Below are 144,179 nucleotides of genomic sequence, written 5' to 3' on the forward strand. Positions count from 1 at the left end.
CCATCCTCCTTACTTTAATATGTTATCCGATCTCCTTTGGTTAACTCTTGTTTTCTTCTGACCCCAATGGTTACAAGACCTAGGGAGTCTTCATTTTCATGCACTTTGTAGTCCTTCCCTTTCTTTTGTCAATACCTTCATTTTTCAAAGTGTCGGACCTCTTCCATTTTCGCTGTGATCAGTATTAAGAGGATTGTTGCCGAGTTCCTCTCTAAACAATAATCACCACCACCTTGCTTATTCCCATAATGGCTGTGTCTTTCTCCTTCATAAAGTTGACAAGTTTTTCAGTATTGTTGCTCATCGTCATGACAGTAGCCAATTCAATTTTAATGTGGTTTGTTGCTGGTCACCCACTTCCCAGAACTCCCCAAGTATACAAAAAGCCTGATGAAATTCCTTTCTATATAGAGGGTTCCTTAGCTTTCGAGGATACCCTCTCTTCGTGCAAGGCAGCGTGTTCCTTCCATGCTATCCCCAGAAGGATAGGTTGCTTCCTCGCTGAAGATTTGTTCTCCCCCGTTGCTGCTACTGAGTTGTTCACGTGTATTCCTATGCATAGGGCCCATGTTATACTCCATGAAACGGGGTGTCCACTATAGATATAGCCAAACATAAAAGATAATGAATGAATGAATGAATGAATGAATCGTGCTGTAAAAGTAACCCATGATGAAGAGAAGAATCAAAGAACAACACTATTCCTATGTGGAATGGTTGGAAACAAGATAATTGCTTCTTTTTTGAGCCTTAAAAAAAAAGGCATCTGGAGATATACTTATTAGGTTACCCCTGTTCTTTTGATTTCTACACATCATCTAAGCTTCCTAACTTCAGTACAATTACAACAATGTTCTGTCATCCATGTATGCCATATATGTTTTGCCATCACAGTCCAGCAAGTCCAAATGCTAATAATAATAATATAATAATAATAATAATAATAATAATAATAATAATAATAATAATAATAATAATAATAATTTTTATTATTTACCATTCTCCTTTGATTATAATTTACTTGAGGAATCTGTTAATTACATTTGGAAGAGTTTTCAAAAACACCCTGGGCTTTGCTGACTAGTTTTTCGAGGAAGTTCTTGAACTTTGTTATCCTGGTACCCTTTTTAACTCAAATATAGCATTTATCACACGTGGAATAGGAAGCGACCGTGGCCTTAATTAAGGTACAGCCCCGGCATTTGCCTGGTGTGAAAATGGTAAACCACGGAAAACCATCTTCAGGGCTGCCGATAGTGGGGCTCAAACCCACTATCTCTCGATTACTGGATACTGGCCTCACGTAAGCGACTGCAGCTATCGAGCTTGGTGGGGTAAAGAAGTAATGTACAAGGGATATTACTTACCTATAATGAATAACATATGCAGCAGAATAGCTTAGAGAGATGAGACTAGAATACAGGCAACTGAAATGAAATTCCTGAGAAGTATGGTACAGAAAACAAGGAGGGATAGAATGAGAAATAGATATACGGAAGTGTGTGCAAAAACTAAATGACAAACCGGAACAGAACAGATTAAGGTGATTTGGGATATGTCAAGCAGATGAAAGAAGAAAGACTGCCAAGACAAGCAGTGGAAAGACAAATGACTGGGAAGAGAGGATGAGGGAGGCCAAAATTACAATGGATGGACTCTGTGAAGAAGAACAACATGGAGCCTGGACTGGAACACAGTGTCGGATGAGGATTGGTGGAGGGACAGGACGAAGTGGAGAGGAACCGTATGTGCCCCCACCCGGTGTCAGCAGGAAAAGGGGAATTGATGATGATTATTATTATGATATTAGTCCAATATTAAAATACAGTTATGAAGTCCTTAACTCTGAGAACAAAATTTTTTAATTCTGCCTTTGAATGGTTGATGATATATTTTGGAACTAGTAGAGTTAGTAATGCTTGTGGGCCAGCATTACCATAAGACAAGAGCACCTCCTGAGCTATGGATAAAGGGATATGCTGATATTTCTTATTCAGATGTCTGTTCTTCCTTCCTCTGCTATGTATCATGATGCTTGGGAATTGTTTCTACCCATATATCACTGATAATTGTGCATTCAGCTTAAACTTCTACTGAACACATTTTTTTCTTTGTCTCTATCTACACTTTGCTTCAGAGATGAACTCTGCTGTGGCATGGTCTAACAACAAAAATGATGTATACTTTCAAAAACACAGTGTGAATTTGTCATAATTGTATTGGTAAGAATCAAAATGTTATAAACTGTCAAAATATGAAAATGTTGAGGCTTCACTCTTGGATCTAAAAATAGTTACTGTTTTAAACAATACGTAATTGCAAAAAATGTAAATTGAATTATTTTTGCTCATACTCTTAGGCCCTGACACGAAAGAATTAATGTATTGGGGGAAAAACAACTGGTGGTACAATGTTTTCAAAAATTGGATGTTTGCATACGCAACAACCTAGTTCTTGGGAATCTTTTTTTCAATATTACTGACCGACATGTAGAATTGTGATTTCAACAAGTCTAACATCCAGTTAAATTTTGAAATTTTCTCACTGAATGGAGTTAATTTAATTTTTTAATAAATAGTAATTGATAATGAAACAATTCTACCTGCTGTGGCCATTTTAATATGTATCATTCCATAGCATATGCAAAATGTGTTAATAATCTTACTAAATATGTTAAGGTTTTAAAAGCAGTGTGATTTTTTGTTTTGTGTTCCTTCTATTTCCTGCACATGTGAAAGTGACGCTTAAAATTTGCTGGGAAACTGTATGGTTGACCACATTATGGTGGATCAATTTTATAAGAATAAACCCTGTATACTGTTTGGTTCTTATTTAAAATTTAATAAGCTGTGATATACATTGATATATTTATATTATAAACTCAGAAATGCATCAAGCCATATGCCATCTTTCATTCCGTTCTCCAATAAAGTGATTTTAAAAGTCTCCAAAATTCTTGTGAATTTCTATTCCGGACGAATGGTATTGATTACTTGCTTTGCGTATCAATGTTGAAGAATTAAAACGTATCCCCAAATCATCAACTTACCTGAAGAACAGCAGAAAATATTTGTAAAATTGCTGACAGTATAAGATTGTTTATATATTTCATCTCCTAGAATGGACCCTGTTTGCTATTTCAAGTAAATAGACACAACAAACATACCCACAAACTGTGTCTGTGCAAGTTTGATTTTTCACCATTGATATAAGATGTGTCTTAGAAAAGTTAGGTGTTCCCAAGATGGAAATATTGAATGAAAAGCCTTGACCATTTAACTTAATTATTGTACTCTCTTGAAGTTCAATGGTCTTTTTCTGTGTAAAACTATTGAAGTGCATATTATAATGGACAAAATATACTTACTAAAGGAACCTCAGCATTTCCCTTGGTACATAATTTTAAACGTGATTGTATGCCAGGGATTTATTACTCTTGAATTTCAGGTACATGTTTCCAGTCTATATTTTTTACTGATAATCTTCCATCTTGTTTGTGGTTGTACAGAAGTATTTATTTATTAAATATCTAGTCACTTTTTAATATGAAAGCATTCAGCAAATATTACATAGAGAAACAAGGCTACATATGTATGGTGACTCTTCAGCAAAAGTTGGTGAAGTGATGAAGGGCTCCCATATAAAGAACATCAGAGCAATTGAATGAACAGAAAGACAGTATTATCAGTATCATCATCATCATCATCATCTTCTTCATCATAGAACCCCTCCAGCGTGCCGGGTAGGGTGGTTTAGATCAAGTCTGCAGTATGACTTAATTTTTCCATTGTTTTCAGACCCCCATAGATGGCATGCTTTCTTGTGCATCCTTTTTTAAAATAAAGGAATAATAATACCTTTTGTCCAGCCCTCTGGAACCCAATTTTTACACCATGTTACTGTCATATTGCTGGAAAAGGGGGAAATGATGATGATTTATTGTTCTCAAAGTTGTGTATAGTCACTTTGGTGTCAGCAGTCACTTCATTGATTCCAGCTGACTTCATTTTTTTAGTGCTTTTTCCAACTCAGACCAAGTAATTAATTTTGTTTGTCTCTTGTTCGCTCCTGTCTATATTCCCATTTACTGTTTCTATTGCTTTTATGTCCTCTTTGTCAGATCTCTTGCTTTTAACCAGGCTGTAGAGCATCTTCATGTTTTCTTTACTATCTTCCTGTAGTTTTTAGGTAAATTCACCCCTGCACTTCTTCTCTTCCCTTGCAATCCTTTTTAATTCTAATTTCCTGTTTTGGTATTCTTAGTCTATCTTTTGAATTTTCCCCTCATCTCTCTGTTGACTGGTGTCACTATTTCACATTCTTTCAACATTCCGCACTTTCTTAGCCTTATTTTGTTTTCCTGTTGCCTCTTTCACTCTGTCATTCTACCAGGAAACTATTTTATTCATTATTTTCCTGCTTGTTCTTCTGCACTCTTATGCTCTGCTGATGAAAATAGTTTTAAAATGATTCCATTCCTCATCACTACAGCTGGACTCTGACACTGGTAACTTGCTTGTGATCATTTTTTGGAATTTCTGTTTACATTCCTCTTCCTTTAGCTTTCAGTCTTCAATTCTTGGTATACTCTTCTTGGTCTTTGCCTTCAGCACTTGGATTCCTATCAAGTCATCTATCAAGACATTCGCTAGGAATAGCTTTCACATCTCGCGCATGTTCTCCACACCTCAGATAATTTATTATGTAATCTATTGCAGACTTGCAGCTACCATCCCAGCTGTACTGTGTTGATTTTCTTTTCAATTTTTGAATTATTTTATAACTGTTAGGCTCTTCAGTTTGTCAACTCTAATTTATGAATAAATATATTTAGGAAATTCCTGAAAATGAAAACTTATAACAAAATTGTACCCCCCCTGTGGGTAGGGGATGCAGACGAAGAATACACTCACGGTATCCCTGCCTATCATAAGAGGCGATTAAAAGGGGCGACCGAGGGATGATTGTCTTAGAACCATGAAACTACTTGTGATTAGTACCACCACGCGGGAAACATCACGGGTCGCTTTTACTTGTGCGTAGTACCACTATATTAGGTACCAAATAGGTTTGTGATTAGTAGCACACAGGAGCACCGTACGGTCGGCTTTTGCAGTACCTGTGATTAGTACCATCATATGAGCAAGACCCTGGGATGATAGCTCCCATAGTTCTGCCTTGCCTATGATTAGTACCCACTATATGAGGAACACCACAGGATAGTGCAGGTGCCTGTGGTTAGTACTCTTATGTGATGAACACCATAGGTTTGTGTTGCCTGTAAATGGCGCTGCAATGTGAGAAAAACCATAGGTCTGTATTATGTGTCGAATTTCATAACCTGTGAGTAGTACCATAATGTGTGGAATACCATAAGTCTCTGCTACTTTTGATAAGTACCGCAACATGACAAACACCATGGTTCTACTTTCCTAACGATAAGTACCATTATGAGGGGCCGATAACATGGATTTTGGACAACCTTTAGACTGCAAGCATCATCGATTGAGTATTATGCTACAGCAGCAGTCCCTTGGTCAGTAATACTATTATTTTACGTCAGTTCCTGTGAATGTAGGGCATTGCGGGTCGCATCCACTGATTGTTTTAAATTCATATCCATCTATTCATTCATTCTTCATCATGTTTTGAATTCTGGTCAGTGGAGGATTTTGGACTTTTAATTTGTAATTCCATTTCGTCTCAAAAGCAGCTCGATTTGTTCTGGGTGATTTCCGACAAAAGAGTAGCGTTACAAAAATGTTGCAAAGTTTGGGTTGGGAAGAATTGAGAGAAAGAAGAGCTGCTCGACTAAGTGGTATGTGATGTAGATGTTGATTCCCATAGGGAACCTAAAATATTTGTCCTGAATGAGTAAATTTATAATACCAATATAATGGTCCGTTATTGGACATTATAAATTTTCCAGCTAACTCATTCTTGGTTGCCTGCGTTTCGCCCTCGTGTGCTAAGTTAGGCTCGTCACTTGGGATTTAGCACACCACCCAAGACGCAAGGCTAGTGCATACCGTGGAGGCCACTGCATAGGCTATATGGCGCTGGCCACGGAAGCATCTGTACACCTCGTAGAGCCTGTTGGGAGATGCGAGCAGTTTGTGGGCGGGCATTATCCTGCTGAAACAGAGCATTGGGCAGCCCCTGAAGGTACGGGAGTGCCACCGGCCGCAGCACATGCTGCACGTAGCGGTGGGCATTTAACGTGCCTTGAATACGCACTAGAGGTGACGTGGAATCATACGCAATAGCGCCCCAAACCATGATGCCGCGTTGTCTAGCGGTAGGGCGCTCCACAGTTACGGCCGGATTTGACCTTTCTCCACGCCGACGCCACACTCGTCTGCGGTGACTATCTCTGACAGAACAGAAGCGTGACTCATCGGAGAACACGACGTTCCGCCATTCCCTCATCCAAGTCGCTCTAGCCCGGCACCATGCCAGGCGTGCACGTCTATGCTGTGGAGTCAATGGTAGTCTTCTGAGCGGACGCCGGGAGTGCAGGCCTCCTTCAACCAATCGACGGGAAATTGTTCTGGTCGATATTGGAACAGCCAGGGTGTCTTGCACATGCTGAAGAATGGCGGTTGACGTGGCGTGCGGGGCTGCCACCGCTTGGCGGCGGATGCGCCGATCCTCGCGTGCTGACGTCACTCGGGCTGCGCCTGGACCCCTCGCACGTGCCACATGTCCCTGCGCCAACCATCTTCGCCACAGGCGCTGCACCGTGGACACATCCCTATGGGTATCGGCTGCGATTTGACGAAGCGACCAACCTGCCCTTCTCAGCCCGATCACCATACCCCTCGTAAAGTCGCCTGTCTGCTGGAAATGCCTCCGTTGACGGCGGCCTGGCATTCTTAGCTATACACGTGTCCTGTGGCACACGACAACACGTTCTACAATGACTGTCGGCTGAGAAATCACGGTACGAAGTGGGCCATTCGCCAACGCCGTGTCCCATTTATCGTTCGCTACGTGCACAGCACAGCGGCGCATTTCACATCATGAGCATACCTCAGTGACGTCAGTCTACCCTGCAATTGGCATAAAGTTCAGACCACTCCTTCTTGGTGTTACATTTGCTCTGTCAGTCAGTGTATTTTCGAGTGTGATTTGATGGAATCTGATTTTCTTTTAAGAAGAAAACACGTCATTCTATTTTTAATTACGTTGTTTCTTTTTCAGGTAGTTTCTAAACGTATTTATTCATAAATTAGTTTTGACAGACTGAAGAACTTGTTATAAATTAACTGAGTCAAAACTGAAAAGAAAAAAAACACCGGGTGAGTTGGCCGTGCGGTTAGGGGCGCGTGGCTGTGAGCTTGCATCCGGGAGAGTGGGTTCGAATCCTACTGTCAGCAGCCCTGAAGATGGTTTTCCATGGTTTCCCATTTTCACACCAGGCAAATGCTGGGGCTGTATTTTAATTAAGGCTACGGCCGCTTCCTTCCAACTCCTAGGCCTTTCCTATCCCATAGTCGCCATAAGACCTATCTGTGTCGGTGCAATGTAAAGCCACTAGCAAAAAAAAAAAAAAAAAAAGAAAGAAATGGCTTCAAATATCTACAAAAAGTTCTTTCTTCTGGAACCAGGTGTTATTTTATCAGCAAGTTATTCCTCAAACACAGATCAAGTAGAAGTTATTCCGTGTTCCTTGTTCCATATCCGAATGAGCCCCATAAATCCCTTCATATCCATTTGTATTTACTTTGTATTTTTTTTCAAAATGGCGCCCGGTAATGACGACGTAGTGTTTTATTCTCCGAGTAAATTAACCGTAAAATGTGACGAAAAGTGCGGAAAATGTCGAAGATTAGTGAAAAATGAAATCTTGTGTGATTCATGTGATCGATGGTGGCATTATAAGTGCGGAAATTGCCCTAGAGACGTAAAAACTAATGAAAATGTTGACTGGATTTGCGAGCAGTGTGTTCGGAATGTAGTTGGCGACGGCGTTGACGATGAAGCACCGAAAACAATCGATGAGGAATATAAAAGTGCATTAGAAATTATAAACATTCTAAAAAAGGACAATGAGACTCTTAAAGTTGAAAATCAAGAATTAAAAAAAAGACTGCGATCGCTAGAATTTGGGACTGACCATTCTTCGAGTTATATACCAGTATCAGTAACAAACTCGAGCACGTGGTGTCAAGTAGTTCATGGATGGCCGGCTAAGAAGAAAACTACAGCTGAATTTCCGGAAATAAACATCAGAAATAGGTTTTCTGCCCTAAATAATTTAATTCTGGAAGAAAGTGATCGCGCGCGTGATACCAAATCATCGCGATCCGCTGCCGTTGCCGTGCCGACGTTAAAATTTAGGCCTAGATTTCAGATTCAAGACCCAGTTAGACCTAAATCAGCAAAGGTAGCTGTGTTTGGTGATAGCCAAGGAAGGGGAATTGCGGGAGCGATAAACGACGAGAATATAGCAGCAACCGGTGAAATATATCCAGGAGCTTCTATCAGCAGCGTCCTGGAAAACGTAGAAGAAGCAACAAGGAACTTCGGGAGCGGCGATGCAGTGCTTATCATCGGTGGGACGAACGACGTGGCTCACGACGACGCCAAGAATGTAAGATCACAACTTAAACATACCGGTACACTAGGGAAGCTGACCCACACTAATGTCTTTGTAGTGATCGTGCCCCACAGGCATGATTTGATTAGAGACTCGTGTGTGAACATTGAAGTGGACAAGGTCAATACAGATATTGTTAAAATTTGTAAACATTTTCGGAATACTCAGGTTATTGAATGCAGCAGTTTTGAGAGATACTGTTATACAAAACATGGCCTCCATCTAAACAATTCATGTAAACGAAAGATAGCAAATATTGTTCTAGATTTTATTAATCTTAAGATATGTACTGTAAAACAGGCAACTCCCTTGAGTTATAATACTGACCAGGAAAACTAGTACAAAGAGCCAGCTGTTCTTCAAGCTGGCTCAGTCAACTAGCAAATGAAACCCAGGAAAGTAAGGAATTTCAACCTACCCAATTGCAACAGTCAAGTTTTAGGGAGGAAGGGGGTCTGAGACTGCTCTTGGTAAACTGTCAAAGTGTAGTAAATAAACAATTAAAATTCGGTACGGTACATTGATGGAATCATATCAGACAGATGTGGTGATAGGAGTGAAATCATGGTTGAGAGAAGGGGTGAGTAATAGAGAAGGGTACACAGTCTATCGTAGTCCGAGGAGATAAAAAGGGAGGGGGGGTGTTTATTCTGGTGAAGGAAACTTATTGTTCACATGAATGGTTTACTGATGAAAGGGATGAAATATTAGGGATAAAATTAGTTTGCAGTGGCGAAGCTATTAGTTAATTAATGGGTAGGCAGTAAATCTTACCTTGAAGTTTCTTGTACAGTAGTTCCAAACGTCGAGTTGTCTTGGTTGCAAGATGGTCAATCACTCGGTCCTTCAATACTTGATCACTCACCAATTTCTTCACAAGCATTTTCTCGATAGAAATGGTACGAAGACTGCCGAGTCTTCCATTGTTCATTGAATTACGCAAGTATGTTTTTATCCTCTTCAGAGTGCTCATACTCCCTTCAGTGGTCACAGGAAATGTTAATATTAAAGGAATCAACTTTGACATTTCCACAACCGGGCGAGTTGGCCGTGCGGTTAGAAGCGCGCAGCTGTGAGCTCGCATCCGGGAGATAGTGGGTTCGAAGCCCACTGTCGGCAGCCCTGAAGATGGTTTTCCGTGATTTCCCACTTTCACACCAGGCAAATCTACCTTAATTAAGGCTACGGCCGCTTCCTTCCCATTCCTTGGCCTTTCCTGTCCCATCGTCGCCATAAGACCTATCTGTGTCGGTGCGACGTAAAACAAAGAGCAATAATAATAATAATAATAATAATAATAAGACATTTCCACATACACTGGTTTGAGGTCATTGAGGACAATGTAATGTAAATGTTTTAGGGGACAAATGTTTTTCTATATCGAAATAAATCTTAATCAATTCACTTTTTAGTCTTTTCCTATTAAAGCAGCGGTAAATGTTCATAAGACTGTTCAGTTTAGCAGAGAAGCTCTCTTTGTAAACTATGAACTGAGTTGGATCCAACAACTCAAACCAGATGCTTTCAAAATCGCCAAACGGTATTTCCATTTGCATAATTAAGGTGTCAAGAACTTCATATGTTAACATTTTGAGCTTTTGGAATGTCCTGTCATCTACATTTATCTCGTTATTTATTTTGCGACATTTTACAACGCAAGATGATACTGTATATTCTGATCGCAGGACCTTGAGGATACAGTGGTTTTTCTAATTTCAGTATTGCACAGAATTACATCAGGTGTGCTTTTATGTTGCAGTAGAGCAACGATATGGTCTCTATAAACAAAAATTTATCTACAAAGACAGAGCAAATAAATGAATTGGGCCTTCTTGAGTATGTTAAGCAACCCTACAGGAGAATTTTACGACTCACTGTCCCAACCCTCATCATTCTCTGCAATGTCTTCAAAAACCTGCCTTAGATCATCATAGTGTGAAAATATTGTGTGGACTGCTCTTGAGTGAAAGCTCCAACGGGTAGCACATGCTTGTGGAAGTCTGAATCCTTTGGATTCCAGAGGATGAGCTCTTTTTGAGGATCTACTAAAAATGTATGAAACGCTGTCAGATTATGAATGAAGAGCCTGCCTGATATTATTGTCTTGTTTTATACAACTAATAGTCCATGTCTGAATTGTCACAAATACAGCCAATAATGCATGGATTGTCTACTAATTCAAAAGAAAAGCAAACACTTAACAATAGGATACTTTATTGTCACCTTTGCGCAGGGAGTTACTACGCTCTCAAATAGCAAGGAGGCTTGCCTCTCTGGGCTCTAGACCTTGCGGAGAGAGGAGTGCGGGCGGTAAACGTACCCTTCCTCCACCACCCCGCGCCATTCACAAGCTGACGGAAGGGAAATAAAACAAAAAGTACTGGGTGAGACAAGTTAGAGACTGCCTCCCTGTCAGAACAAGTAGTCTGCTGTCGCCATCTAGCGGGGTGATCAGCGAAGCACATCATCTGCTGTCATCATGTAGCACATATCAAAAAGAGATTATTGTTCATTTAACACAATAACAACGGCAGATACATTTGTTACGATAGTTATATTTAATCATCTTCCTTAGGGTAGGCATTGCCTCAAATGACTCCAAGTAGTTTTGCCACTGTTAGTTTGTGATAATATGAAGGAGGTGGGAATTATAGGAACATACAGGCCTGGAAGAGAGGAAAGAGACATGGAAATATTTGAGAAAATAGATTATACTCATAAAAACAATAATAATGATATGGTAATAATTGGGGGAGATCTAAATGTGCCTGAAGTAGAATGGAATGGAGCTGCAAGTGAAGCCCATGAACAGAAACTGGCAAATAAGTTAATTTGGGAGGGAGGATTTACACAAGTAGTACAAGAACCGACTCGTCTCAATAACTTACTAGATGTATTCTTGGTTAAACCATGGGAAATTGTTAATAAAACTGAGGTATTTGAAGGAATAGGAGATCATAAGGCTGTAATAATGGATGTAGGACTCGTACCAAAAAGGCTTAATAAGAGGGTTACACAAGACAAGAAATTGTACAGAAAAACTGAAGTTGATGAATTTGGGATTTACCTTAAATCACAATTCAGTTGTTGGATAAGTGAAGGGAGTAATGTGGATACACTTTGGGCTAAATTTAAAGGAATCATTTGGGAAGGAGAGAAGAGATTTGTACCTGTTAAGAAGGGTAAAATGACCTCAGACCCTGTTTATTATACAAGGGAAATAAGAAAATTAAAAAGAAAATGTAGAATAGTAAACAGGAAAATCAAAGAGGGTAGGGGGAGTAGAAAAACTAGAAAACAGCTAATGAGGGAACTGAATAGAGTGAAAAAGGAAGCAAAAGAGAATTATATGAATGGCATACTTCAAGAGGGTAATGATCACAAAGGGAAATGGATAAAGCTGTATTCATATATCAGTAATCAAAAAGGAAAAGGAATCCAAATTCCTACAATGGTGGGAGAAGGGGGTGAACACTATTTCACAGATACTGAAAAAGCAAACCTATTTAGTAGGGAATTCAGAGATTCAGTAGATGATTGTCAGGAGTTGGAAACCATAACAGAAGATAGAGAGGGAGAGACACAGAGGGAAACAAGCAGGTTCTCATTCACAAATGAAGATATTTTCAGAGAAATCCAACTGCTTCAGCAAGGAAAAGCAGCAGGAAGTGATCAAATTACTGGGGAGGTATAAAGACAATGGGGTGGTACATAGTACCTTATTTAAAATTTCTCTTTGACTATGTTATAAATAATAGTGTAATACCAAAGGAATGGAAGGAATCTCTAATAATACCAATTTATAAAGGAAAGGGTGATAAAAGGAAACCAGAGAACTACAGACCAATCAGCCTGACCAGTATAGTTTGTAAAATACTGGAGAGTTTAATATCGAAGTACATCAGAGGGATATGTGATGATAAAAATTGGTTCATGAGGAGCCAGTATGGATTTAGAAAGAAATTTTCTTGTGAGGCACAACTGGTGGGATTTCAGCAGGACATATCAGATCAATTGGATTAAGGAGATCAGTTAGATTGCATAGCCATAGATCTTTCCAAAGCCTTTGATAGAGTGGAACATGGAATATTATTAAAGAAATTGGAGGGAATAGGATTGGACGTAAGGGTTAGACGTTGGATAAAAACATTTCTAAATTCAAGGGTTCAGAAAGTCAGAGTAGGAAATAATGTATCGCAGGAAGAGGAAGTTTGGAAGGGAATTGCACAGGGTAGTATAATCGGTCTGTTACTTTTCTTAATATACGTAAATGATTTAGGGAACAATATAACATCAAAAATAAGATTGTATGCAGATGACATAATTGTTTATAGGGAAATAAACAACATTGAGGATTGTTCAGAATTACAAAGGGACCTTGAAAGTATCCAACAATGCGTTGAAGAAAATAATATGAACGTTAATGGAGGCAAATCAACTGTTACAACTTTTACAAACAGGAGCTTTAAAACTGAATTTGAATATACTTTGGATGAGGTAGTTATCCCAAAAGATGGCAAGTGCAAATACTTAGGTGTGAGATTTGAAAGTAATTTTGCACTGGAAGGGTCATGTTGATGACATTGTTGGGAAAGCATACAGATCGTTACATGTCATAATGAGGCTACTTAAAGGATGCAATAAAGAATTAAAAGGAAAAAGTTACTTAAGTATGGTTCGTCCATTATTGGAATATGCAAACATTGTTTGGGATCCTCACCAAGAATACCTAATAAAAGAAATAGATAGTGTGCAGAGGAAAGCAGCAAGATTTGTAACAGGGGATTTCAGGAGAAAGAGTAGTGTATCAGAAATGTTAAAGGAACTTGGGTGGGAAACTTTAAGTAAGAGAAGGGAGAAAACTAGACTTATAGGATTATATAGAGCCTGTACAAGAGAAGAAGCATGGGGAGGTATCCGTGAGAGGCTTCAGTTGGAAAATAATTATATCGGCAGGATAGACCACAAATATAAAATTAGAAGGAATTTTAGGAGAAGCGATTGGGGTAAATTTTCATTCATTGGGAAGGGTGTGAAGGAGTGGAACAGTTTACCAGGGGTAGTGTTTGATCCTTTTCCAAAATCTGTACAGATATTCAAGAAGAGAATAAACAATAACAGAAAAAATAAATGAAGTGTTAGAGGGCATTCGACCAGTGCAGGTTATTGTAAGAAAAAAAAAAATGTGTGTGATTAAATTAATTCCATCCCCTGGTCTAAGGAGTTTGGACAGCCAAAGTAGGGGACTGCCTGTAGGGGTGAAGTACAGTGGGGACTTCGAGGGCCCTGGGACCGCTACGGTAGCTGTGAAGGCCCTTCAGGAACTCTGAAAAGTGGTGGCAAAAGGGGCTCTGGTTAAGACGCAGCAGGTTGTTATGCTACTTAGGTTCCAGAATGGGTAAAAAAAAAAAAAGTAAATAAATGCAATGTAAAGTTTAATCTTATAATAGTTGTATAATATCATTTGAAGTAATTCCATATACTGTATATCAGTTGACTATATTTGTAAGTAGTACAGGAGATATTATAAGTAGAATTTTGTAAACAATATAAATTTATTAAGAATGAGCTGTGTGTTTAATAGAAAAAATTGTTAGCCTAAATTGTATTGTATTATAGGAAAATTTTCTTCTATTATTAATTTAATATTTAGTGCTTGACAATAATGTTTTTTAGTGTACCATTTGCCACCGAGGTAGACACCTCATTTGCAAATAAAGAGATTTCGATTTGATTTGATCAGTAATAGGTTTTCCTCATTTATACTGTCCATAAGTTGTTGGAGGAAGTTCAGCTTTTCTTGTTACTACAACCCTGCTGAGGGTCATAAACCTGCAACACTGCTAGATATTCCCCTTTCAAACTCACCTTCAATTTAATAATCTGATTCATGAAAGTAACATCGCAAATGCAGTCAGTGTCCTTATGAAGAAAAACAACAAAACTAAACCCCATAGCACAACTGTCCCAAAGGACCTTTGCCTGTGAAGTGACCGCTGCTCAGCACACAGATTCCTCGGCCGTTATTCTTGGCTATCTAGACAGGGGTCGCTATCTCGCCATCAGATAGTTCCTCAATTGTAATCATGTATGCTAAGTAGATCTCGAACCAGCACTCAGGTCCAGGTAAAAATCCCTGACCTGGCCAGAAATCGAACCCGGGGCCTCCTGATGGGAGGCAGGCACGCCATCCATAGATTGTGGGGCCGGCTAAAGTCTTAGTGGTAAACTGTAAATCAGCATCACCAATATTGACTGAATGGGCAAAAATACCTTGGTATGGAACCATCATTAAGGAGAAAGTTCATAGTAGAAGATCTTGGAAATCTCTCTGGTGCTTCGTTGAAACAGGAGGATGCATTATGTAGTGAAGTGGTGACTGTACGAAAAGAGGTATTCTTCAGTTTGCTCTACCTCTTCACCCACTATTCTTAATCACATTGACCATGTGCAGTCATTGTTAGAGCTAGAGTATCTGATTGTCGAAACTTGAGCAGCAATTGGTTGCTGGATAAGTTAAACCTTTGCCCGTTACCTACTCGCTGGAAAGTAGCCAACCTTTAATTCATATATAATGCTAGTAATGGTTTATTTATTTCTCCTGAACCTGTATCCTTTTTCTTACATGTCCCACCTCATAAAACCAGGATAAATCCACCCATTCATATTACATATTCCCACCTCCCTCTTGTCCAAAGAACATTATCTGATTTCCAACCCTCTTTAACTCTCTCTTCTGACAGGAACTTCGATGTTTTTTTTCTTCATATGCATCCTTTAATCATATCTTCCTTGACTTAATCTAGCTCCTTCCTTCATATTCCTTTTCTCATTCCTGTACCCTCTGTTGTACATAATGTAATGTTTATTTTGTACTGTACTATACTGTTACTCATGTGTCATATCTGTATCTATCTTCCTGTATAAGATCTTCTCTTTGTTTACTATCAATCTTCAATTTTCTTCATGCTTTTCATTTGCCATTATTTTTATTATTTGTTGTTTCCCTACTGTTATCTTGTTAGTTTTTTATTTTCTTCCACTCCTTTTGTCATTAGTAGATTTTCTTCATTGCTCTTTCATAATTTTATTAAAGTTTGCATTGTGCTACTCTATTGTAAATATGTTTCTCACTGGGAACTCTGTAATTCGGCATCTCACTGTTTTGGTTTCCTAAATAAATAAATACTTGTCACATATTTAACATAGTGACCAGATGTCCTGCTTTTCGCAGGATACTCCTTTTTTTTTTTTAACACCCTATCCTGCGGTCCACGAAGAGGCTCAAAAATGTAATAAATATCCTTCCTTTTAAAAAATATCCTGCAAAATGTATTTTGCATTATAAATATATCTCTTTTTCAGAATATGGCATCTGTAATTATTTATGATTTAAACAAATGAAAAGGGATGTGAAATAATGCACAAATAATTTAAGATGGCTACAGCTGAAATTGGAAACATTTCTGTTTCCGGTTGTCGTCACGATGGTAAGAACAGTTTGGAGCAGTATTGCTGTGTACTGGCATTGTGACAACAGCTCTTTCACAGCTTTGATTATAATGTAGGCAAAGTACTGGTGGTTGTCCAGATGATGAGGTAGTGTGGTTTTAGCTAGCCATGTTAATCATGCCGAAAGTTAAAGGTAAATATGTATTAAATGCCGAACTGCAGTTTCTCTACCCATTTATAGTACCAGATAAATGAAGGGCTCGGTGGAATATAGTCATAAGCCACAATAACTTAGTTCTGAGTAAATGACAAATTAAAGTTCAGCGCAAATCTGTAAATCATCCACCAAATTTGTAATAACTTTCCTTGTATAAATGAACACTTGTATATGTCATAAAACATATGGGAGACAGTGAAACAACACTTTGCCCTAGAATATGATTTAAGAGCATTTTTGATGAATGAGGTAACTAACATGTGCTTATGACTTTATTTCCCGGAAATAAATGTAAGTACTTGAGGGCGAATAAATGTTTGTTTATCAAGAATAGCACAATATTAGAGAATTAATAAGACTACACTTAATTATAAAGACACAATATTTGAGAATGAACACACTTAATTTAAGAAAACACAATATTTGGGAATGAATACACATACTTTAAAGAAAAACAATGTGTATCTCAAGGGAATTCTTCCACATCATTATCTTCAACATTATATCCTGTAAGGGACATGAAGATAAGTTGATTGGCTACAGGAATGAATGACATGAGAGACATGACATCAGTAAATTTCTTCTGGTTAACAGGGAGTTGATTTCTATTTTTTACTCTTAGCTGAAATGGATCATGTTCCACAAATCTCCTTTTCTTCTTGGTGCGAATGTTTGCATACTGAACTGGCCCTAATGTAGTATAACAGTGCTTAACACCTAGCTGAAAAGCAAAGCAAAGTCACCTCCATACAGGCCATGAAGGCCCTTGGAGGAGTGGAAGGTAAAGAATTCCACCATTGTTATCCTCGGCACGTGATGGGGTAGAGTGGTTAGCTCTATGCCCGGCCGCCTTTGCCCCCAGGAATTAACCTGGTACTCATTTCTGGTGTAGGCTGAGTAAACATCAAGGCCATATGCACCTCCGGAAGTGGAAATCTCATTTTTTAAATTTTACGACTTCCTGACAGGGATTCGAACCCACGTCCTTCCGGGCAAACCGAGCACGCCTTTAGCGCCTCGGCCAGGCAGCCCCTACCTAGCTCAAAAGGGTCTTTGAAATTCAATTGAAATTGTGTAGCTTCACTGAAATGAACTGAATCTCTAGTTGTGAATTTAGTGGGTATTGATAGCAATGACTTGAGATCATCTAAAGTTTTGAAGTCATCTCTTTTCATTTTTGAAGTTTTTTGGACTTGCTGACTTTACAACATCCACCCATTCATCTGGGGTATATACTATTGGTGATTCCTCAGGCATTCTACTAACTTCAAGCTATAAAATTAGGAGTAACAAATTCAGACAATTTCAGATGAACATAGTTATAAGCCACATCAACAGAAATTTAACTGCTAATTGCTTTCACATGATATTCTATGTAAATATTATTGTTAATATTGTTAGTTCTACTAAATTATTATTCTATGGTTATCAAATCTAACTCTATTGTTCATGCATTTTCATAAGATACGAGTTATTTGTAAAGTAAGTAAAATGAGTAAAATGCAGTCACAAGCCACAAACTAGAGGTTATCCATGATAAAATGTGTCTATACTCTTACCAAGTTGTCATTAGTGCTGGAACTGTTGCTTGATGGGTGCCAAGAATCATCACCATCTGTATCAAATGGATCTGACTCTTCACTTTCAGCTTCATTATTCTCAAAAGTCCTCTGAACAGGAGATAAATCTTCATTCACTCTTGATTTCGACGCCATTTTGGTGTGGCTTATGACTGTGTTAGTTCTGAAATTGTCACTATATGGCAAAGTAAAGAACTTCCACCTAACATATGCTGCCATCTTTCATAAATACAAGAAACTTCTTAGTGTGATATTAAAGAGGGAAATTTAAAGAATACGATGGCATGAACATCTCAAAAACAACAAAATGGTGGCTTATGACTATATTCCACTGAGCCCTTCAAATCATAAAGAGACGTTCGCTGCCCCAAATGTTCAGCATAGTTTTCAATAGCAAATGGCAGGAAAAGTGAGATTTTGCAACATTTGGGAACTAAGAAGCCCAAACTTGCTGACAGTGCTGCTGCATCTAGCTCATTTTTCACTACATTCTTTCGAGGAACTGAACTGGGGTCAGCTGAACAGAAATTAGCAGCTTCTGAAGGCAGTTTTGCATTCCATACTGTTAAACATAACCATATATTTTGCTTGGCAGACTGCACATCTAAACTGCTTCAGAAGTGTTTCAAACCAAAATATTAGTGTGCTAAGACAAAGTGTGAAACTATTTTCACTATTGTGATTAAGTCCATTTGCTATATCTGAAATGAAAAAGAACTTGGAAAATGTGAACTGTGTCTCGGTATACACAGACTCTTCAAATCATAAATCCACTAAAGTTAATTAAAACGTGACCCCTCAGTGTAATCTTCATGTCAGTCCTAACTGAAGCTAACAAGTATTTAGGCACAATGTCTAGGAAGGAGTGTGAATTAGCTATGGGTAGATCTGAAGAAGACTGTGGATATAGTGATTACTACAACGTTAAAGGAGGCAGTGATACCAACAATACTGGCCCAGAATATTTTTTTTTGAATGCCGTACTGTTGGAGTAGAACATCTTTTAAATGAACGTGGAAACCTTAAGTAATAACCTGTAGATTATACCCTCTTTGGAAAAAGTATTTTCACATGTCCATTCAGAGAATATTCAAGAAAGAGTTAAAAAACATGAAGATGATTCAAGTCAACTCCTGGCTCTTTCAAAAGTTAATATTTCACATTGTCCAGTTGAATTTCAACAACAGTGTTGTCCTGTTTGCTTAATATTTCAGAGCAGTGATGTATTTAGAAGTTTAGAATATGGCAATCCCTTCTGTAAGTTTTGTTCGAGCATGCATTTTGAAGTTCAGATCATTCAAGGAGCATGAACAGGTTTGTTGCTTCGCTCATAACTGTGCAGGTTTTTTAATTAAAAATCTACATCGATCATATTTTCAGGAAAAGTATCAGCAGTTGGCCTTCAGATACTATGCGAGAACACATCCTGAATTCTGGTTCCGTCCAGGACCCAATTATGTGTGGGAAAGAACCTAAGGCTTCTTATGGCCGTTGTAGAGAAAGTTTCTGTTTTCAGTGTGGGATGGATTATCGTGCTCCAACAGATTGTGACACTGTTAGAAAATGGTTAATCAAATCTGCAGATTTATGGAAGGTGCAAATTACCTCAAAGCTTTCACTAAAAGCTGTTCCCAGTGCTAAATGTCCATTGAGAAAGAGGCTGGGTGCAGTCATATGCAGAATTATAATAGTAGCAATGAATTCTGCTGGATGTGTATAAGAGAGTCAAGTCAGGAGAAATCCTGCTACCGTAAGTGACTACACGGTATGAACTGTGACTGTCTGGCCAAGGGTTTGGGCGGAAAATATCAAAACTGACAAACCATGGGTAAAGAGTTCCCCTTAGGATGTTTGATGAAGCTTTTGTGTAGACCTACGTGATTACAGTTGAAGAGCTATCTGACGATGAGATGGTGACCCTGTTCTAGAAAGCCAAAAATAATGTGATATAGATGATTTTATTAATTTATTCAAATTTGTCCTCAACAATAATTACTTCACATTCAATAACAAGATATACCATCAAAAGGGACTAGCAATGGGCGACCCAATTTCCAGCATTCTTGCCAACATCTTTATGGACAATCTGGAAACCAGTTCGATAAGTAATAAAATCAACGGCTTACGGCTTTGGCTAAGATATGTGGACGTTACGTTCGCTATCATAGACTAACAGCTGAACAATAGCGATAACATACTTATGTTCCTCAACAACCTTAACAATAATATTAAATTTACTAAGGAAGACGAGGTCATCAACTCCTTAAACTTTCTAGATTTAAATTTAACTGGAGATAAAGATAGGTTCGTTTACCAGTTTTACCACTCCTTTAACAATAAAAAGTGAATTCTTGCACCCCCACTCCCATAAGCAGGCAACATTTTTCTCTTTCTAATGCTAATTGAAAAAAAAGAACTGAGCTACATCAAAGAATTAGCCATGCTGAATGGCTTTAAACCTGAAATGATCAAGATCATAGGTAAAATTAAATCAAAGACTACAACTAAATTAGTTCCTGACAAAACAAAACAAAAAAACAAATTTTTCTATTTTCACTTTCACCAACCCAGCTATTTATGGCATCACCAAACCATTGAGAAAGCACACTATTAATATTGCATATCGGACTCACAACACTAACTGTAACAGTTTTTTCAATTCTAAGTCCATTAATACAATTTATGACAAATTCTCAAACTCTGGAATATACAGACTCAGATGTACACACTGCAATTTTTCATGCGCGGGACAGACCGGCCATAGTTTCAGAATAAGATACTTGGAACATTATAATGCCTTGAAACATAGAAAACTCTCTGCCATGAGTGTCCATATGAGGGATATGGGGCACACTTTCAGTACCATTGACCAAGATATGCCAGTACTTAAATATGTAAACAAAAGTAGTCTAATGACCGGGTACGAAAATGCTTATATTTCCTTGGACCAGCATTTTAATAAAAACAGTAATCTAAATGACATCTGGGATATTAATAGTCCCATAATCAAGCAAATCCCCAATCTACTTGCTAATTTTGGTATCAATGCTAATAATTTCATGAAAATCTTTTACTATAAACATGCATTCAATCCACCGGTAGCAACAGTAGCCACACCTACAGTGCCCCCTCGCACCGCATCCCCTCCGCTAGCTCCTAACTTGCGCAGTGTTGCCCTCCCTTCTCCTCCCGTTATCTTCCCCGCCTCTATGACCACATTCGTATAACACATGTAGCAGCAAGGTAGTGACCGATAGACCATCTTAAACAACTAATTGCGATACAGTTCAGTACGGAACATTATAAAATTTCTATCTTTAAATGCACAAGCTAACCAAGCAAAACATAAAGCCTACTGTTACATGAGCTTAAAGATCAAGATCGCCAAATTAAGAAAGGATATCAACTTCCTAAAACAATATTTTTTATTTAATCAGCTGATGATGACCCAGAATAGTGGTCGAAACCGGTACCGCTTTTAATCAAATAAGAATGTAACATTACATTTCTTATTTTCCGTGTATTGAATAGGTTGAACCACTTTATTTCTTGTTTTCAATTTAAATCTACAATCATCAAATCATCTCCATCCTTGCCACATGCTGTGTGTAATAAACAAGAGCACTCTAACCCACTCATACTAAGTGCGTGACCAATTCAAAATTAATCATCTGTAGCAAATGAATCAGAGGGAAAAAGAAAGCTTACCACATTGCAGGAAGTGCTAAAAATGCTCTCAATTAGCCTTAGCCTGCAGACAAGTGAGAAAATTGTTTACTTAATTAAGGAGAAAAGAAACCAGACCAAGTATCTGGTGGTGGTGGTAGTAGTAGTGCAGTCAGGAGTACAACTGTCACCTGGCCGGTTGGGCTGTTAATCACTTTCTTGCGTATCTTCAGTGTAAATATCCTGCATTGCTTTCCAGGATCTTAAACCTAACAGTATATTGGTACCACAATAGCAATGATTGACAGAAGATAATGAAATACAATCACAAAATGATGACTGTTATCACAGCTTACTCAAATAACAAACCTGTTTTAAATGAAGAATTTTATCATTCTTGTAATGTACAAGATTAAATTTTGGGTGGACAGAGATATTATTACTTGTGCAAGCAGGAAGGAAGAGAAATTATTTGGTGAGCAACTGCCCTCCTTTTCTCACACTTAACTCCATTTCTGCCAGCAAGCATGACTCCCAAGTCCCTAACTTGAAACAATTATAGAATATGTCCTTGAAATCAAAATGTTAAAGATACCAAATACTGATTTTGAAATTTTTTGCTTCGAAAATCCCTACATCATTTTTCTTAAATCTTCAGGTAATCCATATGCTGAATTGGGAAAATGAATACACTGGTGTGATATTTCTTATGGAAGATCCTTCAGCTCCATTTCATCTACTTTTCATGTCACTGGGTGCTATTATGCCAGTATACTCACTAGTTTGTACATAGTCACTAAATGCATATGTTCATCTGAAAGGCCATATTGATAGTTCCTTGCAGAAATTCGTAAATGAAAGAAAGAAAGAAAGAAAAGAGACATTCATTACAAGTAAGTTGCGGCACAGTTATGATTTCAGCTTTCTCTCTTTCTTGTCCTAATGAAGGATTCCTTATGTAGTTGAATAGTGGTGACTGTATGTTTTCTTAGTTTATTATTATTATTATTATTTATATTATGTGTCTTCTTTTTATCAAGTACTTTTCACTGGCTTTAAAGTAATTTTTTAATGTTCACTTGTATAATTGATATTTGAAATACCGAGCTCGATAGCTGCAGTCGCTTAAGTGCGGTCAGTATCCAGTATTCGGGAGATAGTAGGTTCGAACCCCACTGTCGGCAGCCCTGAAAATGGTTTTCCGTGGTTTCCCATTTTCACACCAGGCAAATGCTGGGGCTGTACCTTCATTAAGGCCACGGCCGCTTCCTTCCCACTCCTAGCCCTTTCCTGTCCCATCGTCGCCATAAGACTTATCTGTGTCGGTGCGATGTAAAGCAACTAGCAAAAAAAAAAAAAAAAAAAAGATATTTGAAATAAATATTTTTCATTTTCATGAATTTTATCTTTTAATTATATTTCTTTTTTCTTTTGTAGTTAAAGGTTCCTGGCTGAAGAGCTGTAATAATTGTTACATTTTAGTTAATAATACTAAGCATACTGGAAACGTCTGAAAATTTCAGGCAAGGGAGAAATCACAGTTTCCCTTTCCTGGTTAATGTGGGAACATTTTTATATTAGTTACTCCAACTGCAGTTGTTTGAAATTGAAAAAGAAAAGAAGGAAGAAATGTCACATCATGCATTTTCCACACAGACATGTTAATTTCCACTATTTGTACTACATTAGAGCAAGCAAGTTGTTCAGTTCCTACCCAGGCCAGAACAAAATGTTATCACTTGTACTGTTGCATATGGTTTGTATTGTAGTACAGCCTATAGGCTAGCACTATTAAATCAACATAGCAAGAGTGCTCCATTTTTTTAAGTTAAAATAAAACATCCTCTCCACTCATTTTTTAAAACAATTATTATATTAACACATTCAGTAGGGCATTTAAATGCCTGAACCAGCCATTTTCATCCCATTTCCACCTTCAGTAAAATACTTTAATATAATCTAGCATTGCTCCTGAAATAGAATAGTTGGAAATATAAAAGTTTGTACATACCTCTAGCAGACTTTGTGGGTCTGGTATTGGTATAGACACAGTCATCACAAAGTGAAGAAGTGGGAAGGAGTGTACGAGACACTCTTTCCAAAAATATAGGAATTTGACAAACCTGACCTTCAGTCAAAACATTTTTGTGCCAGTGTTTTGAGTTATTTTTGTTAATGAATATTAATTTTTAAAGCGTCTTCTATTCAGGAACATTATTTGGTTTTCCAGGTTTGCATAATGGATTTTTTTTTTAAAGCCGTGACGCCACATTTATCACTTCACTTATGTACAGGTCCATCGTTTAAAAAAAAGTTCCATTCCATTTTCTAGTTGAACATTTAGACATAACTTTACTGTAAATGGGGAAATAGTTATAAATGAACGAAGATGATGTATATCTGACATTTCACTTTCTTTTTCTGGCTTATCGGTTTCGGGAATCAGAATTTTTCTGTCAGAATCCAATTCAGAAATAAGTTCATCACCAGAATCATCGTGTAGTGTATCTAACATCTCTTCATCTGTTAGAAACCTTGTTTTCTACACCATGCTTACGAACTTGCAACACCACACACGAAAAGCCTGACAGGCACTGGAATATCAAGTACTTGTCCTTGACATGCTTGATACTTCTGAGATGTTTTTTCTAAAAACCAGTGTATAAACTACAGACCACAACATGTGAGCACGATTTCTGTTAAGCAAAATGTTGATTCAAATTCCATCTGTCAGCAGTAACACTAAGTTATACGAATCCTTAGGCAGTAAATATAAACAAAGTTCCCTTACGCGCAATCTGAAACTACCGGGCGAGTTGACTGTGTGGTTAGGGGTGTGCAGCTGTGAGCTTGCATCCGGGAGATAGTGGGTTCCAACCCCACTGTCGGCAGCCCTGAAGTTGGTTTTCCATGGTTTCTCATTTTCACACCAGGCAAATGCTGGGGCTGTACCTTAATTAAGAGCACGACCGCTTCCTTCTCACTCCTAGCCCTTTCCTATCCCATCGTTGCCATAAGACCTATCTGTGTCGGTGCGACGTAAAGAAAATAGCAAAAAAATAGCAATCTGAAACTTTTAAGTCTACAGTCCCTAGTGTGTTAAAATACCTAGTAATGTGATAATAGTGCTGCTACTATCTATGCAAAGTATTTGAACAGTTCTCACTAGTCTAGTATATTAATACATCAATATTTTAAAGAATCAAAACTGGACGAGTTGGACGTGCAGCTGTGAGCTTGCATCTGGGAGATAGTAGGTTCGAGCCCCACTGCCAGCAGCCATGAAAATAGTTTTCCTTGGTTTCCCATTTTCACACCAGGCAAATGCTGAATTTGTACCTTAAAGCCACGGTTCCTTCATTCCTATTCCTAGTCCTTTCCTATTCCATCATTGCCATAAGATCGATCTGTGTCAGTACGATGTTAAGCCAATTGTAATAAAGAATCAAAACTATTTTGTCTATGATATACAAGGTGATACACAAAAATTAGCCAGCCTCTCAGTTTTACGTTGACTACCTGAAATTTTGTATTTTGTGATTGCCGGGCTGAGTGGCTCAGATGGCTGAGGTACCGGCCATCTGACCCCAACTTGCCAGCTTCAATCCTGGTTCAGTCCAGTGGTATTTGAAGGTGCTCAAATACGTCAGCCTCGTGTCAATAGATTTACTGGCACATTAAAGAACTCCTGCGGGACTAAATACTGGCACCTCGGCATCTCAGAAAACAATAAAAATGTAGTCAGTGGGATGTAAAAAGTTATTGTTTTAGTATGTGATCAACTCACTGAAGAAAGACTGAGCTGCTTCATCATCAAGACAGGGGTAACATGCCATACGCCTAATGTATCCCTACAGCAAGTCCATGATGTCTTTGAAGAATGAACGGTTAGCCAAAATTAGTGTCTATTACATTCTCCCGATGTAAGAAACTATGACTTTTTGTATATGGGGACACTTGAAGAGCGAGGTGTATGAAACAAATTCACGCACAATACAAGAACAGAAAGACATTATCACCCGTGAACTTGCTGCCATTTATGTCACATACTTTACGTCACGTGTATCTGAACATGATCAGTAGGGTGTAGATGTTAATGACTTTTAAGTTCACTAAAGCTGATCAATAAAATGCTGTTAAATTTATGGAAAAAATACTTTAAAATAGGTAAAAATACTTCAAAATACATGAACAAACTGAATTCTGGTGACTGTGTAACGATGGTTTTACATTCACTGAACAGCTCTTATTTTTACAGAAATAATTATCTCCTAATGTACATATAGTATATAACATGGACATAAATAAGATCATTAGCATAATTCATAAAATTTATCCAAAACCACATTAATACAAAGCATACCTTCCTATCAGAAAAAATAGGACTGAATGATAAAAAACTAAATAAAATAAGGCATTTTAATTAATTTAATTGTTAATTAAATTAAAACTGAAATTGTATAGCACTCACTTTACATATTAAATAATTCTCGCCAGAATCTTCATCAACGTCCGTGCACGACATGTTGACAGTAACCTTATTCCGCACTGCAGTACACATCTATAGCCATTCGTAGCTTATCCACCAGTAATGATCTGTGGTTATGTGTCGGAACACGTTTGTAAGTACAAAAATTTCCCTCTACATCCACAGATGACAGGGGTGTAAATTTCAGGTTCACACAGCCACTCGGTGCAGTCTGGCCGGTCCTGTCTGCTACAGTAATAGAGTAGACTGTACAGCCAGTGACTCTGCGCTGAGTGTCGGGTAGTGAGAAATAACTATACTCCCTAAGAGGACCAACAGTCCTGCCCCGCGGTGTAGGGGGGCAACGCGTCCGCCTGTCAACCGGCAGCCCTGGGTTCGATTCCCGGCCGAGTCAGGGTTTTTTAATTGTAAATGATTAATATCCCTGGCCTGGGGACTGGGTATTTGTGTCGTCCTTAACATTCCTTGCCTCACATTCAACACTCTACACTTCAGCAATTCCACTTACACACAGGTTCCTATCATATGGTGAAAGTAGTGGCAAAAGATCTACAGAGGTCGATGCCACGAACAAATCAAAAATCAAAATCAAATCAAAATCTCTTTATTTGCAAATGAGGTGTCTACCTCGGTGGCAAATGGTACACTAAAATACATTGTCAAGCACTAAATATTAAATTAACAAGAGAAGAAAATTTTCCTATAATACAATATTATACAATTTATGCTAACAATGTTTTCTATTAAACACACAGCTCATCATTAATAAATTTATATTATTTACAAAATTCTACTTATAATATCTCCTGTACTACTTACAAATATAGTCAACTGATATACAGTATGTGGAATTACTTCAAATGATACTATACAACTGGTATAGGATTAATATTTACATTGAATTTATTTATTTACCTTTTTTTACCCGTTCTGGATCCTAAGTAGCATAACGACCTGCTGCGTCTTAACCACAGCCCCTTTTGCCACCACTTTTCAGAGTTCCTGAAGGGCCTTCACAGCTACCGTAGCGGTCCCAGGGCCCTCGAAGTCCCCACTGTACTTCACCCCTACAGGCAGTCCCCTACTTTGGCTGTCCAAACTCCTTAGACCAGGGGATGGAATTAATTTATTCACACACTTTTTTTTTAATTTACAATAACCTGCACTGGTCAAATGCCCTCTAACACTTCATTTATTTTTCTGTTGCTGTTTATTCTCTTCTTGAATATCTGTACAGATTTTGGAAAAGGATCAAACACTACCCCTGGTAAACTGTTCCACTCCTTCACACCCTTCCCAATGAATGAAAATTTACCCCAATCGCTTCTGCTAAAATTCCTTCTAATTTTATATTTGTGGTCAGTCCTGCCGATATAATTATTTTCCAACTGAAGCCTCTCACGGATATCTCCCCATGCTTCTTCTCCTCTATAGGCTCTATATAATCCTATAAGTCTAGTTTTCTCCCTTCTCTTACTTAAAGTTTCCCACCCAAGTTCCTTTAACATTTCTGATACACTACTCTTTCTCCTGAAATCCCCTGTTACAAATCTTGCTGCTTTCCTCTGCACACTATTCCTTTTATTAGGTATTCTTGGTGAGGATCCATAACACTGTTTGCATATTCCAATAATGGACGAACCATACTCAAGTAACTTTTTTTCTTTTAATTCTTTGTTGCATCCTTTAAGTAGCCTCATTATGACATGTAACGATCTGTATGCTTTCCCAACAATGTCATCAATATGACCCTTCCAGTGCAAATTACTTTCAAATCTCACACCTAAGTATTTGCACTTGCCATCTTTTGGGATAACTACCTCATCCAAAGTATATTCAAATTCAGTTTTAAAGCTCCTGTTTGTAAAAGTTGTAACAGTTGATTTGCCTCCATTAACCTTCATATTATTTTCTTCAACCCATTGTTGGATACTTTCAAGGTCCCTTTGTAATTCTGAACAATCCTCAATGTTGTTTATTTCCCTATAAACAATTATGTCATCTGCATACAATCTTATTTTTGATGTTATATTGTTCCCTGAATCATTTGCGTATATTAAGAAAAGTAATGGACCGATTATACTACCCTGTGCAATTCCCTTCCAAACTTTCTCTTCCTGAGATACATTATTTCCTACTTTGACTTTCTGAACCCTTGAATTTAGAAATGTTTTTATCCAACGTCTAACCCTTACGTCCAATCCTATTCCCTCCAATTTCTTTAATAATATTCCATGTTCCACTCTATCAAAGGCTTTGGAAAGATCTATGGCTATGCAATCTAACTGACCTACTGATCCAACTGATCTGATATGTCCTGCTGAAATCCCACCAGTTGTGCCTCACAAGAAAATTTCTTTCTAAATCCATACTGGCTCCTCATGAACCAATTTTTATCATCACATATCCCTCTGATGTACTTCGATATTAAACTCTCCAGTATTTTACAAACTATACTGGTCAGGCTGACTGGTCTGTAGTTCTCTGGTTTCCTTTTATCACCCTTTCCTTTATAAATTGGTATTATTATAGATTCCTTTCATTCCTTTGGTATTACACTATTATTTATGACATAGTCAAAGAGAAATTTTAAATAAGGCACTATGTACCACCCCATTGTCTTTAATACCTCCCCAGTAATTTGATCACTTCCTGCTGCTTTTCCTTGCTGAAGCAGTTGGATTTCTCTGAAAATATCTTCGTTTGTGAATGAGAGGCTTCTTGTTTCCCTCTGTCTCTCTCCCTCTCTATCTTCTGTTTCGGTTTCCAACCTTTGACAATCATCTACTGAATCTCTAAATTCCCTACTAAATAGGTTTGCTTTCTCAGTATCTGTTAAATAGTGTTCACCCCCTTCTCCCACCATTGTAGGAATTTGGATTCCTTTTCCTTTTTGATTCCTGATATATGAATACAGCTTTTTCCATTTCCCTTTGTGGTCATTACCCTCTTGAAGTATGCCATTCATATAATTCTCTTTTGCTTCCTTTTTCACTCTATTCAGTTCCCTCATTAGCTGTTTTCTAGTTTCTCTACTCCCCCTACCCTCTTTGATTTTTCTGTTTACTATTCTACATTTTCTTTTTAATTTTCTTATTTCCCTTGTATAATAAACAGGGTCTGAGGTCATTTTACCCTTCTTAACAGGTACAAATCTCTTCTCTCCTTCCCAAATGATTCCTTTAAATTTAGCCCAAAGTGTATCCACGTTACTCCCTTCACTTATCCAACAACTGAATTGTGATTTAAGGTAAGTCCCAAATTCATCAACTTTAGTTTTTCTGTACAATTTCTTGTCTTGTGTAACCCTCTTATTAATCCTTTTTGGTACGAGTCCTACATCCATTATTACAGCTTTATGGTCTCCTATTCCTTCAATTACCTCAGTTTTATCAACAATTTCCCATGGTTTTGGTTTAACCAAGAATACATGTAGTAAGTTATTGAGACGAGTCGGTTCTTGTACTACTTGTGTAAATCCTCCCTCCCAAATTAACTTATTTGCCAGTTTCTGTTCATGGGCTTCACTTGCAACTCCATTCCATTCAACTTCAGACAAATTTAGATCTCCCCCAATTATTACCATATCATTATTATTGTTTTTACGAGTATAATCTATTATTTTCTCAAAGATTTCCATGTCTCTTTCCTCTCTTCCAGGCCTGTATGTTCCTATAATTCCCACCTCCTTCATATTATCACAAACTAATTTTATCCCTAATATTTCAGCCCTTTCATCGGTATATCATTCATGTGAACAGTAAGTTTCCTTCACCAGAATAAACACACCCCCCCCCTCCCTTTTTATCTCCTCGGTCTCTACGATAGACTGTGTACCCTTCCGGAAATACTTCTCTATTACCCATCCCTTCTTTCAACCACGATTCCACTCCTATCACCACATCAGTCTCATAAGATTCCATCAATGTACCGAATTTTAAATGTTTATTTACTACACTTTGACAGTTTACCAAGAGCAATCTCAGACCCCCTTCCTCCCTAAAACTTGATTGTTGCAATTGGGTAACTTGAAATTCCTTACTATCCTGAGTTTCTTTTTCTAGTTGACTGAGCCAGCTTGAAGTACAGCTGGCTCTTTCTACTAGTTTTCCTGGTCAGTATTATAACTCAAGGGAGTTGCCTGTTTTACAGTACATATCTTAAGATTAATAAAATCTAGAACAATATTTGCTATCTTTCGTTTACCTGAATTGTTTAGGTGGAGGCCATGTTTAGTATAACAGTATCTCTCAAAACTGCTGCATTCAATAACCTGAGTATTCCGAAAATGTTTACAAATTTTAACAATATCTGTATTGACCTTGTCCACTTCAATGTTCACACACGAGTCTCTACTCAAATCATGCCTGTGGGGCACGTTCACTACAAAAACGTTAGTGTGGGTCAGCTTCCCTAGTGTATGTTTAAGTTGTGATCTTACATTCTTGGCGTCGTCGTGAGCTACGTCGTTCGTCCCACCGATGATAAGCACTGCATCGCCGCTCTCGAAGTTCCTAGTTGCTGCTTCTACGTTTTCCAGGACGCTGCTGATAGAAGCTCCTGGATATATTTCACCGGTTGCTGCTATATTCTCGTCGTTAATCACTCCCGCAATTCCCCTTCCTTGGCTATCACCAAACACAGCTACCTTCGCTGATTTAGGCCTAACTGGGTCTTGAATCTGAATTCTAGGCCTAAATTTTAAACTCGGCACGGCAACGGCAGCGGATCGCGATGATTTGGTTTCACGCGCGCGATCACTTTCTTCCAGAATTAAATTATTTAGGGCAGAAAACCTGTTTCTGATGTTTATTTCCGGAAATTCAGTTGTAGATTTCTTCTTAGCCGGCCATCCACGAACTACTTGACACCACGTGCTCGAGTTTGTTACTTGTACCGGTATATCACTCGAAGAATGGTCAGTCCCAAATTCTAGCGATCGCAGTCTTTTTTTTAATTCTTGATTTTCAACTTTAAGAGTCTCATTGTCCTTTTTTAGAATGTTTATAATTTCTAATGCACTTTTATATTCCTCGTCGACTGTTTTCGGTGCTTCGTCAACGCCGTCCCCAACAACAACATTCCGAACACACTGCTCACAAATCCAGTCAATATTTTCATTAGTTTTTACGTCTCTAGGGCAATTTCCGCACTTATAATGCCACCATCGATCACATAAATCACACAAGATTTCATTTTTCACTAATCTTCGACATTTCCCCTACTTTTCGTCACATTTTCGGTTAATTTACTCGGAGAATAAAACACTACGTCGTCATTACTGGCCGCCATTTTGAAAAAAAAATCATTAAAAAAAAGAGAGAGAGAACCAACAGCTTCGGGCAGATAAGTTCTCTTAGGTAGGGTGATGGTCCCCTCTGTGTAGGAAATGTCACTGGAGCCCATAAACCACCATCTTTCCACATGTTGGGCAGCTGCAGAATGCATCTGGAAAATGTTAGGGCATCCCCTGTAGGCAATACGCAGCTCTTCAGGCACTGGGGGAGCTATGAGAAGTGGGTGACCATTATCGCAGTAAATCTGAATCGGGACAGTCAAATTGTTGGGAGGATAATTCTGAACTGGGGCAAAAAGTTAACTGTTGTTTCCAATCCATTGTTCTTTCAATTTTTCTTGGCCATGGGGTACGCAGGGGTGAATGACTGGCTGTAGGGGTGGGTGTGAAGGCTGGTGCATTCCTTGTGCTGGCGACTAGTTAGGAAATGCTTTTTCATAATTATCAGAGTTTTGTATTGTGTTCTGGCATATATGTCAGAAACAAAAGACCCTTGACTTGGAACAAAATTGTATCTCTCAATTATCCGCTTAAACTCGTATCCAAAGTTTTCTGCTGCACTGCTGTCACCACTTAGTTTTTCTCCTTTGATGTCTACTTCTCGAATGCCATGTCTGTCCTTAATTCTCTGTAGCCAACCATTGGACGCTGGTGAGGACCCTGAGAGCCCCATCTTTTCATGAAAAATTTGTGCTTGCCTTGTTATCATAGGACCACTAATAGGTACACCTTCGCCTCTCTTTTGCGGAAACCACGTAGATAATGCTGCTTCCAGCTCTTTTAAAGATGATGCTTTCATTGTTTTTCTTTTAGCGAGTCCATGCAAACTGTCAGAATTCGCCGCAAACTGCAACATTTTGTCTTTATTCTTCATTAGTTTTGTAACACCCACACCGAACTCTGATGCTAAATTTGAGACTAGTTCACCTTTCTTTAACTGTTTTGATTATATTAACTTTATTTTGTATGGTTAAAACTACAAGTTTTCATTTTACTGCAGATTTCGATCTCAACATTTCCTGGCTGTTAGAATGGAAAATAAATGTTCAATTTTATCAGTTACTCTCACATTTCCTTACTTTGCACTACAGTACAGAATGTAGCCTACCTGTCTACCAGTAGCGGAGGTTGACCATGACGGACCGCTAAGCTGGTTTCCGATTCCTGTGCATTGTGAAATATTTAGGATGCAGTAGCCTGTGGTGAAAACATTTAACAACCGGGCGAGTTGGCCGTGCGCGTAGAGGCGCGCGGCTGTGAGCTTGCATCCGGGAGATAGTAGGTTCGAATCCCACTATCGGCAGCCTTGAAGATGGTTTTCCGTGGTTTCCCATTTTCACATCAGGCAAATGCTGGGGCTGTACCTTAATTAAGGTCACGGCCGCTTCCTTCCAACTCCTAGGCCTTTCCTATCCCATCGTCGCCATAAGACCTATCTGTGTCGGTGCGACGTAAAGCCCCTAGCAAAAAAAAAAAGAACATTTAACCTTGACAGAGAACGATATGAAAGATCTACGTATGGTACTCGGAGATGTCACACGCTACAAAATAAGTTGTAGGTATCATTCTGAAGTAGAAACGACAAGTATACCGTACTCTACCCTCCGTGGGCTGGGAGAGGGCACATTACAGTACATTATTCGTCAACAATGGAATGGATAATAAAGTTTGTGACTGTTGAATTTGAATAGCATCCCTCTTCTTTTGTAACAGTTAAAAGTTAAATAATTGTACACAACATAAAATTACGTAGTAAAAAAATGTATGAAGTCATGTCTCCAATGCCGATTGCCGGTCTATGAGCGTGTACATACAGTAGCTACTGTACGTTATGATCGTGGACTCAGGAGTCGGAGAGTCATTGTACAGTCGCTCCAAAACAGAATACTGCATCAGGATACCTTGATGTCAAGAGCCGGGTTGAGTGGTTCAGACGGTTGAGGCGATGGCCTTGTGACCCCAACTTGACAGCTTCGATCCTAGCTCAGTCCGGTGGTATTTGAAGGTGCTCAAATACGTCAGCCTCGTGTCAGTAGATTTACTGGCACATAAAAGAACTCCTGCGAGACAAAATTTTGGCACCTTGGCATCTCCAAAAACTGTCAAAGTGGTTAGTAGGACGTAAAACCAATAACATTATTTTTATTATTATTATTGTTATTATTATTATTGACATCAAGAGTACGCTCATTCAGTTTTGGAGCTACTGTACATTGCTTTTAAAAAATCAAGATTTTTTTTTTTGGCGACAGATAATCCGCAGAACGGTTAATTGAGGGACGGATAATTGAAGTTTTACTGTACCGTGTAAGGTATCTACCACGAGAAAACCACTTTCTGGTACCCACCACATGTTACTTCCTCGCCGATGTAGGCTGAAGTCCCCTCTCATTTGGAATCTGATTAAAATACACTGCCAACAGCAAAGACGAAGAGCTTCATTTCTTCCTGGATTAAGTCAGATTACTTACACATGTCCAATATCTTGCAGTTGTCTCATATAGTTTGCCCAGTTCTCAGCAGACATGCAAAGGAAACCTTCATTGATGAGTTTTTACATCTCCTTTATTTTGAAAGTGGTGGTGTTTATAGCAACATAGTGTTACACTTGTACCCAAGCAAGTTCAATAGGGTTCAGCTCACAATGGTACAGTGGTAAACTAAGAACCATGGCTCCACTTTTTCTTGCCACTTCATTGATACAGTGGTGATAGTATTTCCCTGGCACACTGTTTATGATGGCCATCCCAACCTGCACCCTGCTGAGGTAATAAGCTCAAGGTGATCCTTGGTGTAGACAGGTTGCCAAACCATTCCCTTGAGTCTTGACTCTTTTTTCGTGTCAAGTGCAGTGTAGTGACCTATTGAGCATTATTGATAGTTACATATGGAATAAGTGATACCTGTAATATTTATAACCTATCAGTTTAGCACTAGAGCAGTAATATGTCGGTCTTCCTCCGGCTGTGGATAAATCAAGAATCACAATGTAGTGAAGCAGAATTAAATCAGCTGCCTGCCTGGAACTACTACTACTACTTCTTCTTCTTATTATTATTATTATTATTATTATTATTATTATTATTATTATTCACCAAGAACTCCAACTAAAAGTGACAAAAATGTGATTGGCAGAGGTGTTAAATTATGAAAACAAACCGTGATGTTGGTGAGGAACATTTCTTACAATGTGCTTTATGAAATAGCGGTGTTATAACTGGTAAAAATTAAATAATTTTGCATAGGAAGCGACAGGAATCTGTAGTACTATGGTTAAAAAAAATTGTTAAAATCAATGACGTCAGTACCTAAATAGAAAGTTCTGAAGCAAAAATTTTAATTTGATAAAATGGAAGATTTCACTCGGGACTTGCTTCGTCGAACAGCTTTTTAGTATTATAGGGATGGTAAATCTCCAACAATAGGTGACCTAACAGAATCAATGAAACAGAAGACAGCTGGGATAGATTATCAGTTTCCGTATAGGGCAAAGACACCTTGTCGTCTTCTGAAAAGTATGGAGTTTAAATACCTGTCTGTACCTAAAAGATGTTCAAAAGCTGAAACACCTGAAATAATTGTTTGGTGGTACAGATATCTTCAGATATTCAAGATCTTCAGGCCAAAGGTTATGCTGACGTATACCTAGATGAAATATGGTTCGACAGTAACTGTTGCAGAACAAAGAACTGAACAGACTATTCTAGCAATTGTGCTGTAACAACCCCATTCAACAAAGGTGATAGAATTGTTATTGTTCATTGCGGTGGACAGTTTGGTTTTATTAGTGATGCTCTTCAAGTTACACATACTAAAATGGTGGATGCTCCTGTGGATTACCATGGCAGTATGAAATAGGAAATCTTTGAAAACTGGTTTGAAGAGAAGATACAACGACACTTATAAGGACCATCTGTGATAGTTATAGACAATGTCTCCTACCACAGCTGTGTATTTAACCCTAAACCCAATCAGTTCTGGAAGAAAGACCGAATCCTTCAATATATGATCGATAAAATTATCCCTGTCCCTCATCCTGTTCCTACAATTCAAGTACTTCTCTAAATTATTGCGGAGAACACGTCTATTGGAGAAAGAAAAAAATATGTTCTAGATGAATTGGCAGCCAGTTATGGACACACAGTCTTGCGCATACCACCATACCACTGCATTTTAAATCCCATTGAGATGGTGTACTCAGAGATAAAAAGAAGGACCGCATCACAAAATCTAAGAAAGGAACCACTGGAGGAATTTATTCAGTCATTGAAGGAAGCCTGTACAATTTTTATTATAATTTGGATCCACCTTATTCAATACATATAAACTGTTGTTTAGATGAAATTACAACATATATTTCAATCAGAACTAGTTTCGACGCCCTTTTTACGTCATCATCAGCTGATATAGGTTCTTGGAAAAATTGGCAATCACATAAGTTTATCTACGTCAAATTGAACACAATTTAAAACCACATTAACAACCTAAAACTGTGTTACAATTATACTGTTTCAAAGTCCATATTTTCTACAAGTCCGAGACTTGCGAGTCTTAAACCTTAAATTGATGAAAACATATATAAACCAGTTTGCTCACTAATAAACTAACTTGGATTTAAAAGAACAACTTAAAAATAAAATAGTCTTGAAGAAACATTAGCTTAATTTAACACACTTCTTAAAACGTGACATATAATCGTATTAAAATAATTCAATAAAGTCTTCAGAGTCACTTTAATGGAGCAATCCTAGTGAGGTGGAAATGAGCTATTGGTCCTTTAAGATGTTAACAAGTACAACGTTCCCAGTTCAGTGCGGACCTCAAAAGATCGCTGTCCATGCGAAGCACAATGAAGCCTAGCGAGCAGTAGTTACGTGGATAAAGGGAATACAACAAAACATCCCAGAATAACATTCTACACGTCTCCAAAAACTATAAAAAGTAGTTAGTGGGACGTAAAGCAAATAACATTATTATTAATATTCTACACCAAACAGGCTAGGTAGGTAAAGGGAATACAAATAAAATATTCTACAACAACATTCCACATCAAACAGTAAACATTCCTTTAAAGAGATTCTGCACAGGTCTCATCCTTCATCCCCCCCGAAAATTGAGCTATGCTCGACAATTACCATAAGATTACTGGGGGGTGATCACACCCAGAAATTTGCACGCCATAGCACAATTTTGTAAAACAACCTAATGGTATTCACAACTATAGTTCTCGGAAAGTTCGACAGTCACCTTACCAACCAACATGCTTTTCTTCAAGTTGAACTTCCAAATAAAAAACAAACTGTCACTACACCAAAAGTCCTTTCTGTAGCTTGCAGTATTTTAAGGGTTACATATAAACACAACATAATGTCAAAATGTGATACAGTGCAAAAATGCATTTGCCAATATTTCAGAATGCTTTGACAATTTTAACTCTGCCCTCAGAAAAGGATGCACACCCTTTCCTTCCACCAAATGTCAGTAATTCAGAGCCCATTCACTTGCTTGTAAGAAGGCGTCCACTGTCTCCTTCTTAGCAAAGTTTCTGAATAAATAGGTCTTGCATCAGTTTTCACACAAATCATAGGATCGAAATTGCGCAACTAGACCACAGGTTATGACTGATGATGTGGCTGCCAACATGGCCGTTTGCCAACAGCCTCCATTCAAGTTCAGTCCAAATCAGGTTGCTAGGTAAATTGCAGAGCAGCCCAGCCGTATCTTGAACCAACTGATCATGGGCAGAGGGGTGAGGCGCAGTCTTACCAGACTGCCCCCATCAGGACACTTTGCCACTGGATTGCGGTGCCGAATGGTAGGGACTTGGGCGCTGCCATCCGGCACCGCAATCCAGTGGCAAAGTGACCGATGGGGGCAGTCTGGCTAGACTAAGTCGATCACTGCAGCCACTGCAACATAAACCAACACGCAGCAGACAGGGGAATACTTGAGGCAAAACTAGTCCGCTGGACTAGAAGATCTTGGTGACAAGACCGCTTTCAAATGATGGTTTGGGTTCTGTCTTTAATTTACTAACATAGTCACCCAACTGGTGGCTCAACGAATTTCATGTAGAGACCCCCTCCCACACCAGGACATTGGGGTAAATAGCTCCGGGGCAACTACTGTCCATACATTTTAGAGAAGATTAAGGTGGGGTGAAAGAAAATAGAGAAAATACAGTAGAACTACAGGAGTTTACCGTGAGCCCAAAATGTTAGAGGAATAAATTCCAGTCAGTGACCCTAAACTAAAACCTACCTAACTTATCATACTAAACCCATTACACTAAGGGAGATATTTACACACAACAATTACAATTTTTATGACTAAGTTCCTCAATATAGATATAACTAATACTTGCTGGCCAGCATCTAAAAATCTAACAAATACCTTACAACTGAAAAAACTTACAAGTACCTTACAACTAAATCTTCGTTGTCACAAAAAATGGAATTTACCCCTCCCTGTACAACTTAAGGTACCTTTATCTGAGAGAGGTGGACTCTGCTGATCCTTTTCCTCTCGGAATCACTCATCAATAATGACACCGGGGTAAGGAAATTTAAGATGGTGCAGGGACCTCGAAATCTGGGGGCCAACTTACTGATAACATACTCCGCAGCACTACTGACAGGATGAGTTTTAATAAACACCTGGTCACCCACGGACAGATCGTGCGGCCTTCACCCGTGGTTGTAATTACGTTGAACTTTAGCGTAATAAACTTTCAAGTTTTTTTGTGCACGGTGCCAATTAGCTCGGATCTTTTCTGGGCTGGCGTCGTCAGGCAGAAGATCATTAATTGACCACAGATTTGACAGTGGAGAATTTGGAGTAAAGGCCAATATTAACGAAGCAGGAGTTTGCTTGTGACTTTCATGGACGGCAGTGTTAAAGGCAAACGACAACCAATTTAGTGATGAATCTCATTTAGAGTTGTCAGCGGAGTGATAAGCGATGAGGGCAGATCGCAGATTACGATTCACTCTTTCAGCACAATTTGGCCTCGGATAATATGGGGTAGTGGTTACATGAGCAATGGATAGATCAAAACAGAAATTTCAGAACTGGACAGAGGCAAAAACTCTGGCATTATCACTCACAAAAAATTGACAGCAAACATCTGTTTCAAGCACAAGATGGTGGTGTTGGCATTAGCCATACAAGTTGGGAAAAGCCATGAGCCATCCTGATGGGTAGAAACTAAATTTCAAGGCGATTTACAATTTTCAACTTTACACTTTTTTAGGTTAGGTACAATCACCGTTCACTTTTCTTTCGTCCGCAATCAATCACTTGCTCGGCTACCAATATGTAACCGGTTTCCAGTGGTTACACAATACATAGTTAAGAAAGAGGAAAATAAATCAATTTACATGGCCCCTTAAAACCTTAACACACAATAAACATCAGATGAACTGCGCCAATACACAAATAAATATCAGGTTGGGCAATGTGACAACTATAATAAAGGAACGTGGAGCAGGTCTGGGGAACCTACCAGGGCCATAGAGATACAAAAGTTGCGGGTTTCCCAAAAAATCAATGGTGATCCCTTGATTCAAGAAATTATTTTCCAAAATAAACATTTACAAGGTAAATTGCAAACAAAATTCATCTATCCAAACAATCCAGTTACACAATTTATGAATACGGGATTAGATGTTGTTTGCCAAGAGCTTTGCTATTAGGTCAAGAGGTTAACTAAATATACCTTAGCATAATCCAAGTTCTTCAATACAATTTTGAGGGTAAGAGGAAACACAAGATACAAATACAGTATTAAATGTAAGTTAACATGCTTTCTAAGACATCTGAGAAATTGAGTGGCGAGTCTGGGCGAGTAGGGCAAACTCCTATATGAAAATGCAAGCGGACATTAAATATAAATTAAAGTGGAACCGAGATCAACAGTGCTTATCCCAAGGTAGCCCATCTCGGGACGAGAGAACGAAGGACCACGAAATCTTGCCTCGCTCTCTTAAAAAGGCAAAGCTGACCCCAGTGCGATTCCCGAGTGACCAATCAGAGCACAGGAGCCTCGCTATCGCCACCCAGATCCACCAATCAAAACTCTTTATCAAGTCGCTATGTTTTCACAATATTCCAGAACATAGGCAGACATTAATTGCGAACTTTCCATCTTCCAGAATTAGTAAGAACATGCTTCTAGAATCGACAGGGGCCAACACACCCTGTTCCAAAAGTCTGCATCACAACCTTTCTGGAATATTACAGATGTCACCGAACAATAATAATTTACAATCTAGTAGTTACTTAAGTAGATAAAGGGAATACAACAAAACATTCCAGAATATTCTACACCATACAGGCTAGGTAGGTAAAGGGAATACAACTAAAATATTCTACAACAACATTCCACATCATACAGTAAACATTCCTTAAAAGAGATTCTGCACAGGTCTCAATTACAGGGACCAGGGAAATTGGTACATGAACTGCATGATGCTGTACGACCCTTTTGAGCCAACTTATCTCTTTATTCATGACCTGCAGGAGGAAAGAATGCTCCCAAACTTCGTTAGGTATCTTGTGATGAAGGTTTGTTGCAAAACTTCTCAAATATTTGTACCAGCTGAAGAGAGAATAATGGTGCACCAAAGCAACTGAATTGTGGAACTTGTACAAGGCAAAATTTCAGATGGAAATGCTTCAGCTGCAGATGGTAGAAAAGAGGGAAGGGAAAATTGATATGTCATTTTGGCACTTTCCTGATAGGGATTCACACCCTAATCTGCTCTAGTTTTTGAAATGTGTGTGTGAATGTATGATTTCCAGCATGAATTTTGCACTCTCCTTTATTGTATGTTAGTCTCCTTTCAATACGGACCAAATATGTTTTTAATATTAAATGAATTTTATGAAAAATATTTTCAGATCCAGAATAACTAAAAAATACTTGAGGGACTGCTTAACCACTGCTGGAAGTTCGTACACGCCAGACTTTGAAAAGATTTCACAAACAGAGACATGCCATTTCTCTCACCACTGAGGTTGGGTGATTGAATTGTATATTTCAAACATGCATATTGTTGCTGTATTTAAAATATTGATCTAAAATGGTGTCTCCATGTGAATAAATTGTATGTAAACATTCTACTGGTTGAAATTTAAAAAATGCATAGTAGTACAGTACTAATTGAAACTAATACACACTATATTTACTTTTCTACAATTATTTTACAGAGAAACCAATCACCCTAAACAAGACCAGCACATGTCTTACCGTACTCAGCCAAATATCTGAACCCCAGAACCTCCTTTATTGCAATAATACCATCGGTCCTGATCCCAGGGAGAAATAATTGAAGGCCCCATGATTTAAAGGCTAAAAAAACACAAGCAACAAATAAATAAATAAATAAATAAATAAATAAATAAATAAATAAATGACTTCTCTACAACAGTTATAAGCTGCCAGCAATTCACAGAATTATGGATTATACATTACATGTACCAGAGCAACACAGAAGGAAAATAAAGGAATGCAACAAAACTGTGACAGTTCCCAAAGTTGTGCTTCTTCCCTGTGAATGTATTTATGAAATAGAAAATGTTAAGGCATTATTTTAATAACTCAAGGCAAGAAATTCCTTATCCTTTCTAATTTCCTTCATTATACAATATAAAGTACATTATAGCGTAGAGGAAAGGTCCTTGGTTATCAACCAGGAGATCTGGGCTTTGGATACTTGATGAAAATGGAAATCTACAACCTGTTATCCAGTCTTCAACCGGGTCAGGGATGAAATGAATGAACCATATATAGGCTATTAGTACGATGCAGTCGCCACTCCCAAAGTGATTTATTAATGACTGATAGATGCTATGAAATGATAATGGAGAGTGTTGCTGGAATGAAAGATGAGAGGGAAAACTGGAGTACCCGGAGAAAAAAAACGTCCCGCCTCTGCTTTGTCCAGCACAAATCTCACATGGAGTGACCGGGATTTGAACCACGGTATCCAGTGGTGAGAGGTCGATGCGCTGCTGTCTGAGCCACTGAGGCTCTTGGATACTGATATCAGCAACTTTTATTTAATGGACTCCATTACTCAATTGTGTAACTGCACCACACTAACAGTCTTTGCATTTCCACTCTGAATGCTTGCAATGAGCATGTAGTTTATTACCACTGCCCCTTGAAAGACTGTTATAGAGGTGTAAATATGCTATGTGCCATGCACAGTGACAAATGCTCTTACAGTATTAAGTATATTCATGCAAGTGCTAGTTATCTCTGGGGAAGCATATCTGCCTGTCAAGGTGAGAACCAGGGTTCGAATCTTACTTTATGCATTATGCTTTTTTAACATTTTTAGAATGTTGCATTAACCAAATACTTGTGCATTGCTATGCACAGCAAAACCTGGCATTTTGCTTTTAATTATGTTCGTCCTGAAAAGGACTGTTTTAGACGCGACATTGACTCATCTCCTTCAATGCATCCAACATAATGCCCCAAAAAGCATCGTGAAAACATGGGGAGGGTGTGTCAGTGGTGTTTCCACCTGGCCCACACATGTTCAATGGGGTTCAAGTCTGGAGCTCAAGGGACCCAATAGAGAAGTTCAGTGGAGTCCAGCTCAGAAAACTAGCCCTGAACACAACCACTCGTGTGCATTGGGTAGTTGTCTTGCATGCCGTGTCAGCACTAAATTAAGAAAAAATTTGAAAAACACATTCTGTGGATTCTAAAGAAGAAAGAGAACTGGCCTTCAAAGATTGTGTTCAAAATGGCAACCACCAACTTTTCCACTCTACAACTTTTGTATTTATGAACGTGACCAAACATACAACCCTTTGAAGCATCAAACTCTTGCTCTTGAACATGGCTTCTCATAGCACAATTGTCATTCCCAGAACGGTTCACTTCACTAATCAAGATCGTACCAAGTGAGTTGTCCATGTGGTTAGGGGCGCACAGCTGTGAGCTTGCATTTGGGAGATAGTGGCCATCACCATCCACATCCCTGAAAATGGTTTTTTGTGGTTTCCCATTTTCACACCAGGCAAATTCTTGGGCTGTACCTTAATTAAGGCTACGGCTGCTTCCTTCCGACTACTAGCTCTTTCCTATCCCACCGTCGCCATAAGAGCTATCTGTGTCGATGCGACATAAAGCAAATTGTAAAAAAAAGAATCATCATACTTCCATCACTGACTTGGCACCATCTCTTAACTACCTCATGCTGGATTGATTCAAGGCTCTCTTCCTCACTTCGCTATTTATATAAGCCCACAGAAGATTCTCAGGGAAGGATCACACATTTTCTGCTTCCGGATCATTCCGGGCAACTTTACATTGTTCGCCACTTCCAGCATCTTCTAAGTGGCTTTCTTTTATTTGCTTCAACAGTTCGCCAGGAGTATTTTTACTTCATTTTTTCCTGCTCGCTGCTGGCCCCACACACATTGTCGCCTCTCACCAGCATTTACAGCTTACTTCTGTCCCCCCTGAAAGTTCCACCTTCATTGTCATAATATATATAATCCCATTCTCTGCACTGCTTCCTTCCATAGTTAATACTACAATTATAAGTAATAGAAAGAAACAAACAAACGACAATTTAGTGCTAGAATGTATTTTCCGTGTGTCTGAAAGGGTTTCTTGACAAAACATGTAACCTCTGGTTTTTATCTCTTAACAGTAGGCTACAGTATGAATCAATTAATGTATAGTGGAAAGTTTAAGTTTTCAATGATGGAATTAGACTTTTGGCACCAATAGAGCATATCAAACATTCTATATCTGAAATGGAAGGTGCTATTGATGTGCTGTTTTCACAGCAATTAAGTGTAACCAAGGGCTTAAAATTCTAGCCCATACACATATTTCAGTATTTCACTGACGCTGGGGTGTATGCAGGTGAATTTATCAGAAGCCCATTAGTAGAGGCACAATCAAATAACTGTGTATGGGATCTAAATCTTTACAATGGAATTATTGTCTGCCTGGCAATTCCTAGTGGAAAGTCTAAGTTCACTCTGATGAGTCTAGTGTCAGGCTTAGGACAAAATACTTGTTGTATGGAGCGAACGCCTGAAAAGTCTTACATCTAAGTAATCTTCTAATATGTATTTCACTTCTAGGTGCTTATCAGTTTTGTTATTTCTTTAGCTCTCTCATACTTTCATGTGCTTTTTTTTTTTTTTTTTTCAGGTTGATATCCCTATTCCAAACATTTGATGAAAATAAATATGTTTCACTTATACCTACCTAACACGGCGATGGGCAGCCCACAGTAGTACACAGCGTGCCACATTTAATGTTCAGAGTTTCGAATGTGTCACCCCCCAATATCACACCCCTCCTACAGCCAAAGATGCTAGGAATCATTAACACTGTGTGTTTCTAATTATTTCTGTAGGATTAAAATAGAATAGTTCATAAGAAGAGAAAAATAATTTTATGTTTCACTCAAAATCTGTACTAATCAATGATGCCTACATATTTAATCAAAAGTAAATTTTGATCATAAATAAACATTCAAGAAGTAATATACTAAAAATACCTACAAATTAAATAATATATTCCACATTGATAACATTGACATGGAACAAAGCAAGTTAAGTTCTTAATGAGGCTTTTGGAAATCTTTTTGATTTCCAGTTGTTCAATGTTCGGTTTTGTAGATGTTGCCAGTAGCAGTAGGTTTTAACCTTTTCACTCCGGCGGACTGCTGTAGCAGTCCTGTGTTCTCGGCTTTTCTGTGCTTCACTACGGTAGGCTTCTGGAGAGGGTTGTCTTTCACAATATCTAGCTGTTGTCTTGCGAGTCTATTATTACCAGATATTGGGGGAAGTCTGTTAGAAGGTAAGAGTTTGAGTGACATTTGCGCTAGTCATTTTGTGCGTTATTTGCTGTTCACTATCAACATATCAGTGCTTCTATAGATAGCTTCAAGGCATAGTGGTACTGTAATTCATAATGCATAATGAGGTGGATTCTGATCTTATCTTAATATCCAGTAGCGACTTTAAAATGAAAACTGGAAAGATTTAACTCTGCCATTGCTCTGTCCAAAATCACAGATCTAAAAGAAATATGGGAAGTATTCTGTGAATGAAAATCACTAATAAATGTGCAAATATATTTGACTGAACTATACGTACGTACATACATACATACATCTTCATGGTAGACTGTTATATCGTACAGTGTTCAGTCTGCAAGTCTCTGTGTATTTACTAAACGCTGCCACAATCTATTTTTGTAACCAGTTTAATAGCCTCGTTTATTCCTATACCTATTATCTTTAAATTATTAGAAACTGAGTCTAACCATCATCATCATGGTCTCCCTCTTCTTCTCTTACCCTCCATGACTGAGTCAGTTATTCTCCTAGGTAACCTCTCGTCCTCCATTTGCCTGACATGACCTGACCCCTAAGCTGATTTATGCATACAGTTTCATCAGTTGAGTTCATTCCAAACTTAGCCTTCATTTCCTCATTCTATGTACCCTCCTGCAATTGTTCCCACCTATTTGCAACTGCGATCATTCTCGCTACTGCCAACTGCCTGTCAACTTCTCACTTATGAATAAGATATTCTGAATCTACCCTGCTTTCATTCCCGTAAAGCAAAATTGGTCTGAAAACATAACAGTGTAAAGACGGTTTTGTCCAGGAGCTGACCTTCTTCTTACAGAATACTATTTATCATAACTGCAAACTCACTGCATTAGCTTTGCTGCTCCTTGATTCAGTCTCACTATACTGCCAATCTGGGAGAATACACATCCTAAATACCTGAAATGATCTACCTTTTCCTGACTGAACTATATATATATTTTTTAAATAGTCTGAACTATATATCAGTGGGGGCTCGTGGCTGTAGAGTTTGGTGAGGAGCTATTACCCGTTCGGTTTCAAGCGACAGATTTAGGAACTTCTTTCTTTCTATCTTTTTTTTCTTTCTTTCTTTCTTAATCTGCTTACCCTCCAGGGTTGGTTTTTCCCTCAGGCTCAGCGAGGGATTCCACCTCTACCGCCTCAAGGACGGTGTCCTGGAGCTTCAGACTCTGGGTCGGGGATACAACTGGAGAGGATGACAAGTACCTCGCCCAGGCGCCTCACCTGCTATGCTGAACAGGGGCCTTGGTGGGGGATGAGAAGATTGGAAGGAATAGACAAGGAAGAGGGAAGGAAGCGGCCGTAGCCTTAAGTTAGATACCATCCCTGCATTTGCCTGGAGGAGAAGTGGGGAAACCACGGAAAACCACTTCCAGGATGGTTGAGGTGGGAATCAAGCCCACCTCTACTCAGTTGATCTCCCAAGGCTGAGTGGACCCCGTTCCAGCCCTCGTACCACTTTTCAAATTTCGTGGCAGAGCCGGGAATCGAACCCGGGCCTCCGGGGTGGCAGCTAATCACACTAACCATTACACCACAGAGGAGGACAAGATTTAGGAACTACATGTTGTTTTTGGTTATTTTGTACTCGTACCTCGTACCTGTGACTGGCGGAGGATCCAGCACGTGACCACGATTTATTGAATTTAATATTTCATCATGACCATGAAAAGCTAGTTCTTGCTTACTTAAAAAGAGCACTGCATCAATTACCAACTGAAGGAAAAGCCTATTTAAATGTACATTTTCACTAAACTATACAATTACAATATACAGTCTGGCATTTTCCTTCAGGACATCAGAGATCGTATTTTGGTTTGTTTCCAATGTCTTGAAATCTAGTTGCCATATTTTATGTTCTGCAGAGTGAGTGCTTATGTAAAGAACGTGTTATGTTCAAAAGGGCTGAAAATCCTTCTTTATTCCAAACGTTATTTTTATTGATAAAAGGCAAGCAACCGGGCGAGTTGGCCGTGCGTGTAGAGGCGCGCGGCTGTGAGCTTGAATCCGGGAGATAGTAGGTTCGAATCCCACTATCGGCAGCCCTGAAAATGGTTTTCCGTGGTTTCCCATTTTCACACCAGGCAAATGCTGGGGCTGTACCTTAATTAAGGCCACGGCCGCTTCCTTCCAACTCCTAGGCCTTTCCTCTCCCATCGTCGCCATAAGACCTATCTGTGTCGGTGCGACGTAAAGCCCCTAGCAAAAAAAAAAAAAAAAAAACAGGCAAGCAGACCCAACAAAACAACTTCTGTAGAGCTGGAGAGGAGCACAACCATGGAAATTCCTTAAACCACGATCGTTTGAAACTAAGATTGTAAGATTTACCGGAATGTTTCACTTCTTTTGTAGCACAAATTTGCAGTGATTCAGTAGGGCGATCAAAACGTAGAACTTCATTGTGATCTTCGTTTCTCCAACGTGAAAATTGTGTCTATAATAAAATGCACACTATGTCATAAATAGGATACATATTTAAATAAAACAGCACAACACTACGAATGAACCACGATGCGTAAGCACTCGTACTTCACACAGGATGACGCAGGGAAGATGAAACATTCCGCTCTTCCGACAACTTCACTAGCACATTCCGCTATGTGGAGAGTATGCGGGTGACGTCATGGTTGTCATGGCAACCACCAAGGCCAAGCGCTAGGAGGAAGCACTTGGGAGGTAGAGGCAGTTGCGGAATCTCTCGTCTTCACTCAGTCTCACGCACCGTACTGTGGCCGACAGCCGGCGATTTCGTGAGTTCCTCTGGTTCTCATCAGGTGATGAGGTGCTCCAAACGCCGTACAATAAAACATTTTCTTTCCATAAAACCAACAAATGTCATAAGAAAAGTAAATTTAAATAATTCATTATGGTAAAAGTAAGTGGTGAAGTGGCACTTCACCCTACTTCACCTGAAAAGCAGCCCCTGCTATATATTTTTTTAAAGTATGAACTATATACAGCCCTGTCCAACACGGCACCCACAGTGCCTTTCTATTGCACCCTGTGCAATTGATTTCCAAATTAAATTTTAATGAATATTTCAAAGCACTATTTTTGCATTTGAATAATAATATTCTTTCTTTTATCCTCAAGCTCAGGAAATATGTCATATCCTTGTGTCCAAATATAAAGAGCTTTGAAAAAGCCATAAATGTGATCTGGGCCTAACTAACTCATGCCCGCATTTAGTGAAAAGATGGAACAGAGGTACAGAAAGAGAACCACTTAACATTTTTGTAGTTGTGACAAGGGCAAATACCTCGCAAACCTCTCACTGTGGGGGGCTAGTGACAGGTATAAGGCTCTCTCTACTCACAGAGCCAAATTTAGGGACGTTTTTTATTTTGCATAAACGGACGGCCTCCTTATGATTCACTTTATTGCCGTGCCTTAAACTACCTACCATGACAGTGTTTCACTAGGACGAAAAGGGGACACCCAATCTGCTTACAAAGTAACTTTAATCCCAACAAAGCTATGCTGCAACTAATGAAAAAACTGTTTATAATGATCTTGCAATTAGAATGTTTCAAGTTTCCAACTTTCAGGTGAACATTCAGTATTAGTTGTGAACTTATGGAATACATTTTGAGTGCCTTGTGTTGTGATAAGTCATCGATGGCGATGGATAAGTTTTACATTCAACATGTTTTTTGTATTTCTTTCATTATTATTAGATTTTAAATTATTCATTTATTAATTGGCTATATTTTATTAACCATTACTCTTTTTAATATGGCTAAAAGGCAAAGAAATTATAACAGTAAATGGGAGGACCAGTGTTGCTTTATTGAAAACAAAGGAAAACCTGTATATTTATTGTGTAATGCTAGTATGTCTGTTCCTGAAAGAAGTAATATAGAGTGACTTTTTTGACTAATCACAAAAATTTTAACAGTGACTTTCCTATGAATTGAGGCCCTATGTTCCACCTGGAATTAAAGTAAATAAGTAAGTTCCTGTGAATTCTGAACTAAGAAAGCACAAAGTGAAATACCTAAAATCTAAATTAGCATTGCAACAATGTGCATTTAAGAGACCAGTTCAAAAAATGCATATTGTGACAATAGCTTCTTACAAAGTTTGTTACGTCCTAGCTAAAAGGAAAAAAGCTTTTAGTGATGGGGAAGTAGTAAATGAAGCGATGTTTAAATGCTGCTGAATCTCTGTTCAATTCTCACAAATATAAATCTGCACTTATATCTTTAATCAAAGGACTCGGTTGTCTCACCAAACTGTTGCTAGGCGGGTTGAACAGATTTCTGATAATATGGAATCTCAACTGAATCAGGATTGGGCAACAGTTCTGCTGTCTGTCAGATGAGATACGAGACTGTATGAAATCATCTCTGGGCAATATTGTCACAAACTTGATGATATATCATGGCTAATAGATTTAGTTTTCTTGGCAGACATCACCTCAAAATTAAATGAGTTAAATCTCAAATTGCAAGAAAAATATAATATTTCAGGTATGATAAGTATTGTTAATGCATTTGAAAAGAAACTAAAGTTATGGATTGTCCATTTAAATACAAATTACCTTTCACATTTTCCAAATTTCAAATGCATGGCAGAACCAGTAAATGGTGGCAAACACAATTTTTCATCTCTTGCCAAACCTCTTGAAACTTTTTGCTCCAAATTCAGTAGTAGATTTAGCCAGTTTTCAATGCTTGAACCAGTGATCATGTTTGTTAATAATCCCTTCGTCCTGTTGACATTTGTGAGCTTGGAGGTAAGGGTGTGAAATCTCCAAAAATTATAATCCTGAAGAATTGGAAATGGAAATTTTAAGTATTCAGGCAGATCTTTCTTTGAAATCCTCCTATGCAACGTGTGGCAATTTCTGGACTCTGGTGGATGTTAAAAAGATATCCCATTGTTCGCATTGTTGCTCTGAAAATGTACTCTTGTTTTTGTTCAACATATCTTTGTGAAGTTGCGTTTTCATCTATGAACATAATAAAAAACATACCGATCCTGCTTGCTGGACTCACACTTAGATGATGTGTTAAGAGTGACCTGTTACAGCTACACACCAGATTTTCCTGAACTTGCCATGAGCATGCAGTCTCAAAATTGACATTAATTGTGTAAGTAAATATTGTATAATTTCATATATTTGTTAATTTTAAATTGTTTATTATTATTATTATTATTATTATTATTATTATTATTATTATTATTATTATTATTATTATTACTTGTAATGTATGCCTGTGAAGTGTTTACATCCATTTAGTATTAGTATTATTAATATTTGCGTAGTTTATGATCGCAGTGTTTGTGACGTTATGTCATGAAACATTTGCTGTATACAGATATTTATATGAGTTAAGTTAACGTAAGAACTTGTATATAATTTATTATTACCTGTATTAATGATTTGTAATCCACTACAGAATTGTGAAACACACTGTAACATCCAGAATGGTACTGGGTAGACGAGAACGATGGAGAATATTCTGTACACTATATCTATGTATTAAGCACTCTAGAATTTTCAAGAAGGAATTTTTTTGTAACGTATCTTTCTAGAGGCCTGGCCAGGCACCTATATAAAGAGGTGACCTTGATGGTAGAGACGAGTTATTGTTTAGTAAGAGTCATGGTTTGACACTTATTCTGACCAGACGTGCGTCGTGCTAATGAGTGTTTGAAGTACGGTATGTGAACTGGTTTAGTTAAAGTTGGTAGTTGGCATGCAGTGGTTGCAGCGTCCATGTTGGAGTGATAGGCAGTTGTTGGAAATGGCGGCTTGTTGACGTTTTTCTGGAGTGAAGTGTTTTGTTGTGATGGCAGTGATTTAGGTTATGTGCATTTAATTGGTAAATAATTGTAAATAAATCTGTGTACACAAGTTGACAGCATTTTGTGTGCATCATTGTGAATACATCAGTGTAACCAAGAGCTTATAATTGTAGCCCATACACATACTTTAATTATTATTAAAATGTGTATTTATTTTAGAAAGTTCCATTTTTCAAATTCAACAGTGCCTATTGATATTAACAAAATAAAACTAGGATAAATTAGACTGTCAGTAGTGTTTTTTCAGGATTCTGTTATAAATAGTTTGCAAGCTATCGTAGTTTGAAAATTGTAAATACCGGCAATTGTCTGCTCCCTATGTCAGCACTAAATTAAGAAAAATAATTTAATAAACACATTCTTTGTATTCCGAAGAAGAAAGAGAACTGGTCTTCAAAGATTGTGTTCAAAATGATGACCACCAGCTTCAATATAAGCTTCCAGTTTGCCATGTAATTATTGATGCACACTTAATATTTCATCAGAAATTGCAGCGTAGGCAGCAGTAATACATAGTTTCATATCATGTGGTGTGGTCAGTGTTTCATTGTTAACAGTGTCTTTTAGTTTTCCCAGAGAAAAAACCTAAAGGTGTCAAATCTGGTGAATGAGCCTGCCAATATACAGTTCCCCTTCATCTAATCCAACGATTTGGAAACAATAGGCAAATAAAAGTCGTTGTATGTCATGCACTGTGTGCTGGACAGCCATCATACTGATACCTCATGTTCCTTCTAGTCTGCATTGGAACGTCTTTTAACACCTGTAGAATTTTGTCTGTCAGGAGGTTGAGATACTTTTTAGAATCTAGTGTTCCTTCTATAGAAAAAAGGCCCTATGAGCTGATGGTTCACTATTCCACACCACACATTTACACTCCATGGACACTGATGTTTCACCTGACGAAGCCAATGGGGATTGTTTATGGACCAGTAGTGCATGTTTCAAGTGTTAACTTGGGCATGATCTGTAAATGTTGTTTGATCACTAAGCAGTCCGCCAACGTAGCAAAACAATTAACACTATTAGCTGCCATTCTCGAAGGCCTGGGTTCGATTCCCTTGACTGTCAGAAATTTAAGAAGGGCAGTAGGGCTGGTATGTGGTTAAAATGATACATGCAGCTCACCTCCTTTGGAGGCGTAACTGAAAGGACCTGCATCACCTAAGAACGAGGACACAAATTTATTTTATCACTAAACAAGATGCTTGATAAATCTGGTGTATTTTGTCTTAATTACCATGTACAAAAGTGAACACGATTCTCTGTTTCCATACAGCTATTGATGGAGAGAGTGGATGGAACTTATGACAGTGGATAACCTGCCTGACTCATGCCACTTCCCCGTGTGATTGCACGAGAACTATAATGCGGATCTACAGCAATAGCTGCTAGAATGTTAATTTCACGCTATTCTCCAGTCACTCGTTTGTTACTGAACACGTTATGTAGGTGTTACACTTACAGTTTCATGTAATTGGTTGAAGATGTTTACAAATTTATGTGTAGGTGGGAGACATCTAGCTCCACGCAGAGAGCACATGAATGAGTAGCATTCTTACTACATTTTCCATACACCAATAACATGTCAGCTTTTACAGCATTGGTAAATATATTCCACCATGTCCTACTTCTTTTACTACCACAAAGTAACTGACAAGGAAGTTGCAGTGCAACCAGTGTACTGTAAAGGAAACAAACATAGGAACATCATAGCCTCATAACCAAGCATTTGAATGGAGGAGACAATTGTTGGTATTTACAGTTTTCAAGTTCTATTTTGTTAATATCAATAGGCATTGTTTCATTTGAAAAATGTAACTTTCTAAAATAGTACACACTCTAATAATTATTAAAATCTTTATATGGGTTACAATTGTGAGCTCTTGATTAGACGTCATTTCTTTGAAAACAGAACATCAGTAGCACCTACCATTTCAGAAATATATTACATCACAACTATCTCCATAATATACATCCAGGGACTAACTTGTCCCAAGCGCTTTATATAAAGAGTCCAGCTCCATGGCTAAATAGTTAGCGTGCTGGCCTTTGGTCACAGTGGACCCAGGTTCGATTCCTGGCAGGGTCGGCAATTTTAACCATCATTGGTTAATTTCTCTGGTACGGGGGCTGGGTATATGTATCCCCTTCATCATCATTTCATCCTCATCACGACGCGCAGGTCGCCTACGGGAGTCAAATCAGAAAACCTGCACCTGGCGAGCTGAACATGTCCTCGGACACTCCCGGCACTAAAAAAGTCATATACTATTTTTTATATAAAGAGCTGATAACGAAGACAAACAATCTGAGAAGGAACATCTCTGGATTAATTTTAGTCCATGTAGTTTTACCTCTAACATCAACTTAGTACGGAATCAGTTGCTGTATTGCAGTAGTATGCCTTATTGAATTATGTAACTAGTAACTTTTTTTTTCTTTTGCAAGTTGCTTTACGTCGCACCGACACAGATAGGTCTTATGGCAACGATGAGACAGGAAAGGCCTAGGAATGTGAAGGAAGCAGGCGTGGCCTTAATTAAGGTACACCGGGCGAGTTGGCCGTGCGTGTAGAGGCGCGCGGCTGTGAGCTTGCATCCGGGAGATAGTAGGTTCGAATCCCACTATCGGCAGCCCTGAAGATGGTTTTCCGTGGTTTCCCATTTTCACGCCAGGCGAATGCTGGGGCTGTACCTTAATTAAGGCCACGGCCGCTTCCTTCCAACTCCTAGGCCTTTCCTATCCCATCGTCGCCATAAGACCTATCTGTGTCGGTGCGACGTAAAGCCCCTAGCAAAAAAAAAAAGAATTAAGGTACACACCGGGCGAGTTGGCCGTGCGCGTAGAGGCGCGCGGCTGTGAGCTTGCATCCGGGAGATAGTAGGTTCGAATCCCACTATCGGCAGCCCTGAAGATGGTTTTCCGTAGTTTCCCATTTTCACACCAGGCAAATGCTGGGGCTGTACCTTAATTAAGGCCACGGCCGCTTCCTTCCAACTCCTAGCCTTTCCTATCCCATCGTCGCCATAAGACCTATCTGTGTCGGTGCGACGTAAAGCCCCTAGCAAAAAAAAAGTTAAGGTACAGCCCAACATTTGCCTAGTGTGAATACTGGAAACCACGGAAAACCATCTTTTTTTTTGCTAGGGGCTTTACGTCGCACCGACACAGATAGGTCTTATGATGACGATGGGACAGGAAAGGCCTAGAGTTGGAAGGAAGCGGCCGTGGCCTTAATTAAGGTACAGCCCCAGCATTTGCCTGGTGTGAAAATGGAAAACCACGGTAAACCATTTTCAGGGCTGCCGATAGTGGGATTCGAACCTACTATCTCCCGGATGCAAGCTCACAGCCGCGCGCCTCTACGCGCACGGCCAACTCGCTCAGTAAAAAAAAAAAAAAAAAAAAAAAAAAAAAAAAAAAAAAAAAAAAAACACCATCTTCAGGGCTGCCGACAGTGGGGTTCAAACCCACTCTCCTGAGTGTGAGCTCACACTTAACTAGTAACTAGCTCCTTTACTGAGAAAAACTACTACTTTCATTTAAAGTGTATCTAGCTTTCTTTCTTTGCCACTTTCCCCACACCTTGATGGGATTGTGAGTGTGATGTGTGTTGCACATGTAAACCCAGCCCAGTTTTGTGGCTGGATGTCCTTCCTAATGCCATCCTTATGTGGAGGGATGTATTATGTGTTTCCATGGTGATTGGCAGGATGGTGTATTGAATGTAAATGAGGAGACATGTATTAAGATAAGCACAAGCTCCAGACCCCTAAGGCAGAAGAATTAACTAAATGTGGCTAAAATCCCTAGCCTATCTCTGTTGCTGAAACATCATCTTTGTCCAGTACATCCTTGACTGATATAAACATATAAAAATTATCTGTTTAGTACACCACTGAAGAAAGTCAAGTTCCCCTGTGAGTGACAGTAGGGATTGATGGTAATGGAATATTGCAGTTTTTGTTCCTGAAGTGATAAGTTCTCTTTGGTGCCTTAACGTACTCCGCTTTCTACTTGACAGTGATCTTTCCATGTTAGCATACAAGGATCGAATAGTTTTGCATTCCCTATGTAACTCATGCACGACACATGACATGTGTATTGCCGTATTTTTACACGTATTACACCCCTTTTTGTTCCCTTTAAATAACCAGAACATGCAAGGGGTGGGGTCTAATATCCAATAGCCTCCAATTTAGTTCAGTGAACACAAGACTTCTGGCTATCAAGCATTATACGTTGAACATATGTGTATACTATTCTTTAACAAATTTATGAGTACGGTATATTCTGAGTCTTACTGGTTACCTTCGTTCGTAGGCAGTACTTCGAAATTTAAAACAAGAAAATACTAAACAATAACTTGTGAACACAGAAATTTTAGACCCACATATACTGTAATCAATCGGTCTTATTTATTCTTAGGCCTATATCACGTCATTCATTTCATCTCATTAACTCCTCTGATAAGATTGATGTCAGGAAGGGCATCCGGTCGTAAAACTCTCCAATAAGATTCATTTCGCTTCATACCCGACCCCGTAGAGATACGGTGTAAGGGTTTGACATACTGGTAAAGTTTTATTTATTGTATTATGTAATATTAAGAGCCTCCGTGGCTCAGGCGGCAGCGCCCTGGACTCTCACCGCTGGGTTCCGTGGTTCATATCCCGGGTACTCCGGTTGTCCCTGTCATATTTCATTCCAGCAACACACTCTAATATCATTTCATCTGTCATTCATTAATCATTGCCCTCAGAGGAGTGCTTCGGCAGCGGCATCATTCCTTCATTCATTCAATCCATTCCTGACCCGGTCGAATGCCCGGAAACAGGCTGTGGATTTTCATTATGCAATATTAATACAAAGGTTTGAAAAAAACTTACTGCCAGTCATTTGCCTCTGTCAGTTTAGCAGTAGCCCAATCGCACATAAACCTAGTCACTGCTTTCATTTGAATTATCGTTGTCTGTGCCGCCAACTTCCCTGCTACCGGCGTTGCCGCCGTCCCACGTGACGTTATCTTCAATGCCATCAAGAGCATTCGAGATCTCGATTTATTTTGAAATTTTTACAGTAGTTTCGTTCCCGATTAGAGGCCAAAAAGTGAGAATGTTTTTACTGATGGTTTCTAGAGATGGTCTCTTTATTCCCCCAGTTGGTGTACAGTAGGACCACACCTTGCTAATTAGGAACTAATATTTAGAGGCCCCATGGAGAAGAAGAAGAAGAAGTAGAAGGGCCACACCTTCGTAATAAAGCTATGCTGTAGAAAGCTTGCCAACCCACCAGTTAATCGCTTGGGATGGTCTGAGCAAATTTGAGGAGGAAGCAGAATTGCAGTTGTTGAAAGCCAGACTATTCTTTTTACCGTAAGTATATTTTATGCTTGTTCTCTACATTCATCACGTCAGGATTTACCTAAACAGCTGTCATTGAGATAGAGACTGCATTGTATAGGTTAGGTTGGCTTTATCATCCCTAAGAGCCCGAATAGTACCAGAAGTTCCACGACGAAAAAAAAAGAAAAACAGGAAAGCTTGCTGTATTTATGGATATCTAAAGATGTGGAGGTAATGCGTTTTATTATCATGTTTGATTTTGTACGTTCGTGTTGTTTCTATGCTTTTATTACGCTATGTAGGCCTGTGATTTGTTAGGTACCTATATTGACAGGTAGAACGATCGTGATTGGATTGCTTTTATCAAATTTTAAATCTACTTCTCCAAACATTACATCTATTGGTCTGACGTACGAGGTATTAAGCGATCACATTGTTAGTCATGTCGCCTGCTATATTAATAGCAATATCCATGAATACTTCCTAACTCATTAGCATACCGGTACGTTACTTCCTGCTAGGCGGTCTCGCGCTCTGTGACCATTCATACACAAGTGCCTGGCAGGTGGTCTAAGAAGAGGCAGTCTTCTGCAACTATTTCAAGGCTTCTGTCCATAGATGGGCATGATATGCAGTACCTTTTGAAAGCTGAGAGTCTGCTCTCTCTAAGTTGAAATGAACATCGCATATTGGATCTCGCTGCAGTGATTCCCCCCGTGGTAGTCAGCAGATACAGCGATGGGTGGAACTACTTCACTCATTCTCACTCTTTTTCTGTGAACCGTTCAATTGAAGTAGTTCGTTCCTGAAGCAATGAAGCCTGACGAAGCTGCTCACTATGTCATTCAGCAAAGACTTTATTAATAGTGTTCCACTCTCACTCACTCACTCACTCAGTAGAGCTTCATAATACTTAATATTACCAACAGATGGCTGAGCAATGTAATTATAGACACCCTATGACTTACTCGCTTACAGCATCTAGATGATGGTTGATAGGGACAGAGAGCGACGCAGATAGTGGGAGTGGGAAGAGAACGAGTGAGCGAGCGACAGACGAATCGAATGAGTTGTGAATGTGTGAGAACTGTGATGTGTTTGAACTACCAGTTCATTGAAATTGAGCGGTTAGTTCACATTTTGTAGGAGTGAAGCGTTCATTTCCTATGACTCATTCTTTTTGCAGCAGAAATGGCCGGCTGTATGACGAAGAATGAAATTGAGCGTATATTGCAGGAGATTTTGGAGTTAAACTGGCAGTCATATAGCTTCAGAAAGTGATACAGGTTGATTTACTAGTGGTGAATGTGATACAGTTTGATTTACTAGTTTGTGAATGTGATAGCAGCGTGACAAAATGTTCGACGGAAAGTGAGAACTAGTTTGAATGTGACAGTGATACGGTAATGAAGCACAGCCTGCCACCAAAGAGACAAAGAATACACAGGAAGGCGGCTGGTATTGGATTAAAACGGGTAATAAACTATCCAAATACAGTTTGACAGATAATTCTGGAATAAATCATCATCATCATCAATGTCCCACTCCAGTCGCCCGGGTGTGGTTAACAAGCCGCTTGCACTCCTTTCTGTCCTTCCACTTTTCCTGTTCCATTACTTCCGCCACATCCAATCCAGCTTCTGTAATGTCCTTCCATATCTGATCCATCCACCTTCTTTCAGTCCGCCATCTTTCTAGGTCGACGCCCCGAACAAATAGCTTTTTTTTTTTAAAGCAGGTGGTTTGTATTTGTTGGTATTGTTGAAGTAGCCTTCTGCTACTCAAGTGGGAGTAGGCTATGTTATGTCAGACTTTGCTGTTGACACACTGTCGGCCATTTGCCGGTAAGTTCCCTTAACTTCTCTTTCCAATTCCCTTCTTGCTACCCGTTCCTTTCCCATTCTTTTTACATGTCCAAACCATCTCAGTCTTGCTTCTGTGTCTTCTGTTCTAACGGTTCTATATTTAGGTCCTAGCTCTTCTCTGATTTTAATATTTTGAATTCTATCTCTTCTTGCCTTTTTAACCAATGTTCTTAAAGATGACCCTATCTCCCTTGAGCTGGGTTAATGGTTGTGTATGATGCCACAACCAGTGGCATATAATGGAATAAATCCCACCTCCCTCCCGACTCCTCCCCTCTAGTCATATTTCAACACATTGTTCGCGACTCTTTATGGGATGAAATTGCTCCCAAAACAAACAGTTTTGCTGATCAGTTTTTCTAAAAAAATCTTGCCTTACCCAGTATGAGCCGGTGGTTTCCTACATCAGATGAGATCAAGGGTTATTTTGCATTACCTTTATAATGGCTCAAATAAAAAACCCTTTCTTACATCATATTGGCCTGTCCGAAAGACTATGCTCACTCCGTTTTTCTCCAGTCAATGACTCTCAAAAGATTCATAGGCTAATCCTTTCTTAATTTCTACATTTCATAAACAATGAAACTCACATGGAAAATGACAGGCTCAGAAAAATCGCACTCATTGTAAACCATTTGCAAGAAAATTTCTGTGATGTTTACTATCCACAGCAAGATTGTTTTGTAATACCAATACTTGCAGGAACAATAATTTAAGGAAGTTCTACCATTAAAACTAGAAGCTTGTCTGTGCTGAATTTAATGATAAAGCACTTCTTTTTTTACAGCCTACATCACACTTCATCTTCTTGTTTAAACACAGCAACCATCACAATATTCAGTTGCTTTTCACATGTTCATAAGTGGCCACAAGATGTAACTTACTGGCAAATGGCCGACAGTGTGTCAACAGCAAAGTCTGACATAACATACTCCCACCTTGAGTAGCAGAAGGCTACTTCAACAATACCAACAAATACAAACCTCCTGCTTTTTTTAAAAATGCTACTTGTTCGGGGCATCGACCTAGAAAGATCTTTTGCCTGTAACCTCCTGCTTACAAGTCAAGTCTGTCAGGAACTCTCACCGCTCGACTACTTTGGGTACGGTAACAACTGGATGACCGTTGTTGTCATCTTTTGGTACACCAGAAGAATCACAGTTTGTAGAGAACACAATAGAGTCATCACAAAGCACTTCCGATGGATAAATCCTTTGTATTGGACATAATAACTCGCTAAGTTCTGAGTTTCACTGTTCTGATGACACCATCCTTAACTGGTATAGCTTCAGTTTTGTATTCCAATGGCCATTCTATACGCTTGAGAGTATCACACCCACTCAACAACAACCCCCCCCACTGCTACAGTACTGGTGCCCTCTTTTTTACGATGTAACACCAACTGCCCCAAATATTCACCACTGAATCTTTTCCTCAAACCTCTTTTCAAAGTTTATCTGTACCTAAAGCTCATTTTGAGGCTGTTTGGCAATTGTGTCAAGATCAAAAACACCAATATCTTCTATTTTGCAGGAATAAAGAAGGGGAGAGAGGCACTAGTTCAGAACCTCCTTCCATGATATAAGTCAAGGATCAGGAATTCATTTAACTCTCATGGTCACATAATATAGTCATCATGTCCTCATAAGTAAGACATGATCTGCCCCACGTCCTCTTTGATAAATCTTTGAGAAGGCATATCAAGCGCTTCCACCATCCACCCCACCATGGTGCATCTGGAGAATTGAAATGCCATTCGATGTGCCTAACAGTGCTGTACTGAGTTATATCTTCCCAGTTCAGAGTTCGAAGAAAATTTGAAGTCGATGTAAAATTCATTCCATTTTCACTGTAGGTAATAGAACATCCTCCTCTGTGAGCCACAAATTGTTGGAGTGCTTGCAAGAATGCTTATGTTGAGACTGACAATACCAATTCCAGATGGACAGCTCTAAACACCTCACAAGTACAGAGGTACACTCATATTTTAATTCCGCCTTGTAGATATAAGGGCCTGGTTAAATCCAGTCCGACGATCTTGAACACTGCAGCATCCTGTACTCGATTGGATGGAAGTGGAGATGAAATAACTTCAAGACGACTTTCACTGTGTTTCTTGCAAAATCAACCTTATAGTTTTCCGACTGTTTAGAATCCAATAGCGTTCTCTAGGATTATTTTAGCAGCATTTGCAATCTGACGTATCCTTGTATCTTGTGTTCTGTCATGATTAACCCCTGATGTTTTAATGGTATTTGTTTTTTAAAGGGGCCAAACAGCTAGATTAACCTCTTCACTACCTTATGTTGTGATGGAAGTACTGCGGGCTGACAAAAATCTTTACGGTTATCTCTGTAGATAATCTTTGTTCTCAGCCTAATTATTCCTTCATTGTCTTGAAACACTCAGTGTTCATAGTCTGTTGTCCCTCAACCCAGAAAATGAGTCCTCTTCAATAAACCGAACAACTCTTCTCTCTGCAATGGCATACTCCACAGTTAAATCCCATCTCTGATGCAGATCTATAGGTAAACGACTATTACATATAAACCTCAGCAACCACTCCAGCATGAGGACATATTTTAGAAAATTACAGAAGTATTTACCGGGCGAGTTAGCCGTGCGCGTAGAGGCGCGCGGCTGTGAGCTTGCATCCGGGAGATAGTAGGTTCGAATCCCACTATCGGCAGCCCTGAAGATGGTTTCCCGTGGTTTCCCATTTTCACACCAGGCAAATGCTGGGGCTGTACCTTAATTAAGGCCACGGCCGCTTCCTTCCAACTCCTAGGCCTTTCCTATCCCATCGTCGCCATAAGACCTATCTGTGTCGGTGCGACGTAAAGCCCCTAGCAAAAAAAAAAAAAAAAAACAGAAGTATTTGAAATACCCATCCTTTTGATTCTCTGAAACCAAATGGTTAATATTCACTAAAACTGTGGATCTAACCTTTTCCATGTTGATTTCATCTTTTGGATCAACATTGCAAGCATTCCACTTTCCTGGTGATTCTTTTAACCATGCGGGCCCCTCCCACCATCTAGAAGCAACTAATTATTCAGTTTTGCGGCGTCTGGAAGGTAAATCTGCAGGGTTGAGTTCCCCTGAAACATACTTCCAAGCTTCAGAGCAAGTGATGTTCTTGATTTGGAAATGACCTTTTGCTGCAATTTCATGTTGCTTCTTCGTAACCTTCTCTACAGGATCCAAAATGACTATTACGTCCAACCCCCACAAGTCAGTAATATTTGCCTCTTTAATAAACATGAAGTTTACAAGCAAGCCTTCATTTTTATACTTATCTTGGTATTAAGAATCTTTCCCATCAAAGTCCAACTTAACGATGTCTGTACTGCAACTAAACCGGATGACAGCAATTCACTTCTTCCTGTTAGACCTTTGCCAGCCATATCTGCCCCAATGAGTATTTCTATAGGTCCCACACTTGCCTCATTATCGGTGACATCTATCTTAGTTTCTAAACTTATTCATCCATTCCCCTTCTGTAATACATGAAATGTCTCCACAGATCACTTCATGATCTAAAGCTTCAAAAATTACACCAAATTTCATCGTTCAGGTCCCCTACATGCACCCTGTAAACTTCATGTTCATTCTGTCGTGTTGTCACACCACCAAAAAGAGAATGTGACATGGTTTCCTTTTGCAATGAATTGTAACCACTTTAATGCGTTTTTTTTCAAAATATATGACTTTTGGGAGCTGGTATCCACTAAAGCATGAACACATTCAGTCTTTCTATATTATATTTACACGAAGGCTTTATAACAACGTCTTAGACAAAGTGGAACCAGTGGTCAACATGACTTCCTGAGTTGTATTTTTTGCTGTCGCTTGCTTCTTTGGGGACAGGATGTTGTTTTCCTAACAACTGTCTACACATTGAAACAACATGCTTCCCACCACAAATTATATACACTGACTGACAGAGCAAATGCAACACCAAGAAGGAATGGTCAGAACTTTATGCCAATTGCAGGGTAGACTGACGTCACTGAGGTATGCTCATGATGTGAAATGCGACGCTGTGCTGCGCACGTAGCGAACGATAAATGGGACACGGCGTTGGCGAATGGCCCACTTCGTACCGTGATTTCTCAGCCGACAGTCATTGTAGAACGTGTTGTCGTGTGCCACAGGACACGTGTATAGCTAAGAATGCCAGGCCGCCATCAACGGAGGCATTTTCAGCAGACAGACGACTTTACGAGGGGTATGGTGATCGGGCTGAGAAGGGCAGGTTGGTCGCTTCGTCAGATCGCAGCCGATACCCATAGGGATGTGTCCACGGTGCAGCGCCTGTGGCGAAGATGGTTGGTGCAGGGACATGTGGCACGTGCGAGGGGTCCAGGCGCAGCCCGAGTGACGTCAACACGCGAGGATCGGCGCATCCGCCGCCAAGCGGTGGCAGCCCCGCACGCCACGTCAACCGCCATTCTTCAGCATGTGCAAGACACCCTGACTGTTCCAATATCGACCAGAACAATTTCCCGTCGATTGGTTGAAGGAGGCCTGCACTCCCGGCGTCCGCTCAGAAGACTACCATTGACTCCACAGCATAGACGTGCACGCCTGGCATGGTGCCGGGCTAGAGCGACTTGGATGAGGGAATGGCGGAACGTCGTGTTCTCTGATGAGTCACGCTTCTGTTCTGTCAGTGATAGTCACCGCAGACGAGTGTGGCGTCGGCGTGGAGAAAGGTCAAATCCGGCAGTAACTGTGGAGCGCCCTACCGCTAGACAATGCGGCATCATGGTTTGGGGCGCTATTGCGTATGATTCCACGTCACCTCTAGTGCGTATTCAAGGCACGTTAAATGCCCACCGCTACGTGCAGCATGTGCTGCGGCCGGTGGCACTCCCGTACCTTCAGGGGCTGCCCAATGCTCTGTTTCAGCAGGATAATGCCCGCCCACACACTGCTCGCATCTCCCAACAGGCTCTACGAGGTGTACAGATGCTTCCGTGGCCAGCGTACTCACCGGATCTCTCACCAATCGAACACGTGTGGGATCTCGTTGGACGCCGTTTGCAAACTCTGCCCCAGCCTCGTACGGACGACCAACTGTGGCAAATGGTTGACAGAGAATGGAGAACCATCCCTCAGGACACCATCCACACTCTTATTGACTCTGTACCTCGACGTGTTTCTGCGTGCATCGCCGCTCGCGGTGGTCCTACATTCTACTGAGTCGATGCCGTGCGCATTGTGTAACCTGCATATCGGTTTGAAATAAACATCAATTATTCGTCCGTGCCGTCTCTGTTTTTTCCCCAACTTTCATCCCTTTCGAACCACTCCTTCTTGGTGTTGCATTTGCTCTGTCAGTCAGTGTATTTTATGTTTTTTGCCTTAAAATTCTTTACCATATGTCCTGTCCTCAGACACATATAACAACATCCCTTTTCCCTTAACAGTTTCTGTTTACTCTCCATCAACATTTTTCTAATAGAGAAGCAATCTACAGTGCCGTGATGACCCTCACAAAACACACATTTGTCATCCTTGTGTTGATTTTATGTAAAATAACCCCATAACCGTCAGTGGCGTACGCTGCGATCAAGACGTGGGCTACCACTGGACTTAGGTTATTCCTTTTCGATAGTTGGTTTATTAAATGTCAAGCCTTAAGTGTTTTGAGCCACCGCAGTAGCTTGATGTGCTGCTGATGTCTTTTCAGAACTTACTAACCTGGTCTCTGCCACTGCCAATACTCAACACCTGATCAGTGGAAATGGTAGCTACGGGTTTAACGAATTAAAGTCCTTCTTTATGGCTAAATGGGTAGAAAGTTTGCCTTTTTATCGGATGGGCCCGGTTCAGTTCTCGGAATCAACCTCCTCGTAGGCCTAATCTAATTCCCTTCGCTTCAGAACTGGATGTTTATGACATCTTCATTGGGCCACCACCAAGACTTTCCCGCTGCTATGGACCACAGTATTATTATTATTATTATTATTATTATTATTATTATTATTATTATTATTATTATTGGTTCGTACCCCACTGTCGGCAGCCCTGAAGATGGGTTTCCATGGTTTCCCATTTTCACACCAGACAATGCTGGGGCTGTACCTTAATTAAGGCCATGGCCGCTTCCTTCCCACTCCTAGGCCTTTCCTATCCCATCGTCGCCATGAGACCTACCTGTGTCGGTGCGACGTAAAACAAATAGCAAAAAAATTATTATTATTATTATTATCAAATGAACGGCGTTACAAGCGGTCCTACACGTCTTTCACTGGTTTATTAGCTTTCTCGGCAGGTCAGTGTCTGACCCATGATCACGGGTTTGATTCCAAACATCAAAAGAGTACTGAATCTGCCAGATCTACGTATAGAAAGAAAATTATAATACTCCTATAACAGCAGACATTGCAGTGTCTTCCTACAAGGATGTAGAAGTGGACGGGAGTGAAATACTAGGACTCTGTTATCTATATAATTAAGTCAGAAGTATGAGGTTAGGAAGTATGTGTGATAAGGAAGGCATGTCTGCTCCCTTTTTCTGGTTAGCAGTTGCGATCTGATGGACCGAAGCTTTGAGTACCTATCCCCTCGCTCCCCTCACCAATCTGATACACAGCAGCAAGCCGCCTGAGGTGAGCTGAGGGGAGAGGGACGTACCGCCAGGGCTGCAATATCGTTCTCCGCTGCCTTGCACTCAGAATTATGAGCGGCGTTTTTTCTCACTGCTTTCAAGTTTTTAAAATGGAACAAGGTGTTAGATGCTTACATTATAATGTGTTTTAAAATTTCCATTGTCTCACTTGATATTTGGGCTTCACCGATAGCCTTGGTAGCCCTCAGTATACGCCACTGATAGCCGTTGGAATGTTGTCGTCTGAATCCTTCCCCTTGTGCTTCAGTTTTTCTTTCATCTTATCACCCTTTAAGTCAAAACCAGAGGTAGCAAGTTTTATCCCTCCATATGGTTTTTCGCATTCTTAGCAGAGGTCAGTGGAATATTGCATTACCAAATTCGTAATAAGTCTTCCAGGAGGCATGATTCAACAAGGGGAAATAACAATAGAGGAACACTTATACGTTGTGACACCAAGTGATTCTAATGACCTCAATTGCATTTCCAATGATAATAAAGTTGAGACAATTCAATTCTAGATTTGGATTGCGAGACCTTGTGTAAAACTAACCTCAACAGTTCACATACATAAACCTCCACAAGAAGATATCTTTGGCCAAAACTAGATTTTAGGCTTTCAATTGCTTTGCTGTAATTTATCCGGGTTGTGGGGAATTCACAAATAACTGCCTAGGACGTGATCCTTTTACTGTTGTCTGTATTAAATAGCCTACTGAAATTTATCCTCCACAGCTATTTCAGGATCTTCATCTATTTTAGAGAACTGACTCCAGAATGGTAGCCACTCCTTCAAATCCCCTCCAAAAGTGCAGAATTCTAATTTCTGCAACTTGAACTTCTTGGTTTGTTGGTTGCTAGACCTACTACTAACACTACCCACTTCATATTCGGTTCGCTCAGCCTGTATTCCTGAAATATACGGTTTAAGTTCCAGATACTTTTTCTGAAAATCATCAGCACCTTCTAATTCCTGGTCACTAACAGCCTCGTCATCATCTTATAACAAATTAAACACTTTCACATCCAGTTCATTTAAAATCGCTATCACACCCTGTGGGTGGGGGACGCAGATGAAGAATACACCCACGGTATCCCCTGCCTGTTGTAAGAGGTGACTAAAAGGGACCCCAGGGGCTTTCAACTTGGCAGCGTGGGTTGGTGACCATGGGCTCCTTTGCTGAGTCCTGGCACTGCTTCCACTTACTTGTGCCAGGGTCCTCACTTTCATCTATCCTGTCCGACCTCCGTTGGTCAACTCTTGTTCTTTTCCAACCCCGACTGTATTAAAACGTTCAAGGCCTAGGGAGTCTTTAATTTTCACGCCCATCTTGGCCCTTGCCTTTCTTTGTCCGGTAGTTCATTTTTTGAAGTGTCGGATCCCTTTCTTTTTTCTCTCTCTGACCCTCTGTGGGTTGGGGACGCAGATGGAAACTACACCCACGGTATCCCCTGCCTGTCATAAGAGGCAGCTAAAAGGGGTGACCAAGGTATGATTGAATTAGAACCATGAGACTACTTATGATTAGTACCATCACATGAGGAACACCATGGGTGACCTTTACTTGCGAGTAGTACCACTATGTTATGAACGCAATAGGTTTGTAATTAGTATATACAGTGAGGGGTTCACTGTGTGTTTAAAGTGCCCATGATTAGTACCACTATATGCGGAACACCACGGACTTACGATGTCTGTGATTAGTACCATTATGGGAGAAACACCATGGGTCTGGGCATTGCCTGTGATTAGTACCACTATATGAGCAACGCTGTGGGTCTGCATTGCCTGTGATTAGTACCTACTATATGAGGAACACCACAGGATAGTTCGGGTCCCTGTGATTAGTACACCTATGTGAGGAATACCATGGGTTTGCGTTGCCTATGAGTGGCGCCATTATGCGAGAAACACCATAGGTCTGTGTTACCTGTGTGACGTACATGTGTGGAACACCATGAGTATACGTTACTTGTGATTAGTATCGTTACATAAGAAATACCATGGTTCTACTTTACTAGCGATAAGTGCTATTATGAGGGGCCGTTGATCTGGATTTTGGACCCCTTTATACACCAAACATCATCGATTCAGGATGGTGCTTAGCAAGCAACCTCTTGGTCAGTATATACTATAGTTTCTGGGAAGGTGGGGCATTGCGGGTCGGATCCACTGATTGTTTTAGTTTTATAATCATGGTTCATCATCCTCTTTTTGAATTCTTATCAGTGGATTGATTTTGGAATTATTTTTAACTTTCAGTATTGTGAGTTGGATCTACTGATTACTTTAAATCATATTCATTCTTTCATTCTTCATCATCCAGTTTTGAATTGTGGTCAGTGGATGTATTTTGGACTTTTAAATTGTCATTACATTTCATCTCATTTTCTACCATTTATGGACCGATGACCAATATGTTAGGCCCCTTTAAACAACAGGCATCATCATCATCATCATAAAATGATTATCTTACTTTCTAACAGTGTGGATAATGATTAAACTTCCCTAGCATTGACATTTTCTTCTTCAGTCAAATCACTAACCTGTTTAGCAATTTCCATAAATTAAGTCATTGTTGTTCTCCTTTGCTTCAGTGATTTATCGAAGCTTTTGAGCTCCATATTCCACATGGGTACAATGGTTCTTCCTTCTTCAAGTTCTAAATATCCCGTCACAGTCACTACTAACTGTTGTGTATTACCACTACATGCAGGAACAGTAAATTAAGGAACCATTACTAATTAAAACTAGAAGCTCACATATACTGAATTTAATGAAAAAACACTTCTTATTTTTACAGCCTGCATCACACTTCATCTTTTTTTAAACACATCAACCATTATTCCAATCAGCAGGTGATTGACATCCAGATCAAGGAGAGGAAATGGCGCTGGATTGGACACACATTAAGGAAGCTACGGAGGCGGACATTTCTTTAACTACGAAACACAAACGTACTGCATTACTTTGATGCAGTTCTTCAGGTTGCAGTTCATCATCACATCAAACACAGGTATGATTAAAATTTCCGTATGATGCAGATTACATGTATAAAACTAGTAGTGTACATAAAACTGTATGTTACGTATACAATGAATCGAATGCACACATGGTCAGCTTGTTAAAATGAGTATGATAATGGGTCTCAGGCCGGCCCCGTGGTGTAGGGGTAGCGTGCCCCGGGTTCGATTCCTGGCCAGGTCAGGGATTTTTACCTGGATCTGAGGGCTGGTTCGAGGTCCAGTCAGCCTACGTTATTAGAATTGAGGAGCTATCTGACGATCTGATGGTGAGATAGTGTCCCCGGACTAGAAAGCCAAGAATAACGGCCGAGAGGATTCGTCGTGCTGACCACATGTCACCTCGTAATCTGCAGTGCCGTGCGGGGGGGGGGGGTAACGGGTTTGAAGAGCAAAATACTGCAGGCATGCACAACATGAGAGTAAACACCTGATGAGTCCGTCCGTGGGTCGTGTAAGAGTCCGGGTTACACAGAACACATAGCTGCTGTATTGGTGCGCGGTACTGCTATTCACCTGAAGCTAGTCAGAAAATCTACAAAAAATATGAGGAATGCTCAAAATTAATATATAGGAAACGGTTTCAAAAACTTGCTCATAAATAGCAGAAGCAGTGCGCGGGTCAGATGGACGAAACTATTCCCCTATTTGTGTGATGTCATCGAAGCTGCAGTACGACCTGTATCTATAACGAAGCGGGATCTTCTTTCTTCTGTGACAAATCATGTTGGGGTGGATCTTATATGCAAGTTTTAATTTTTTCATTTTCTTTGTCTCGAAAAGTCAGGGGAGGTCCAATGCACAAGGAAATACGGTATTTTCAAACAACTTACACTAAGTGCTTCTGCAGCTTTCTTCAGGTAAGACACTGCATCTTAATGCAATTACCGGTAAGCACATTATTGTATTTAACTCCATTAGGACACGATATACCAGTATGCTTACTTTCATTGAACACCCTAGTGAGAGTAAGCTGCTGGTGTTTCTTTGCAAGTTAGCAGAAATGGACTTTTAGAAACCATTTAATAATTTTTAAGCACACTGACAACATTTTTCATCTTTTTTCCCCATTGGGTGTGTAATTTCATCAGTGAAAACCCATATTTTCTCATTTTCACCTGCAACTCTCGAGTTTTGAAAATATTCCTACATAGCACTTTGGAAGGTAGCATTTCCTTTTAAAGTAGATTCATATGATGGTTTGAAGCTCATGTACTTCACAAGAAAATAATTAACCTCTGGATTATTCACTTTAAATCAGGGGCAGCTTTTCAGGTGAAGTGCCACTTCACCACTTATTTTTACCATAATGAATTACTTAAATTTATTTTTCTTATGACATTTGTTGGTTTTATGGAAAGAAAATGTTTTATTGTATGGCGTTTAGAGCACCTCATCACCTGATGAGAACCAGGTGAACTCATAAAAGCGCCGGCTGTCGGCCACAGTACGGCGCGTGAGACTGAGTGAAGACGAGAGATTCCGCAGCTGCCTCTACCTCCCAAGTGCTCCCTCCTAGCGCTTGGCCTTGGCGGTTGCCATGACAACCGTGACGTCCCCGCGTACTTTCCACATAGCGGAATGTGCTAGTGAAGTTGTAGGAAGAGCGGAATGTTTCGTCTTCCCTGCGTCATCCTGTGTGAAGTACGAGTACTTACGCATCGTGGTTCATTCGTAGTGTTGTGCTGTTTTATTTAAATATGTATCCTATTTATGACATAGTGTGCATTTTATTATAAACACCATTTTCACATTGGAAAAACGAAGATCAGAATGAAGTTCTACGTTTTGATCGCCCTACTGAATCACTGCAAATTTGTGCTACAAAAGAGTGAAACATTCCGGTAAATCTTACAATCTTAGTTTCAAACGATCGTGGTTTAAGGAATTTCCATGGTTGTGCTCCTCTCCAGCTCTACAGAAGTTGTTTTGTTGGGCCTGCTTGCCTTTTATCAATAAAAATAACGTTTGGAATAAAGAAGGATTTTCAGCCCTTTTGAACATAACACGTTCTTTACATAAGCACTCAGACTCTGCAGAACATAAAATTCGGCAGCTAGATTTCAAGACATTGGAAACAAACCAAAATACGATCTCTGATGTCCTGAAGGAAAATGCCAGACTGTATATTGTAATTGTACAGTTCAGTGAAAATGTACATTTAAATAGGCTTTTCCTTCAGTTGGTAATTGATGCAGTGCTCTATTTAAGTAAGCAAGAACTAGCTTTTCGTGGTCATGACGAAACATTAAATTCAGTAAATCGTGGTCACGTGCTGGTCCCTCCGCCAGTCACAGGTACGAGGTACGAATACAAAACAACCAAAAACAACATGTAGTTCCTAAATCTTGCCCTCCTCTATGGTGTAGTGGTTAGTGTGATTAGCTGCCACCCCGGAGGCCCGGGTTCGATTCCCAGCTCTGCCACGAAATTTGAAAAGTGGTACGAGGGTTGGAACAGGGTCCACTCAGCCTCGGGAGATCAACTGAGTAGAGGTGGGCTCGATTCCCACCTCAGCCATCCTGGAAGTGGTTTTCCGTGGTTCCCCACTTCTCCTCCAGGCAAATGCCGGGATGGTACCTAACTTAAGGTCACGGCCGCTTCCTTCCCTCTTTCTTGTCTATCCCTTCCAATCTTCCCATCACCCACAAAGGCCCCTGTTCAGCATAGCAGGTGAGGCCGCCTGGGCGAGTTACTGGTCATCCTCCCCAGTTGTATCCCCCGACCCAGAGTCTGAAGCTCCAGGACACTGTCCTTGAGGCGTTAGAGGTGGAATCCCTCGCTGAGTCCGAGGGAAAAACCACCCCTGGAGGGTAAGCAGATTAAGAAAGAAAGAAGTTCCTAAATCTGTTGCTCGAAACCAAACGGGTAATAGCTCTTCACCATACTTTACAGCCACGAGCCGCCACTGCTTTAAATTTAAGAATACCCACTCAATCTGTGGTAAGTTGTAGCTTCAAGGCATTGGAAATATGTTAGTTATTTGTAATTAGTATGTGATGGTATTGTATTTACAATGTAAAGCTAGTAATAAGTCAGTGTACTGCTCAGTCTCTTGTAAATCATAATGTTAAGGCATTGGAAATATTTAAGTTGTCTGTGAATTTGTATGTGATTGCTCTGTAATTAATATTGTGCTACAGTATATTTTGTAAAATTTGGGTGCATTTCTGAGCGACTGCATTGTAATTATGGTATGTCGTATCATCTTTAAATTCTTAACCTCTAAACAGGGTAAATAGTTACCTAGTGCCAACCAACCAATGAGTAATTATTCATCACAACTGAAATTTGTTCTAATGCGAACTGTAGCTTGTGGCATATATAACCAACCAACGGAGAATGCAATTTAATTGAGTTACAGTATTTAAATTAGTTTTAATTATTGTTAATTTATTTTAAATTAATACAGTAAATATTTAAATCAGAAGTGCAAATGCAATGATTTCATTATAATATGAATAATATAATAATATTTTACTATGATCATCATTTTAATATACAAAAGAAGAAGGGTTATATAAATATGTACAATTATCAAACTTTTTTTGTTGTTTGCTTTACATCGCACTGACACAGATAGGTCTTATGGCGACGATTGGATAGGAAAGGCCTAGGAGTGGGAAGGAAGCGGCCGTGGCCTTTATTAAGGTACAGCCCCAGCATTTGCCTGGTGTGAAAATGGGAAACCACAGAAAACCATCTTCAGGGGTGCCGACAGTGGGATTCGAATCCACTATCTCCTGGATGCAAGCTCACAGCTACACGCCCCTAACTGCCACAATTCCAACTCGCCTGGTAAAATATCAAACTACCGGTACTGTGATAACATGGAGATATTAAAGAGAACCAACTATCCATAAACTAATGGGGCAGCATTGCAATTTGTCTAGGTTTTTTCAAAAGTCTTTTACATCTAGTTGACCCTCCCATATTCATATGTTGTATCACTGTCACAATCTTCTCATAAATATTCCCCTATTTTAATTTCAGTTACAGAATTTTCAATCCTACCCATGTTCGTGATACTCTCGGTTATTTCTCAGCACTCACTGATACACAAATCATGTATTTGCAGAGAAACAAAATATATACAAGAAATGGTCGATTTCAAGAGAAAAATACTGCAGGCATGTACAACATGAGAGTAAACACCTGATGAGTCCTTCCAAGGATCGTGTAAGAGTCCGGATTGCACAGAACACATGGCTGCTGTATTGGTGCGCAGTACAGCTATTCGCCTGAAACTAGTCAAAGAATCTACAAAAATCTGAGTAATACTGAAAATTAATATATAGGAAAGGGTTTCAAAAACTTACTGATAGATAGCAGAAGCAATTAGAGATAGCCAGACGCCTATTGGCGACTACTGCAACTTACAAATACAGTGCTATGCAAAACTTAAGGATGAGATAGATAAAGCAACATTACATATCAACTACTCAGTGGAAATGAATGAAAGTGCGATAACATGTTGCCAGAGGTCTTCCACGTGTGCATAGAGACCTGGCATGAGGTTAGTGCACCAAATGGGTCTGGCCCCACAAAACAAGGCAGTTGAAGGATTGGGACAAGATAGTGTAAATCAATCGGCTAGCTGTTATGGTGCACTGTGATGGTGTTATTCATTACAACATGGCCCGGAGACAACATTTGGATGACTTCACAAGGGGAAGAATCAGCAGGAAACTGAGAGAAGGATGAAGTGTGATAAGTGTAGCCCAAGAGTTTGGTATTGCTCACAGCATTGTTTTACATGCATGGAGAGCATTCTGACCTACAGGCACTGCTGCCTGAAGGAGAAGAATGGGTCCGCCATGGTCAACTACAGCAGCAGATGACCTCTACATTGTGCAACAGGCAAGAAGAGACTCACGTTAAACAGCAGGTGCAATTGCAACCACATTTAACAGGACTGCAAGGCACCCAATCTCAAACTTCTCAGTGGCATGGTGACTGCATGGGGGTGGTCTGTTTGCCCGACGACCATTACGTTATTTTCTGTTGACACCCGCACATCGGAGGCACCGTTTGCGATGGTGGCAAGAGCATCAGGTCTGGACTGACGAGGAGTGGGGTCGTGTGCTCTTCTCAGATGAGAGCAGATTCAGTGTGGGTAGTGATTCTAAGCGTACCCTCATCTGGTGAGAGGTGGGAGCACGTAATGCACCCAGGAACATTGTCGAACATGATAATTTTGGTAGTTCAAGTGTTTTGGTGTGGGGAGGCATAATGTTGCATGGGCGTACTGACCTCCAAATCTTTGAACGGGGTACATTCACCAGGCCAATATTATTGGGACGGTGCACTCCTTCCCCAAGTGCATCTTTTCATGGGTCCATTTCGGCCCTGACTTCATTTTTATGGATGAAAATGCAAGACCGCATCAAACAGCACATGTGGAGGAGCTCTTGGAACGAGAAGATATTTGGTGAATGGACTGGCCTGCCCATTCCCCCGACTTAAATTCCATTGAGCAGGTGTGAGACATGTTGGGCAAACGTATTGCAGCATGTCCACATGCACCAAAGACCATCCAGCAGTTGTCAACCGCGCTGGTGGAGGAACCACAAGAACTCCTTACCAGTCTTGTGGCCAGCATGGGAACAGGTTGCAGAGGATGCATCACTGTCCATGGTGATCACACGCCTTTTTAAGAACCATGTCCCTTCTTTTGTGATGTCTATGGGACCTTCAGTGAGTTGCATTGTCTTAAGTGTAATTTATTTTCTCTGTATAAAAGTGTCATTTCTGTTCGTCTCATGGCATATTCCTTTCAGTTGTCTACCGTACTATACTGGAGAAGTTCTTCCTATGTATGGTTCAAGTTTCATTGAGTTAAGCAATGTTACTTGGCAATGACACAACATGCAAAAGTTACTTTTGTCCTTAAGTTTTGCACAGCAGTGTAGATTTTGAATTTAAAAAATGCCCAAAAGGATCAAGCCCAATACGCGAGTAAGTGCTGTTGATGCCTTCAGGCATCTAGCCCAGTTAAGGGGTTACGGCTAAGTGTTGTTGGTACAACCATAGTTCCGTGTTGCCAATTAGAACTTCCAGCTTCTAGTACAATCCTTTCTCTATCAATCCATTATGTTCTGGTCACTGTCATCCAGAACCAGATTTCTGTTGCTTCCAGCTACTGCTTTTTTTTTTTTTTGTACACTAAGGTTCACATCTCACCTGCATATGTAAGCATACTCCAAACATAGGATTTTACAAACTTCTTTGTTCCTTAATACTCAGATTTTTGTTGGTTAGTAGAGACTTTTGGGGTTGGAATTCTCTCTTTGCCATTGCTATTCTTCCCTTAATCTCCTCCATGCATTTGTTACGTAGGTGCTTTGAAAAGTTCTCGGAATGTACTAGAATTAAGTACCTTACCTTGGTGGAACTGCTTTTATTTTTCAACATAGTCTCCCTGTAGACTAATGCATTTGGTCCAGCGATGTTCCAATGCCTTGATCCCATCTCGAAAATGAGATTCCTCCAGGCCTGCAAAATACCTCTCCAATTCGGCTGTCAGTTCTTCCCTTGTAGAAAATCTCCATCCACCGAGGAAAATTTTCAGCTTGGGGAATAGATGAAAGTCTGATGGTGCCAAATCAGGTGAATAAGGTGGATGTGGCAACAATTCGTACCCCAGTTCATGAAGTTTTGCCATGGCAATAACACTTGTGTGCAGCGGAGCGTTGTCCTGATAAAAGATGACCTTTTTCCTTGCCAAATCAGGCCTTGTTTCGTGAATCTTTTTCTGTAGTTGGTCTAGGAAGTTTGCATAGTATTACCCCGTAATTGTTTGGCCAGTAGGAAGATAATCCATCAGCAGAATGCCTTTTACATCCCAGAAAACTGAGGCCATGACCTTTCCGGCCGAACGCACTGCCTTTGCTTTCTTTGGTGGTGGTGAATCACCATGTTTCCACTGCTTTGACTGCTGTTTTGTCTCTGGGGTATAGTAGTGGACCCAAGTTTCATCTGTAGTCACAAACCGGCGCAAGAAATCTTGTTGGTTGCACTGAAAACGGGCCAGACTTTGTTCGGACATTTCCAATCTGGTGCGTTTATTTTCCAATGTCAAGAGCCGCTGCATCCATCTTGCGGATAATTTTTTCATACCCAATTCTTCGGTTAAAATATAATATACCCATTCAGAAGACATCCCTACAGCTTCAGCAATCTCCCGCAATTTCTGTCAACGATCCTCCATGACCATTTTATGCACTTTTGCGATAAATTCTGGGATCGTAACACTTTTTGGCCATCCACTACGCAGATCATCATCCAAGCTCTCCCAACCAAATTTAAACTCGCTGGTCCCCTTGGCAACAGTTGAAAATGAAGGAGCAGAGTCCCCCAGTGTGTTCTGAAAGTCGGCATGAATTTCCTTTGCTTTCATACCTTTCTTTACAAAGTATTTAATCACTGCTCGAATCTCAGTTTTTTTCCATTGTCACAAATCACTACGCGGGAACAACAACAAAGAGTCATCACTACCACACTCCTGCAGCTAGAGCACTGACGCGCCACGTGTTCACTCACAAAGGATGTGTGATTATTGCGCGGGAACCTCGTTGCTCTAGCACTGACATCTAGTGGTGATTCCGAGAACTTTTCAAACTGTCCTCGTATCACTGGTAATAACACTTCCAAGGTAGTAGAATTTGTTTACTTCCTCCAGTTGTGCATTTCCTGTTGTTGTTGGGTGCTCTTCTTTGGTTTACTTTTTTGTTTACTATCTTTCCCTAGACTTCTTTGCATTGATTTTAAGTTCCCATTTTTCCAGATCCTCCTTAATATTCTTAGCATCTGATTCATGTCTTACTTTGGATCTGTGATCGACAGCAATGGTGCCTGCAAACCTGTGTGTCTGTTTTCCATGTACTTTTATTCCTTATGTGTTACCTTTCAGAACTGTAGTAGCTTATTCTAAGATGTTGAATAAATAGGGTGGCAGGGGGAATCTTTGTCTCACTCCTGTTTTGATTTATGCTATTTCCTTAATTCCATTGACCTCTGTTTCTATGGATTGTGATTTGTACAAATTTCAAATAAGTTGCATATCGTTCTAGTGGAGCCCTATGTTCTTCATAGACTGTAACTGAAGTTTCCTTTCTACCTTGCTAAAGTCCTTCTCTGAGTTACGAAAAGTGATGAACGTTCGTCTGTTTACTTCCAATCTCCTTTCAAAAATCAAGCATGAGGATAAAATTGCCTGTCTGAAGCCAATTTGATCTTCATCTAAAGATTCTGTATTCTATCTTTTTATTATAATGAGAAGACTTTTGGATGAGGTAAAGAGTTATTGTATGATAGTTGGAGCAGTCCATGGTATTGCTCTTTTTTGGCAAGGTGATTGTCTTACTTAGAGTGAAGTCCTTCAGAGTTATTGCTTCCTCTTAGCATTTTGTTATGATTTCAAACAATTTTCTCTCCCATCTCCTATAGTATTTCAGGCAGGATCTTGTCCATACCAGTTATTTTCTAGGTCTGGAGGTTTTCTGTGTCTTCTCTGTATAATTTCAAGCATTTAGCAACCTTCTCTTCATCAAGCATGAGTCATATAGCTTTTATCCTTACCTACAGTATGTTTAGTACTTACGGTGTATTGCACTTCATTATATGCCTTGTCCATTTTTCCATTCCCCATGTCTGTCTCAATCTCTTCACTTGCCTCTCTCATCCACTTTTCTTTCTCGTGGCAACATTTCTGTAGGATGAGATTCTTAATAAGATATTATATTCTGTCAGGTTTTCTTCTTTTTTTCAGTTCATTATTTTGCTATATGAGATCAAGAATTTCCTGTGTAATCTGTGGTTTTCTTGGTTTTAATGTCCATTAGCCCAACACATGCTTTGCTGTTTCTGCTATTTCAGTCTTTATATATCCGCCCACTCTAGTTTATTAATATGAGTTCTGTTGGTTCATCCTTTGAGTTGTTCCATTACTTCCTGTTCCCTCAGTTTTTCTAGGCACATTTTGGCCAATTTATCTTCTGTAGCTCTTAGAAAGCACACTTTGCCATAACCAGTGTGTGGTCACTGTCTGTATCCACTCCTAGATAACTGTGACTTTGCTTAAACTGGTTACTATAACTTTGTTTTACAAGTATGTGTTCTATTTGGTGTCGGCTGATATCTCCTGACAATTTCCAAATGTATCTTCTCCTTAGTGGAACTTAAGAAAATGTTTGTTACAGTTTTATCTTGTGCTCAATGCCGAACTCCAGTAGTCCGTCACCTCTTAGATTCTTTACACCCAAGCCAAAAATGCCTATACTTACTGTGTACTGCTGTGAACCCACCTCTGCATCGAAGTCTCCCAGGATGATATTTCTATTTTTGTTTACCTGTTTCATCACATCCTCTATCTGTTCATAAATTTTTCACTTTCATCATCATCAGTGTTAGATGTTGGCAGATAAATTTGAATGAGCACCAAATTTACAGTACTGGCTTCAATTTCAGTCAAGATTGGCTGGTTGTTTATGTGGTATGTTTTTAATAGATTGTCCCCCCATTTACATCAAAATAAAATTACCACTCCATTAATCCCTGATTGTTCCAGACCACTATGTATTACTCTGATATTGTCCAACCAGAAATCTCTGTTCCTTACTCACCTAGATTCACTTACGTTTAAAATATCATCTGATTCTATCATTGTCCTCTTGATTTCATATAGCTTTCCAAGGTCCAATTTAGAGTCCTTTCGTTTCAGGTGCTGATTCTGAATGTACATCCTTTCTGGTGACAAGGGTTCTCTTGATGATGACCTGAGTGCTCTTGTCCATTCCACTCATGCCAGATCTTGGCTTCTGATTTTTGTGATCACTAACAGATATTTGTCTATTCATGGTTGCTCTCTTGGGAAGAAGTGCACGCTACCATGACAGTCACCCATAATATGAGGAACAGATGCTGCCCACAAGCTGCCACCCTGGCTCAGATGCTTGCAGTTATGAATTTCAGTTTCATTTCCTCCACTGAGAATCCATCAGCCCACCAAGAGCACTCCTCCACTTGAAGCCCTCGGTCCTCTTAGTTGGTCAGGTTATTTCTCCCCCCTCCCTAACACTTGATGGTGAATCGCTGACAGTATGGAATACTCGGTACTGTAGCGGGTATTACCTATTTATTTTTTTATTTTTATTTTGCCATTTGCTTTACGTTGCACCGAGACAGATAGGTCTTATGGCGGCGATGGGACATGAAGGCCTAGGAATGGGAAGGAAGCGACCGTGACCTTAATTAAGGTACAGCCCCAGTATTTGCTTGGTGTGAAAATGGGAAACTACAGAAAACCATCTTCAGGGCTGTCAACAGTGGGGTTCGAACCCACTAACTCCCAGATGCGAGCTCACAGCTGTGCCACCCTAACCGCATGGCCAACTCACCCGGTCCTTTAATTATTATGCTACACTACTTTTTTGTTAGATTTTTGTTTCTTGTTTTAATGTACTTCCTTTTCATTCTTCTTTGTTATCCTGAAATGTCTTCTTTTATTAAATTTTGTGTTTTGATATCATTTCCTATAATATTTGATTTCATATAATTGAAGGGTTCTATCAGAGATCATCACAAACCACACTGAGTGATTTTAAGTTTTATTAATGGCTGTGTTGCTTTTCAACAGATGTCTCCATACACTTATCATTGGGTGATATCTAGTGACAACTTAAGATATTATAAGCTATTGTTGTTCTCTGTTATCCTGCTCATCTTGCAAATCTCTGGAAGATACGGTCACAAGCCACCAGAAAATATTGTTAAGGTGTCTCTGAGAACTGTAAATTTAGTTAGTGGGATGTAAGATCAATAATATTAATTATTAATACTGTTAAAATTATTATTACAATTATTGGTTTTATTATTATTATTAGTAGTAGTAGTAGTAGTAGTAGTAGTAGTAGTAGTAGTAGCATATTCCTAATACATTTGTAATTATTTTATAACGTAGTTTTTTAATTATTTCCTACTTACTGTAAATTGTACAGGTAGCAGGTAGGGACCCTCTTCGGAGGCAGCCCTACCCAGGGAGTGGCGCCCCTGCCTATGTGAGTCCCAGAGCACACTGACCCGGTGTGTAACATCTGGTAAGGGTCCCAGCTCAGGGTTACAAGTGAAGACCTCAACGGTATCTGCAGCGGAGAAGGTGGACTTCAGTATGGTGCAGATGATGGAAGAGGCAGCCATGGACTCGGGGATAAATAAAAGTACAATCTAAAGAGGCCAATGGCTTCAGCCAGATGAGGCTTTTTAGGAGGGCCGATGGTCCCTCAGTAGAGGAAGTGCTCCTGAAAAACCTCAGCGGTGACCCAACAAAACCTAGAAACTTCACCGCAATAACAGCAGACCAGATTGCAACCCAATTACTCATGAACGGAAAGACGAAAGTACAGAGTACACGGGAGCAACTGGAACGAATCCCAGGAAGTGAGAACCATAATCTCCAAGAGCCCTTCACCTTGAATGAACTGGAGCCTGCCATCTCCACCTTGAAATTAAATAAAGCTGCTGGCATCGATGATACCAGAGTAGAACAGATCAAGAAGTTCGGCCGGCCAACTCTGCAATGGCTGCTTACAATGATTGAGTGTGTATCTAAGCTTTATATTCCCAAGCTCTGGAGGAAAGCTCACGTAGTTGCACTATTTAAGCCTGGTAAGGAGCTAAACGATCCTAAAAACTTTCGCTCAGTATCATTGTTATGTCGTTTCAAGACCTTCGAGCGCCTTATCCTTAACCGAATTAGTGGCATCCTCGAAGGAAAGTTCATTCCTCAACAAGCTGGTTTTTTACCTGGAAAGTCATGCTACAGTCATATATTGAACCTTACTCAACACATCGAGGATGGTTTTGAACTGCGTAAGGTAACAGGAGTTGCCTTTGTTGAGTTAACAGCTGCCTATGACACTATCAACCACAGAAAGTTGCTGAGGAAAATTTACCAGCTCATTAATGATTATCAACTAACATCTCTTATTGGCATTCTCCTGCAGAATAGAAGATTCCAAGTCTCTCTCCGTGGTAAGAAGAGCAGATGGTGCATACAAAAGAACTGTTTACCTCAAGGCAGTGTGCTAGCCACTGCGCTCTTTAATATTTACACTAATGATCATCCCATAACGGAACATACCAGGCTTTTCATCTATGCTGACGATACTGCAGTGGCTGCCCAAAGAAGACATTTGAAGAGGTGGAGGGAAAGTTGACCTCTGCACTAGATACTCTTAGCTCTTACTATGAAGGCAATCATCTAAGGCCAAATCCCAACAAGACTCAGGTGTGCGCATTTCACTTCAGGAATAGAGAAGCTCAGCAGGAACTGGATATTACATGGCAAGGCAAACGACTTGAACATTGTCCAGCACCTGTGTATCTATGTGTTACTCTTGACCGAACACTGTCCTTCAAGAAACATTGCCACAACACCAGTCTGAAAGTCAGTTCATGGAACAATATTTTAAGAAAGCTCACAGGCACTACCTGGGGAGCAAGCCCTCGCGTCCTGAGAACCTCTGCTCTTGCTTTGTGTATGTCTGCTGCAAAGTACGTTTCACCTGTGTGGTGTGCATCCACTCACACCAAACAGGTTGACATTGCAATCAACGAGACCGTACGAATCTTGTCAGGATGTCTGAAGCCAACTGCAGTTGACAAACTCTACCCGATTGTTGGAATAGCTCCCCCCACTATCAAAAGGGCTGTTGCTGCTGATGCAGAGAGAACGAAGCAGACTAATGATTCTCGCCATACACGGCATGATCACCAGGCTGTAGTTTGTCGACTGAAGTTGAGAAAGAGCTTCTTCACCAGGACTCAACCCCTGGTAGGAACATCGGAGTCTAACCGCATCACCAGGTGGAAGAGCATGCTGCCGTCTGATACCCCTACAAAGGAAATGACCTGCCCTACCTTATTTGGAGATCACTTAATCGTCTTAGGGTGGGCATTCCTCTTTCCAAGACTTACATGCAAAAATGGGGCATACTTCCAGCTGATGGAGACGCATCCTGCAAGTGTGGTGTAACACAAGATCCGAACCACCTGGTCATCTGTCATCTGTCCTCTACTAGAACAACCCTGCACTACACAGGACCAGATTGAGGCAAACAAGAAGGCCATTGGAGTTGCTACATTTTGGAAATGCTTACCGGACACGGAATGATGATGAGAGGAAATGCTACTGAATGGTTTACTCAGCGGAGAAGGTGGGCTTCAGTATGGTGAGTGAAGCAGAAGAGAAAATGCCAGGCAGACTGGCTATGAAGGCGCCACTCAGTTTTTCTCGAGTCAGCGGCAGTCTGTTGCAGTTTCGAATTTTGACACCACATGTCTCATGCATATGTGCCGTGCTGAAGGATTCTGAAATCATAGTGTGTGGGTCACTTCCTGGCAAGCTGTGATCCATCTTAAACAAATCCATGCCAGTGGCACTTTTCACTCCAAGTTCAACGGCGATGGGATAAGGACGGTGGAGGCAGGTTCTCGGGTGAAACAGGAAGCCTTCAGTTTGGATCTGCATGTTAGCAGCGGGTGTGTGATGGTCGTCTTTCTAAGAATTGTGACTACTTGGGAATTCAGTCCCGCACTTGTGTTTGGACAGGCCTATTTAGGATCACCGCTACCCACCCCATAATTGGGAAGGCCATAGAAAAGGTGGGCTAACCATCAGAAGTCACACTTTTGTCTGGCTAGGCTACCGCACCCAGTGGGTCACCCCATATGCGGTCGAAACAATCAAGGAATACAATTTATAATTGCGACATGGAATGTCCAAACACTGCTTGACAGGAAAGAGAGCAACAGACCTGAAAGGAGGACAGCTCTTGTTGCTCATGAGCTTTCTAGATTAAATATTGACGTAGCTGCCTTAACTCAAACAAGATTATCCAGTGAAGGCAAAGTTATTCAATCCAGTTCAGGATATACCATCTTTTGGAAGAGTAAGGAGGATGGAGAGACAAATATAGTTGCTAATCACCAACATGTCCCAACTGCAGTTAGTGAAAGACTTATGACTCTCCATATACCACTCTCCAGAGATACAGTAGTTGCATGACTCTCATCTCTGCTTATGCTCCAACATTAGATGCTGATGAAGATGTAAAAACCAGTTCTATAACTTGCTTTCCACAACCATCTCCAACGTACCAACTAAGGATAGGCTCTTCCTACTAGGTGACTTCAAATGCTTGAGTTGGGAAGGATAATCTGCTATGGGAAAATGTAATGGGCAAACAAGGACTCGGTAGTTACAATGCCAATGGATTGCTGCTTCTTGGTCGATGTACTGAACATGAACTTTTTATAACTAATAAGCAGTTTTGCCTACCTAATCGCTTCAACACCACACGGATGCACCCTCACTCTAAGCACTGGAACATCATTACATCATTACTCCACAATGTGATAGGATGTCCTTATCACCAGGTCAGCTAGAAATGTTGATGAATGCTGGACAGAGCAAAAGTTGCTATTCTCTCGTTTTAGAATCAGTCTTCGCCATAAACCACCCAGGCATTTTCAAACCCCATCCAGGCAGAAGTCTGATACATCTAAACTTTGAGATGGACCCACTGCCATGAATTTCCACAATATGATCTCCGACATGCTGGCAAGTCAACACAAAGAATGTTGAGCAGGAATGGGCCACATTGCGGAAAATAATCACAGAATCAGCTGAGAAAACCATTGGTTTCAAGAAAAATGTAAGACAAAACTGGTTTGAGGACAACAACAAACAGTTTTTGTGTGTCATCAATGCTAAACAAGAAGCCTATCTATGCCTTCTTCAAGGTCCATCTTCAGATGCAAAGAAAGCACACTTCCTCGAACTCAAGCTCAAATATCAGGGGCAAATAAGAGAGAGAAAGAACAACTGGTGGCAGCAGAAAGCTCAGAAACTGCAAAGTATGTCTGATGCCTGAAACTTGCGTAACTTCTATGCAGGAATAAAGGAGTTATATGGCCCAACTTGCTCTTCCTCCAGGACACTGAAAGCTGCTGATAATGCTACCACTATTACAGATTGTCAAGAAATCCTAGTACATTGGAAAGAACATTCTCCATTCTTCTCAGTCAGAGTTCAAATGCTGCTGAAGACTTTCTCAATGATGTGCCTATACATCCCAAACAACCATGGATGGATCTTCCACCAACATTCAAGGAATTAGATGCCACTCTCGGTAAACTGAAACCTGGCAAGGCTCCTGGTCCAGATAACATTCTTCTGGAAATGATTCAAAGTTGAGGCCTACCTCTGAAGACCATACTTCGTACTCTTATCCTCTTAATAGGGAAACCTGCGAAGTACCCGGTGACCTTAAAAATACCACTAGTTTAAAAAAAGTTGAACGTAGTGTTTGTGGCAACTATTGCGGTATATCATTGCTATTTATAGCAGGTAAAATTCTTGCTAGAATTTTGCTCAGTCACCTGCAGATTATTTCTGAGAGGATCCTACCCGAGTCGCAGTGTGGATTTTGAACGTCCAGAGGCACAACAGATACGATCTTCTGTGCAAGGCAAATCCAGGAAAAATGCAGAGAGCAAAGGACTCGTTTTATACCTAGTGTTCTATGATCTGGAAAAGGCTTTCGACTCAGTCTCGAGACCAGCTATGTGGACAGTACTGAAACACTTTAGCTGTCCACTGCATTTTGTAGATCTAGTTAAGGCTCTTCATGATAACACCTCTGGGCAAGTCGTTCATCAAAATACTATCTATGATCCATTTCCAGTCACTCATGGATTGAAATAAGGACCTAGCTGCCATGCTATATGGAACATCTGCCAACAACCAAGATGGAAAGGTCAGATATTGCTTCGCTGGGGGACTGTTCAATCTGGATAGACTTCGCTCCCCAAAGCTTACTAAGATTTCCTCCGTTACGGAATTGCAGTATGCAGATGAAGAGCTGCAACAGTCAGTTGTTTCATGAGTGCTTGTGATCGTTTTGGTCTCTCCGTTAATTTTCAGAACCAAGGTATTCTCACAACCTGCACCTGGATCGAACCTCCCTTCTTTCAATATCTCCATTGCGGATACTCCACTGGAGCAGGTTGACAACTTTTCATATATAGAAAGTATCCTCTCAACAAATGCTAACTGCTCATAAGAAGTTGATAGAAGAATTGGTCTGCCTACTCAGCATTTGGATGTTTATCTCGTCATGTCTTCATGAATAAGGACCTTACAATGCATACCAAGGTCATGGTTTACCATGCTGTTGTCATATCAACACTGCTTTATGGTTGTGAAACGTGACCCTCTACCATCACATTATCAGAAAACTAGAGCACTTCCATCTGCAAAAACTTAGATCCATCTTGAACATCAAATGGGTGGACCACGTTACCAACCTTGCAGTTCTTGAGAAAGCACATGCTATAAGCATTGAGGCTACCATCATTGGCCACCATCTCAGATGGATAGGGCACATCCATCGCATGAGTGAAACCAGGCTTTCTTGTCAACTTCTGTATGGTGAACCTGTTCCGGCACAAGACCTCTTAGAGCCCCTTTGAGTTGTTTCAAGGATCAGCTAAAGCATACTATGAAAAGAGCTGGAATTAACACTCAGTCCTGTGATATGCTTCCTGAGAAATGTACACTTAGGCGCCACACTGTTTCTACATCAGTTTCGGTATTTGAAGAGGAACGATGGCGACGTGAAGAGGATAAACGACAAGCACGGAAGCTCCGTCGACCTCAATTCCGCCCTCCCCCAACTATTTCATGTGATCTGTGTGGATGTACGTTTCATGCCAAGGTTGGACTACTAAGTCATATTAAACATATTAACAAAGCTTTGCGAGTGTGAATATGTAAACTGCTGAAGAATATGTTTACTTGGATACGAGTTGCAGCCGCCGCTGGCGACTGTAAATTGTAATAGTTTCATGTATTTCTTAATCTTGGCTTAGTGTAAGAGAAAGCTTCATAGCTGTAACTATGCCAAGCAAAACAAGGCAAATAAATAAATAAATAAATAGTGTGGCTTGTGTATATTTCTCTGTTAAATATGATTGTAAATTTTCTTTATTGACAGAATGTTCCAAAGACTAGAGGAAGTAACAAAGACAAAGACAAAGTTACCTCCGTACAGGCCATGAAGGCCCTTGGAGGAGTGGAAGGTAAAGGCTTCCACCATTGTTAACCTCGGCATGTGATGGGGTAGAGTGGCTAGCTCTACGCCCGGCCACCTTTGCCCCCAGGAATTAACCTGGTTCTCATTTTTGGTGTAGGCTGAGTGAACCTCAGGGCCATATGCACCTCCGGAAGTGGAAATCTCGTATCTTAAATTTTCGATTTCCTGACGGTGATTCGAACCCACGTCCTTCCGGGCGAACCGAGCACGCCTTTACCGCCTCGGCCAGGCAGCCCCTCTAGAGGAAGTAAAGTAACACCTTTTAAAGTAGTCAAAAGTAGGCAAAAGTATTTAAATATCAAAATTTGCACTTAGTTTTTATTTCTGAAAGCCAAAGTATGTAAAGTAATTGCATCTTTATAAATATGTAATTTCATACTCACAAAACTAAAGGGAAGAATGTATATGAGATATAATTGTAAGGTATGTGATGATGCACAGTGGTCTAAATTTAATAATATAAAACCAAACTCCATGGTGCAACAGCTCCGAAGGGCCATGGTGACTGCTGCTCAACCTGAAGGCCTGCAGATTATGAGGTGTTTAATTAAATAATACGGAACTCTGAAATTCACTCAAAAAACTAAAGAACTCTTCATATTAATATTGGCCAATGATAAAGCATTTCCTAATTAGATTTCATCAAACTTCGATTACACTCTCATCCAGAAATGCATTTTTGTGGCCCGTGACTGTCTCTGATGGAACCCTTCAATTGTTTGTTGTATTTTTGTTGTCATTATGTAATTTATGTTCTAATTTAATTCCACTGTTATTCTGCTGTAAGTAATCATTCTGATGGAATATTTCTCAGCTGCAATATATTTGTTTATGACAATAATGATGATGATAACCAAGCAGAGTGGCCATGCATGTTAACACATTATGGCTATGGCGCCGAGCTCTGCATTCAGGAGACACTTGGGTTTGAACCCCTTTGTCAGCTGACCTGTTAGTGGTTTTCTATGGTTTCCCATTTTCACTTACAGGCAAATGCCGGGGCAGTTCCTATTCGTAGGCCACAGCTGATTCCTTCTGCCTCCTAACCCAGTTTCATTCACCATCATTCATTTCATCTTCATTAGCTCCTCAACCGAGATTGGCAACAGGAAGGGCATCTGGCCGTAAAAATTTGCAATAATTTCATCTCCCCTCATCCCCGACCCCATATCAGGAAATGAAACTACACAATGATGATTATAATAATTTCGCTTGGCTTCTGCTAGCCTGGTGCAGCCCTTGTAAGGCAGGCCCTCCAACATGGGTGGGTGGCATCTGTTGTGTATGGGTGTTATTGTAATGGAGGATAGTGTTGTGAGTGGTGTGTGCATTGCAGGAGTGTTAGCCACAGTACAAATACCCAGTCTGAGCCACTGGAATTAACCACTCTCTGACCTGGCCAGGAGCTGAACCTGGGGCCTTCTGAACCAAAGGTGACTACACCGACCATTCAGGTGTTGATTATTGGCAAATACTTTAATGCATCAATACTGGACAGCTTGTGGTTTTCAGCAAGAAAGTCAATAGTGCTGCTAGCTGCATGGCTTGGTGAGAATAATTCAGTGGCACATTGCCACTTGCATGATTCTTGGTGCACTGGTATATTTATAACTATTTATTACAGTGTTTTACTAAATAATTTTTAATTGCAGTTTACTAATGCAAGTATCATGGCTGCCGTTATTTGTGCAGTTTATAATTTGGAACCAAATTGCTGCCATACATTGTTCTCAAGCAAAAGTTGCTTCCTAAAAATCTACCCGCTGGGGTTATAGTCAGATCTCAGAACTCCAGCTGGATGCACAGTTCACTTGTGGAAGACTGGGTAAAGTGTGTCTGGTAACACTGCCCTGGTGCATTATTGGGACAAAAGAGCTCGCTTGTTCTCGACAGTTACCGCGGCCACACAACAGACGCTGTGAAGAAACATATCAAGGATGGGAAAACCTACCTAGCAGTCATTCTGGGCAGGATGACGTCTATGCTACAGCCGCTGGATGTCTGTGTGAACCGTCCATTTAAAGCAGCATTGAAACAGCTCTATACAGAATGGATGGTGGCTGATAATCACACACTGACGCCAACTGGTCGCATTCAGCGCCCGGAAGTTCAGCTGCTATGTTCATGGATTTTAACAGCACGGAATCGTATCCCTGGAGACCTCATACAGAAGAGCTTCAGGAAATGTAGCATTTCCTAATGCTATGGATGGCAGCGATGACATTTTGTGGGAAGGTGATGGCGATGAAAGTTCTAAAGTTGGTACTGATGACGATGATGATGATGATGATGATGATGATGATGATGAATGAACTCGTTGGATATCGTTCTGGAAATGTATGTTTACTTTTATTTGCATTTTCTGATCATTTGATGTGTGTTAGTAAAGATTGTAAATAATTTTTACTTCAGTTTTTTTTTAAACTTTGTTCTTTAAAAATAAGGGTGCGGGTGGTATTCGAGATAGTACGGTATACCATCTTTGGCAAAATCATTTTTACAGTACATGCCCATTCATGGAGTATTCAAGAAGCTTTTCAATAATATGAAGATGATTCAAGTCAACTGCTGGCTCTTACAAAAGTGAATCTTTCACAATGTTCTGTTGAATCTCAACAACAGTGTTGTCCTGTTTGCTTAACGTTTCAGAGAAGTGATGTATTCAGATGTTTAGTATGTGCCAATCCATTCTGTAAGGAATGATGGGTCAAGCATTTTGAAGTTCAGTTTATTCAAGGAGCATCAACGAGTATTTGTTACTGGCTCAAAATTGTGCCTGCTGCAGAGGATTAATTTGAATAAAATAGAATAGAATGATTTTATTGTCATTAGGCAACTGGCAGTTGCAATGGACAGAGTCATAGGTGCATAGTTACAAAATATTACAAGTATCTAATTATGCACATAAAGTAAATTCAACTATATACACAAGAGTTAAAAATAAACGTAACACTGTTCGTCCAAGAGAGTGAGTTATAAATAACTACTAATTTACCAACATGTTAGGATGGCATTGGCCTTTATTACCCACCTTGAAACAGTGTTATTTTTTTCTTCAAATTCGGATACTGAGTAGAAGCTGTTTGATGTCAACCAATTTTTAAGGGTTCTTTTGAAGTTACATAGGGGCATATCCTTTAGTTGGGCAGGTAGTTTGTTGATTACTTTAATGCCATTATACCTATAGTTTTCTTGTGTTTTCCTCAGCCTAACGTGTGGTAAATCTAAATTGTTCCTATGTCTTGTGCCATATGAGTGTACATTTCTGTGAGTTGTTAGGTCGATGAGATTTTCTTTAGTATTGAGTATACTATGATAAATGTATAATGGGGGAAGAGTCATAATTGCAAATTCTTGGAACATAGGTCTACATGACTCCCTTGTGGCCTTACCTTTAATACATCTTATTGCCTTCTTTTGCCACTTGAACACATCTTCAGCTGCTGTTGAGTTACCCCATAACATGGTACCATATGATAAGTGTGAATGAAAGAAGGCATAGTATGCACTCATCATCTGACTACTACTAACTGATCCTTTAAGTCTGCAAAGTAAAAATATCACTCTAGCCAGTTTTGTATGTAACTGTGTGCGTGTGTGTGTGTGTGTGTGTGTGTGTGCGTGTGCGTGTGCGTGCTTGTGTGTGTGTGTGTGTTTTGTATTTTTTTGGTTTTTCGTTTTTTTTTTTTTTTTTTCAGGTTATTTTACAATCCAGATACAATCCCAATAATTTGACAGAATTTTGATCATTATTACCCAGACCTGAATTAATTAAATGGAAGTAGATCACTTCTGTCTTGTTATTATTTAAGATAAGTTTATTTGCCTGCAACCAAGAGGATGATTTGTGTAGCATTTCTATCCTTTCCTCCTCAACATATTTTAAGTCTCTGTTGCGTGTTATGATAGTAATATCATCTGCATAGAGAACTGACCTACAAGGTAAGTTACTAACAATATCATTTATATACACAAGGAGGAGGAGAGTTCCTATAACTGAACCCTGAACCACCCCTGTTTTTACTTTGAGAGCCCCAGATCGTTGATTTTCTACCAGTACAATTTGATACCTGTTATTGAAGTAGGATGTAATTAATAATAACTCTAAATCTTTCATGCCATAGTAGCTAAGCTTACTTACTAGTATGTTGTGTGGTACTGAATCAAAAGCTTTGCTGAGGTCTAACAGTGTAGCACTTGTAATGTGGTGAGACTCAATGCCTTGAATTACTTCAATCACAACAGCTTCTAAGGTTTTAATGGTGGATTTATTTGTTGTGAACCCAAACTGTGCGGCATTTAATAAATTATACTTTTCAAAATATACAGATAGCTGTTCTTTTATACAATGTTCTATTGTCTTAGATATGATTGGAACAATATTGAAATGGGTCGATAACTGCCTGGATCCATCTCCTTTCTTAAACACAGGAATTGTAACTGTAATTTTTAGACAGTCTGGGAAAGTCCCCTCAGCCAGTATCCAATTGATAAGCCGAGTTAAAGGAATTATTATTATGTCAATAATTTGTTTTAGAATAAAATTACTTATGCCATAGTAGTCTTCACAGTTTGAAGAATTTAGTTCTGAGACAATTTTGCAGACTTTCTTAGGGTTTATAACTTGCCATTTAAAGGGGGGTCTGTTATTATCAGGAGTTACACTATTCTTTAGTAGATTGTTGTATGCAGTTTCATTGTCTCCAGAGGTGTTACTGATATTCATATGTTTGGCACTGTTTATAAAGTATTCATTAAGTACATTCGATTCTGTTGGCACAGAATTCTCCCTCTTTGCCCTCCCAATTTCATCATTTATTTTTAGAGTTATTAATAAAATAATCATTAGCTTGTTGTTTTGCCAGTTGAATTTCCTTGCGGTAGGTTTTTTTAATGAGGGTATAATTTTCTTTATCTGTTTGTTTTCCTTGCTTTGCTTTATTGCAATAGATCATCATTAAATTCCTGATAGTTGCGAGGCGAGGAGTGTACCATTTCCCTTTATGCTTCCCTTTGAGTTTACCTGATCTGTTAATTACCTTTGTAGTTCTAGGACATGACTCTTCCACACAATAACCTAGTAATTGTATAAAATTTTCAGTTGCTTCCGAGCCATTATTAGAGTTTAGTATAATGTTTTCAAAATTGATGTGAATTAATTCATTTCTTAGCTTTAAAATGTTATTTTCTCCCAACCTCCTGAAATTTTTAAATTGCCTATTGTCATGTTGCTTTTCCAATTCAGTTTTTAATTTTAGCCAGAGACCACTGTGATCAGACAATATATGCTCTGTAACACCACATGTGAAGTCACTGTTTTGAACATTAGTGATTATGTTGTCCAAACAAGAAAATTTTACTGGTGGGTTGATCATTGGCAAGATAGAAATCATGAGACCTGAGAATATCACAAAATTGTGTTTTGATGGATGATTCAACTAAAATATTAATATTAATATCACACATGCAATAGATTTTGTGCCCGACTCGTTGGCTGAACGGTCAGCGTACTGGCCTTCGGCTCAGAGGGTCCCGGGTTTGATTCCCGACCGGGTCAGGGATTTTAACCTTAATTGGTTAATTCCAGTGGCATGGGGGCTGGGTGTATGTGTTATCTTCATCATCATTTCATCCTCATCACGACGCGCAGGTCGCCTACGGGAGTCAAATAGAAAGGCCTGCACCTGGCGAGCCAAACCCGTCCTGGGATATCGCGGCACTAAAAGCCATACGCCATTTCATTTTCAATAGATTTTGTAATTCCGATACCTCGCTAAGTACTCTGCAAGATGATCCCACACATTCAGAAAGGCATGACTATCAGAATCTGGTGTTCGGTACAGGGAAATAATTATCAATTTAGTATTTGTAAATATCACCCCGGCCACTTCAAATAACTTTTCTATACAGTACTCCTCTAAATCTAAAACAGTGTATTTCATATTAGAGTTTATTTTCCCATATATTGCAACTCCCCCATTTGAAATCCTACTTCTACAAAAATATGTAACTATCTCATATCCTGCTGGGATATAAAAACCAACCTCATCTTTTACAAGCCAGTGTTAATTAATACATAAAATATCAACTGGAAATGAATTCAAGAATATTTCAAGTTCACCTAGCTTATTTCTAATAGATTGAAGAGTGATATGAAAAACAATAAGGTCTGAAACCTTGACTGCTGGTATAGGTTGGTCTACTGAAAGATGTTATCTGGTATTAATATTCATACTATTTCCTAGTGTTACATTTGACTCATGAGTTGAAAACATCCCTGGAACCCAGATCCTTGTAAACAGATCTTGATTTAAGGATCTGGGTCTTCTGGCAGGTATGTATGTGCCAGTTGAGTGGTATAGGTTTTCTTAAGTGCAGATTAGTTTGCAAATCTCTGTTGATAATTGTAGCAATTTGTCTACAGAGAGTTCCTTCTCCATTACCATTCAGATGTAACCCATGCCTAGTGAATATTTGCCTGCCAAGACCTAAGGTATCTACTACATAGACATTTCTAAACCTTTTACATAATCTCTTGATTTTTATATTTACATCATGTACAGCTTTGTTCACACACGAGTCCTCTAAAAGGTCATACCTGAGTGGAACATTAACTACAATTACTTTTGAGTCAGGTAGTTCGGAAATCTTACGTCTGAGGGTCGTAATTAGTTCCTCGCCTTCATTTAAGCAATGTCATTAGTACCACTCACAATCACCACATAATTGTCCTTCTCTAACACTGGATCACAAATTGAAAGGTCGTCTTCAGTTTTGGCACCTGGTTTTACTAGTCCTAAAACCTCAGTTTTTGGATTCTGCAGCTCATCCTTGATGCCTTTTGCCATACCCCGCCCTTGACTGTCTGTGTAGAGATGAATTTCTGGCGATCTTGACTTTACGTTGGATTTCTTCTTCTGTAGATTACCTCCACTGGATTTAAAATAATTCGGAAAACTTGATGTGTCTTCTTCTGGGACTTGTTGCAATGACTGAAATCTATTTTGGCACTGCAAAGAGTTTTTTCCCGGTTTTAAGTTGTACGTAGTTTCTCCCATATGTTTAACATTAGGCCTAAAAGGGCTACGCGTCACTTCCGTACACGGCAATCTTTCTTCTCCAATTTCTTCTTCATCTTCCAGTTTCTTTATTCTGTCCTTTAAAATTTCGTTTTCAAGTTTCAGAGCACATAAGTCTTCTTGTAGCACGCCTGAAATCTTAAGTATAGATTCATAAGTCTCTCTTCCTTGTTGTTCTGCCTCACTATCAGTTTGTTTACACATGGGACATAGCCACACACTTTCCTCGATATCAGTCCTATTTACAATATTTGCACAATGAAAATGGTACCATTCATCACACTTTTGACACAGAATCCCATTTTTTACTACTCTTCTGCATTTGCCACATTTTTCATTGCATCTTACACCGTTATCCACTACGGACATCACAGACTCACACACAGTGGTAGCAGCCAAGTTGAGAAAAAGTATCTGCAGGTTTACCTTCAGAATCTATATCAGATCACACTCTGAACTCTGGTTCTGTCGCAGACCCAACTGTCAAGTAGCTGCTGTTTGTGGAAAACAACCAAAGGCTACTTGTGATCATTTTAATGCAAACTTCTCTATTCAGTGTGGAATGGATTATCAACTCTAACAGATAATGACACTATCAGAAAATGGTTAGTCAAATGTGCAGCCAATAGAATATTTTAGATATTTCACTGAGGTGCTTTTTTAATACAGAGGATGCCTTCTTACTTAGTAAAGTGGTGATTATGTGAAAAAGGTATTCAAAGTTTATAGTTCTTCACACATTTAACAGTAAATGTATTTGCTATTTAAAGATGTACTAGTGTAATTAACAGCTGTTTCATGGGTTAAAGTGAGTGTAACATATGGTGTATCGTAAGTAAATTGAATGGTGATAGCAGGCGAACTTTGAACATTGGGCTGAGAAAAGAGATCAGACGTGATGCTTATAAGAATGAGGGACAGCGGAGGAACACTAAAGGCTAGAAGTTATACTCAAGAGATCGTAGTAGAGAGCACAGTGATGGCAGAAATTCTGACAACGACCATTTCAAAGATGACAGAGAAGAACCTGTGAGAAATGTGGCAATTTGTCAGTGTAGGCTTTACAGCCTTTTCTTTGATGATTTGGGCAAATAACTACAAAGTAAAATGTCAAGCACAGCCTTCAAGCAATGGAGAACATCAGGAGACCAATAAATCAAAGTTTGCTTCTTCTACTGGAGCAAAAGAGCAGATCGAGGGAATCCAGCAAAGTTGTTCAGGATAACTTCTATTCTTCAAATGCATATGCTCAAATGACTGAGAAGATTCGCCACAAGGAATGTAAACTGAGGTTAAAGTAGTATTAGCAGAAGGACCTCTAGATTATTGGGTGCAGTTGAAGAGCTGCAAACAAGATATTCTTGATTTACTGTGACAGTTGCTGTCACTGGGCAAAGACTCTCCTGTTGCAGATTTGAATGTTGGTGGACTTAGTGCATGCCAGTTTGAAGGAAATTGGTACCAAACCAGAATATTGGCAGTTTTGCCCGAACTTAAAGTCCATTAAGCAGATTATGATAACACAGAAGTTGTGCATAAATTCAAATGCCTCCATAGATTTTTAAAATTCCAGACCTAGTAATTCAAATAAAGCTTGCCACAGGTACTTCTGGAAAGTGGAAGAACTCTGCAGAAGAAACAACTTTATTTGTGACAGCATCAAAAGTTGTGGGATATTTGAATGTAGTTCATGTTCAAGTCGAGACATATGATGAGCAACCGACAGTGGCCGAGATGACAATTTCTGATATTACTTTATTTAATACCTGCAATATTGAATCTGTGGATGATAGAGATATTCAGTCCGGCTCCACAGCTAAGTGGCTAGCGTAGTGGCCTTTGGTCACAGGGGTCCCGGATTCGTTTCCCTGCAGTGTCGGGAATTTTAACCATAATTGGTTGATTCCCCTGGCACGGGGACTGGGTATATGTGATGTCTTCATCTTCATTTCATCCACATCATTACATGCAGGTCATCTACAGGCGTCAAGTCAAAAGACCTGCACCAGGCCTCTCCGGAGGCCACACGGCATTTCATTTCACAGAGATATTCAGACAAAGACAACAGCAGAAGCAGAAGTTTTAATCTGGAATGACAGAAAGTTACTCAATAGTTCAGTGTCTCTGTTAGAGTATGATGTGGTTATTTACAATATCAAGTTCCATTGGAGCCTGGCAAGTTTGTTGCAAGCATTCTTTGTGAGGAATTTGAAGACTAATTCAGAAAATTTATGGTGGGTCTTGCAGAACATGCCCCTTCTGTAAAGCCATTAGATGATCCACAACCAAAAGATTTCGTTCTGGAAAAATCTACGAAAAGAGAATCCTGGCTGAGGGCATACATTATTTCAGCACAAAACAAGCATTACCTTTCTGAATTCTGTGATACTGATGAATCGGAACGTGTGAGTGAGGTGAAGCAACTGGAGAGTGAATACCAAACCACCTGTGCCACGAACCTGCTACGCTGGCGTAGCAGGGGGAGAGGTGAAACTCCCACGTGGCGCGTCCCAGGTGGCGGATAGGGGGGTCCTAACCGGCTTGCCGGCGGACTTGAGGGAAATAAAATACCTCTCGCGGACCAAACACACACCCCTGTGGGTGGGGGAAGCAGATGAAGAATTCACCAATGGTATCCCCTGCCTGTCATAAGAGGCAACTAAAAGGGGCGACCAAGGGATGATCCAATTAGAACCATGAAACTTCTTGTAATTAGTACTATCACGTAGGGAACACCATGGGTTGCATTTACTTGTGCGTAGTAGCACTATGTTAGGTACGCGCTAGGTTTGTGATTAGTAGAGACAGTGTGTGAATCAGGATGTGGATCCTACAATACCTGTGATTCGTACCCCTATATGAGCGACACTATGGGATGAGCAACACCATGATTCTGCCTTACCTATGTTCAGTTCCCACTATGTGAGAAATTCCACGGGTTAGTACGAGTCCCTGTGGTTAGTCCATTTATGTGAGGAACGCCTTTATAGGTTTGCGTTGCCTGCAAATAGGGCCGCAATGTGCGAAACACCATAGGTCTGTGTTACATGTGCGCATTACACTACCTGTGAATAGTACCATAATGTGTGGAATACCGTGAGTCTCCGCTACTTTTGATTAGTACCGCAACATTACACATAGCATGGTTCTACTTTCCTAGCGATAAATACCATTATGAGGGGCTGATGACCTGGATTTTGGACCCGTTTCGACTATAAGCATAATCGATTCAGCATCGTGCTATAGAAGCAGTCCCTTGGTCAGTAATACTATTGTTTTGTGCCATCTTCTGTGCATGTGAGGCACTGTGGGTCAGATCCACTAATCGTTTTAAATTCATATCCGTCCATCCATTCTTCTTCGTCCTCACATTTTGAAATCTGGTCAGTGGAGGATTTTGGACTTTTAAGTTGTCATATCATTTCATCTCATTTTGTACCATTAGGGGCCGATGACCTCGATGTTAGGCCCCTTTAAACAACAAACATCAATCATCATCAAACCATCTGTGAAATGGCAGTCCAGTATATCGTAAATGACACTATTTTGAAGCCAGTGACCATGGCTTAAGAACTTTTAAAAGTGTCAGAGAACTTCAAATGTGAAGTTCTTTGCACAACAGAAATGATGATGATGATGATGATGATGATGATGATGATGATGATGATGATGATGATGACGACACTAGTTGTTTAATGGGGCCTAACATCTAGGTCATCGGCCCTTAATGGTACTAGGTGGACGACATGATTCGATAATTAAAATTTTAAAATGTATCCACTGACTAGAATGTAAAACAAATGATTCTGAACAATGAGTGTGAGTTTAAAATAATCAGTGGGTCTAATTTGCAATGCCTTATTTTAGGTAAAATGATAGGTGATAGATTATGGAAGAATAAGACATTGCCTTAAAATGCAATAATATATCATTCAAAACAATACTTTAAAAAACACATTAAAATATACAAACACACACTAAAACAGAATCAATAGAAAAAAACGTAGTAAACAATAACATAAAGACTAATATGAAAAACTCGGCCCCGTGGTGTAGGGTTAGCATGCCTGCATCTTACCCGGAGGTCCCGGGTTTGATTCCCGGCCAGGTCAGGGATTTTTACCAGAACCTGAGGCTTGGGTGGAGGTCCACTCAGCCTACGTGACTAGAATTGAGGAGCTATCTGACGATGAGATGGCGGCCCCGGTCTAGATAGCCAAGAATAACAGCCGAGAGGATTCATTGAGCTAACCACACGACACCTCGCAACCTGCAGGCTTCGAGCTGAGCAGCGGTCGATTGGTAGGCCAAGTCCTTTCAAGGGCTGTAGTGCTATTGGGTTATAATATGAAAAACTACCTTTATATACGATAAAACAAACTACAGTCCCTCATAAAACGGATGATGGGCTCTGCTGACTGCTCATCATCTCGTAGGATCAGGGAGATGCTACTCGGGAGTTTTAGACTACGGTGCAGGTCGGCCAGGTCCATGCAGTCTGCAAGGAATCCCTTAGTTGCACTCCACCAGTCAGGTTGTTCACATTGCGTGCAATGTTCTATTGGTTCCAACTTGAATTGGGAATATTCCTCACACTACAGCAAGAATTCATTATAAGATTGTCGCATGGTTTTATCTAAATTTAATTTCTGCATCAGAAATATTGGACCTCAAGCAAGAGATACCCTCCACGCCAATGTTCAACTTTCAATTCTCCACCTGAAGATACACTCGGAATTCTAGAACTCAATAGAAGCATCTGGACTTTGCATTCAACTGGCATATTATGTTTTTAAAGTGCAATTTTAGAGTATTCACTAACGGGCATATTTAAATCATTTTTGTAATAATTGTATGATAACTATTCTTACAGTCTAATTGTAATTGACGTAAATCCTAAAATTTTAATTGTCACTGATAAGTACAGCATTATTTTATCTATAACAGTTCATCAATCCACGATTTTATATGTACATTATCGCATCACATACACAGTTCATTCTTTTAAATCTTATTTCCACAATGTAATTCTGTCTTAGGACTTCAGCAAATCCATAAGTGTATCTTAGTTGGGCTGATGATGACCCATATAGGGTCGAAACTAGTACCTTGATAATATATTGTAATGCATTTATAAACATTGCAATTACTGTACAGTATTGAGTAGGTGGAATAAAATTTGTATATTATATGTAATCTTAATTCAATATGGAACCAATAATGAAGTTTATAACTTTGAACTCCATCATAAACAAATTAAAGGCTGCCTCCAAGTTGAGTGACGAAGCGATTATAAGGGAATTTTTAGAAGAGAGTGATATTGATTTAGAAATAAGCGACGAAGAATTTAGTGGTAGTGAAAGTAGTTCATGTGACAGTCACGTGAGCGCTGGTAGGGGTGAACAAATTGCTGTTTTGCCATCAAATATGTCACTGAATATGTCACATCAAGGGTTTCTAATCATTTTACACGATAGGGAATGGAACTGGGAGCACTTAAGTAATACTCCAGAGTATCATTCATGCATCACAACTGTTGAAATAAATAGTGTTATTCAAAGGCACCTAGGACAATGCCCGAACGAACTGCAAGTTGTGAACGAATTTCTAACAGTAGACTTTTGGGAACATCTAACCAATGAGACAATGTCTTGTATCAGCTGCTGAGGATGTAAATGGGGTAATGTCATATGAAAAGGAACACTGGTTTCCTGTATCTGTGGATGAAATGAAGGCCAAATTACCTTGAAGTGGTAAAGTATGATGGAAAAAAGTTCAGACCCAATCTTGTTGTTGACTACAACTGTGGAATGGGTGGTGTTGATTCTCATGACCGGAGAATCGCATCATTCCCCTTGATGAGGAAGTATGTAAAAGGATACAAAAAAATATATTTCTTCATGTTAGACATGACACTTCTGAATTCCAACATCATTCATTGCCTCCTCAACCCTGACAAGAAGCGAGTAGGCTTTACCAGCTTCCGGATCAATTTGGCGGAACAGCTGTTGGCAAGTGTGACCTTGCCTGACCATCCAAAACGAGGACGCCCAAGCCCTGGGGATACATCACTGAGACTTCAGGGGAACCACTGGGGAAACTTTCGAACCAAAATACCCCCAACCACGAAGAAGACTATCCCATCACAGAGATGCAAAGTCTGTGTGACACAGGGTCTGAGGAAGGAATCTTTCATCTGAATGCCACCGGTGCATGGTAGCGCTGCACGTATATGACTGTTTTATGATCTACCATACACATAAAGACTTTGCAAAGTACATCTGATAGTAGTTTGGATATTTTTCTGTGTCGGTAATATCATGTAAAGTAATGAAAATAAATGGAACACCAAGGAATAAATAAGTTCTATTAAATGGTATGTGAATGGGTTAATCATTATGACCGTTTAATTATTTTAAAAAATATTTCCAATAACTGGAGACGCATTTCCCTGAACTGCAGCATGTCACACCTACACGCTAGATGTCACTACCATCGCTGTTCGCACTCCGCTCAATGCTGTTGAGATTGGGCTGTCCAATATTGGTGTATTAAAGTATTTGGTATTGGCAGTGGCAGAGGCTAGGGCAGTAGTTTTGAAACAGCATCGGCTACACAGCGGACTACTCCAGTGGCTCAAAACAGTTAAGGCTTAACGTCCACTAAACCAACTATCAAAAAGCATTAACCTAAGTCTAGTGGTAGCCCACATCTTGATCGCAGCATATGCCACTGATAAACACCCCTGATTAACACTCTTTCCAAGACATTGTGCATAAATGCTAGTTAACTTCAGTTAGGGGTTACATGAACATTAAATTGAGGGTCACATTTCAATTTATTTATGTCTAATCATATGTAACAATCACTTTAACCTATGGAACAGCTGTTAATTATACTAGTATTTATTTAAATAGCAGGTACATTTACTGCTAAATGTATGAAGAACTAAAAACTTCAAATATAATGTTCATATAGTCACCACATTACTATGTAAGAAGCCATCCTCTGTATAAAGAAGCACCACAGCAACATTTCTAAGAAACTCTATTCTCTGAGGATTTGATTAATCATTTTTTGATAGTGTCACAATCTGTTAGTGATAATAATCCATTCCACACTGAATACAAGAACTTGCATTAAAATGGTGACAAGTAGCTTTTGGTTGTTTCCCACACACACCTACTTGACAGTTGGGTCCAGGACAGAATCCGAGTCCCGAATGTGTTCTGACATACATTCTGAAGACAAACTGCTGATACTTTTCCTCAAAATTTGTTTGACGTAAAAGTCCTAATACAAAATCCTCTCCAGCAGGCACAGTTTTGAGCCATGCAACAAATGCTTATTGATGCTTCTTGAAGCATCTGAACATCAAAATGCTTGTCCCAGCAATTCTTAGAGGAGGGATTGTCACAAGCTAAACTTCGAAATACAGTACATCACTGTTCTAAAATGTTAAGCAAACACTGTTGTTGAGGTCCAGCTGAAGTTCAGTTCAACTGAACAATTCGAAGGATTCAGGTTTGAAACAGCCAGGACTTGACTTGAGTCATCTTCATACTTTTCAGGTATTTCTTAAAATTCCATTGTGGGCAAATACAAATACTTTTGCCAAATATGGTATAATCTGCAGGATATTACTTAACACAATGCGGACCGGTCCCGAGAAAACTCGTGCTTTCCTGGCTGAGCGTTGCGAACCTTCCCGAGTTATCTCGTGTTAGCAGCAGACTGAAGTTTAGTGCTATCTTTTGAGATATACCGGAACTTTTTGGAGGTCAAGGGTTTTAGAACGCTGTTATGTATGGTTCTACACAATCGATAGTCACATTTCTTTTCAATTATTCTTCATATCATAGCTTTTCTTTGCATTTCCTGACAACATGTTTACAAAGTTTAAGGAGCCATCCAGTCTGCAAGTTGGCAGCGCCCAAGGATCGCACGTGTTTAGACAGGGATGAAATTATTCGTGAATTATATTCTGATACAGGCTCCAAATGTCCAAGTGATGCTAAATATTTAGAGTTCGATGATGAAATATCTTCTAACGAAAATGTTTCAAGTGATGAGGAGGATATAGCCTTATCTTCAAGGTGTGGAACTCACGTGGCGCAAAACGAGACTTATAATTGTGTTACATGTGTAAATATTCTAAATATTGCAAATAATGTAGTGTTTTTTGACAACTGGGTTATGGACAAGAGTGAACTTAGGCTAGAAGATTTTGAAGGTGCTCCTGGTATACAGGTATGTCCTAATGAACCTGGAAACATAAAAATACCGCTTTTCATAAAGTCACTTGTTTACTATGTAAGAAGGCATTCTCCTATATCAACGGAGCACCACAGAAATATCTATGGTCTCCTGTTGTCTGTCCATTTGATTAACCATTTTCTGATAGTGTCACAATCTGTTAGAAATGATAATCCATTCCACACTGAAAAAAGAAACTTGTTCTACAACAGTCACAAGTAGCCTTTTCTTCCTTCGCACAGACGGCTACTTGACAGTTGGGTCCTGGGCAGAACCAGAGTTCTGAATGTATTCTGACAGTTTGTGAAGGCAAGCTGCTGAGACTTTTCCTGAATATTTGATGGACGTACAAGTTCTAATAAAAAATTCTCTGCTGCAAGTACTGCACAGTTTTGAACCAGGCAACAAATGTCTGTTGATGCTCCTTGGGTGATCTGAACTTCAAAATCCTTGTCCCAACAACACTTACAGAAGAGATTACCACAAGCTTAACACCTAAATACATCACTGCTCTGAAATATTATGCGACAGGCAGCATCGTTTCTTTTATTCAACTGAACAATTCGGAGGATTCAGGTTTGTAAGGGCCAGGAGCTGACTTGAATTATCTACATATCTTTCAATGATTTCTTGAATATTCCATGAATGGACATGTAAAAATAATTTTGCCAGAGATGGTATAATCTGTAGCTTATAACTGAAGGTTTCCCCATATTCATTTAAAAGATATCCTATTTCAGCAACAGTAAGGCATTCAAATTCAAAGTGGTCTTGGCCTGTTTGTTGGTATCACTGCCTCGTTCAATGTTATAGTAATCACTAGATCCATAGAATTCTGCACAGCAACCATATCTGATTCTCACTCATTCCTGGGTGTTTTTCCTAAATACTTCTTAGCTTCAGTTAGGGCTGACATGAAGATTACACTGGGTAGCATGTTTCAGTTTACTTTAGACTATCCATATGTAACAACCACTTTCAACCCAAGAAACAGTTTTGAAGCTACTCTAGTCCTTCATTAAATAGCATGTAGATTTCCTGTTAAATGTGTGAACAACTAACACTTCAGATACCTTGTTTCACATAGCTCAGATGATCTCTACCTCTTGTTATTCCTCTTCTGCTGAGTCTCTTCCCATAACTTGTCGTATAAGGATCGTCAGATTTTGTCACTAGACTCTCCTTGGCGTTCATCAGCTCTTTCGTTTTCCTTTTATTTTGCATAGACAAGTAAGAGCCGGAATCTCTTTACAACTCTTTAACCTTTTTTTATGTATATCTGTATGCTTAACTTCAGAAAAATGGCAATAATCTGTGAACATGACACTAAGGAGTACTTGGCCAGCGCAGTATCGTCACTGAACCGCCCTCACTTGCTAATCATCTAACCAGTCATTCCGCCGATGTGTCTGGCTCCGGGAATTACCATCGTGATTTCTTTGCTCTGAACTGGGAGGCAGTGTTTGTGTAAACTTATTGAGAGGATGGTAAATTGCTGACTTGTGTGGTGTCTGAAGAAAAAAGGACTTTAGTCCGAGTACCAATGTGGTTAACACATACCAAAAGAGAGTATAAATGATCCACCTATATCAATACAAATTGTGTTGTTAATACAAAATCACAACATTTTTATTAGGGACCAGTTTCGATGTCTTTGGACATCATCCTCAGCCATAACAGGTTAAATGAACAAAGATATAAATCTTACAATACAGAATATAAACCATTAATAATGAGATAATATAAAATGGGAGAAATATACAACATGATGCTCAAGAATTATTTTTACGAAATGTACAAGTTAAAACTTGATGGTCAGATAATAAAATAGGAATGAAAATGTTATTACTAGTTTATATTTTGTATTGATATAATTGTATATTTGTATATATATATATATATATATATACACACTAGCTGATGTACCCGTGCTTTGCTACGGGATTCTCAGAAAGACTGACTTGGTGGTTTTCCTAACTGAATTCAACATAGGTCATTACAAAAACGTCAGTAGGAATGTAGCGATTGAAAGCAATGTTATCATATAAAATACTCGATCAAATGAAAAACTGCACACTTTCTCACTTTCATCGAACAGTACTACGGTGCCGATCCAAGAGTCCAAAGTTCCAGAGCTGGAATAAGCAGGTCGCAGACTGCCATGAACACTCCTCTGTCATTATTCCGTTAAATATGCACACTACTCATTCCAGTCAGTGGCTCAGAGTAGGGATTATATAGCTCGAATACTATGATGAACCAGTGTGTTACGTACCAGATGTATCAGAAAATGTATGAACCAGAGGAATGGCATGCTAAAGAAGAAAGTTATCTTACACCCCAGCTACTTCCCGCGAGTTCGCCGTGTGGTTAGGGGCGCGCAGCTGTGAGCTTGCATCCGGGAGATAGTGGATTGGAACCCCACTGCCGGCAACCCTGAAGATGGTTTTTGGGAGATAGTGGGTTCGAGCCCCACCGTCGGCAGCCCCGACAATGGTTTTCCGTGGTTTCCCATTTTCACACCAGGCAAATGCCGGGACTGTACCTTAATTAAAGCCACGGCCACTTCCTTCCACTTCCTAGACCTTTCCTATCCCATCGTCACCATAAGACATATCTGTGTCGGTGCGATGTTAAGCAAAAAAAAATGGTATTCCGTGGTTTCCCATTTTCACACCAGTCACACCAGGCTGTACCTTAAAGCCAAGGCCGCTTCCTTCACACCACTATTCATTTGCTATCCCATCGTCGCCATAAGACCTACCTGTGTCGTTGCGACGTCAAGCAAATTAAAAACCTCGGTACCCTGCAGTAATCCTATCTATCGGGGATGAGAGAAAACAAAAAACAAAAGCACATCACAACAAACAATGGTCAATGTAATATTATTGTTGATAAAGTTTATGAGCTTTCTATATTGCAGGCCTTCACATTAGTTTTCTTTCGACTCTGTGATATTAGGGTGTCTTTCAAAATTATTTATATCGTAGACTGTAGTTCCTTATTCTCAGACTTTACATAGGGCCTACTGATTTTCAATAAATTCTGTTTACCCATTTTCTCGTGACTCGGCGCTGATATGGACATAGTAACAAAAATCTAAATTCATGAATATCTCCGATTATATGCGGTACGGTAACAATGTATAAGACATGTGATCGGAAATTTAATAACTTCTTACATAACTACTACTAACTTAAGACGTAACTAAAGTTATGTATTTATGTAGTATTTATCGATACAACCACTAATAACATAAATAACTTATTTGAGAATTACATTTCAGACCTTCCCCTAAACCACCATTTCACTCAGCGTGAATAAAATAATTTGTAGCCTAGATTTAAGTGGTTCATCACCCGACATTACATACCGATTTTCATTGAATTCTCTTCAGCCGTTTTCTATTGATGCATGTACAATCATACATACATACATACGTACATACAGACAGACAGACAGACAGATAGAAATTACGGAAAAGTAAAAAAATGCATTTCCTTGTTACTGTGGACATGACCGATAGGCCTACAGAAATACCATTTTTTTTCAAATTCTGAGCAATGTACAGACAAAACTCATATTATATATATATATATATATATATATATATATATATATAGATACGGTACATTTCAGGCCTTCTCCTAAACTACCATTTCACTCAGTGTGAATAACATTATTGATAGCCTAGATTATAGCGACCTATTCCCCGACTTTGCATACCAATTCTCGTGAAGATATGACCACTATTAAAATAAATATTTGACAATTAAATTTTAGGCCTTCCCCTAAACTACCATTTTTCTCAGCGTGTATAGCCTATATTGTAGCGACTTATTTCCCATCTTTGTCTAGCGATTTTCATTAAGACACGACCACTAATAACATAAATATTTGAGAATTAAATTTCAGGCCTTCCCCTAAACTACCATTTCACTCAGTGTGATTAAAAGAATTTATAGCCTAGATTGTAGCGGTTCATCACCTGACTTTACATTCCGATTTTCATTAAATTCTCTTCAGCCGTTTTCTCGTGATGCGTGTACATACATACATACATACATACAGACAAACAGAGAGAAATTACGGAAAAGTAAAAAAAAAAAAGCATTTTCTTGTTACTGTGGATATGACCGATACAGAAATACCATTCTTTTCAAATTCTGAGCAATGTACAGACAAAACTCTTATTTTATATATATAGATTACATTTCAGGCCTTCCCCTAAACTACCATTTCACTCAGTGTGAATAACATTATTGATAGCCTAGATTATAGCGACCTATTCCCCGACTTTGCATACCAATTCTCGTGAAGATACGACCACTATTAAAATAAATATTTGACAATTAAATTTTAGGTCTTCCCCTAAACTACCATTTTTCTCAGCGTGTATAGCCTATATTGTAGCGACTTATTTCCCATCTTTGTCTAGCGATTTTCATTAAGACACGACCACTAATAACATAAATATTTGAGAATTAAATTTCAGGCCTTCCCCTAAACTACCATTTCACTCAATGTGATTAAAATAATTTATAGCGTAGATTGTAGCGGTTTCTCACCCGACTTTACATTCCGATTTTCATTAAATTCTCTTCAGCCGTTTTCACGTGATGCGTGTACATACAGACAGACAGACAGACAGACAGAAATTACGGAAAAGTAAAAAATGCATTTTCTTGTTACTGTGGACATGACCGATACAGAAATACCATTCTTTTCAAATTCTGAGCAATGTACAGACAAAACTCTTATTTTATACATATAGATTACATTTCAGGCCTTCCCCCAAACTACCATTTTGCTCAGTGTGAATAACATTATTGATAGTCTAGATTATAGCGACCTATTCCCTGATTTTGCATACCAATTCTCGTGAAGATACGACTACTAATAAAATAAATATTTGACAATTAAATTTTAGGCCTTCCCCTAAACTACCATTTTTCTCAGCGTGTATAGCCTATATTATAGCGACTTATTTCCCATCTTTGTCTAGCGATTTTCATTAAGACACGACCACTAATAACATAAATATTTGAGAATTAAATTTCAGGCCTTCCCCTAAACTACCATTTCACTCAGTGTAATTAAAAAAATTTATAGCCTAGATTGTAGTGGTTCATCACCCGACTTTACATTCTGATTTTTATTAAATTCTCTTCAGCCGTTTTCTCATGATGCATGTACATACATACATACATACATACATACAGACAGACAGACAGACAGACAGACAGACAGACAGACAGAAATTATGGAAAAGTAAAAAATGCATTTTTTTTTGTTACTGTGGACATGACCGATACAGAAATACCATTCTTTTCAACTTCTGAGCAATGTACAGACAAAACTCTTATTTTATATGTATAGATATATATTTGTATTGATATAAGGTGGATCATTTATACTCTCTTTTGTTATGTGTTAATCTCCTTTCAATACGGACCAAATATGAAGTTTTTAACATTACCAATGTGGTTTTTAAGCTGCTCGCTCGAGCACTCACCACTTGGTACGCCTGGAGTGTTCTATTCAGGATTCATTTCTCTGGAAACAGCATTTGGTGGTTGTTTTCTTTGACTCAGAAAGGGCCTATGACACCACATAGTGATATGGTATCCTTTACGTCCTGCATCAGTGGAGATTTCAGTGTAACTTGCTGGTGTTTATATTTTTAAAAAATTCCCTCCATCTATTACGTGTCCTGGTACGAAGGGAATACTTGAAGAAAATGGAGTCCTACACTAATCGGTTCTTTGTTGTACTCTGTTCGCGATTCCCATAAACAGTATTGTCGCTGCCGCTTGTTCAGCAATAATATGTGATCAATTATGCTCTGCATTATAGGTCGCACAGTGTGGCAGTCGCAGAGCGACAATTACAGCAAGCTATTAGGAGAGTGGAACAGTGGACTTTAGAACACGGCTTTCGGCTTTCAACTGCAATGACCTCCGTTATACACTTTTGCCGGAAGCACACTCTTCACTCCCATTCTGAGTTCTTCTTAGGGAATGTTGCTCTTTCTGTATTTGACACCGATTTCTTGGCCTCCTTTTCAATAGCAAATTATCTTGGGAGCCTATCATGCGGCAGTTTAAAAGTGCAATGCACTAAGAAGCTTAATGATTTGAAGTTTCTTAGCGGAACTACGATTTTATAGGGCACATATGTTATCCAGGTTAGACTATGGGAGTGCACCATATGGATCAGAAAGGCAAAGCATTCTTTCAAAACTGAATAACATCAACCACTGCAGAGTTAGGTTGGCAACAGGAGCTTTTTGTACAAGCCTCATTGCTAGCCTGTTTGCTAAATCTGGTCTGCCGCCTTTACACCTGAGGCGTCTGCAAATGCATCTGTCCTATGCTGCAAATTTGCAACATAGGCTACTTCACCCAAGCTATCCTTGCGTATTCCTCAGTGGAATCCGTCGTCTCTACGCTGCTTATCCAGGAGCAACATGGCCGGTTGGAGTACGCTTGGATAGCAGTCGCAGATTGTTTGATGTAACTTTGGTTCCTTGCCTTGTCAGATAACCAAGTGGGGTACCTCCGTGGATAATACGGCGACCTGAGATAATCCTGGATCTGCACACTGGCCCAAAGGAAAACACGGAACGCTTGATTTATCAGAGGCTCTTCCTGTCGTTGCTGGCCGGTATCCAGATTCAGTCGTCATTTACACTTCATGGTCAGACTCCTTGAGCTCGCTACAATCTATTGATACATGTTTTCCTCAGCACCCTCTGGTGCAGCGGATCCAGGACCTGCTGGCTGGGTGTTCGGATGCCGGCACCAAAATCACGTTTATGTGGATCCCAGGCCACATCGGTGTAGAGGGAAACAAGATAGCTGATAAAGCTGCCAAGGAGGTTGTTACATTGCCCCTGTTGCCTTAGAAGGTTCCAGCCAGTGATATTCTTCCTCAGCCGAGATATTTGCTTATGTCCCATTGGGAGACGGACTGGCCTGCCACTCCAGTGCCAAATAAGTTCAGAGCAATAAAAGGAACAACAAAGGTATGGAGGACTTCCCTTCGGGCTTCTCGGAGGGAAGCAGTGGTATTATGCTGTCTTTGGATCGGCCACGTTATAGTAACGCACCCCTATTTACTGAAAGGAGAACCCCCTCCGGTTTGTACATTCGGCGATCATCCTACCATGGTACACATCCTTACAGGCTGCGCGAACCTGGCCGATCTGCACCATAGTCTAAAACTCCCAAGTACCATCTCCCTCATCCTACAAGGTGATGAGCAGTCAGCAGACACCATCATACGTTTTATGAGGGATAGTAGTCTATTTTATCTTATATAAACGTAGTTTTTCGTATTATAACACCATGGCACTACAGCCCTTGAAGGGCCTTGGCCTACCAAGTGACCGCTGCTCAGCCTGAAGCCTACAGATTGCGAGGTGTCGTGTGGTTAGCACAATGAATCCTCTCGTCCGTTATTCTTGGCTTTCTAGACCAGTACCGTTATCTCACATTCAGATAGCTCCTCAATTCTAATCACGTAGGCTGAGTGGACCTCCAACCAGCCTTCAGGTCCTGGTAAAATCCCTGACCTAGCCGGGAATCAATCCCGGGTCTTCCGGGTAAGAGGCGACCACGCTACCCCTACACCACGGGGCCGAGTTTTTCATATTAGTCGTTATGTTATTGTTTACTACGTTTTATTCTATTGACTCTGTTTAAGTGTGTGTTTGTATATTTTAATATGTTTTTAAAGTATTGTTTTGCATGATGTATTATTGCAGTTTAAGGCAATGTCTTATTCTACCATACTCTTATCACCTATCATTTTACCTAAAATAAGGCATTGCAAATTAGATCCACTGATTATTTTGAACTCACACTCATTGTTCATATTCATTTGTTTTAAATTCTAGTCAGTGGATACATTTTAAAATTTTAATTATCATATCATGTCGTCCACCTCGTACCATTAGGGGCCGATGACCTAGATGTTAGGCCCCTTTAAATAACAAGCAGCATCATCATCATCATCATCGTCATCATCATTTCTGTTGTGCAGAGAACTTCAAATTTGAAGTTCTCTGACACTTTTAAAAGTTCTTAAGCCATGGTCACTGGCTTCAAAATAGTGTCATTTATGATATACTGCACTGCCATTCCACAGGTGATTTAGTATTCACTCTCCAGTTGCTTTACCTCACTCACGTTCCGATTCATCAGTATCACAGAATTCAGAAAGGTAATGCTTGTTTTGTGCTGAAATAATGTATGCCCTCAGCCAGGATTCTCTTTTCATAGAGTTCTCCAGAACAAAATCTTTTTGTTGTGGATCATCTAATGGCTTTACAGAAGGGGCATGATCTGCAAGACCCACCATAAATTTTCTGAATTAGTCTTCAAATTCCTCACAAAGAATGCTTGCAACAAACTTGCCAGGCTCCAATGGAACTTGATATTGTAAATAACCGCATCATACTCTAACAGAGACACTGAACTATTGAGTAACTTTCTGTCATTACGGATTAAAACTTCTGCTCCTGCTGTTGTCTTTGTCTGTATATCTCTGTGAAATGAAATGCCGTGTGGCCTCCGGAGAGGCCTGGTGCAGGTCTTTTGACTTGACGCCTGTAGATGACCTGCATGTAATGATGTGGATGAAATGAAGATGAAGACATCACATATACCCAGTCCCCGTGCCAGGATAATCAACCAGTTATGGTTAAAATTCCCGACACTGCAGGGAAACGAATCCGGGACCCCTGTGACCAAAGGCCACTACGCTAGCCACTTAGCCGTGGAGCCGGACTGAATATCTCTATCATCCACAGATTCAATATTGCAGGTATTAAATAAAGTAATATCAGAAATTGTCATCTCGGCCACTGTCGGTTGCTCATCATATGTCTCGACTTGAACATGAACTACATTCAAATATCCCACAACTTTTGATGCCGTCACAAATAAAGTTGTTTCTTCTGCAGAGTTCTTCCACTTTCCAGAAGTACCTGTGGCAAGCTTTATTTGAATTACTAGGTCTGGAATTTTAAAAATCTATGGAGGTATTTGAATTTTTGCACAACTTCTGTGTTATCATAATCTGCTTAATGGACTTTAAGTTCGGGCAAAACTGCCAATATTCTGGTTTGATACCAATTTCCTTCAAACTGGCATGCACTAAGTCCACCAACATTCAAATCTGCAACAAGAGAGTCTTTGCCCAGTGACAGTAACTGTCACAGTAAATCAAGAATATCTTGTTTGCAGCTCTTCAACTGCACCCAATAATCTAGAGGTCCTTCTGCTAATACTACTTTAACCTCAGTTTACATTCCTTGTGGCGAATCTTCTCAGTCATTTGAGCATATGCATTTGAAGAATAGAAGTTATCCTGAACAACTTTGCTGGATTCCCTCGATCTGCTCTTTTGCTCCAGTAGAAGAAGCAAACTTTGATTTATTGGTCTCCTGATGTTCTCCATTGCTTGAAGGCTGTGCTTGACATTTTACTTTGTAGTTATTTGCCCGAATCATCAAAGAAAAGGCTGTAAAGCCTACACTGACAAATTGTCACATTTCTCATAGGTTCTTCTCTGTCATCTTTGAAATGGTCGTTGTCAGAATTTCTGCCATCACTGTGCTCTCTACTACGATCTCTTGAGTATGACTTCTAGCCTTTAGTGTTCCTCCGCTGTCCCTCATTCTTATAAGCATCACGTCTGACCTCTTTTCTCAGCCCAATGTTCAAAGTTCGCCTGCTATCACCATTCAATTTACTTATGATACACCATATGTTACACTCACTTTAACCCATGAAACAGCTGTTAATTACACTAGTACATCTTTAAATAGCCAGTACATTTACTGTTAAATGTGTGAAGAACTATAAACTTTGAATATCCTTTTTCACATATTCACCACTTTACTACGTAATGTGCCCTTCAGTTTTGGTTATATTTTATTCAGAAGTAATATTTTGTTATATCAGTGGGTAGAGGCAGTATTGCAACAGCCAGGACGGGAATTTTATCATTTCCATGTCGTCGAGCGGCGAGCTACTTGGAGCTGGATTTCCCGGTCGAGCAGGCAAGGTGTGAGTTTGGAATTGTTTTATGTGTCCTTCAGTCAGCTGTGTACCACGTGACCAATGGGGGAGAGCAGGACTGCCGATCGATAAACCCAAGGCCGATTCACGTCTAACTGTATCAGCCAATAAAAAGATAACACCCTCCTGAATGCAGGTGATCAATCAATCAAAAATGATTAAGAACGCACACCTCTGTCTCAAGACAATTATATTGTGGTACTTCCGAAAGAATTGATTATTCTGAACTTGGACTCTGACTGCTTCGTTTGCTGCTTTTTGACGTCTTCACTTCTCTGCGGAACTTTACTTCGCCGACCTCCTTGAATATTAAATACTTGGCAGTTTAGACATGTTATAAAATCTGTCTACAAATTTTAGAAGAATATCAAAGTTACGTATTCCTACCGAGTGTGGGTTCTGAACATATTCTAAGGCTTGTTTATCAGTTTCAGCTCATTTTACTGGAGAAATAGTAGAGGAAGACTACTTGGAGTTCAACAATATTTCGAGATGCCAGTACACCTGCAAGCTGAAATCCACCGCTGTTTCCTGTACGTCCTCGTAGCTCCAATGAGTTTCTAAACATGTGAGGCATCTTCAGAAATCGAAAGGGAGGCAGTTCAATGGTGGGTGACTTGACCAAGTCCTAGGTCATCCGTCAAAATCCAGTCTTCAACAGTCACTTGAGTACCATATTTAAAAATTACTTTCTATCTATTTCTGTACACTTACTGTAAACATAGTCCTTTCTTATTCGTTTACAGTAACTTCTCATAGTATTTCAGTAGTTAGAGATTTCATTCCTTCTTTCCGTGGTGCAAGGTAGCTTGTGATGTTGTGTAAATGTGTATTGGATTCTATTAGTTAGTTAGTTAGTTAGTTTGAGTGAATATTTTCGAGATTATTCATGACTGTCCCAATTCAGCATAATGGGAGCATTAAAATTAATTTGACCTCTCTGATAATCTATATTTAATTTTAAATGATATTATAATTAATTTGAAGTCATATGGGACAGTATACAAGTGCATTTCGTTACGTTAGATTTCCCTCAGTGGTACTGTGATATTTTGATGGGTTTATGACATAATAGAGTCATCTAAAAATTTATCGTACAGTAGCCTACACGGATGTGACCATGCACAGTCAATAATAATAATAATAATAATAATAATAATAATAATAATAATAATAATAAATCAACCTTCATTACGGGTTAAAAATATTAGTAAGGTCATGAGTGTAAATATTATTTATTCTTGTATAAGATTAATGTGTGCTCAGATTATGTAAATGTGAGCCTGGAACATGGCTGTATCTTGAGAGATCGTTGTTACATTTACTGCACTGTGATATTATTTTGGACTTGGAAATGGATCTATTATTTGAGGATTATTTTGTAAATCCATTAATTGAGTCTAGTGGGAAGAGAGTATGTTACCCAACATAATTTCTTCAGATGGAGCACGTATTAATTGAGAGCCATAATATTTAGGGAGTAATAATAGTGTCGCAACTCATGGACCGTAAGTGCGTATGCTTAAATTTGACCTGTATTATAGGCATTTTTGGAGGATATTTTTCTGATGATATCTAACATCAACATTCTCTTGGACATCGTTGTGAATTAAATCTCATCTTTGAAGTGATAATCCTGACTCTATCACATTCCGATTCGTCGCAATGAAATTTAGCCGATACCATGATCATAAAATTTTCCTCGACTTAGATTAAAATCTAAAATAAAAATCAAGGACTAGTATTTGTGATAAATATTTGTTTAATATTACTGTGTATCCTTGTGTGAGTGTTGTGTGTGTGATTTATCCATATTTTGTGAATTGTAATATTTTTCTTCTCGTCATTTGACGTGATATCCTTTCCGCTGCGTGCATATTTTTGATCAATTTTGTGTCATGTTGTTGTGGTCATAATTTATTCAGTTATGAACCTTTAGTAGTGAATTTTATTGAAAAATAAGCTAGAATAGGATCTTATTTCTTAGAACAAAATGAATAAGTTAGGTCCGTGTCCGTGGATGGGAATCACTAACTGAGTAATTTTAACCTTACACAACCATTAATTTTGGAGTCAATGAGCAATATTGTGATTGACGCAGCGTCAAATTACTCAAATATTGAGGAGAATTATTACAAAATAATTGTAAAAATATTTTTGTTAATAATTTTAAAATCTGAGAAAGATGATTTGAAAATAATTTCATCGGTAAAAATTTTATTTTATTTTTCAATTACTGATAGAAAGTGATAATTAGATTATTAATAATAAATGAATTACGGAGGAAGCTAATTTAATTTTCAAAATAATTTTATTTAATTTGAGAAAGTTATTCTCAAAAATGTATTTGATTATTCTACCTAGTCAAAGTAGGCTAATACTTGTTCATGTATTTGCAGATCCGCATATCTGCTGTTTTTTCTGAAGAAAGGAAATTCCATTTCATGAGACCAAGGGAGAAGACTATGATCGAAAAAGAGAAACCCTGAGATTTTGTAAAATTTTAATTTATTTGTGGAGAGTGTTGGTTGTAATAAATGTTAAAAACCTACTTTTGTTTTCCTTTCATTTGTCGCTAGTCCTTAAGCTATCCCTGCCCTAAAATTTTTTTGCATAGCCTGAAAGCGAACGGTCTACGTCTTAGACTCTCGCTCTCCTGCTGAGCAGCCCGGTAAAAAGGGGGCAGGTATAGTCCCGGGCGTGTAAGGACGTACACTAAGGGTGCAACCTTACCCTTTCTCCCCTGTAATATTAAGGTATTGATTTATAGGTACTTTTCTTGCTGTTGGGTCTTTTTCAGTGTCGGTAACCATACAGTTTAGGGACCCTACTTGCCGATATGACGTCTTTCTGTTACCGTTAATCTGGCACGTTGGCAACGTTCAGTCACTGTTCTAGCGTGAATTGCGTGTTGCCACCGCATTGCCTCTAAAGTCACTAGCGATACATTTGCGAGAGTATTTAAAGCATATTTTCTTTTTCTGTGGGATTGTAAATCTATTTGGCTAATACCAGGTAAGTAGAATTGTGGCATGTTCGGATAATGCATTTAATAACATAGTTTGTGTGAAATGATGAGCACATCATTTTATTAATTACGTTCCTATTTCGTCCCATACTTATACGAACAGAATTCGATTGGGATGTCTAAGAAGGAAGAAAAATCTGCAAAAACTCCTCCGAAAAGGAAACCAAGGTTACGTCCTTTACAAGCTTCAGGTCAAGAAATGCTTGTACATTGCTACGAGCAATTGAAACAGGAAGACGACGAAGAAGGTATCAGTCGTAGTGATACGAAGCTAATGGCAAGAGTTGCATTATTAAATGGGGTAAGTGTTCGTTTTTATCTTGTTTCTATGATAAGTTTCTGGCATAATGACAATCAGTTGAAAAGGAGCAGTATTTCATTCTGAACCAAACCTAACCTAACCTGATCATGTAGGCCTAGGCCTATACCATGTCTTGTGTCGACTTCGATACGGTTTGTAGACTTAACCTTTGTGTATTCATGTTGACTTACGGTATATGTGTATGTAATATATTTCTGTGTGTGTATTCTTACAGTGTAGTTTCGGTTTAGTCCGAAAAGTAATAGGAAATTTCAAGAAGGGAGTTGAATTTTCTACACCAGGTAAACGCCGAAAGCGTGAACATCCAGTGACCGGCATAGACAGTTTTTCTAAGGAAGCGATAGCAAGGTTTATTTATGATAAATTACATAAAGGTAAGGTGACTTCATAAGGAATCTATTGCAACATTATTTATAGAAATTGGCACGCAGGTGAGATAAGCTCCCAGAAATGTTTTGTGCATGTATTGTCATACAGCTCTTTTGAGTCCCTTGTAACTCTCTTTTTTCTTCCCACAGGAGAAGTCGTAACTGTAAGAAAGGTTTTCGACCACATGAAAGCAAATTATGACACTTATTTGTACAAGGGCTCCGAAACATCATTAAGAAGAATTTTGAAGGCCATGGGGTTTGTGTGGAGTAAAGGTGATCCCTATGCGTATGTTAGAGAAAATGAAGACATTTGTTTTAAGAGATCCTGTTTTCTGAGGGAATACATGCGTAATAAGGACAGTGAGAAACCAAAACCTGTTGTTTTCTTGGATGAGACTTGGATTTTTATGAATGGTGAATATATATGTTATATATTACATTTTATATTAAAAAATCTTGGAATAATTTATCTTCATCAGGTGTCTTTGGTTTCAATTGTGCATTTGTCTTTCAGGGTCACCCACATACTCCTGGAATAAACCACACAAATCTGGACATGATGTTCAAGGAGTAATTCGTCGACCTGTGTCTGAGGGAGGAAGACTGGTTATTGTTCATGCTGGAACGAAGGATGGCTTTGTACCTGGTATGTTCTTACTTTATTTTACTTCATTTTATTGTAGTGAGGTGATCTCTCTTTACATAGTTATGAGGGTATTTAGGGTTTGTAGTACGGATGTAGGGGGGGGGGGGCACATAAGTCTCTGATAAGACCCCAACTTAAGTACAGTTCCTGTGTATGAGACCCTCACTGGGATTACTTGGTTTGAGAATTGGAAAAGTTCAAAAGACAGAAGCACGATTTGTTGTGGGTGATTTCTGACAAAAGAGTAGCGTTACAAAAATTTTGTCGGGTTTGGGCTGGGAAGACTTGGGTGAAAGGAGACAAGTTGCTGGACTAAGTGGTATATTCCGAGCTGTCGGTGGATACGTGGTGTGGAATGACATTGGTAGACGAATACGTTTCAGTGGTATTTTAAAAGTAGGTAAGATCACAGTACAGTGATAAAGTTGATGAAAAGTGGGGCTAATATTTGGGTTTTTTTTAAGAAGGGAGTTAGGGATTGGAATAATTTACCAAGGGAGATGTTCAATAAATTTCCAAATTCTTTGCAATTATTGAAGAAAATACTAGGCCTATCCCTGAAACTACATCTTCCACCTGGGCGACTGTCCTAAGTGCAGATCAGTGGTGACTGATTGATTGAAATTGACTGGCACTAGGTCGGATGTGGCATTATAACTTACCGCTCATTGAGCTCTGTACGTGGTTTTTGATTTTGACTTCTCCACTGTTATTAAAAAGACTTTCAGGTATTCACTTTAGGCCAATGATTAACCTTAGAGAGGTATTTCAATCAAAACTTACTCAGTGTATTTTCATATAATATTACTGGATATTTGTATCAGTAAATTACTTGTATTGTAGGCCTATTTATTATGTTTATTCTGCATTCGACAATCTCCACCTGAATCAGTGCTTGATACCTGACTGTTAAACACCTTCCAAGCTTCTTATTTCTTACTGCCTGATATAGGTTCAGTGTTCGCAGCAATTACATTTGTTCTAAGGTATTGAAATGGGTGTTTATACTTATATATTTAATGCAAGTGATCGTGGACTTCTAATCCAGATATAGGCCTATTAATGGAGATACATTCATGAGAGATGTTACGATAAAGTAGTGTAAGTAGTAATTCATTGACGTCATCATCAGGTGACTTTGCTACACAGTAGTTGGTTTCACTTAAAATCAGACAGCTTTTTGTATCATTCAACAGAAGAAATAACTTCATACTAAAACTTAAAATTATTACAGGTGCTGATTTGATATTTGCTACAAACTTGAAGAGAAATCAGGATTACCATGGTGCTATGAACAGCGAGAAATTTCAGATGTGGGTGAAGACGCAATTAATCATAGGATTAAGAAATATAGGACCCTGTTTTATTGTAATGGATAATGCACTATATCACTGTAAGCTTGTTGAGCATCAACCAACAACGAAATGGAGGAAGGATCAATTAGTGGTAATTATACTTAATTGAATATTTCCTTCTACTGAATGATGTTTAATGATGTTACAGAAATTAATTTTTATTTTTCCTTTAATTTACAGTCATGGTTAAGGCAGAATGGAGTTTCTCCACCAGAAAATGCTACAAAAGATGAGCTGCAAAGGTTGTGTAATATGAATCGAAGTCACTTAAAGAGGTACAGAAGCACGTAAACATAAGTTTAGATAATGTTGTTTACACTCGTGTATTTGACTTTCACGTATGCATAACAATATTTCTCTGTTTCTTTAAAACCAGGTACATTGTTGACGAGATGCTGCACAGTGAAGGCCATACTGTCTTACGACTTCCTCCATACCACTCATTTTTCAATGCCATCGAATTTGTATGGTCTGTGGCAAAACAGTATTATAACAAAACAGTGGCTTCAAGACCTGGTCACGGATTGGACAGAGCTACAGCTGTGTGGAAAGAATCTCTTGATCAGGTAGGCCAGGTGGAAATGTTATTTATTGGATATAGGCAAGTGGAGTTTATAATATACTTGTCAGGTTGTGATACTTCAATATATCTTATAGGTGACAGCAGAGATGTGGAGAAATGAAGTGAAACACACTGAGAAGAAGATTGTCGAGTTCTACAATAATGAGGTGAGAGGTCTTCCTGAAGTGGAGGAACTAGTCATTCATCATGGAAGCAGTGAATCAGAGGAGGAAGATGAAGAAGATGAAAAAGAAGAAGAAGAAAGAAGAGAAGCCGAGGAGTTAGCTGTACCATTGTAAGAGCCATTCCATGAGATTAAGAATGTTATAACTTTGCTGGGAAATAATACATTTCTGATTGCCCCGTCCTTTCTGATATAACGAAGTTACATTTCAAAATTGTGGGAATTGTGTATCTACAAGTTACAGGGCGGTATAGATGTGCAGGTGGGGATCAGTGTCCAATCGGAGTGGAATTATCTAGAACTGCTGTGGCGCAATGTGAGGGGGGGGGGGGGGAGAGAGGGAGACAGCACTCTGTCACCAATACACGATGTAAACATTGTACGCCTGTTAAAATACTGACATAACTCAAATTTTATACACTATCTAATGGTTTTCCACAGTTCTCTGAAAGTCACAACTCACATATACTGTATATATATAGAGAGAATTACATATAAAAATACCTGTGTCCACAATAAGTAGCCCACATATTAAATATAAATCAATTTGCTTTACGTCGCACCAACACAGATAGGTCTTATGGCGACAAAGAGGATAGAAGAGATAGGAAAGGGCTAGAAGTGGGAAGGAAGCGGCCGTGGTCATAATTAAGGTACAGCACAAGCATGTGTCTGGTGTGAAAATGGGAAACCACCGAAAACCATTTTAACGGCTGCCGACAGTAGGATTTGAACCCACCATTCCCCGAGTGCAAGCTCATAGCTACGCGACCCTAAACGCACGGCCAGCTAACTCGGTCATCTTTGAAAATGTCTTTTTCTATCAGCAGAGGCTTTTTTAAAATCGTCATATTTTGTATAGGCTACAGGAGATGTACAGTAGCCCACTGGTTTTCTGATTAAACATCATTTATTTAAGCTATTGCATCAGTCTACTTACATACTCACTGTCCACGTACATCGGTAATCTCGTGATTCGATTATTGAAGTATTGTGCAATGATGCGACATACAAACTAAGAGAATACCGAGTGGTTCTTCCAAATATAAAACAGACAATTTCGAGTGGTCATGAGCATGACTCATAGTCATAGGGTAGGCTAAATAATAATGTTATTGGCTTTATGTCCCACTATCAACTTTGAGGGTTTTTTTGAGACGTCGAGGTGCTGGAATTTAGTCCTGCAGGAGCTCGTTTATGTGTCAGTAAATCTACTGGCATGAGGCTGAGCACCTTCAAATACCACCGCACTGAGCTCGGCCCTGCCAAGTTGGGTTCAGAAGGCCAGCGCCTCGACCGTCTGAGCCACTCAGCCAGGTGTGGAGGCTAGAGAGCTGAGTTTAAGTAATTGTCGAACGTCAACTAGTTATAAAGATACTGATTGATTAAACTAATACAGTGATTAGAATAACCTAATTGACTACCTACTTACAATCTAGGTACTTTGGAATTGTGTTCTATCTTTTTAACACTGCAAATAAATCCATGTATTGTTTAAAACTCCCTGTAAGAAGAGGACAGTGGATGCGAATAGGTATTATTTTCAAATGAGCTGAACCGAGCTCGATAGCTGCAGTCGCTTAAGTGCGGCCAGTATCCAGTATTCGGGAGATAGTGGGTTTGAACCCCACTGTCGGCAGCCCTGAAGATGGTTTTCCGTGGTTTCCCATTTTCACACCAGGCAAATGCTGGGGCTGTAGCTTAATTAAGGCCACGGCCGCTTCCTTCCCAGTCCTAGCCCTTTCGTGTCCCATCGTCGCCATAAGACCTATCTGTGTCGGTGCGACGTAAAGCCAATAGCAAATGAGCTGAGCTCGAGAGTCCATTATAGCATACGATTTTTTCAGTGTACCGTGACTCTGTATGTATTGCTTCAGAGGAAGTTCGGCTCCCCGCCAATGTCCAGTGTACCGATAATGCGTGTGTGTGTTGTGTCTCACTGATCCATGACTGCGTACGATTCTTTCAGTGTGCCATGATTCACTGTGGCTCGCTGCAGCGAAAGCTCAACTCCCCGCCAGTGTCCAGTGTGCCTATAAGGAGCCGTGTGTGTCGTGTGGCTCACTGAGCCGTGATTGTGCATGATTTGTGTGCCGTGAGCTTGCCGTTCCTGTGAATCGATTCACTCGGACACTTGAATGAATCGATACACTGCTTCGAATCATGCACTCAGTAGCCTACACTAGTAGAGGTACATAGTACATTACCATTAAGATAGATAGCATTGCAAAGTAATTCGTCTTTACCATAATAATAATAATAATAATAATCGTATGGCCTCAGCTACCATGTGCAGACATTTCAAGTTGACGCCATCTGGCTGTCTGCTCGTCAATTTTGACGTTCCGTTATACTCTAGGCCCACTAGATGGCAGACCGAGTAAACCGAAACTCTCTTGGGCGTCTGTGGCTGAGATTTAATGAATTTTGTCGGGTAAACACCAAATGTGTCACCAGAGATCTTTTACATGCCGACATCGTACGACATGAAGTGTCGAATGGACTTTTTTCTGCCCTTCAAAAATCCGACTACCTCTGCTGGGTTTGAACCCGCTATCTTGGGATTCGGAGGCCGTCACTCTACCACTGATCCACAGAGGCAGCTGTCTTTACTATGAAATACATCGTCGTCGTATATGACTGAATTACTATCAATATATCTTAGAGAAACTGTAATGTACATGAAACCGAAATTGAGTTTAATTTCCACGATACATTCTTCCTATATAAAGGAGACCATGTAGCTTATCCACCTTCATTTCAGCCACATAAATATTCAGCAAAAATTGCAAAATCACATTAAAGGACAAATAGAATTTTTTAAGTAGAAATAGTCTGGAACATAGATTAGTGAGGTTGGACATTCTGCCCGTCATCATTCAGGAGTCGCTGTTGAACATACTGTACTTGTCAAAACTAGTAAGTTTCTATTTTACACAATAATAGTGAAATGTTGATGAAGACGACATACACCCAGCCCCCGTGCCAGAGAAATTAACCAACGGTGGTTCAAATTCCCCACCCTGTCGAGAATCAAACCCACACCCTGTGACCAAAGGCCAGCACGCTAACCATTTAGCCATGGGGCCAGACAATAATAGTGAAAAAGCATGTTCACTGCAGCTATTGTTGACAGGATATTTCTTCTCTTTAAAGAACAGTGAGTACCACGAATTAATATCCTGTTTTGTTGATTCCTGTAAACTTTGTATGTACGGTTTTGGTTCGCCAGTTCCTAGCGTATCTACTGAATGAAAACTTTGTAGACCAATGGATTCAGTTTTAAGTTTATTGACTTCAGTCGTCACGACAGTTTTTTCAATGACAACAGTCGCTCAATTACAAATCCTGTCGAACCTAACCTAACCCTGCGACAATCAGTGGTTTTCGATGGATCACTACCTAACCGGTCATTATAATTTGTTTTCGGTGGATCACAACCAAACCTGTCCTTATCAGTGGTTTTCGGAAGAATACAGTGGTTTTGTCACAAGTCAATACAGACTCTTGAATCAATGTGTGAAAATAGGAAAGTGTAGAAAACCCTCTTCAGGAATGCCAATCTCTAAGTCCATAGTCTTTTTAGCGTTGTCACACAGCTGAAATTCACTTTAGAAGTAATTGTAAAAAGTCGTATATAGGCTCTACAGATACATAGTACATTACCAATTCCATCTCAATTGCTATGATACGCACACTGCATAGCGGTTTTGCTCTATAGATAAATCATATTATAGTGAAAAAAATTTGTTTAAAAAAAATATATCTGTCTGGCATGAAGGTCCAGAAGGAAAATACTTTCATTGGAATTCTTATTTATGTGCTCACCACCCTAGTAGGTTTAAATAAACCTTATAAATACGTTGTAAGACCCATTCTCGAATATGGATCTGCATGTTGGTTTAATAAATTCCCTAGAGAAAGTTCAAAGAAGAGCGATGCGTTTCGTAACTGGGAATAGAAGGAATACCATTAATTGGGATAGTCTTGAATCTAGAAGAACTAGAGCTCGCCTGTGTGGTCTTTATAAGAGCTATACGGGAAGGGCTGCTTGGAGTTGTATTAGGAATAGGTTATAACCTCCCTCATACTTATCGAGAAATTATCATAAGCATAAAATTAGGGCCAGAAACCAGCATACGGATGTGGGCAAATTTTCCTTCGTCAACAGGACCATAAGGGATTGGAATAAATTACCTGCGGCAGTCTTTGATAGATTCCCTTCTGGTATCAAGTCATTTAAGAAGACCATTTGTGTAAAATGAAAAGTAAAAGTTGTAAATTACGGGCACTGAATTTGTGATTTTCTGCTTGGTTTCGATTGTGAAACTGGGAGGCCTTTTCTTGTGTTATTCTCTTTCCAGGGAAGTGCTTGCTGTACTCATGTTTTTGTAATTGTTGTTGTTCTTGGTTAATTAACAATGTTTTTAACTTTATTTTATCATCACTTGTAACGTTAAGCTAGTAGTAAGCTCAATCTGTAGTTTTGTAAGCCACAGTGGCAAGTATTGGAAATAATTAAATTGTGTATGAAACTGTACATGATGCTGGATTTAGAATGACTAGTAGTATTTCTTGTAATATTTTTTTCCATGGAATTCCTTTTTGTACTTGAGTTGTTGTAGTTGTTGGGTAGTATGATTTAACTTTATTATCACTTGTTGTGTTAAGCTAGTAGTAAGTTCAATCTATAGTATTGTAATTTGTAGTGTTAAGTACTGGAAATACTTAAGTTGTGTGTGAATATGTATATAATGGCACTGGATTTAGAAAGTTAAATTAGTAGTATTTCTTGCTTGTTGTAATGTTGTTGTTGTTGTTGTAGGGTAATTACGGTTTAACTTCACTTTATTATCACTTACAATGTTAAGCTAGTAGTAAGGTCAACCTATAATATTGTAAGCCAAATTGTTAAGCACTGTAAATAATTAAGTTGTGTGTGAATTTGTATATGATGTTGCTCGATTTAGAATATTAAACTAGCAGTAATTCTTGTTATATTTTCCTTCCATATATCTGCTTCTTGTACTCTTGTTGTTTGTTTGTTTGTTTGTTTGTTGTAGTTGGGTAATTATATTAACTTTATTATCACATTACTGTAAGTGACAGTTGCCACCGGGGTATTTCCCGTTTGCAATTTATTATTATTAATAATAATAATAATAATAATAATAATAATAATAATAATAATAATAATAATGAGTGACAGAGGTTTAACGTAATTTGGAAGGAATGTTTTGCGTATGATAAATGAGTACCAGTTAACTATTGGGGGCAAAGGCGGTCATGCGTTGAGCTAACCACTCCACCCCACCCCACCAAGTGCCAACGTCATGGATAGTGGAAGCCTTCACCTTCCCCCCTTCCAATGGCTTTCATGGTTTGTACGGAGATGACTTTGCTTTTTGCTTTTTAAATATTAGTATTCATGTTTATTATGTTTGTTTATTCATACCCCTGCTTTGTAATTCAGTGACCATGGAATGGCTCTAAATGTTGTAAATTATATTTATATTTACTTGTATTTATTTCCTTTTTCCTTATTGCACACGTTTGTTGTTGTTATTATTATTACTACTACATATCGCTTAACATGTAAATAAACTAATATTTAATGCAGTAAATAATGCTTATCTCTTCGGATTCATTTCTTCGTTGCATATTCGTTTTGCTATGACAACATGACTTCTTTATGATATAAATAAATATAAAATAAAAGTATTTCTTCCCAAACATATTTGTTATACGTGCACCAATCAGAGAACCAACTAGGGAAGTACCTCTTACTAAGGTGCATAATGTTTTTGCATACATGTATAATTGAAGAATTGAAGATCCATATACAGGGAAGTTGGTCGCCCATGTGGTAGGCCTATTACGCGTCATAGGAAACTGAGTGAACTGGCTGTGCAGTTTGATCACATTGCTGTGAGCTTGGTTTCAAGAGATGGTGATGTATTCGAACCCCACAGTTGGCAGGTCTGAAGTTTTTTTTTTGCCCGTCATTTTCATTTCAGGCTAGTGCTGTGTCTGTACGCTTATTTACATTTTAAATCCTAGCCCTCTTTCCTATCCAATTCTTGCATCACAACCTGTCTTCATGTGATTTAAGCCAATATATATGTAAAAATCTGGTAATGTTGTTTGACTCATAGTGCTCCTGTACATTGGTTTCCGTAATGTTGAAAGCTTGAGATACACCAACTTGTAAGCTGAAAATATGTTTAAAATGCCAAATGCCGAAAACCGTAAAAGTTCTTAGTGGGATGTAAAGCTGTTAGCATTATTATTAAAAGGAAGGACATATGTCTTATGTGGTAAGTCCTTGAACTTGCAGAAATCGCAATGAATTATTCAATCTATATTCCCTCCCCCCTTCCTTTAAGAATGCAGTTATAGTAATGCATACATCAGAATCAGAATAAAGGCAGGAAATGTTTAACATTATTTTAAGCGAGTGAAGGAGAGAATGTATGACTAGCTCAGGTTGGCGGATTCGAGTTCGGCGGTATTTGAAAGTGCACAAATACTCCAGCCTCATGTCTAGATCTACTGGTACATAAAGAACTCTTGCGGGATGAAATACTGGCACCTCGGTGTATGTGAAAACGATAGAAGTAGATAGTAGAACTAATATTCAATTCTGCAATGAGCTTGAAAGCTGACCTAATTTCCGTTCACGTAGCTTGGCACATTAGTATTCCTATGTTTCCTGATAACCGTGAAGATATAACCAGTCTGCAGGCTGAAAATATGCCCAATCTCTCTCCTTAGGCTACTGGTTACCGGTATTGAAGAGAGAAGGAAATGTTCGCGCAAAAGAAAGGGAAGTCATTGGACTTTCGAAAATCACACTGCAAAGACTTATTAAACAAATTGCATCGTTTAACACGCCCCTATTTTCAAGAATATGGTTATAGTACGCCTACTGCATATCAAAATAAAGACGGATATATGTAACATTAATTTGAGTCAGAAAGGGTGTTTATTTCCTAAATTTCTCATTGAGCGTGGAAACCGACTTAATTATGAATATCTTGATTTATTTCATCTTAACTTTTATCATTTACTAGGGTAGGGAAACATTTATTATCGGTGTTTACATTGAGGTTAGTTTGTTATGGTTATGTCTGGTGATTTTAATATGTAACCAGGCAGGTTGGCAGCAGTGATCAGCCATTACAAAAAAGAGAAAAGAAGAGCATCGGGCGGCGATATTTACTTTCTGGGGTATTTCGTTACGTGGCGATTACTATATAAAATGGTGGCGAACATTCTAGGCCCGATATATATTGGCTGTGCCAATGAAAGGACTCGATCTTGTAGTCCAGAATTTGGACAAAAACAAGATGCGGCGACAAATTAAAATTTTTCAGGTTATTTTTCTAACATTTATTTGCCCAAATTTTTGTGGTGAACTGCACTCAGGTTAAATTTTTGATAGGGCCATGTTGTTATAATTATAAACAAAATCTTTATGATAGATAGAAAATTTTATTTTTAAGCGGTTTGTTTTCTGCATAATTTTGGATTTAGGTCGTCGGATATCATTTTAATGTAATATAAGTCTTCTCCTAATGTTGTGATTCCGATCCACCCGTGAGTGATGAACTAGATTTTGGTATTTTGCCATCGAACTGTACCCTCTCTATTGTCTGTATTGCCATTTCTCATAAATATATTGTAACTATGGAGGACTTGCATAGGTTTTTAGAGGACGCTATGGCGAACTTAAAAAGATAGCCTAAAACAAGAACTTACTGAAAACCAAAATCAATTAGAAGCTAAACTTTGTGAGAATAACAATCAACTGAAGCAAGAACTAAATGCGGGTCAGGATAAATTAAAACTAGATATTAAAAATGCATTAGAGAAAATACAAACCAAAACGGACGAAAATATTGAAAAACTTCACATGGTCGTGAAAGTATTCGACGGAAAATTAGCATCAGTCCAAAGTGAACTAGTCCTGGTTCAGCAGAAATATTCTAACCTAAAAGGGGAAATTCAGGCTGGTATCACTAACTCCATGTTGACTATGTCGAATGAATTCAGCGAAAGACTAGCGAAAGTACAAACTGGAATTTTACAAGGATTAGACAAATATAAGGACGAAGTGGAAAAGAACTTCCAGAACATTGAAGACAAAATAGATGAGAACGCAGAAGACTTAAAAGCAACTAAATCTGCGTGGGGCAAAAGGTTCACCGGTATTTACGAAACCATGAAGCAGGTTGAAAAGGGTGTTATTGCTGAGATAAAAGTATCCCAGGTTACGACTACCGAAAGACTGGAATATTTCTATGACACAATTGAAGAAACGCAGCAAGGTCTCAAAGTCATGAAAACTGCGATAGACAAGGAAGTAGACCAGGTTAAGGCTAGCTCTGAAGCTTATAAGCAATAGTTACAAGGAGGGATACAGAAGCTCGCTCAAGAGTTAAATTTACTTAAACTTCGGGGCGAAAGTAACAACATTGTTGCCACATCACTACTGGAAAGGCAAGGACAATTAGAGAAACGAGTATCTGGAGAAGTTCCCTCATCTACTCCTAAACATGACGGCGGAACGAATGTGGCTAACCCTGTAAACGTCACTAATCCTTTCGTGGCTCATGACAACGGTGAAACGAGTCAAATAAATACCTCAGGGCAAACTCAAATAGTCAATATCATCAGGCTACATGAGGATCACCCAAAAAAGTTCAACAATGTGAAAGGAGTAACTCCTAAGAGCTTCATTAATGAATTGCAAGAATATTTCCATGACACGAAAGTTCCAGCAGAGCGACAGCTACGAGTTACTGAAAGATACTTAGAAAATTCAGTGCTGACGTGGTTCACGGCTTTCAAGTACTCATTTGATGACTTTGAGGGATTCAAAAAAGCTTTTCTAGAGAAATATTGGAATTCTTACATTCAGAATAACTTGAAAACTGAGCTGTACGCAAAGAAATATGCTTTATCTTCACCTACAAGGTTCTCAGAATTCTTTTCTAGTCAATTAAGTAAGCTCAGGGAGCTAGATATGCCACCATCCGAGACGGAGTTAGTAAAAGTCATCGTGAGACAACTTCCAGCAGACATACAACGAATAATGATAGCTTCCAACGTTCAGTCAGCAATTCAGGCTGAAGCGATTCTTCGGCAGCTTGATATGACTTCCTGAGAGCCGCCTAGACGCAGCAGTGGCCAAGAACAGCAGGTTTTCCAGACTACAGTTACCAGATCAGACGACAGAAATTTAAATAACCAAGGGAGAAACTGGAGTCGAACCACAGAAGAGAGATCACCGCGGGATCATTCTCCTAGGCCAGGTTATAGGAATAATGAAGAGTGGAATTATTCCAGACGGAATGCACGACGGAGACCCTACTATAATAACCGAGGGAGATGGAGGAGAGACTCAGATAATCGCCAACCCGATGGAAGGAAGAGGAATTGGCGACAAGAGGAAAGAGAGAAATACCTTTGTGAGCTACAACAGTCTAGCCAAGAGAGAAATACATGGCGCCTTGCTATACATGACCAGGACACGAACCCGGACATCGTAGGAGCGGAGAGCCTGGAATACCAGAGGGCGAAGCAGAAGGAAGAGAGAGAGAGCATCCAGAAATCGAAGGATACAGCCAGGGTGCTATTAAAAAAAACCCTCAGTAGAAGATAGCCTGAATGCTAGTCCTTGGATTTTAAATGAAACACAAGAATGGATAGTTGTACAGATAGATTCTTCGATGACCAAATCGTAAGACTTGTTAGAGGAAAATCTAGACTCAAATAAGAACTGCACGAAAACACTACCTATAATTTTGGCCAGGGTTTGTGGTGTTAAAGTCAAGTGTTTAATTGATACAGGGTCCACCATCAGCGTAATTTCCACTTCATTCTTAAATGATTTAAAAGATAGGCATAACATTCCTATTAACCTGGTGTCCCACGTTAAGATCAAAGGGATCATTCCAGATAAGACTGTGACTTGCAAGCAGCAGACATTTCTAGATGTAGAAATTGGCAATACTAAATTCCCTAACGTATTTTTTTGGCCATGTCAAATATTAAATTTAATGTTATCCTCGGAGTAGATTTCCTGACGTCATACCACGCAAATCCCGACCTGGACTCAAACCAGATATTATTTTGAATGAATGAAACATCAGAAACAGCAGTAGTAAATCCATCTGACGTGACTGACCAGAGTGTGTTTCATATATATAACGCCTCAACATCGTGGGATTCCGAAGACCAGGAGGCCACAGAAGAAGTTCATCAGGCTCTGGACAACATTATAGAAGAGGGCGAAAATTTAACACACCCGTTCGACCTTATAAATTCCAAGGTTAAGCAAGCTCTAGGATTGGAAGAAGAGAAGAGTCAACTCCGGGACTTATTGCTAAAATACAAGACTCTTTTTGACGATAAACTGGGCCAGATTCCCGACTTTAAATATTCACTAGTAGCCATCGACTGGACACCTTTCAAAAGAAAGCCCTATCCGATCCCTGAAAAATTCCATTCCCGGGTTGGGAAAATTATTGAAGAAATGGAACGGGATGGAATTGTTATGAAAGCCAGCACACCATTTCTTAGTTCTTTAGTGGTGGTGAACAAGCCAGACGGGTCCTTAAGGATATGCCTTGATGCTCGTGATATAAACCGGAAATTAATACCAGAAAGAGTTCAGGCACCTGCTATTAAGGACATCTTAAGAAAATTCCGTGGAATGAGGTTATTCTCTTCAGTAGACTTCACTTCATCATACTATCACATACTCCTGGAAGAAAAGTCTAGATTGCTAACTGGGTTCATGTATGACCAGCAAACTTATGTTTTTAGAAAATTGCCCTTTTGTATTTGCAACACCGGAGCTGCGCTTATACGTGCACTGGATAGATGCCTTACCGAGGAAGTGAAGAGCTTTACAACCAAGTATATTGATGACTTACTTCTGGCGAGTGAAACACCCGAAGAACATCTGGTTAAGCTCGAAAAATTACTTGATAATCTTTCAAGAGCAGGATTCCATATTAATTTGGCTAAATCACGCTTCTGTCAGTCCGAAATCTTGTTTCTGGGACACATTATTGATGGGAATGGAATAAGACCTAATCCAGTAAAGATCGAAGCCATCAGTAAATTCCCAAGGCCTATCCGAGTCAAACAGGTGCGGCAATTCTTAGGCATGGCCAACTTCTTCGCCAATCACTGCCCTAATTATACGCAGACCGTAGCACCGCTGCAGGATTAACTGAAGAAAGGGAACCGATGGAAATGGAACGAAGAATGTGATATGGCTTTCACGAAAACCAAGGAAATGCTTCTAAATTATGTTAAGCTGGGATACCCGAACTTTGAAAGGCCGTTCATTTTACAAACGGATGCATCTGGAGTCAGAATTGGGGCTGTGTTATTCCAGGAAGATGAAGAGAATCCGTAAAAGAAGATCTATCTAGCCTTTGTCATTCGAAAACTACGTAACCAGGAAAAACATTACTCTGTGACTGAGCTGGAGATGCTATCCATGGTATATGCGCTGAAGTATTGGCAGAAAATTATTTATGGATTTCCCATAGTCATCAGAACAGATCATAAAGCCTTATATTTATGTTAAAAGCTACGATGGCGTCAGAACGCATATTCAGGTGGACCATGTTCATGCAACAGTTTAATATACAACTGGAACACTATTCTGGAAAGAATAATTTCTTAGCCGATTGTCTGTGTCAGAATCCAAATGCTGAAATCCTAAAAGTTAACCAGCTAGAACTGATCCCAGAAGACCACGAATTCCTGCGGAAGCTTAAATACATCCGACAAGCTCAAAGGCGAGACACTGATCTAAGACCTATCATCAACTTCTTGGAAAATAAGATCAAACCTGGAGAACCTGGATACAGGAAAATCAAGAGGAAAGCCTCCCGATACAAATATCTTGATAATATTCTATTTAAATTTGTGGATTCTGCTAAGTCTAAATTAAAAGCGGTTGTTCCTTCTAAATTAAGAGAACCACTTATCTGGCATACACATAGAATTACCGGCCATGGCGGTATTGACAAAACCCTAGCCACTATTCAGGAAAAATTTACATGGGATGGACTTAGGTCCATAGTCAGAAACGTGGTTCGAACTTGTGATACTTGTCAGGGAGTAAAACCTAACTCTCATTTCCTTCTGGGCCAAAACAACTGTATGCAATGGACCTATTCGGACCTGTTCCGACATCTAGGAGAGGCAGCCGGCATGTCGTCATGACAATAGATGTATTTTCCAAATATGTGACTCTGTATCCAATTCAAAAGGCTAACTCAAAATCTGTAATCCGCCGGATTATCCGCAACATCATTCCGCACATGGGCAAGCCTAAAGCTCTGCTTTCAGATCACGGATCACAGTTCACCTCAATTGAATTCAGACAAGCTATGGATCAACTGGGGGTCAAACACATTCTAAATTCTATTCGTCATCCGTCTAGCAACCCGGCAGAAAGAGTCATGCAAGAACTATCGAAATTCTGTAGAATATTTTGTGGAAACGCTCACTGGCTATGGGTTGATGTTTTACCGATTATGATGGAATGCCTGAATAACACTGTACATGAAGCCACGTCGCAGATTCCTGTCAGCCTTCACTTTGACAGACAACCTCGCCGACCTTGGGACGACATCATTCAATGGCCTGGAAATCTAAAACCAACTTTGGAAGAAAAGATCAAGAAAGCTGCCACGTCATTGAGAGAACAAGCTGAAAGAAGACAGAGAAGAGTGCGAGATAAGAAATTTCACCGACCTCTGAGACTCCATGAATATGTACTACTGAAAAAAAAACAGCTACTTCTGAAACCACCAGTCTTCTTCTTCTTGCGTTCCGGCCTTCTAAGGACCACGTTACAACTTCAATTGTTCCTCCTTAGTTGTTCTTTCCTTTTCTTCCAGTATTCTTTCATTGTTTCACTGTGTTTCTTTTTCCTGTCTTCAGTCCACTTTGTGCCTGTTTTCCTTTCCTTCCTCCCTTGGATGGAATCCTTCCATTTGTAAGACTTTCTTCCTAAAAAACTTTCTTTCCAATAATTCTTCTTCTCGTATGTTGTTCCTTTCCAGGTCTTTCTTGACTTCTTGAATACAGGTGGTAGTTGATTTCTTTTCCCAAAGGTACTTGAAGATTCGTTTAGTTAGTCTATTGTCATCCATTCTGTAAATGTGTCCAAGAAATAGCAATCTCCTTTTTCTTATTGTTTCTGATATGTTTTCTACGTTCTGGTAAATTTCATTGTTACTTCTTAATTTCCAAAACTCTGCAATTCTTAGAGGACCTAATATTTCTAATTTATCAAGCTTGTAGTTCAGTGTAGACATTCGCTGGCATAAAGGCATTCTGGTTTCACTACTGTGTTGTAGTGCTTTATTTTAAGTTTTCCTGATAAGCACTTTTTGTTGTAAGTATTCTTAGTTATACCATATGCTCTTTCCATCTTTTTGCACCTCCTTTCATTGGCCCATATAAAATCATGAAAGTATACGGAAATAATGCTTATAGAATTCAGTCTTGACAAGAGTTATGAGGGTGTCCACAAAGCTTCAAATTTAAAAAGTTATTATTCTTCCAAGCAGGCGACTAATAACCAAATAAACATAATAACAGAAGAGGAAACATCGTGCGATGAGAGTGAGAATCCTACACACCATCATGCCTCAACCCAAGTTAACATGCAGGAGGAGATGTGTGAGGAATGCCAAGAGATACAAGGCACAATAATAGGCCATCTTCGACTGTTAAGCACTGCACTAGAGGCAGACAATAGGAGGCTATGTGCCGAGACAGAGTCCAGAAATATGGCTGGAATGGTGTGACACATAACTACCATTGGAAAATTTCACGGAACATGTTAATAATATATTTCATGTGCAAATGATTCAATCTTCCGACTAAATCATTCTCTAACCAAGGGAGATTAAGTGCCCTTTAATTTTGGTTATATTTTATTCAGAAGTAATATTTTATTATATCAGTGGGTAGAGGCAGTATTGCAACAGCCAGGACGGGAATTTTATCATTTCCATGTCGTCGAGAGGCGAGCTACTTGGAGCTGGATTTCCCGGTCGAGCAGGCAAGGTGTGAGTTTGGAATTGTTTTATGTGTCCTTCAGTCAACTGTGTACCACATGACCAGTGGGGGAGAGCAGGAATGCCTATCGATAAACCCAAGGCCGATTCACGTCTAACTGTATCAGCCAATAAAAAGATAACACCCGCCTGAAAGCAGGTGATCAACCAATCAAAAATGATTAAGAAGGCACACCTCTGTCTCAAGACAATTATATTGTGGTATTTCCGAAAGAATTGATTATTCTGAATTTGGACTCTGACTGCTTCATTTGCTGCTTTTTGACGTCTTCACTTCAGTACGGAACTTTACTTCGCCGACCTCCTTGAATATTAAATACTTGGCAATTCAAACATGTTATAAAATCTGTCTACAAATTTTAGAAGAATATCAAAAAGTTACGTATTCTAACCAACTTATTAATCATCAAGTGTGGGTTCTGAACATATTCTAAGGCTTGTTTATCAGTTGCAGCTCATTTTACTGGAGAAATAGAAGAGGAAGACTACTTGGAGTTCGACAATATTTCGAGATGCCAGTACACCTGCAAGCTGAAATCCACCGCTGTTTCCTGTACGTCCTCGCAGCTCCAATGAGTTTCTAAACATGTGAGGCATCTTCAGACATGGAAAGGGATGCAGTTCGATGGTGGGTGACTTGACCAAGTCCTAGGTCATCCGTCAAAATCCAGTCTTCAACAGTCACTTGAGTACCATATTTAAAAATTACTTTCTATCTATTTCTGTACACTTACTGTAAACATAGTCCTTTCTTACATGTAATTAATCTCATAATAGAACCGTATTGAGGACAATATATTAAAATTATAAAATCCTTTTAATCACAACCACCTACTCAATACATTATATTACTCATTGAATTATAAAATAAACATGAGGTGTCTTAAATAAAGGAACATGTTTCGTTCGACATAGCGAACATCATCAGCCTTAATTTACAAGGATTAGGTCAGGGCCCTGAGCTGAATGATAAAAATGGTTAAAAGAGTGACAATACCATAATAAAAAGTAAAATGATAACATTAAACATGAAATTATAACAATATGTACAGATTAACAGCAAGTATGCAGAGGAATACTTTGAATGATGGTAGTCTATAAAGTTAAAACGCCGGGCTGAGTGGCTCAGACGGTTAAGGCGCTGGCCTTCTAGCCCCAACTTGGCAGGTTCGATCCTGGCTCAGTCCGGTGGTATTTGAAGGTGCTCAAATACGACAGTCCCGTGTCGGTAGATTTACTGGCACGTAAAAGAACTCCTGCGGGACTAAATTCCGGCACCTCGGCGTCTCCGAAGACCTTAAAAAGTAGTTAGTGGGACGTAAAACAAATAACATTATTATTATTATTAAAGTTAAAACAAACATGAGGTTGTAAAAGTAAAAAGATATAGATATAGTAGATCTTAAATTATATGTCAATGCGTGAAGCGTGGATTAATTGTTGACTATGGAGTTCTTAATTGAGCAAAACAAAAGTTAAAATAGAGTTTATTGAATAGTGCGAGTCAAGCTGAGTCAGTTAAAAGGCGCAAAGCGACGAAGCTAAGGTTGAAATGACGTAAACTTCAGTAGTTAGGAATTCTGTAGGAGAGCCAACACAATGCCAGAAGGAAATACAGGTTGAACTAGTCCGTATTTACAAGCTAGCAGTAGAATTAAACTTATACAACGTAGGACACCAATGTGGACTCGTTAAGCAACTATAACTTGAAAGTAGGGAGAGTTCCAGCAAACCAGAATGGATGGAGCAGATTATGGCACAATTGGAGTTAGAAATCTGAAAAGAAAGAAAAGGGAGGAAAAATAAAATTATGTTATAATGAAAAAAAGGTTAGTAAAAGGTAGAAGGAGGCTTACCCTTGGGACTAGTGTGAGGTGTTCGCTAACGTTGGCTGCGCGAATCAAACTGGCGAGTAACCTTATTGCTGCTTCTAGTATTGTATGTATGTATACGTAGAGGCGGGGAGTGAGTCATGTGAGGAGGAGGGGTGACCGATTCCTTAGGCGGGTCGGGTAATCGTGGAGGGGGTGTCGCATGAGAGGGCAGTAGGGTAGTAGTTGTTGTATTATTAACAGTTGTGTAATTAAAGATTCTCATAAAGTTATTATTATTTATATTGAAAAGAGAGAGTAGTTCTGGAATTTTCTCGATTATTGGACTTTTAATTTCTGAAGTATCATTTAAATTTTGATGCCCGTTGAAATGCTGGTCTAGGAATATGTAAATGTTCTCAAACTCTGTCATAAGTTTACTTTTATTGACGTATTTCAAGATTTGAAGGTCTTTTTCAATTGTAGTAAAACTGTGGCCAGTCTCTTCCATATGGGTACTCATGGCGGAATACTTTTTATGTTTCGAAGCGTTGTAATGTTCAAGGTATCTGGTCAAAAAGCTACGTCCAGTCTGTCCGATGTAGGAGAATCCACAATGGGTGCATTTAAGCCTATAGATACCAGAGTTCGAGAATTTATTGTGATTAATGTTAACTATATTTGAATTGAAGAATATATTACGGTTCGTATATCGGGTTCTATAAGCGATATTAATATCGTATTTCTTTAGAGGGTTAGTAACTTGAAATAGGCCTGGATTTGTGTAGGTGAAGGGAGCATATTTCGTTTTTTAAGGCTTGTCTGGAATCAATTTTGTTGCAGTTTTTAATTTTATCTTGTTAATGATTTTATTAATCATTAAGGGGTTATAGCCGTTAATTCTGGCTAAATCCTTAATATAGTTTAGTTCTTTTTTGCGATTTTCAGTTGTCAGCGGGATTTTTAATGCTCTATAGACAAGACTAAAAAATGCAGCCTGTTTATGAGATTGCGGATGTAAGGAATCGTTTCTTATAGTGATGGGGGCACAAGAAGGCTTTCTAAATATTTGAAAAATGAACTTATTATTCTCTCTTGAAATGTTTAAATCTAAAAAGTTTAGAGAACCATTGATCTCATCTTCCTTAGTGAATTTGACATCATTGTCAAGCTCATTAAGGGATGTTAGCACACTATGACTATCGTTTTTCTGTGTATCTATAATGGCAAAAGTGTCATCAACATACCTTAACCATAATTGAAGACCATTAATATTATTGATTATTTTGTTATTTTCCAAATCATCCATAAAGATATTAGCTAGAATGCCCGAGATCGGGTCACCCATTGCTAGGCCCTTTTGATGATATATTCTATTATTGAAGGTGAAATAGTTGTTATTAAGTACAAATTCTAACAGACTGATGAAATTATCTATTTCGCATTTGCTAAGGTTACTGTGTTTTAAAAGGTTTGATTTAATAATCTTGACAGTTTTGCTTACCGGAATATTGGAATACATATTGGTAATATCATAGGATACCATTATATGATTATGCTCAAGATTGAATTTCGATAATTTTTCACAAAATTCAACGGAATTTCTTATATAGGCTGTATTATTGAATTTAAAGTGTTTACTGAGAAAATTATGCAAAAATTTTGAAACTTTGTAAGAAGGGCTGTTCATGCAGTTGATGATAGGGCGTATAGGTACGTCTTTTTTATGGATTTTAGGCAAAGCTTTTGTAGTTGGAAGTTTCGGGTTCATTATTATAAGCCTCTGATACTCGTGCTCTTGTAGTAAGAACGGCAGATTCTTCAATAGGTTCTTCAAACTTCGTTGAATTTTGGGGGTGGGATCTTTATTAATAATAGTAAAACTGCCATTAGCGAAGAAATCTTCGGTTTTTTTAATGTAGTCATCTTTATGTAGTAATACTATGGTGGGACCTTTATCAGCTTTAGTGACGATGATATTATTATTATTAATTTCAATAATACAGCCTATATAAGAAATTCCGTTGAATTTTGTGAAAAATTATCGAAATTCAATCTTGAGCATAATCATATAATGGTATCCTATGATATTACCAATATGTATTCCAATATTCCGGTAAGCAAAACTGTCAAGATTATTAAATCAAACCTTTTAAAACACAGTAACCTTAGCAAATGCGAAATAGATAATTTCATCAGTCTGTTAGAATTTGTACTTAATAACAACTATTTCACCTTCAATAATAGAATATATCATCAAAAGGGCCTAGCAATGGGTGACCCGATCTCGGGCATTCTAGCTAATATCTTTATGGATGATTTGGAAAATAACAAAATAATCAATAATATTAATGGTCTTCAATTATGGTTAAGGTATGTTGATGACACTTTTGCCATTATAGATACACAGAAAAACGATAGTCATAGTGTGCTAACATCCCTTAATGAGCTTGACAATGATGTCAAATTCACTAAGGAAGATGAGATCAATGGTTCTCTAAACTTTTTAGATTTAAACATTTCAAGAGAGAATAATAAGTTCATTTTTCAAATATTTAGAAAGCCTTCTTGTGCCCCCATCACTATAAGAAACGATTCCTTACATCCGCAATCTCATAAACAGGCTGCATTTTTTAGTCTTGTCTATAGAGCATTAAAAATCCCGCTGACAACTGAAAATCGCAAAAAAGAACTAAACTATATTAAGGATTTAGCCAGAATTAACGGCTATAACCCCTTAATGATTAATAAAATCATTAACAAGATAAAATTAAAAACTGCAACAAAATTGATTCCAGACAAGCCTAAAAAAACGAAATATGCTCCCTTCACCTACACAAATCCAGGCCTATTTCAAGTTACTAACCCTCTAAAGAAATACGATATTAATATCGCTTATAGAACCCGATATACGAACCGTAATATATTCTTCAATTCAAATATAGTTAACATTAATCACAATAAATTCTCGAACTCTGGTATCTATAGGCTTAAATGCACCCATTGTGGATTCTCCTACATCGGACAGACTGGACGTAGCTTTTTGACCAGATACCTTGAACATTACAACGCTTCGAAACATAAAAAGTATTCCGCCATGAGTACCCATATGGAAGAGACTGGCCACAGTTTTACTACAATTGAAAAAGACCTTCAAATCTTGAAATACGTCAATAAAAGTAAACTTATGACAGAGTTTGAGAACATTTACATATTCCTAGACCAGCATTTCAACGGGCATCAAAATTTAAATGATACTTCAGAAATTAAAAGTCCAATAATCGAGAAAATTCCAGAACTACTCTCTCTTTTCAATATAAATAATAATAACTTTACGAGAATCTTTAATTACGCAACTGTTAATAATACAACAACTACTACCCTACTGCCCTCTCATGCGACACCCCCTCCACGATTACCCGACCCGCCTAAGGAATCGGTCACCCCTCCTCCTCACATGACTCACTCCCCGCCTCTACGTATACATACATACAATACTAGAAGCAGCAATAAGGTTACTCGCCAGTTTGATTCGCGCAGCCAACGTTAGCGAACACCTCACACTAGTCCCAAGGGTAAGCCTCCTTCTACCTTTTACTAACCTTTTTTTCATTATAACATAATTTTATTTTTCCTCCCTTTTCTTTCTTTTCAGATTTCTAACTCCAATTGTGCCATAATCTGCTCCATCCATTCTGGTTTGCTGGAACTCTCCCTACTTTCAAGTTATAGTTGCTTAACGAGTCCACATTGGTGTCCTACGTTGTATAAGTTTAATTCTACTGCTAGCTTGTAAATACGGACTAGTTCAACCTGTATTTCCTTCTGGCATTGTGTTGGCTCTCCTACAGAATTCCTAACTACTGAAGTTTACGTCATTTCAACCTTAGTTTCGTCGCTTTGCGCCTTTTACCTGACTCAGCTTGACTCGCACTATTCAATAAACTCTATTTTAACTTTTGTTTTGCTCAATTAAGAACTCCATAGTCAACAATTAATCCACGCTTCACGCATTGACATATAATTTAAGATCTACTATATCTATATCTTTTTACTTTTACAACCTCATGTTTGTTTTAACTTTATAGACTACCATGATTCAAAGTATTCCTCTGCATACTTGCTGTTAATCTGTACATATTGTTATAATTTCATGTTTAATGTTATCATTTTACTTTTTATTATGGTATTGTCACTCTTTTAACCATTTTTATCATTCAGCTCAGGGCCCTGACCTAATCCTTGTAAATTAAGGCTGATGACGTTCGCTATGTCGAACGAAACATGTTCCTTTATTTAAGACACCTCATGATTATTTTATAATTCAATGAGTAATATAATGTATTGAGTAGGTGGTTGTGATTAAAAGGATTTTATAATTTTAATTTTAGTCCTTTCTTATTCATTTACAGTAACTTCTTGTAGTATTTCAGTAGTTAGAGATTTCATTCCTTCTTTTCGTGGTGCAAGGTAGCTTGTGATGTTGTGTAAATGTGTATTGGATTCTATTAGTTAGTTAGTTTGAGTGAATATTTTCGAGATTATTCATGACTGTCCCAATTTAGCATAATGGGAGCATTAAAATTAATTTGACCTCTCCGATAATCTATATTTAATTTTAAATGATATTATAATTAATTTGAAGTCATATGGGACAGTATACAAGTGCATTTTGTTACGTTAGATTTCCCTCAGTGGTACTGCGATATTTTGATGGGTTTATGACATACTAGAGTCATCTAAAAATTTATCATACAGTAGCCTACACGGATGTGACCATGCACAGTCAATAATAATAATAATAATAATAATAATAATAATAATAATAATAATAATAATAATAATAATAATTCAACCTTCATTACGGGTTAAAAATATTAGTAAGCTCATGAGTGTAAATATTATTTATTCTCGTATAAGATTAATGTGTGCTCAGGTTATGTAAATGTGAGCCTGGAACATGGCTGTATCTTGACGGATCGTTATTACATTTACTGCACTGTGATATTATTTTGGACTTGGAAATGGATCTATTATTTGAGGATTATTTTGTAAATCCATTAATTGAGTCTAGTGGGAAGAGAGTATGTTAACCAACATAATTTCTTCAGATGGAGCACATATTAATTGAGAGCCATAATATTTAGGGAGTAATAATAGTGTCGCAACTCATGGACCGTAAGTGTGTATGCTTAATTTTGACCTGTGTTATAGGCGTTTTTGGAGGATATTTTTCTGATGATATCTAACATCAACATTCTCTTGGACATCGTTGTGAACTCAATTTCATCTTTGAAGTGATAATCCTGACTCTATCACATTCCGATTCGTCGCAATGAAATTTAGCCGATACCGTCATAATAAAATTTTCCTCGACTTAGATTAAAATCTAAAATAAAAATCAAGAACTAGTATTTGTGGTAAATATTTGTTTAATATTACTGTGTATCCTTGTGTGAGTGTTGTGTGTGTAATTTATCCATATTTTGTGAATTGTAATATTTTTCTTGTCGTCATTTGACGTGATATCCTTTCCACTGCGTGCGTATTTTTGATCGATTTTGTGTCATTTTGTTGTGGTCATAATTTATTCAGTTATGAACCTTTTAGTAGTGAATTTTATTGAAAAATAAGCTAGAATAGGATCTTATTTCTTAGAAAAAAATGAATGAGTAAGGTCCCTGTCCGTGGATGGGAATCACTGAGTATTGTTAACCTTACACAACCATTAATTTTGGAGCCAATGAGCAACATTGTGATTGACGCGGCGTCAAATTACGCAAATATTGAGGAGAATTATTACAAAATAATTGTAAAAATATTTTTGTTAATGATATTAAAATCTGAGAAAGATGATTTGAAAATAATTTCATCTGTAAAAATTTTATTTTATTTTTCAATTACTGATAGAAAGTGATAATTCGATTATTAATAATAAATGAATTACAGAGGAAGCTAATTTAATTTTCAAAATAATTTTATTTAATTTGAGAAAGGTATTCTCAAAAATGTATTTGATTATTCTACCTAGTCAAAGTAGGCTAATACTTGTTCATGTATTTGCAGATCCGCATATCTGCTGTTTTTTCTGAAGAAAGGAAATTCCATTCCACGAGACCAAGGAAGAAGACAATGATCGAAAAGGAGAAACCCTGAGATTTTGTAAAATTTTAATTTATTTGTGGAGAGTGTTGGTTGTAATAAACGTTAAAAACCTACTTTTGTTTTCCTTTCATTTGTCGCTAGTCCTTAAGCTATCCCTGCCCTTAAAAATTTTTGCATAGCCTGAAAGCGAACCGTCTACGTCTGAGACTCTCGCTCTCCGGCTGAGCAGCCCGGTAAAATGGGGGCAGTAAGAAGGCATCCTCTGTATTAAAAAAGCACCTCAGTGAATTATCTAAAATATTCTATTGTCTGCACATTTGACTAACTATTTTTTGATAGTGTCATTATCTGTTAGAGTTGTTAATCCATTCCACACTGAATAGAGAAGTTTGCATTAAAATGATCACAAGTAGCCTTTGGTTGTTTCCCACAAACAGGCAGCTACTTGAGAGTTGGGTCTGGGACAGAACCAGAGTTCAGAATGTGTTCTGACACAGATTCTGAAGGCGAACTTCAAATTCTTTTTCTCTAATTTTGATTGACTTTAAAGTCCTAATACTTAGTCCTCTGCAGCAGGCACAATTTTGAGCCAGTAACAAATACTTGTTGATGCTCCTTGAATAAACTGAACTTCAAAATGCTTGACACTTCATACCTTACAGATCTGATTGGCACATACTAAACATCTGAATACATCACTTCTCTGAAATGTTAAGCAAACAGGACAACACTGTTGTTGAGATTCAGCTGAACATTGTGAAGGATTCACTTTTGAAAGAGCCAGCAGTTGACTTGAATCATCTTCATATTATTGAAAAGTTCCTTGATTACTCCATGAATGGGCATGTAAAAATGATTTTGCCAAAAATGATATAATCTTTAGGTTATTAATTAATGTTTCCACATATTCATTTAAAAGGTGTTCTACTTCTTCAGCAATAAGTTGTACAAATATAAGATATTCTGGGGCAGTATTGCTATCTTGCCTTGTTGAATGTTGTAAAAATCACTATATCTATAATCTACTTCAGAGCTGCCCATTAAAGATTCACACTCCTTTCTAGACACTGTGCCTAAATAATTGTTACTTTCACTTTGGGCAACATGAACATTACAATGACGATCATGTATCAATTTAGTTATGACTATCCATAGTTCTGCAATAGTAATGCAAATTACAAAATATTCTCTGCCGGTATAGTTGGTATCACTGCCTCCTTTAAAGGTTATTGTAATCTCTATATCCATAGTCTTCTTCAGAGCTACCGATATTTTTTTTTCAGGCTCTTTTCTTGACGTTTTGCATAAATCATGGGTAGACTCATTTTGGGCTGACTTCAAAATTGCACTGATATTCATGTTTCAATTTACTTGTGACTAACCTTATGTAACTTCCACCTTGAACCCAAGAAAGTGCTGTTAGCTACTTTAGTACTTCTATAGATTTCAAGAAGATTACCTATTTAATGTGTGAACGAATAACACTTCAAATACCTCTTGTACATAGTCACTACTTTACTACCAAAGAACGCATCCTCCTGTATCAGCGAAGCACCACAGAGATTTCTAAGATGTTTTATTGTCCGTACATTGATTGACCATTTTATGATAGAGTCACAATCTGTAGAGATGATAATCCATTCCACACTGAAAACAGAAATTTGTTCTGCAATGGTTACGTGTAGATATTGGTCCTTTCCCACCAACAACTATTTTACGTTTGGTTTTTGGACAGAACCAGAGTTCAGGATGTGTTCTGATATAGTTTTTGAACAAAAACTTTTGATAATTATCCTGAAAGTTTGATCAACGTAAATGTCCTAATACAAAAACCTGTGCAGCAAGTAATGCACATTTTTGAGCCATGCATCAAATACCTGTTGATGCTCCTTGAAAGATCAGAACTTCAAAATCCTTGTCCCAACAAACCTTACAGAAGGGCATGCCACAAGATAATCTTTTAAATTAATCACTGTTCTGAGATGTTAAGCAAACAGAACAACATTGTTATTGAGATTCAACTGAACAATGTGAAGGATACTTTTGAAAGAGCCAGGAGTTGACTTGAATAGTCTTCATATTTTTCTTCTGTTTTTTGAACATTCCATGAATGGGCATATGGGCATGTAGGAATTATTTTGCCAAAGATGGTATAATCTGCAGTCTATTATGTAAATTTTCCACATATTCATTGAAGAGATGTTCTACTTCTTTATCAGTAAGGCATTCAAACAGTACATATTTGGGGCCAGTATACTTTATATCACTGCCTACTTCAATATTAAAGTAACCACTATATCTGTAGTCTTCATCAGATATCCCCATATCTGATAAACATGCTTTCAGCGACCTTGTGTCTAAATGTTGGTGAGCTTCAGTTTGTTCTGACATGAAGATTACACTGAAGATTATGTTTCAGTTTTTTGACTGACCAAATGTAGCAACAGCTTTCAACCCAAGGAACAGCTTTTAAGCTGCTATAGCACTTGTTTAAAGAGGAAGTAGATTTTTTTGTCATGTATATAAACATCTAGTACTTCGAATACCACTTTTCACAAAGTTGCAACTATAATATGTAAGTGGGCATCCCCCTGTATCAACGATGCACCACAGCAAGGTTTCTATGATCTTCTACAGTGAGTTTCTCTTATCGCACCCAGCTTACCTGCCTCCCGTTGACTCATTACTGCCTGTTATATAACACAGTGACAGCACAGCAATGCATGCACTTCGCGGTTCAGGTACTTGCTTAGAACGTGTATTAAGTGGTGATCTGTGGCTCGAGTTTTGAAGTGTTACTTCAGGGTTTAATTTTATAATTTCTGCACATATGTACACGGTAGGGGAAAGGGTATTTATGTACAATAATCATGTGAAAACAGAGTCTAGGAGGGAAGTCGCTAATCATTTTGTAACACAATTTCCAGGTATATGCCCTCCACATAGATAGTCCGTGCGAAAACTTGTAAACAAATTGAGAGGAACTATTTCTTTACTCGATAAGAAGTGAAGTGTTAAAAAATGTGTGCTTGGCGAGGAAAAAGTAAATGAAATCACAGAAAGATTAGAACATAAGCCTATTAAATCCGTAAGAGGACTTGGACAAGAAGCTGGGGTTTCGATGAGCTCAGCTTAGTGGGCTACGAAAATGTTAAAATTGAAATAGCCTCCGTTGTAGAAGACGAACTTATGCGTGTGAATTGGAGTTTCCTAAAGATGATGTCAGAAATGTGTGGAGGCAGGAGGAGGTGGAGAACATTTCCAACATCTCTTGTCATAAAACGTACAAGCTTATATTCTTATTTCTTAATTACTAATTTACTGAATTCTTATTTTCTTAATTCTTTCTTTCTTAATTTTAATTGTTGTCTCATGTCATGCATGGATAAAGTGAGCGAAGTGCTATCCTTGTTGCTATGCCGTGGGGCTTTGGTCCTTTCCCACAAACAAATACTGGACAGTTGGTCCTTGGACAGAATCAGAGTTCAGGATGTGTTCTGACATAGTTGCTGAAGGTGGACTGCTAATACTGCTCCTGAAAATGTATTCACCATAAAACTTACATACATACATTATCATTAAAGACTGTTATGCCTTTCAGCGTTCAGTCTGCAAGCCTCTGTGAATTTACTAAACGTCGCCACAGTCCTTTATTTGCAGCTAGTGCTGTGGCCTCATTTAGTACTATACCTCTTATCCTTAAATTGTTAGAAACTGAGTCTAATCATCATCGTGTTGGTCTCCCTCTACTTTTCTTACCCTCCATAACAGGGTCCATTATTCTCCTAGGTAACCTATCCTCCTCCATTTGCCTCGCTTGACCCCACAACCGAATCCAGTTTATGGGTACAGCTTCATCCATCAAGTTCATTCTTAAATTAGCCTTCATCTCCTCATTCCGAATACCCTCCTGCCATTGTTCCCACCTGGTTTTGTACCAGCAATCATTCTCGCCACTTTCGTGTCTGTTGCTTCTAACTTATGAATAAGATATACTGAGTCCACCCAGCTTTCACTCCCGTAAAGCCAAGTTGGTCTGAAAATAGACTGATTTAAAGATAGTTTCGTCTGGGAGCTGACTTTCTTCTTACAAAATACTGTTGATCGTAACTGCGAGCTCACTGCATTAGCTTTACTGCACCTTGATTCAATCTTACTTACTATATTACCATCCTGGGAGAACACATAACCTAAATACTTGAAATTATCGACCTGTTCTAGCTTTGTATCACCAATCTGACATTCATTTCTGTTGAATTTCTTACCAAATGACATCAATTTAGTCTTCGAAAGGCTAATTTTCATACCATACTTGTTGCACCTATTTTCAGGTTCGATGATATTAGACTGCAGGCTTTCGGCACAATCTGTCTTTAAGCCAATTTGTCAGCTTAGACCAGACTGCTTACTACTTTTCAACCTAACTGAATCCTTCCCTGCCATTTTATACCTTTTAGCAGATGATCCATATAAAGTACGAACAGCAAAGGTGAAAGATTATAGCCTTGTCTAATCCTTGTAAGTACCCTGAAACAAGAACTCATTCTACCATCAATTCTCACTGAATCCCAATTGTCAACATAAATGCCTTTGATTGGTTTTTATAATCTGCCCTTAATTCCATAGTCCCCCAGTGTGGTGAACATCTTTTCCCTCGGTACCCTGTCAGATGCTTTCTCTAGATCTACGAAACATAAACACAATTGCCTATTCCTTTCGTAGCAATTTTCAATTACCTGGCGCATACTGAATATCTCATCCTGACAGCCCCTCTGTAGTCTGAAACCGCACTGGTTTTCATCCAACTTCCTCTCAACTTCTGATTGCACCCTCCCTCCAAGATGCCAGTGATTTTGCCTGGTATACTAATCAATGAGATACCTCGATAGTTGTTGCAATCCTTCGTGTTCCCTTGCTTTTAGATAGGTGCAATTACTGCTTTTGTCTAATCTAAAGGTACCTTACCAACACTCCATGCTAATCTTACTACTCTATGAAGCCATTTCTTCTCTGCCTTCCCACTATACTTCATTTCAGGTCTAATTTCATCTATTCCTGCTGCTTTATGACAATGGAGTTTATTTACCATCCTTTCCACTTCCTCAAGCGTAATTTCACCAACATCATTTTCCTCCTCCCCATGAGCTTGGCTGTTCGCAACACCACCAAGTAGATTTCCTTTTACGTTGAGAAGATGTTCAAAATATTCCCTCCACCTCTCCAGTGATTCCCTGGGATCTATTATGTGTTCACCTGAATCACTCAAAACACTGTTCATTTCCTTTATCCCTCCCTTCCTAAGATTCTTTATTACTGTGGTCTGTAACATTGAAAAATCCCCGAAAAACTCGTACATTCCTAACAGATTTCCTGAATTCGAAGTCAGTTATGATATAGTCTATTATGGATCTGGTACCCCTAGCCTCCCATGTGTAGTGGTGAATAGCCTTATGCTTGAAGAATGTATTCGTAACTACTAAACCCATACTAGCACAAAAGTCCAGCAAATGCTGCCCGTCCATTAGCTTCCATATCTTCCCCACATTTACCAATCTCCCTTTCGGATCCTTCAGTTCATTTCATCCCTGCCTTACCACTATACTTCACCATTTCAGGTCTTATTTCATCTATTCTTGCTGCTTTATGACACTGGAGTTTATTTACCATCCTTTCCACTTCCTCTAGCATAATTTCACCAACCAACATCATTTTCCTCCTCCCCATGAGCTTGGCTGTTCGCAACACCACCAGGGAGATTTCCTTCCATATCTTCCCCACATTTACCAATTTCCCTTTCGTATCCTTCAGTTCTATTTTCAGCTCTCGCATTGGAATCGCCCATTAGCACTATTCTATCCTTGCTGTTGACCCTGACCGTGATGTCACTCAATGCTTCATAAAACTTGTCAAATTCATCCTCATTGGCATCCTCACATGGTGAATACACTGAGACAGTTCTCATCCTAATTCCTCCAACTGCCAAATCTACCCACATCATTTGCTCATTTACGTGCGTAACAGAAACCATGTTGCGTGCAATGGTATTCCTGATAAGCAGCCCTACCCCATACTCTGCCCTTCCCTTTCTAACACCCGTCAAGTACACTTTGTAATCTCCTATCTCTTCCTCTTTATCTCCCCTTACCTGAATATCACTTACTCCTAGCACATCCAGATGCATCTTCCTTGCTGACTCAGCCAGTTTTACTATCTTTCTTCCATAAGCCCCATTAATATTATGAG

The 144,179-nt window shown here is 39.1% G+C and overlaps 1 long non-coding RNA gene across 2 annotated transcripts; it reads left to right on the plus strand.

The window, feature by feature from the left end:
* The first annotated feature begins 56,544 nt into the window (after nt 1-56,544).
* LOC136863121 (uncharacterized) lies at nt 56,545-111,953 on the plus strand. Of its 2 annotated transcripts, none has more exons than XR_010859149.2 (4): nt 56,545-56,820; nt 66,634-66,846; nt 109,861-110,040; nt 111,832-111,953. It is a non-coding gene; the product is annotated as an uncharacterized lncRNA (long non-coding RNA). The 2 variants fall into 2 exon arrangements; XR_010859150.2 differs by having other exon boundaries at nt 109,861-110,101; nt 111,832-111,946.
* The last annotated feature ends 32,226 nt before the right edge of the window (nt 111,954-144,179 follow it).

This window comes from Anabrus simplex, chromosome 2 (assembly GCF_040414725.1).
Source record: "Anabrus simplex isolate iqAnaSimp1 chromosome 2, ASM4041472v1, whole genome shotgun sequence".
Lineage (NCBI taxonomy): Eukaryota > Metazoa > Arthropoda > Insecta > Orthoptera > Tettigoniidae > Anabrus > Anabrus simplex.